Source organism: Oryx dammah, unplaced genomic scaffold (assembly GCF_014754425.2).
Source record: "Oryx dammah isolate SB20612 unplaced genomic scaffold, SCBI_Odam_1.1 HiC_scaffold_29, whole genome shotgun sequence".
In the NCBI taxonomy this organism is placed as follows: Eukaryota; Metazoa; Chordata; class Mammalia; order Artiodactyla; family Bovidae; genus Oryx; species Oryx dammah.
In genome coordinates, this window is record NW_024070213.1 from 40,362,462 (window position 1) to 40,506,640 (window position 144,179).

At 39.9% G+C, this 144,179-nt stretch overlaps 2 protein-coding genes and 1 pseudogene across 3 annotated transcripts; 2 read left to right on the top strand and 1 right to left on the bottom strand.

Annotated features, from left to right (window-relative positions):
• The first annotated feature begins 5,223 nt into the window (after positions 1–5,223).
• Positions 5,224–6,071, top strand: LOC120858535 (annotated as a pseudogene).
• An 18,215-nt stretch (positions 6,072–24,286) lies between these two features.
• On the top strand, positions 24,287–33,556 carry LOC120858539 (electron transfer flavoprotein beta subunit lysine methyltransferase-like). Its single transcript, XM_040234668.1, has 4 exons — positions 24,287–24,295; positions 26,343–26,777; positions 28,973–29,103; positions 33,025–33,556. Exons 2-4 carry the CDS (start codon positions 26,452–26,454, stop codon positions 33,366–33,368), a joined length of 801 nt encoding a protein of 266 aa, XP_040090602.1. The 5' UTR covers positions 24,287–24,295; positions 26,343–26,451; the 3' UTR covers positions 33,369–33,556.
• A 10,489-nt stretch (positions 33,557–44,045) lies between these two features.
• LOC120858540 (protein AMN1 homolog) lies at positions 44,046–119,213 on the bottom strand. Of its 2 annotated transcripts, none has more exons than XM_040234669.1 (7): positions 119,121–119,213; positions 81,970–82,102; positions 80,345–80,489; positions 77,693–77,910; positions 77,325–77,381; positions 66,781–66,892; positions 44,046–45,376 (listed from the first exon to the last, which is right to left on the bottom strand). In XM_040234669.1, exons 1-7 carry the CDS (start codon positions 119,156–119,158, stop codon positions 45,303–45,305), a joined length of 777 nt encoding a protein of 258 aa, XP_040090603.1. In that variant the 5' UTR covers positions 119,159–119,213; the 3' UTR covers positions 44,046–45,302. The 2 variants fall into 2 exon arrangements, with proteins under 2 accessions (XP_040090603.1, XP_040090604.1); XM_040234670.1 differs by having other exon boundaries at positions 119,141–119,207.
• Positions 119,214–144,179: the final 24,966 nt, after the last annotated feature.

The window sequence follows — 144,179 nt, forward strand, 5'->3', positions numbered from 1 at the left end:
TGTGTTCTTACCACTCTGTCTCTGTTTTCTGGTTGGGTAGAAGCCTTCTCTTGTAAAGCAACTGCTCTGACAGTAGTAAAAATTTTTTTAGTTCTTATGTTCCCACTTGGAGAAAATCCACCTAATTTGTCTAGTGATGGAGGAACACAATTCACTGAAATAGTTAAGGAACTCTCTAGGGCTCCATCACACATAAGCTTTGCTGTCTTATCACCATTAGTTCTCAGAAAAAATTGAATAAATGGTAATTTATTAAACTACCAAAGGAACTCCAGTTACTGCAGCCAAAGGCTCTCCTGGCCTTTAGGGTCACTCCAAAAAGAACTCATAGACAATCCCCATGTAAGCTACTCACTGAACTCTTCAGTATCTGTGGATCTCACCCTTACCCTTGAGGCTGCTCTTGTACAGTCCAATATTGCAAAAGGTGAGGGTGAATGCAGAATTTCCCAGTTTCTAAAATGGGTTCAGCAACTTTTCTAAAAGGTAAACCTCTGCATGACCTTCATCCAAGAGAGTTTGGCTTATTGAAAATCATAACAGTCTAAGACAGTCTTGAGCATCACTGGGAGGAAATTTATCAGAAACAGAAGCATCATGAAGGAAACCATTTTCCCAAGAGCCTCAGACTATATAGCAGATGGCTAGCTGTGGGTATCTTCTACCCAAGACCTGGGAATCAGGATCCAGGTGTACCTGAAGTCAGTGACTGCCACACTCTTCTTTGTCTCTTTCTTTTCTTTTGCTTGGCTATCTCTTCTCTGTGTGTTAATTTAAAGCTCTTATTGCTAAAGTGAAATTGTAGTTTCTTCCCTTGATGTTTGTTACTTTGGGTAAATGAGAAGGATGAGCAAAGAGAGTGTTACAGAAACACATTAATATAGAATCTTATTTCTCTATAGATTCAGGGGCCAGCAGGTTGGGCTCTTGATGAGGACCCTTTTCCCATTTCCACACAGCCATCTTCTAGCTACATCTTCACATAGTTCTGAGCAGAAAGACCAAATATGTATTTGGTCTTTGTCCCCAGTTCCTGTCTCTTCTTATAAGGGCACTAATTCCATCATGATTGCCCTACCCATATGACATAATCCCTTCCCAAAGGTCCCATCTCTAAAGTCCATCACACTAGGGATTATGGTTTCAAATTTGAATTTGGGTGGTGGTGGTGGGGAGATGTAAATGGGCAGTCCAAGACAGTTGACAGTCATTTACTATTTTCTCCTCTAGGCAACCACTCAGGTGACTGGAGTTACAAAGGCAAAAGTCATGGGAATCCTGAATGTCTGTGTTTCACCGAGTCTTCAGGGGCAACATAGATCTAGTGAATTGAACAAGCCAAGATGTAGTAAGACCTAGATATGAGACTCAGTATCCCCATCAACCAAAACGAGGGACTGCAAGACTAGAAAAGAAAGATTAGAAACTTTCCACTGAGAACCTGGCATGTGTTTGTCCCAACAGTTCTTCTGCCCAACCTTCGGGCACAGGACTTATATCTGTTCTTTCCCAGCACTGCAGGCAAACTGCAGATTACTAAAGATACAGCTGCTAATCCTCAAGAATGATTTTTCTCTATTTTCAGAACAATCTGAACTTTGACACACTCTGCTTGCTAGAGTCCCATAAAACATTCTACTCTTTCCCCTAAATTGACTACTCCTCTTGAGATTTCTCATGCCAGATATTCTAAAAAAAAAAAAAAAAAGCTTAGATTCTGCAGTTCACTTTTTCCTCCATAGATAATAATTAAAAATTCTCAAATGCCTGGAAGATGCCTTTAGTCCTTTCAAAATCATTATCCGAAAGTGTGATTATGGTGAAGATGAAGAAATAGAGTTTATCAAACCCTGGAAAAGCTAATTCAGAAGTTAACATGAAACTACCACCAGGAAGAGACCCACACCTATACAAAACTAACCTACTTTCTCTTTTCCCACCATAATCCATTGATCTATGCCCACATCTGTGCTCACTTAACAGAAACTAAGGCAGATGCTGCTGCTGCTAAATTGCTTCAGTCGTGTCTGACTCTGTGTGACCCCATAGACAGCAGCCCACCAGGCTCCTCGGTCCCTGGGATTCTCCAGGCAAGAACACTGGAGTGAGTTGCCATTTCCTTCTCTAATGCATGAAAGTGAAAAGTGAAAGTGAAGTCGCTCAGTGGTGTCTGACTCCTAGTGACCCCATGGACTGCAGCCTACCAGGCTCCTCTGTCCATGGGATTTTCCAGGCAAGAGTACTGGAGTGAGGTGCCATTGCCTTCTCTGAAATCAAATGCTAATGCCTATTAAAGGGGAAATTGACAATAACACAACAATAGTGGGAGACTTTAATATCCCACTCACAGCAATGGACAGATCATCCACACCGAAAATTAACAGGAAAACATAGGCTTTGAATGATACATTGGACCAGTTGGACCTGATTGAGATCTACATGGCATTTCATCCAAAAACAATAGATTTCACGTTTTTTTCTCAAGTGCACATGGAACCAGAATAGATCACATCTTGGGCCACAAATTAAGCCTTGGTAAGTTTTTAAAAATTGAAATCATTTCAAGCATCTTCTCTGACCACAATGCTGTAAGATTAGACATCAATGACAGAAAAAAAAAAAAAAACTATAAAAAACACAAAAACATGGAGGCTATGGTTCTTAACTAACCAACAGATCACTGAATAAATCAAACAGGAAATCAAATTATGCCTAGAAACAAATGATGATGAAAACACGACAATTCAAAACCTAAAGGTTGTAGTAAAAGCAATGCTAAGAGGGAAGTTTATAGCAATGCAAGCCTACCTTGAAACAACAGACATCAAATAAACAACCTAAGCTTACAACTAAAGCAACTAGAAAAAAAGAACAAAAAAACCCCACCAAAATTAGTAGAATGGATGAAATTGTAAGGATCAGATTAGAAATAAATGAAAAAAAAAAAAAAAAAGGAAGGAGGCAATAACAAAGATGAACAAAACTAAAAGTTGATTCTTTGAGAAAATAAACAAAGTTGACAAACTCATCAAAAATAAAAGAAGACTCAGATCAATAAAATTAGAAATGAAAAAGGAGACACAGCAAACAACACAGAAATACGAAGGATCATAAGTGAGTACTATGAGCAACTCTATGCCAATAAAATGGGCAATCTGGAAGAAATGGACAGATTCTTAGAAAAGTAAAACCTTCCAAAACTGAACCAGGAAGAAATAGAAAATATGAACAGAACAACCACAAACATGGAAATCAAAACTGTAATAAAAAATCTTCCAACAAACAAAAGCCCAAGTCCAGGTGGCTTCACAGGCTATTTTTACCAAAAGTTTAGAGAATAGCTAACACCTTTTGTGCTTAAACTCTTCCAGAAAATTGCAGAGGAAGGAAAACTCCCAAACTCATTCTACAAGACCACCATTACCCTGATACCAAAACAGACAAAGATACCACCCACACACAAAATTATAGGCCAATATCACTGATGAACACAGATGCAGAAATCCTCAACAAAATTCTAGCAAACAGAATCCAACAACATATTAAAAAGATCATACATCATGATCAAATGGGCTTTATCCTAGGGATGCAAGGATTTTTCAATATATACAAGTCAATCAATGTGACGCACCATATCAACAAATTGAAAGATAAGTACCATATGATCATCTCAATAGATTCAGAAAAGCTCTTGATAAAATTCAATACCCATTTATTATAAAAACTCTCCAGAGAGTATCTATAGAAAGAACATATCTCAACATAATAAAGGCCATATACAACAAACCCAGGCTTCCCAGGTGGCACTAGTGGTAAAGAACCCACCTGCCAATACAGGAGATATAAGAGATGTGGTTTCGATCCCTGGGTAGGGAAGATGCCCTGGAGGAGGAAATGGCAACCCACTCCAATATTCTTGCCTGGAGAATCCCATGGACAGAGGAACCTGGCAGGCTACAGTCCTTAGGATCAGAGTCAGCAAAGAGCCAGACACAATTGAAGCAACTTAGCATGCACAGCACAACAAACCCACAGCTAACATTATTCTCAATGGTAAAAAATTGAAAGCATTTCCTTTAAGAGCAGGAACAAGGCAAGGGTGCCCACTCTTGCCACTATCATTCAACATAATTTTGGAAGTCTTAGCCACAGTAATCAGGAAAGAAAAAGAAATAAACGTAATCCAGATTGGAAAAGAAGTAAAACTCACACTGTTTGCACTTGACATGATGTTTCTCTATATAGAAACCCTAAAGATTCCACCAGAAAATTACTAGTGCTAACCAATGAAAATAGTAAAGTCACAGGATATAAAATCAATACACAGAACTCCTTTGTATTCCTATACACTAACAATGAAAAATTAGAAAGAGAAATTAAGGAAACAATCCCATTCACCATTGCAGCAAAATGAATAAAATACTTAGGAGTAACTTATCTAAAGAGACAAAAGACCTGTTTGCAGAAAACTGTAAGATCCTTATGAAAGAAATTAATTAACAGATGGAGAGATATAAATTGTTCTTGGATTGGAAGAATCAATATTGTGAAAATGATTATACTACTCAAAGCAATCTATAGATTCAGTGCAATCCCTATCAAACTACCAATGGTATTTTTCACAGAAGTAGAACAAATAATTCCACAATTTGTATGGAAACACAGAAGACCCTGAATAGCCAAAGCAATCTTGAGAAGGAAGAAGAGCTGGAAGAATCAACCTCCCTGACTTCAGGCTTTACTGTAAAGCTACAGTCATCAAGACAGTATGGTTCTGGCACAAAAATGCTGCTGCTGCTGCTAAGTTGCTTCAGTCGTGTCCAACTCTGTGCAACCCCATAGATGGTAGCCCACCAGGCTCCCCCATCCCTGGGATTCTCCAGGCAAGAACACTGGAGTGAGTTGCCATTTCCTTCTCCAATGTGTGAAAGTGAAGTCACTCAGTCATGTCCGACTCTTCCTGACCCCATGGATTGCAGCCTACCAGGCTCCTCAGTCCATGGGATTTTCCAGGCAAGAGTACTGGAGTTGGGTGCCATTGCCTTCACCAGGCACAAAAATAGAAACATAGAAAAATGGAACAAAATAGAAAGCCTGGAGACAAATCCACCCACATATGGGTAATTTATCTTTGACAAAGTAGGCAAAAATGTACAATGGAAAAAAGACAGTCTCTTCAAGAAGTGGTGCTGGGGGCCCCTCAATCGCACTGCGCCTCGACCCATGGCCACCTACCCGTACCGCCTGGGCCTGGCGCTGGCCCCGCGCTGCCGGACCAGAGCTTCCTGTGGAACGTCTACCAGAGGGTTGATAAGGACAGGAGCGGTGTGATATCTGACAACGAGTTTCAGCAAGCACTGTCCAATGGCACCTGGACTCCGTTTAACCCAGTGACTGTCCGATCGATCATATCCATGTTTGACAGAGAGAACAAGGCCGGCGTGAACTTCAGTGAGTTCACTGGCGTCTGGAAGTACATCATGGACTGGCAGAACGTCTTCCGCACATACGACAAGGACAACTCAGGCATGATCGACAAGAACGAGCTCAAGCAAGCCCTCTCAGGTTTCGGGTACCGGCTCTCTGATCAGTTTCACGACATCCTCATTCGGAAGTTCAACCGACAAGGCCGGGGGCAGATCAGCCTTCGACGACTTCATCCAGGGCTGCACCGTGCTGCAGAGGTTGACAGATATATTCAGACACTACGATACAGACCAGGACGGCTGGATCCAAGTGTCATATGAACAGTATCTGTCCATGGTCGTCAGCATCGTATGATCCTGCCTTTCTCCAAATACCAGCATGACTTACGGAAAAAAAGACTGAAAATGCCAAATCTCTTACCTTTAATGAAACAAGCACCAGTGCAGTTAGACACTGCTCTTTCTTTAGATTTTGTATAACTACTATTTGGGGACCCAACTGCATATATGTGGATAAGCTGGTTAACGTTTCCCAGTTGTAACAATAGTTACATCTTTCCTCAGATACAGACATTTGATACGAGGCTGTTTAATTGTGCCATGAGGTAACATATAATAATGTTTCAGGTATTCTGCTTGCAAAAAGCTTATGTGCTTTTTCAGATAGCTCTAGTTCTGGAGTAGAAATACTTTATTAGCCAATAGGAACTTTAAATAATATGGAACTTGCACAGAGGGCCACTCACGTGCCTTATTTTTTAAAGGGGGTTTACTGTATCCACTTGAACGTGCAGTGCAAGCAATAAAGCATGTGTATCCTTGTGCCAAAAAAAAAAAAAGTCGTGCTGGGAAAACTAGGCAGATACAGTTCCAGTTCAGTCACTCAGTTGTCTCCGACTCTTTGCGACCACGTGAATTGCAGCACGCCAGGCCTCCCTGTCCATCACCAACTCTCGGAGTTCACTCAGACTCACATCCATCGAGTCAGTGATGCCATCCAGCCATCTCATCCTCTGTTGTCCCCTTCTCCTCCTGCCCGCAATCCCTCCCAGCATCAAAGTCTTTCCCAATGAATCAACTCTTTGCATGAGGTGGCCTAAGTACTGGAGTTTCAGCATTAGCATCAGTCCTTCCAAAGAACACCCAGGGCTGATCTCCTTCAGAATGGACTGGTTGGATCTCCTTGCAGTCCAAGGGACTCTCAAGAGTCTTCTCCAACACCACAGTTCAAAAGCATCAATTCTTTGGCGCTCAGCTTTCTTCACAGTCCAACTCTCACATCCATACATGACCACTGGAAAAACCACAGCCTTGACTAGACGGACCTTAGTTGGCAAAGTAATGTCTCTGCTTTCGAATATGCTATCTAGGTTGGTCATAACTTTCCTTTCAAGGAGTAAGTGTCTTTTAATTTCATAGCAGCAAACACCATCTGCAGTGATTTGGAAGCCCAGAAATAAAGTCTGACCCTGTTTCCACTGTTTCCCCATCTATTTCCCATAAAGTGATGGGACCAGATGCCAAGATCTTCGTTTTCTGAATGTTGAGCTTTAAGCCAACTTTTTCACTTTCTTCTTTCACGTTCAAGAGGCTTTTTAGTTCCTCTTCACTTTTTGCCATAATGTGGTGTCATCTGCATATCTGAGGTTATTGATATTTCTCCCGGCAATCTTGATTCCAGTTTGTGATTCATCCAGCCCAGCATTTTGAATGATGTACTCTGCATATAAGTAAAGTAAGCAAGGTGACAATATACAGCCTTGACGTACTCCTTTCCCAATTTGGAACCAGTCTGTTGTTCCATGTCCAGTTCTAACAGTTGTTTCTTGACCTGCATACAGGTTTCTCAAGAGGCAGGTCAGGTGGTCTGGTATTTCCATCTCTTTAAGAATTTTCCACAGTTTGTTTTGATCCACATAGTCACAGGCTTTGGTGTAGTCAATAAAGAAGAAGTAGATGTTTTTCTGGAATTCTCTTGCTTTTTTTGATGGTCCAATGGATGTTGGCAGTTTGATCTCTGGTTCCTCTGCCTTTTCTAAATCCAGCTTGAACATATGGAAGTTCATGGTTCAAGTACTGTTGAAGTCTGGCTTGGAAAATTTTGAGCATTACTTTGCTAGTGTGTGTGAGATGAGTACAATTGTGCAGTAGTTTGAACATTCTTTGGTATTACCTTTTTTTGGGATTACAATGAAAACTGATTTATTCCAGTCCTTTGGCCACTGCTGAGTTTTCCAAATTTTCTGGCATATTGAGTGCAGCACTTTCACAGCATCATCTTTAAGGATTTGAAATAGCTCAACTGGAATTTCATCACCTCCACTAGCTTTGTTCGTAGTATTGCTTCCTAAGGCCCACTTGACTTCATACTCCAGGATGTCTGGCTCTAGGTGAGTGATCACACCATTGTAGTTTCTTGGGTCATTAGATTTTTTCATATAGTTCTTCTGTGTATTCTTGCCACCTCTTCTTAATACCTTCTTTTCTGTTAGGTCCATACCATTCTGTCCTTTATTGAGCCCATCTTTGCATGAAATGTTTCCTTGGTATCTCTAATTTTCTTGAAGAGATCTCTAGCCTTTTCCATTTTATTGTTTTCTTCTATTTCTTTGCACTGATCACTGAGAATGGCTTTCTCATCTCTTCTTGCTATTCTTTGGAACTCTGCATTCAAATGGATATATCTTTCATTTTCTCCTTTGCCTTTTGCTTCTCTTGTTTTCTCAGTTATTTGTAAGTCCTCCTCAAACAACAATTTTCCTTTTTGCATTTATTTTTCTCGGGAATGGTTTTGATCATGGCCTCTAGTCCAGTGTTACAAATCTCTGCCCATAGTTCTTCAGACACTCTATCAGATCGAATCCCTTTAATCTATTTGCCACTTCCACTGTATAATCATAAGAGATTTGATTTAGGTCATACCTGAATGGTCTAGTGATTTTCCCTACTTTCTTCAATTTAAGTCTGAATTTTGCAATAAGGAATTAATGATCAGAGCCACAGTCAGCTCCCAGTCTTGTTTTTGCTGACTGTATAGAGTGTCTCCATCTTCAGCTTCAAAGAATATGATCAATCTGATTTTGCTATTTACTATCACTAGGACCACAGCCTTGTCAAACTCAGTGAAACCAAGCCATGCCCACAGGGCAACCCAAGATGGGCAGGTCATGGTGGAGAGGTCTGACAGAATGTGGTCCACTGGAGAAGGGAATGGCAAACCACTTCAGTATTCTTGCCTTGAGAACCCCATGAACAGTATGAAAAGGCAAAATGATAGGATACCAAAAGAGGAACTCCCCAGGTCATTAAGTGCCCAATATGCTACTGGAGATCAATGGAGAAATAACTCCAGAAAGAATGAAGGGATGAAGCCAAAGCAAAAACAATACCTAGATGTGGATGTGACTGGTGATAGAAGCAAGGTCCGATGCTGTAAAGAGCAATATTGCATAGGAACCTGGAATGTCAGGTCCATGAATCAAGGCAAATTGGAAGTGGTCAAACAAGAGATGGCAAGAGTGAATGTCGACATTCTAGGAATCAGCGAACTAAAATGGACTGGAATGGGTGAATTTAACTCAGATGACCATTATATCTACTATTGTGGGCAGGAATCCCTCAGAAGAAATGGAGTAGCCATCATGGTCAACAAAAGGGTCCAAAATGCAGTACTTGGATGCAATCTCAAAAACAACAGAATGATCTCTGTTCGTCTCCAAGGCAAACCATTCAATATCACAGTTATCCAAGTCTATGCCCCAACCAGTAATGCTGAAGAAGCTGAAGTTGATCGGTTTTATGAAGACCTACAAGACCTTATAGAACTAACACCCCAAAAAGATGTCCTTTTCATTATAGGGGACTGGAATGCAAAAGTAGGAAGTCAAGAAACCTGGAGTAACAAGCAAATTTGGCCTCGGAATGCGGAATGAAGCAGGGCAAAGACTAACCGAGTTTTGCAAAGAAAATGCACTTGTCATAGCAAACACCCTCTTCCAACAACACAAGAGAAGACTCTACACATGGACATCACCAGATGGTCAACACCAAAATCAGATTGATTCTATTCTTTGCAGCCAAAGATGGAGAAGCTCTAAACAGTCAACAAAAACAAGACCAGGAGCTGACTGGGGCTCAGTTCATGAACTCCTTATTACCAAATTCAGACTCAAATTGAAGAAAGTAGGGAAAACCGCTAGACTATTCAGTTATGACCTAAAGCAAATCCCTTATGATTATACAGTGGAAGTGAGAAATACATTTAAGGGCCTAGATCTGATAGATAGAGTGCCTGATGAACTAGGGAATGAGGTTCGAGACATTGTCAGGAGACAGGGATCAAGACCATCCCCATGGAAAAGAAATGCAAAAAAGCAAAATGGTTGTCTGGGGAGGCCTTACAAATAGCTGTGAAAAGAGGAGAAGTTAAAAGCAAAGGAGAAAAGGAAAGATATAAGCATCGGAATGCAGAGTTCCAAAGAATAGCAAGAAGAGATAAGAAAGCCTTCTTCAGCAATCAGTGCAAAGAAATAGAGGAAAAGAACAGAATGGGAAAGACTAGAGATCTCTTCAAGAAAATTAGAGATACCAAGGGAACATTTCATGCAAAGATGGGCTCGATAAAGGACAGAAATGGTCTGGACCTAACAGAAGCATAAGATATTAAGAAGAGGTGGCAAGAATACACAGAAGAACTGTACAAAAAAGATCTTCATGACCCGGATAATCATGATGATGTGATCACTAATCTAGAGCCAGACATCCTGGAATGTGAAGTCAAGTGGGCCGTGGAAAGCATTGTTACGAACAAAGCTAGTGGAGGTGATGGAATTCCAGTAGAGCTGTTTCAAATCCTGAAAGATGATGCTGTGAAAGTGCTGCACTCAATATGCCAACAAATTTGGAAAACTCACCAGTGGCCACAGGACTGGAAAAGGTCAGTTTTCACTGCAATTCCAAAGAAAGGCAATGCCAAAGAATGCTCAAACTGTCGTACAATTGCACTCATCTCACACACACTAGCAAAGTAATGCTCAAAATTCTCCAAGCCAGGCTTCAGCAATATGTGAACCGTGAACTTCCATATGTTCAAGCTGGATTTAGAAAAGGCAGAGGAACCAGAGATCAAATTGCCAACATCTGCTGGATCATGGTAAAGCAAGAGAGTTCCAGAAAAACATCTGTTTCTGCTTTATTGACTATGCCAAAGCCTTTGACTGTGTAGATCACAATAAACTGTGGAAAATTCTGAAAGAGATGGGAATTCCAGACCACCTGACGTGCCTCTTGAGAAATCTGTATGCAGGTCAGGAAGCTACAGTTAGAACTGGACATGGAACAACAGACTGGTTCCTAATAGGAAAAGGAGTACATCAAGGCTGTATATTGTCACCCTGCTTATTTAACTTATATGCAGAGTGCATCATGAGAAACGCTGGACTGGAAGAAGCACAAGCTGGAATCAAGATTGCCAGGAGAAATATCAGTAACCTCAGATATGCAGATGATACCACCCTTATGGCAGAAAGTAAAGAGGAACTAAAAAGCTTCTTGATGAAAGTGAAAGAGGAGAGTGAAAAAGTTGGCCTAAAGCTCAACATTCAGAAAACGAAGATCATGGCATCTGGTCCCATCACTTCATGGCAAATAGATGGGGAAACAGTGGAAACAGTGTCAGACTTTATTTTTGGGGGCTCCAAAATCACTGCAGATGGTGATTGCAGCCATGAAACTAAAAGACACTTAAAAAGTTATGACCAACCTAGATAGCATATTCAAAAGCAGAGACATTACTTTGCCGACTAATGTCTGTCTAGTCAAGGCTATGTTTTTTCCAGTGGTCATGTATGGATGTGAGAGTTGGACTGTGAAGAAGGCTGAGCACTGAAGAATTGATGCTTTTGAACTGTGGTGTTGGAGAAGACTCTTGAGAGTCCCTTGGACTGCAAGGAGATCCAACCAGTCCATTCTGAAGGAGATCAGTCCTGGGATTTCTTTGGAAGGAATGATTCTAAAGCTGAAACTCCAGTACTTAGGCCACCTCATGCAAAGAGTTGACTCATTGGAAAATACTGTGATGCTGGGAGGGATTGGGGGCAGGAGGAGAAGAGGACGACAGAGGATGAGATGGCTGGATGGCATCACTGACTCGATGGATGTGAGTCTGAGTGAACTCCGGGAGTTGGTGATGGACAGGGAGGCCTGGTGTGCTGCTATTCATGGGGTCGCAAAGAGTCGGACACGACTGAGTGACTGAACTGAACTGAACTCTTGTCCATGTTTAGAGTTGTCTCTTGGTTTGTTGGAAGAGGGTGTTTGCTATGACCAGCAAGTTCTCTTGGCAAAACTCTGTTAGCCTTTGCCCTGCTTCATTTTTTACTCCAATGCCAAACTTGCCTTTTACCCTACATATCCCTTCACTCTTACTTTTGCATTTCAGTCCCCTAGGATGAAAAGGACATACTAATACCATACACAAAAAAGTCTCAAAATGAACTAAAGATGTAAATGTAAGACCAAGAACTATAAAACTCTTAGAGGGAAACATAGAACACTCTTTGGCATAGACTATTGCTTGATCCTCTCTGACCCACCTCCTAAAGTAATGGAAATAAAAACAAAAATAAACAAATGGATCTAATTAAACTTAAAAACTTATGCACAGCAAAGGAAACAATAAATAAGAATAAAAGACAACCTTCAGGGAGAGGACATATGTATACCTATTGCTGATTCATGTTGACGTTTGGCAGAAACCCGCAAATACTGTAAGGCAATTATTCTTCAATTAAAAATAAATAAATAAAAAAGAGACAGCCCTCAGAATCGGAGGAAATAATAGGAAAAGAAACATCCCTATAATATATAACCAGTTTGTTCAGGTCAGTACCAGAGAAACAAACAACCCTATCAAAAAGTGGGCAGAAGATTTAAGCAGACATTTCTCCAAGGATGAGACATTTCTCCCTACAGATGGTTAATAAATGTATGAAAAGATACTCAACATCAATTAGAGAAAAGCAAGTCAAAATTACAATGAGGTATCATCTCACACTGGTCAGAATGGCCATCATCAAAAAGTCTACAAACAATAAATGCTGAAGAGAACGTGGAGAAAAGGGAAACCTCTTCCACTGTTGGTGGGAATGCAAATTGGTACACCCACTATGGAGAACAGTATGGAGAGTCCTTAAGAAAAAAACTAGGAATAAAGCTACTATATGAGCCAGAAATCCCACTACTGGGCAAACACTCTGAGGAAATCATAACTGAAAAAGACACATGTACCCAAGTGTTCATTGCAGAACTACTTACAATAGCCAGGACATGGAAGCAACTTAAGATGTCCATCGACAGATGAATGGATAAAGAAGTTGTGGTACATACACACAATGGAATATTACTCAGCTATTAAAAGGAATTAAAAAAGGTTCTAATGAAGTGGACAAATATAAAGTCTATTATACAAAATGAAGTAAGTCAGAAAGAGAAAGACAAATATCATATATTAATGCATATACATGGAATCTAGAAAGATGGTACTAATGAACCTATCTATAGGGCAGCAATAGAGATGCAGACATAGAGAACAGATTTTTGGACACAGTGGGGGAGAGAGAAGGTGGGATTGTTTGAAAGAGTAGCAATGAAACAAATATATTATCATATGTAAATTAGAGAGCCAATAGGAATTTGCTGTATGACACAGGGAACCCAAAACCGGTGCTCCATGACAACCTAGAGGGGTGCGCTGGGGAGGGAGTTGTGAGGGAGATTTAAGAGTGAGGGGACATATGTATACCTGTGGCTCATTCAGGCTGATGTATGGCAGAAACCATCATATATTGTAAAGTAATTATCCTCCAATTAAAGATAAATTTTAAAAAAATTTAAAAAGGATTACTTTCTTCAAAAGCTCTAAGTATAGCAAAGCATATTTTAATCATTTCAAGGTTACATTATTGATTACAACATTATGAATTAATGATTTAGTGATACTTTTTATTTTGCTATGATCCATTTTTATAGTTGGATTTTGAGAAGTTTAAAATGTAATCAATGAAAACATAGTAAAAACAAGCTATAGATGGAATACTATTGATTAAAGGACTTTTCTCAAATCTTAAAAAAAAATCTGGCTTACAATTCTATATTAACTATGACTGTGGCATCCAGTCCCATCATTTCATGGCAAGTAGAAGGGGAAGCAGTGGAAGCAGAGACAGATTTTACTTTCTTGAGCTCCAAAATACTGCCGATGATGACTGCAGCTATGAAATTAAAAGACACTTACTCCTTGGAAGGAAAGCTATGACAAACCTAGACAGCATATTAAAAAACAAAGATCACTTTACCAACAAAGGTCAGGATAATCAAAGCTATGGTTTTTCCAGTAATATGTACAGATACAAGAGTTGGACCAAAAAGAAGACTGAGCGCTGAAGAATTGATGCTTTCTAACTGTGATGCTGGAGAAGACTCTGGAGAGTCCCTTGGACAGCAAGATCAAACCAGTCAATCCTAAAGGAAATCATCCCTGAATATGCATTGGAAGGGCTGATACTAAAGCTGAAGCTCCAATACTTTGGTCACCTGATGTCAAGAGCTGACTCATTGGAAAAGACCCTGATGCTGAGAAGATTGAAAGTAAAAGGAGAAGGGATGGCAGAGGATGAGATGGTTTGATGGCATCATCTATTCAATGGACATGAATCTGAGCAAACTCTGGGAGACAGTGAAGGACAGGTAATCCTGGCATGCTGTAGTCCATGGGGTTGCAGAGTGTAGGACATGACTTAGCAACTGAAGAACAACACGACTTTAAGAATTCTGAGCATATCAGTTAAAAACCCAAGGATAATTTTCAATCAGTTGTGTGTGTGTGCTCAGCTGCTTCAGTCATCTCCAACTCTGTGACTCATTGGGCTGTAGCCCACTAGGCTCTTCTGTTCATGAGATTCTCCAGGAGAGAATACTAAAGTGGGTTGCCATGCCCTCCTCCAGGGGATCTTTCTCAACCCAGGGATCACACCCAGGTCTCCTACATCTCTTACATTGCAGGTGAATTCTTCACCACTGAGCCATGGGGGAAGCCCTTTCAATAAGTTACCTAAATTTTATTAATAGTTCTCACATTTCCCACCACCATAGGCATAAAATAATTTTTTAAAATTTAAACAAATTTAGGGAACTAAAGCACTGTGGTAGATATTTATTTGTCTCCTAATGTGAGTTCCACCCTGCACTAATGCTGCTACTGTTGCTGCTGCTAAGTCGCTTCAGTCGTATCTGACTCTGTGCGACCCCATAGACAGCAGCCCACCAGGCTCCCCTGTCCCTGGGATTCTCCAGGCAAGAACATTGGAGTGGGTGCCATTTCCTTCTCCAATGCATGAAAGTGAAAAGTGAAAGTGAAGTCACTCAGTCGTGTCCAACTCTTGGCGACCCCATGGACCGCAGCCCACTAGGCTTCTCCATCCATGGGATTTTCCAGGCAAGAGTACTGAAGTGGGGTGCCATTGCCTTCTCTGCTTGCACTAATGGACAGATAATAAAGCAATAAATAAAATGGACAAAATCCCAGCCTTCAATAAGCATGTGGAAATTCAGTTACAGAAAAACACAAGTTAAAAACCACAATGAAATACTACCCTACTGCCAGTAGAATGGCTAAAATTGAAATGGACCACAGCCCATGATAGACCTCTTACAGCTGGTGAGAATCTTAAAATGTTATAACCATTTTGGAAAACTGTTTGGTAGTTTCTTATAAAGTTAAACATATACCTATCCTATAGTCCAGTAATTCCCCTTCTAGATATTTACCCAAGAGAAATGAAAACATATGCCCACAAGAAGAATCTAGAAGAATATTCATAGATACTTTATTAATAATGGCCTCAAACTGGAAATGATACAATTGTCAATAATCAGAAAAAGAAGTAAACAAACTGCAGTATGTTCACATAGTGGAATGCTACTGAACAAGAAAAAGGAGTGAAGGATTGATACAACAATACAAACAACAGTGCAGCTGAATTTAAAAAACATTATGCCGAGCAAAAGAAGCCCAGATACAAAAACCTGTGTAATTTCATTTATGTAAAACTCTAGAACAGGTAAAGTTAATCTAGACTTCCCTGGTGGTCTAGTGGTTAAGAATTCGCTTGCCAATGCAGGGAACACAGGTTCGATCCCTGGTCTGGGAAGATTCCACATGCCTCGGGGCAACTAAGCCCATGTGCCCTGACTATTGAGCCCTTGCTCTAGAGCCCGCATGACACAACTACTGAAGCCTGAGAGCTCTAGAGCGCATGCTGTGTTACAAGAGAAGCCACAGGAAAGAGAAGTCCGCACACCACAACCAGAGAAAAGCCCGCCTGCAGCAGTGAACACCGAGCACAGCCAAAACCAAAACAAAACACTTAAGCAATTGTTGAAGGAACTCCCTGACCATCCAGTGGTTAGGATTGCATGCTTTCACTGCCAAGGGATGGGGTTCAATCCCTGGTTGGGGAACTAAGATCTTACAAGCCAGGCTTCAGTAGTAAGGAATCTGCCTGCCAATGCAGGAGACATGGGTTCAATCTGGGAAGATCCCACATGCCGTGGAGCAACTAAGCCCCTGTGCCACATCAGCTGAGCCTGTGCTTTAGAGTAGGGGAGCCGCAACTTCTGAAGCCCACATGCCCCAGAGCCCATGGTCCGCAACAGGAGAAGTTACCGCAATGAGAAGCCAGCGCACTGCAACTCAAGAGTAGCTCATACAGCAACGAAGACTCAGGATAGCCAAAAACAAATTTTAAAAGTAATTGAAAAGAAAAGATTTCACAAGGCACACACCACGGCCAAACAAAAAACAAAACTCAGTAGAAGTTGGTCGAGTGTGTATGAAAGGTCGTCAAAACGGGGGAAAGCGGTCGGAGTGGAAGTCAGAGAAAGTGCTGGGCTGGCCATGCCAGGAAGGAGCAATAGGGCATTGTCAGCGGGCTCCAGTGAAGTGCTGATAACTTCACTTCCTTCTCAAAGGATCACTTTAGCTTTTTGTTGTTAATAGACCACTGGGAGAAGGGCAGAAATCTAGGGGTTGGTTCAGAGACCATCACAATAATCCCCTGCCAGTGGCTGTACTGGAGGGAGGCACTGCAGGTGGTGAAGAGAGCTCAGATTCTAGTAAATTTTGAAGGTAAAGCCTACGGATTTCCTGATGGATTAGTTGTGTGTGTGTGTGTTTGTGTGAGACAGAGATAGAATCATGAGTGATACCAATTCTTTCATAAATTTTAGGCCTTCAGTTTAATCAGTGATAAGTATTTCTGCTGCATCTTACAACTAAACATGTATACCAGTGTGTGGTCAAATTGTGGGTGAGAATCTTGTGTATTATTTTTAAGTTTTTACCATTTTTGCTCAGAGACACCTAAATTACCACCAGATGGCACTATGGATTTAGTTGGTTGAGGATTTCACATCTCTGTGGGCCCACAATCTTTTTTTTAATAACAGACTGGTCTTAAAGGGCCAGATGTCAGGATTTTTAGGCAAGATTTAGTGACAGGTGTTCAAAGTTTGTCTAGAGATTGCCCTGGTGGTCCAGTGGTTAAGACTCTGTGCCTCTACTGCAAGGGGTGTGGGTTTGATCCTTGATCAAGGAAATAAGATCTCATGCACTGTTAGGTGCAGCCCCCCCAAAAATAAATAAATAAATAAATAAAAGCTTGCCAAGTGACCAACTAAAGACTGCAAATGCAGATAAGGAACTGAGAAAAGGAAGCCTAAAAAAGACATGGTGCTATAGACTTTTTGCAAGGGCAGTTTGAGGGAGAAAAGAGGAAGCCAAAGCTCTAGAAAATCCAAAACCTCAAACTTCATTTAAAAGTATGCCAAGAAACACATTCTGGGATGGCAGAGGCAAATCACACTTTCCTGAGTACAATTTATCTGTTGTTCACATCTCAAGGCCGATTAAAGTAAATATTTTATTAGAAATATATTTACAAGCATTTTACCTGCCAATACAGGGGACACAGCTTTGATTTCTGGTCAGGGAAGATCCCACACACTGGGGAGTAACTAAATACTGAGCCTGCACTCAAGAGCCTGTGCTCCACAACAAGAGAAGCCACAGCAATGAGAAGCCCGTGCACTGCAAACCCCACCTCACAACATCTAGAGAAAGCCCATGCACAGCAACAAAGACCAAATGCAGCCAAAAATAAATAAATAAATAAAATAATTTTAAAATAGCTATATTTACAAATTTATTTAGAATTAGTATTTATAAACATCTGCCAATTGTGTTATATTTATAAATAAATTCTCTAAAAAAGGTTATTTTTCTCTCATAATTCCAGATAATTCCACTAGCTTTATTGAACTATTCTTCCAGCACTGAGGAAAAACATAGATAAAAAATGCCTATTTTTAATGTGCCCAAATAATGAAAGATCAGAAAAATAAAGCAACAGTTTGGATGCTGAGACATTGTTAGTCTTTGAGGAAATGCAAATTAAAACCATGATGAACTAGCACTTCATGCCTCCTAGGACGTCTATAATCAGAAAGAAAGAAGTGTGGATGAGGGTGTGGAATGTGTTGAGAAGCCAGAGCTTGTGTACTGAGTTAAGCATATGTAGCGGGCTTCCCTGTTGGCCCAGTAGTAAAGAATCTGGTGCCAGTATAGGAGACACAGGTTTGGTCCCTGGTCCAGGAAGATTTCACACGCTACAGAGCAACTGGGTCTGTGCATCACAATTATTAAGTGTGTACACTATTGCCTGGGAGCCACAACTACTGAGCCTGTTTGCCCTAGAGCCCGTACTCTGCAATAAGAGAAGCCACCACTATGAGAAGCCTATGCACCAAAACTAGAGAATAGTGCCCACTTGCAGCAAATAGAGAAAAGTCCATGCAGCAACAAAGGCCAAGTGCAGCTAAAAATAAATTATATATATGTATAAGAATGGGCTTCTGTGGTGGCTCAGTCAGTAAAGAATCCACCTGCAATGCGCGAGACCTAGGCTTGATCCCTGGGTTGGGAAGATCCCCTGGAGGAGGGCATGGCAACCCGCTGCAGTATTCTTGCCTGGAGAATCCCCATGGACAGAGGAGCCTGGTGGGCTGCAGTCCATTGGGTCACAAAGAGTTGGACATGAGTGAGTGACTAAGCACACATGCACATATATAAGAATATGTAGATTATGACCTGAACAATGAAGGGGCAAAAGTCACTGAGGGTCAGCATGTAACTCCCTCAGCAAATAAGCTCCCACTTTGGGGAAGTGAAGCCCATGGGTCATGTTAAGTGAAGATGTAGTTTCAATATACCCACACAAAAGAAGTAGAATCACAAGATTTATTATTACTTACAGATCCCAAAAGCAAGGTGGGTACACTGAGCTGCAGGAAAGGAGAGCTAGGTAAGCAGGAAGTGGAGAGCAGGGTAGCAAGCACCTTTTACTCAAGGTGGTTGGGCAGAGGTTGCTAACTTTCATCAGGCTTTCCCCTAAGTTGTTATGTTAAAAGGTGCCCTGCAGAAAGCAAAGTAGGAACTTACTGTGGGTATCATCAACTCAAGTTTTTTCTAAATGTTCAGACTCTTGGTGTGAGTGGTGTTTTCATATTGTAAAACGAATAGGTAGCAACACTTTGGCTACCTGATGCGAAGAGCTGACTCATTTGAAAAGACCCTGATGCTGGGAAAGATTGAAGGCAAGAGAAGGGGACAACAGAGGATGAGATGGTTGGATGGTATCACTGACTCAATGGACATGAGTTTGAGTAAACTCCGGGAATTGGTGATGGACAGGGAGGCCTGGAGTGCTGCAGTCCATGGGGTCACAAAGAGTCGGATATGACTGAGCAACTGAACTGAAGCAACCCAGAAAAATGAAATTATTTTTCTCATCTCTTTGAAAGACTGGGGTTTTCATTCACTGAATGATTGAAATGTAAAATGACAACCCTTTTGGAAAAGGTTTGCAGTTAATCACACCACCGTGTGACTTAGCCATTTCACTCCTAAGTATTTGCCCAGTGAAAAAAAGAGCATATGTCTATAAAAGACTTGGGGCTCGGAAGGTGATGCTAGTGGTAAAGAACCTGGCTGCCAGTGCAGAAGATGTAAGAGATGCAAGTTTAATCCCTGGGTCAGGAAGATCCCCTGGAGAAGGTAATGGCAACCCACTCCAGTATTCTTGCCTGGATAATCCCATGGATTCTATGGGGTTGCATGAAGTCAGACATGACTGAAGTGATTGAGCACATACAAAGACTAGTGCACAAGAGTTAGCAGCAGTTTTGTTTGTAATAGTAAACAAACAACCCCCCCCCCCAGATATTCTTCAACAGATAAAGGAATAAACACATATTATACATACATACTGGCTTTTCCAGTAGTCATGTAGGATGTGAGAGTTGGACCATAAAGAATGCTGAGCACTGAAGTATTGATGCTTTGAATTGTGCTGGAGAAGACTCTTGAGAATTCCTTGAATTTAGTCAATCCTAAAGGAAATCAACCCTGAATCGTCATTAGAAGGATGGATGCTGAAGCTGAAGCTCCAATACTTTGGCCACCTGATGGGAATAACTGACTCATTGGAAAAGACCCTGATGCTGGGAAAGATTGAGGGCAGGAGGATAAGGGGGAGACAGAGGATGAGATGATTGAATGGCATCACCAACTCAATGGACATGAGTCTGAGCAAACTCTGGGAGGTAGTCAAGGACAGGGAAGCTCGGTGTGCTGTAGTCCATGGGGATGAAAAGAGTTGAATACAACTTAGCAATTGAACAACACAGCAAAAACAATACATACATGCAATGGAAAATTACTTTGCAGTGAAAAGGAATGAATAACTGATGCATGAAATAGCATAGATGAATCTCAAAATAATTATGATGAGTGGGAAAAAAAGACCAAAAAAAAGAGTACATACTGTAAAACTGCATTTATATAAATATCTAGAAAATGCAAACTAAGCTATACTGACAGAAAGCAGATCAGTCTACCTGGGGATAGAGAGGATGTAGGGAAGGGCAAGAGGGAGGGATAACAGAGGGCACTGAAGATGTTCAGTCTCTTAATTTTGGGGACAATTTCATAGCAACACATCAAAGTGTACACTTGAAATTTGTGAAATTTATTGTATGTCAGTTCTACCTCAAAAAAGCTGTTAAAAATAAAATTTGGAAATGAGATACTGACATGTAATATTTGTTAATTTCCTCCTTTATTTGGTTTTTCTTTCACTTAACTGCATTTATTGAGTGACTTAACTGCATTTATTGAGTGTCTTAACTGTGGCAGAAGATAGAAGGGAATGAAATGGTCTTCCTCTAAGTCTAGTAGAGGAGCCAGACAACGATAGTTTGCATGGTATTCTTGCTGGATATGCCCATAGGAAGCTAATGAAATGTCAAGATCAGTGTTTGTGTTGGGGATGGTATCTGAGGGCTTTAACTCTGAGCTGCATTCTGAAAAATGAGGAGGTGGTTAGGGACAGTGAGGAGGGGATGTATGTGTGGTGGGCCCGGTAACTTTGTTGGAAGCAAGGCATGAAGTGAGAGGACAAGGGCTTGCTACAAGAAAACAAACTGTAGGAGAGAAAGGGTTTTCTAAAGACAAGATGGGTAAGCAGGGAGTGATTACTAAGAGCTTAGGAAGCTGTGATCAGGAATTTGGCTCTGATATTGACTGCTTGGGAAGTCAGACAGGATTTCAAGCAGGGAAGAATGAGATCAGATAGCATGGTGATTAAGAGCCCAGGTCAAGCTGATAAAGAAAAAAATGACATCTTGTCCTTGGATTGTCTATCATTATGGTTAAGCATAGCTAGCTTAACCATAGTGGCTCAGACGGTAAAGAATCTGCCTGCAATGAGGGAGGCCTGGGTTTGTTCCCTGGGTTGGGAAGATCCCCTGGAGAAGGGAATGGCAACCCACTTAAGTATCTTTTCTGGAGAATCCCACTGACAGAGAAGCTTGGTGGGGTGCGATCCATGGGGTCACAAAGTTGTACACCACTAAGTGACTAAGCACACACATGCACATGGTTAAGCAAGCATATTTAATTGGTCTCCAAGTCCTGCCAATGGCTTTTGCTGAGTCACACTCAGATGTGTCCATTTCTTCCCATGCCTTCATTAATTCTTGCTTGGGTTACCACCAGGTTCTTCTACTGATGTCTCCTTCAGTCCAGCCTCTTTCTTTGATACCCACAGTTTGAAACTGTGTTCTAAAACTCAAATCTGATCCCGTCACTCTTCACTGAAAACCCGATCTTCATCTTCCAGTTTTGTGTCTTATTAATACCAACACTAACTCCATAGTTTCAATAACGATAATCACACTGTTCAGATATGTCAGGAACTATGCCAAGCACTTTACTTTCTATCTCATTAAATCCTCTCAATACATTGTTATTATCATCATTATTTTACAGATGAGAAAACTGTAGTTAAATACTTAGTGTAGGGAAGGTAAAGCATTTCTTTACCTTCTTATGTTCACTGAGATCTGTAAATTAAACTCACAAAAGACAGATTAACAGGTGAAAAAGAACCCAAGTTTACATATGCAACACATACCATACACACAGGAGAATTCAGTGATGAGTAGCTCATAGGGAGTGGTTAAATTTTTGTGTTTATATATCTAACTCAGTTGGTGTTGAAAAATTAATCAATAGTAGATCTAAAGAAATAGAGGTTTTTTTTTTTTTTTTCCTAGCCAACCTGAAGGCTATAACACTAGAGACAGGTCAGATAACTCTACAGATTGTTCCCCTTGGTTAGAAGTCAAAAGCACATTTATACATTTTTGAGACAAAGGATCATTCATCAAACCGATACACTGACATTTTACAGTTCAGCAGAGACATGAAGTCCAGACCTACTGTAGGAAGGGAGCAGCAGGTCACCATGACCCCTTACAGGATTAGGAAAGGAATGTTATCTTCTAAGGAGTCACATTGCTGGCGTCAGAAGAAGGGAAAAACGAACTTTATGGTTGAGCAGACATTTCTGTGTTTGAAGAGGTCTGGTTAATGTATAATGAAGAAGCACATTGCACATTGCTCCCTGTCTGGGAGGGCATGTGTTATTCTTAAGTTTTCTTGTCCTGCCTTAAAACACATACATTTTATTCCATCATAGGTGATAGGGAAAGAGAGCTTATAGGAATGACATTTCGGAAAGAGAAGTGTTTTTCTAGGAGAATAGATAAGAGATGTGATAATCTTGAGACAATGTCTGTTTGGGTGTGGTGTCTACTTTTCAAGTCCAAGAAGATTAAGGGTGTTCTCAAGGAGGGGTTTTATGACAATTGAGTTCTTTGGGGACAGTCTGCTTTAGGCAGGTAAGAGATTTCAGAAACTCAAATCTCTTTCACTCAAAACAATTCCTGTGCTACAGTGGCATATCCTGATCCCGATTCATTAGGAAAGTTTAATAATGTGCCCAAGGTCACACAGCTAATAAGTATACTTAAATAACTTGTTCAAAAAAACCTTTAAAGACAAATTTGAGTATGAGATATATTTTTTTTAACTTGCAAGAGTGTCCAGTTATTAGGGAATTGGAATGTGTACAAAGATGCAGGCAGATATTTAAAGGCAAAAATCACAAGGTCAGATGATAGCTCAGTTGTTACCAAACAACTGACAGGTCTGCTTGGTTGCATTTGGGTCAATGTTGATAAAAGAGAGACAATTCTTTCTCTCAATTAAAAAGAACAAGAGACTTCCCTGGCTGTCCTGTGGTAAAGACTCCAGGCTTCCACTGCAAAGAGCACAGGTTCAATCCCTGATCAAGGAACTAAGATTTTGCCCCTTGACAAAAATAAATAAATAAATAAAAATAAAAAATCAACAGCAAACAATAGAGAAGAAAGTCCAGGTTTGCTTCTCAGGGCTTAGGCTTATCTGCTTAGCTTATCTTGTAGGAATCCGTTTTTTTTGGACTATGGAATGAAAGTTTCAGGAAAAAAACATTTAAATTGCACAATAGTGAATGGGATAGAAAAGGCAGGATTGCAGAGAGACCAGTTGCAGAAATTCAGGCGAGCAATCAGAAGGCAGAACTAAGGGCAAGGCAAGAGCAATGGAAAGAAGATCAATTTGAAAACTGTCTCTGTGATAGAATACATTAGCTGGTTACAAACTAAAATCCTGAGACAAACCGATCTGGATTTTTTTTTTTTTTTTTTTTTTGCCACACAGTGTGGCATGAGGGATCTTAGTTTTCAGACAAGGGATCATGCCCCCTGCATTGGGATAATGAGAGTCTTAACCACTGGACTGCCAGGGAAGTCTCTAGATCTTGAACATCTATTAGGAATTATGACTAACAATAGAATCAGTGAGCATTAATTGAAATGACAAGTTACAATTAAAGAAACAAAAAAGATTGTACTTGTATGAAAATTATTATAATAGGGAGGACATATTATGATTTAATCTCAGTTGAATGTGTCATTAAGGGTTTCTACTGTGTCTATTTGCCTCACCACCCTATGCCCAGTACCTAGAAGTGTGATTGGCACAAAGCAGATGCTCCACGGCTTCAGAGCATATATTTTAGAAATCACTATTTGACATTCCCTTATTTTCCAAGCGAGGTCAGGGCACCCTCTGGTTTCACATTCTGTCCCTTTAAGAAGCTCGGGTGAAGGGAGAGAGCGTTGCCGGGAAGGAAGGCGGAGCGGGAGGTCGGGGCAGGGGCGGGGACAGGGGTGCTGGTAGCAGGCTACGCCGGGAACTCTGGATCCCGAGTGCAGTTGTAAAGAAAGCGCCAAAAGAGGCGCAAAGGCAAAGTGACTGACTTGCCCTGTGCTTTGCTCCCCAGGGTGGTTGGTGTTAGCACAGACAGGTAAGGAGAAAAGGAAGACTGTGCCTGCCCCTTTAAGGCTGACTCCCGTCCTCCTCGGAGGAAAATAACGTGCTAACGCTTTTGGAGCTTGCACTTTTAAACCTGTCTTCTTATTAATTAATCCAAATACCCGTGTCCCCCGCTTAATCACATATTCATAACAGATGCTTCCTTGGTGCTTGGCGTGGGAGGGAGCGGCATCGGCTTGGGTGACACTATGTCCAAAATCGTCTCGTATTTGCTCTGCTTTCTTTTTAAACCTTAGACTCAAGGGCTGACCCAATTCTTCCTACACAATTAGTCCAGTGAGGTCAGGCTGTTAAAAGAGCATGTGATTACAAGGGCATAAATGTGAACTGACACCCACTTAAAATCTATCCCGAGTTCACAGACTAGTGGCCTGACAGGCATTTTGACTAGTTTCCCGCGTTTAAAAGTGGGAATTTTATTGTTATTTTTCTGGTGGGGACTTGCAGCAGATGGGATCTTAGTTCCAGGAGCGGGGATTGTGCCCCCTTCATTGGGAGTCTTAGCCACTGGACTGCGGGGGAAGTCTGTGGATTATCTCGAAAAATGGAAAGATCTGGCCATATGTCCCAGGACAGGCTTCAGCTTGCTGGCTCCATTGGACTGTTTTGAAACACTTTCTAGTTTGCCACAGCCTCTCTGTTATCAGCAACCAGACTGCATCACTCATTTATCACCAGTCTAGCCCCAGGTAGGCATTTGAGTTTGGGGCCCCTACCCTTGGACAGCAAGGAGATCAAACCAGTCAATCCTGAAGGAAATCAAACCTGAATATTCATTGGAAGGACTCATACTGATGCTGAAGCTGAAGTTTCAGTACTTTGGCCACCTGATGGGGAGAGCTGACTTATTGGGAAAAACCCTGATGCTGGGAAAGATTGAGGGCAGGAGGAGAAGGGGGTGACAGAGGATGAGATGGTTGGATGGCATCACTGACTCAAGGGTAATGAGTTTGAGCAAACTCTGGAGGACAGGGAAGCCTGGAAGCGCTGCAGTTCATGGTGTTGCAAGAGCCGGACTTGACTTAGCAACTGAACAACTCTTAAATATTTGGGTGAATTTAAGACTATTTAAAATATTTATGCAGAACAGACCAAAGGTTCCAAACAACTTGGTGTATAATTTGTTTAAACTTCTCTTCGTCATTCCTACTTAATCAAAATGTCTATTAAGTCTAGGTTTCATGAAGATAACTCATCAGAGGTATTTACAGAAAGTGATTTAATATTCTTTTATTACAATTAAATCCATAGTATTTTTTGTTTTAGGAAAAACAATCTTAATTACATTGCTGTTTTATGCTAGGGCTATTTGTTTTTGGTTGGGCTGGGTCTTTGTTGTAGTGGACAGGCTTCTCTAGCTGTGGTGCACTGACTGTAGAACATGAGGACTCAGTAGTTGTGACAAGCGGTCTTAGTCCCAGACCAGGGATTGAATCTGTTGCATTGAAAGATGGATTCTTAACCACTGGACCACCAGGAAAGTCCCCATATGCTAGGGTTATCTTTATTGACCAGTCAGTATAATTTATATATCTCTAACCACAGCTAGTTTGATAATCTGCACAACTCTTGGCTAGACTCCATAAAGGCAAGAACTGTGTTTGCCCTGATTACCTGCTCTATTCTATCACTAGAATCTAAGTTTCCTGAAGATGGGGACTTTTTGTTTATTTTGTTCACGGTTATCAAGCACAGTGTCTGCTTAAAGGAGAATGATTTATTAAATGAATGAAAGAATGTTAAGTGTATACCTTATTTTATGTAACAAGAATGTTCCTGAGGATTCTATCAAAATCAAATGCTTGTACATTTGGTTTTCTAAATTATTAAAAGGATTCTGTTGTTCACAAAGAATGAAAAGGCATGTTTTAGAAGATTGGATTTTCCTAAATTACCAAAAACTTTTCATCTAAAGTGAACTTGCACTTGTGCATCATCTGCTACAGAGGTAACACTAATATTTTCTTACTATGTGATAGGATTTGGAAATGTTAGAGTTTTCATTATTATGTTTTTAGAGGTCCAGTGACTCCAGTTGGGATCAGTTTGGCAACCAGACTCTTTCCCCAGGAGAAGCAGCTCTTATCAAGAGCAACACCAGCATACCTGTGCTTTGGGACCGGACTGATGGCTTTGAGCCCAGGCTGGCGAGTGTTTGCATCATTTCCCATGAACCACTATGTTGTCCTCTGGAAGGCTGTGAGAAGCAGTGGCTTCCTCTTGTTTCCCTGGGGTCACTGCCCCTGGAGAGGAACTGGAAGCCTTTTGGACCCTAAGATGAAAGCTTTCCTGGAAGAGAACACTGAAGTCACCAGCAGTGGCAGCCTCACCCCTGAAATCCAGTTGCGGCTTTTGACCCCCAGATGCAAGTTCTGGTGGGAGAGAGCTGACCTGTGGCCCCTCAGGGATCCTTACTGGGCAATCTACTGGCCAGGGGGCCAAGCCCTGTCTAGGTATGTATGGGCTTACGTGAAGTGGGAACCTTTACAGCTCCTCACCACCTCTCTCTTTTCTGTCCCTTCCAACTCCACATTCTCCCTGCTCCTCATAAAAACCCCAAATTCTTTTATTAGAGTTTAGGAACAGTTTTGGGTTGCTTTGTTGCATGGTTTTCCCTTCTATTCCAAGCTTACCAAGGTGTTTCCCCACATATAGTTCTCTCCCCGAGAGAAATCCTAGGTCAGCTGTCAAGACCCTAGGGAACTGGTAATGATCCAGAAATCTCACACTGTTCTCAGGTTCATGGTTTGTGATGCCCATGCAGATCCTTGGTGGAACTTAAAGCCCCCCACTCCTTCTCCTGGTTTAATTCTGTAAATGTTGCTCCCTCTACCACTGCCTTTTCCCAAGCACCCAAAGAATGAGGGATATGAGTGATTGGGACATCACTCAGGTGGACTTGAATCTGCATTTTTAAGGTCCCCCCTTTCAACTCCCCATACTGCAAAGGTCTTCTTTAGGACATTTTCTCACATATACACACAATGTTATTAAAACAGTTGCTGAAACAAATGCAAGAACTTTCAGTATTTTAATCTAATCTTTGCTCTTAGATTGGTAAATGATTTAATTTTTTAATGCCTTGATGTTACAAAACTGTGAAAGGAAATGTATAAGAATTTCTCTTTCACAGGAATGGTATGGTCTAGTAGAACTCAGATTGTATTTAGTTTTTAAAATTTATTTCTTTGGCCACACTATGTGGTGTGTGGGGTCTTAGTTCCCTGACCAGGGATTGAACCTGCATCCCCTGTATTGGAAGCATGGAGTTTTAACCACTGGACTGCCAGGGAAGTCCAGTTTGTACACAGTTTTAAATGCAAAATAAATAAATGCAAACATAGAGCTTTTTGGAAAATCCTGAGTTCTGGAAAACTTTCCAGGTGGTATCAATTCCAATTTTCTGGCTGTTGTGTTGCCAAATTTTCCTATATTTACTTGTATCATTTAAAAAAATAAGTGATAACTTTGCAAGTGATACCTATGCAAATTGTTATGTATCAACTCCAAATATAAGGGCAATCAGATTCCTTGAGACTGAATCAGAGGTCACAAATTGGTGATCCACAGATGTGTTTTCTGTTTAAAAAAAAATGGATATGTTTTTGTAAACTTTTAAACTTGTTTTACTTATAAACTTTAAAACAATCAGTTGCTATCATTTAAAACTTGAAGCATGTAAAAATTTACTTCAATTGAAAAATAAGAATCTCTGGGAAGTTACTTGGCACTTTCACTGCCTGGTCCAATTTCAATCCCTATTCAGGGAACTAAGATCTGCAAGCCAAAACACATGGCCAAAAAAAACAAAAACAAAAACAAAAACTCTCTGCTAACATCAGATTTAAATCTCTGCTTACACCTAATTTCTGTTGTGGCAACTGTTACCTCAAGATGGGTAACAGCTGTCCCTTTAGATGGGGCACTACACCCCTGCCTTACTATCGTTCCTTAGTCTGTTTTTGGATCGCAGGATCTCAGGGATAGGCCCTTGGCAGTGAAAATGTGGAGTCCTAACCACTGGACCACCAGGGAATTTCCTCTGCTCTTTATTTTTCCAGTACTGAGGCCAAGTGTCAGTTGACATTTATTATTTCAGTGTTTGCCCATTCATCTTCACTTGTTTGGTAACTGCTTAGCCCAGGTCCACATTCTTTGGTTGAACTGGACTTGGATGGTACTTTTCCAGAGAGGTCATTTTTATACCGTTCAAGCTGTAGGTAAAACCACTTTCTGGTGAACAATGAAAAGGAGACAGTGAATTTTGGATCTAACTTACTGAGTCCTGATTATAACAGTATTTTGTCAGTCTGTATTTTTGGTGGTTGGTCCTTTCTGATTCATAGTAAATGGTTACTACTTTAAAAAGTTGGCTTTAAAGGCATGATTAGTCAGTTGTATGGAACTGCTCTTCACACTTGGTAAAGTAACAGACTAAAATGACTAGTCCTCTCTCTGCCATCTCTGCCCAGCTCTTAAAACTGACATTTTTTTCTCACTCTATTCAGGCCAAACTTGCCAATGTCAGACTGAATTCTTCTGCTAAGTTTCACTATTTCCTTGTCCAATCAATCCAAAGAAAAACTATTGGACACCTCTTACTGACCTCCCATCTGTCTCAGATTATATTTTCCCTTTTCTAATTTAGGTATCTTTTGGATAATCCTGATGTTGTCAGAGGAAAATCTGTGTTAGATATTGGGAGTGGATGTGGAGCTACAGCCATCGCTGCTAAGATGAGTGGAGCATTAAGGATCTTGGCCAATGACATAGACCCTAGTAAGACTGTCATGTTTTTGAATATTTTGAGCTCATCTATTTTTTTCCTCCAGGATAAATATCTACAGTTGCTCCAACACCATAAGCCATTTCCATGTTGTATTTCATAATCTAATATGGTGAACTCAGTGTGACATTGTCTGTGGGAACCCTGTAAGGCCTGAGTTGATGGTGCATTTTTGACAGGAGGACTTCTATTTGTGTCTGGCAGATATCCGAAAGTGATACCAACCTGGGAAAAGTTATTGTTGGTCATCTCTGGGCTAGGGATTTCTTGAAATATGTAGGTAGTGTTTATTTGACCAAAACCCAAGTGAAGATAGACCTGGGCATTTGAGGGAGGTTTTATTCCATTCAAACCCAAGTTGAGACAGGTAAGTGTTAATTTTACCTGATTTTCTCTAGTCTTCCCTTTCATTGAGGATCTAGCCCTTGAGGAGCCTTATATATAGGACTCTCAGTTTCAAGTTGTCATCCTGCTCAAACATAAGCCTTGTTTCCCTGTCTCTTGTACAGCCATGACAAACCAAAAGTCTTCATTGTTATCCAACTCTTTGTGACCCAATGGACTGCAGCCTGCCAGGCTCCCCTGTCCTTCACTGTCTCCCAGAGTTTGCTCAAATTTATGGTCATTGAGTCACTGATGCTGTCTAACCATCTCATCCTCTGCTGCCCCTTCTCCTTTTGCCTTCAATCTTTCTCAGCACCAGGGTCTTTTCCAATGAGTTGGCTCTTCCTATCAGGTGGCCAAAATATTGGGGCTTCAGCATCAGTCCTTCCAATGAATATTCAGGGTTGATTTCCTTTAGGATTGACTGGTTTGATCTTCTTGCAGTCCAAGGGACTCTCAAGAGTCTTCTCTAACACCACAGTTCAAAAGCATCAATTCTTCAGCGCTCAGCCTTCTTCACAGTCCAACTCTCACATCCATACATGACCAAAGGAAAAACCGTAGCCTTGACTAGATGGACCTTTGTTGGCAAAATAATGTCTCTGCTTTTGAATATGCTGTCTAGGTTGGTCATAACTTTTCTTCCAGGGAGTAAGCGTCTTTTAATTTCATGGCTGCAATCACCATCTGCAGTGATTTTGGAGCCCCCCAAAATAAAGTTTGACACTGTTTCCACTGTTTCCCCATCTGTTGCCATGAAGTGATGGGACCAGATGCCATGATCTTCGTTTTTTGAACGTTGAGCTTTAACCCAACTTTTTCACTCTCCTCTTTCACGTTCATCAAGAGGCTTTTTAGTTCCTCTTCACTTTCTGCCACAAGGGTGGTGTCATCTGCATATCTGAGGTTATTGATCTTTCTCCCGGCAATCTTGATTCCAGCTTGTGCTTCTTCCAGTCCAGCGTTTCTCATGATGTACTCTGCATAGAAGTTAAATAAGCAGGGTGACAATATACAGCCTCGACTACTCCTTTTCCTATTTGGAAGCAGTCTGTTGTTCCATATCCAGTTCTAACTGTTGCTTCCTGACCTGCATATAGGTTTCTCAAGAGGCAGGTCAGGTGGTCTGGTATTCCCATCTCTTTCAGAATTTTCCACAGTTTATTGTGATCCACACAATCAAAGGCTTTGGCATAGTCAGTAAAGCAGAAATAGATGTTTTTCTGGAACTCTCTTGCTTTTTCCATGATCCAGCGGATGTTGGCAATTTGATCTCTGGTTCCTCTGCCTTTTCTAAAACCAGCTTGAACATCTGGAAGTTCATGGTTCACGTACTGTTGAAGACTGGCTTGGAGAATTTTGAGCATTACTTTACTAGCATGTGAGATGAGTGCAATTGTGCAGTAGTTTGAGCATTCTTTGGCATTGCCTTTCTTTGGGATTGGAATGCAAACTGACCTTTTCCAGTCCTGTGGCCACTGTTGAGTTTTCCAAATTTGCTGGCATATTGAGTGCAGCACTTTCATAGCCTTATCTTTCAGGATTTGAAATAGCTCAACTGGAATTCTATCACCTCCACTAGTTTTGTTCTGAGGTTATTGATATTTCCCCCAGTAATCTTGATTCCAGCTTGTGCTTCATCCAGCCCAGCATTTCACAAGATGTATCCTGCAGAGAAGTTAAATGAGCAAGGTGATAATATACAGCTTTGGTATACTCCTTTCCCAATTTTGAACCAGTCCATTGTTGCATGTCCAGTTTTAACTACTGCTTCTTGACCCACATACAGGTTTCTCAGGAGACAGGGAAGATGGTTTGGTATTCCCGTTTCTTTAAGAATTTTCCACAGTTTGTTGTGATCCAGAGTTTAAAGCTTTAGTATAGACAATAAAGCAGAAGTAAATGTTTTTCTGGAATTCCCTTGCTTTCTCTATGACCCAACGGATGTTGTAAAGTTGATCTCTGGTTCCTCTGCCTTTTCTAAATCCAGCTTGTTCATCTAGAAGTTTTCCATTCAGTGACTGCTGAAGCCTAGCTTGAAGGATTTTGAACATAATCTTATTAGCATGTGAAATGAGTGCAATTCTACAGCAGTTTGAACGTTCTTTGACATTGCCCTTCTTTGGGATTGGAATGAAAACTGACCCTTTCCAGTCCTGTGACTACTGCTGAGTTTTCTAAATTTGCTGACACACTGAATGCAGCACTTTAACAGCATCATCTTTTAGGATTTGAAATAGGTCAGCTGGAATTCTATCACCTCTACTAGCTTTGTTCATAGTGATGTTACCTAAGGCCCACTTGACTTCACACTCTAAGATGTCTGGCTCTAGGTGAGGGACCACACCATCATAATTGTCCGAGTCATTCGGACCTATTTTGTATAGTTCTTTGGTGTATTATTGCCACCTCTTCTTAATCTTTTCTGCTTTTGTTAGGTCCTTACCATTTCTGTCCTTTATCATGCCCATCCTTGCATGAAATGTTCCCTTAATATCTCAAATTTTTCTTGAGATCTACAGTCTTTCTATTCTGTTGTTTCCCTCTATTTGCATTGTTCATTTAAGAAGACCTTCCTATCTCTCTTGGCTATTCTCTGGAACACTGCGTTCAGTTGGGTTTATCATTCCCTTTCTCCCTTGCCTTTTGCTTCTCTTCTTTCCTCAACCTTTTGTAAGACCTTCTCAGACAACCACATTGCTTTCTTGCATTTCTTTTGCTTTTCGTCACTACCTCCTGTACAGTGTTTCAAACTTCTGTCTGTAGTTCTTCAGGCACTCTGTCTACCAGATCTAATCTCTTGAATCTATTCATCACCTCCACTATATAATTATAAGGGATTTGACTTAGGTCATACCTGAATGACCCAGTGGTTTTCCCTATTTTCTTCAATTTAAGCCTGAATTTTGCAATAAGGAGCTCATGATCTGAGCCACAGTCAGATCCAGGTCTTGATTTTACTGACTGTATAGAGCTTCTCAGTCTTCAGCTGCAAAGAATATAATCAATCTAATTTTGATATTGGTGATGATGATGATCTGGTGACATCCATGTGTAGAGTTGTCTCTTGTGTTGTTGGAAAAGGGTGTTTGTTATGACCAGTGTGTTCTCTTGACAAAACTCTGTTAGCCTTTGCCTTGCTTCATTTTGTACTCCAAGGCCACACTTACCTGTTACTCCAAGTATCTCTGGACTTCTAGTTTTATATTCCACCCCACTAGGTTGACAAGGACATCTTTTTCTTTGGTGTTAGTTCTAAATGGTCTTGTTGAGATAAGCAAATATTCCTTAAAACTTCTCCTTTTCCAGGTATGTGGTATTGTTTGCTTTGTTTTCAGAATAGTCATATATTTGAGCATTGTAGGAAATAGCTTATATTGGCATGTAGTTTAGGCTTCTTTACCTAAAAAAACAGCTTTCAACAGGAAGGGGAAAAAAACCTTTTGGAGATTCTCTAAATTATTTAAATTAATCAGTAGGAAATTAAAATAACCTAGCATATACCAATTCACCATGTCCTTTTTTTAAAGTTGCAGGAATGGCTATTACAGTAAATTGTGAGTTGAACCACCTGAATCCTTTTCCCATTTTAATCAAAAACATTTTGGATTTGGAACAAGATAAGTGGGACCTTGTTGTGCTTGGAGATATGTTTTATGATGAAGACCTTGCAGACAGTCTGCTTCAATGGCTGAAGAACTGCTTTGAGACCCACAGAACTCAAGTACTGATTGGTGACCCTGGGCGACCCCAATTCAGTGGACATAGCATTCAGCATCAACTGCACAAAGTAGCAGAATATTCACTTCCAGAGCCTACAAGGCAGGATAACAATGGACTGACAACAAGTACAGTGTGGCAGTTTCAGCCTTGAGCTGTTGAAGTTCCTCCAACAGGGAATATAGCTATGTTTGGGTTTAACCTGAAAAGACTGGTTCAAAGAAGGTGATTTGTGTTAAATGGTAAATTTGCTTTGAAAATATGAAGGTTAAAATTTTGTCAGCCTTTGTCATATAACTTGTTCTACAGTAAGCCAAATGCAGAAATTTCTATCTCTAATTTTTTTTTCTAGTTTTACTCCTATGCTTAGTTGTTCTGTTATGTCAAACTCTTTGCAGTCCATGGACTGTAGCCCAACAGGCTCTTCTGTCCATAGGGATTCTCCAGGCAAGAATATTGGAGCAGGTTGCCATGCCTTCATCCTGCTATAGATATATAATTATACAAGGCAGTATCCAATAGTAACCACATGTAATTTAAGTAGCAGAGAGGAATTCGATTTTTTAAAGTTTTTTGGAATTAGATGCTTTCACAGAGTCTGTTTCTATCGTTGAGAACAACTACAGTGTATCTTTAAATTAAAATAAAAAATACAGAAGAATACTATATTAAAAAAAATTAGCTGTAAATATCAGAGATGCAGTTAGTATGGGATCAAGTACATGGGCTCATGTTAATAGTAATAAATTTGTTCAGTTCAGTTCAGTAGCTCAGTCGTGTCCGACTCTTCGTCACACCATGAATTGCAACACGCCAGGCCTCCCTGTCCATCACCAACTCCCAGAGTTCACTCAGACTTGTGTCCATTGAGTCAGTGATGCCATCCAGCCATCTCATCCTCTGTCGTCCCCTTCTTCTCCTGCCCCCAATCCCTCCCAGAATCAAAGTCTTTTCCAATGAGTCAACTCTTCGCATGAGGTGGCCAAAGTATTGGAGTTTCAGCTTTAGCATCATTCCTTCCAAAGAAATCCCAGGGTTGATCTTCAGAATGGACTGGTTGGATCTCCTTGCAGTCCAAGGGACTCTCAAGAGTCTTCTCCAACACCACAGTTCAAAAGCATCAATTCTTCGGCGCTCAGCCTTCTTCACAGTGCAACTCTCATATCCATACATGACCACAGGAAAAACCATAGCCTTGACTAGATGGACCTTAGTCGGCAAAGTAATGTCTCTGCTTTTGAATATACTATCTAGGTTGGTCATAACTTTTCCTCCAAGGAGTAAGTGTCTTTTAATTTCATGGCTGCAATCACCATCTGCAGTGATTTTGGAGCCCCCAGAAATAAAGTCTGACACTGTTTCCACTGTTTCCCCATCTATTTCCCATGAAGTGATGGGACTGGATGCCATGATCTTCGGTTTTCTGAATGTTGAGCTTTAAGCCAACTTTTTCGCTCTCCTCTTTCACTTTCATCAAGAGGCTTTTTAGCTCCTCTTCACTTTCTGCCATAAGGGTGGTATCATCTGCATATCTGAGGTTACTGATATTTCTCCTGGCAATCTTGATTCCAGCTTGTGCTTCTTCCAGTCCAGCGTTTCTCATGATGTACTCTGCATAGAAGTTAAATAAGCAGGGTGACAATATACAGCCCTCACGTACTCCTTTTCCTGTTTGGAAGCAGTCTGTTGTTCCATGTCCAGTTCTAACTGTTGCTTCCTGACCTGCATACAGATTTCTCAAGAGGCAGGTTAGGTGGTCTGGTATTCCCATCTCTTTCAGAATTTTCCACAGTTTATTGTGATCCACACAGTCAAAGGCTTTGGCATAGTCAATAAAGCAGAAATAGATGTTTTTCTGGAACTCTCTTGCTTTTTCCATGATCCAGCAGATGTTGGCAATTTGATCTCTGGTTCCTCTGCCTTTTCTAAAACCAGCTTGAACATCAGGGAATTTACGGTTCACGTATTGCTGAAGTCTGGCTTGGAGAATTTTGAGCATTACTTTACTAGCATGTGAGATGAGTGCAATTGTGTGGTAGTTTGAGCATTCTTTTGCATTTCCTTTCTTTGGAATTGGAATGAAAACTGACCTTTTCCAGTCCTGTGGCCACTGTTGAGTTTTCCAAATTTGCTGGCATATTGAATGCAGCACTTTCACAGCATCATCTTTCAGGATTTGAACAGTCAAAGGCTTTGGCATAGTCAATAAAGCAGAAATAGATGTTTTTCTGGAACTCTCTTGCTTTTTCCATGACCCAGCGGATGTTGGCAATTTGATCTCTGGTTCCTCTGCCTTTTCTAAAACCAGCTTGAACATCAGGAAGTTCATGGTTCACGTATTGCTGAAGCCTGGCTTAGAGAATTTTAAGCATGACTTTACTAGTGTGTGAGATGAGTGCAATTGTGCGGTAGTTTGAGCATTCTTTGGCATTGCCTTTCTTTGGGATTGGAATGAAAACTGACCTTTTCCAGTCCTGTGGCCACTGCTGAGTTTTCCAAATTTGCTGGCATATTGAGTGAAGCACTTTCACAGCATCTTGTTTCAGGATTTGAAATAGCTCTACTACTTCAAAAGGTTATTGTATTAAATGAAAATATAAAGTGCCTAGTATAGGTTAGTACATAATAGGGCATCAATTAAGAAACATAGATAAAAATAAAGAGTTTAGAAGGTTTGTAACATTGTACAAGAGACAGTGATCAAAACCATCCCCAAGAAAAAGAAATGCAAAAAGGCAAAATGGTTTTCTGAGGAGGCCTGACAAATAGCCAAGAACAGAAGAGAAAAAGGCAAAGTAGAAAAGGAAATATACACCCATTTGAAAGCAGAGTTCTCAAGGATAGCAGAGAGAGATGAGAAAGCCTTCCTAAGTGAACAGTGTAAAGTAAAAGAGGAAAACAATAGAATGGGGAAGACTAGTGATCTCTTCAAGAAAATTAGAGATACCAAGGGAACATTTCATGCAAATATGGGCACATTAAAGGACAGAAACAGTATGGACCTAACAGAAGCAGAAAATATTAAGAAGAGGTGGCAAGAATACACAGAAGAACTATACAAAAAAGAACTTCATGACCCAGATAACTACTATGGTGTAGTTATAGGCATCAACAGTATGTGAACCAAGAACTTCCAGATGTACAAGATGGATTTAGAAAAGACAGAGAAACCAGAGATCAAATTGCCAACATTCACCTACAGCCAGACATCCTGGAGTGTGAAGTCAAGTGGGCCTTAGGAAGCATTACTATGAACAAAGCTAGTGGAGGTGATGAAATTGCAGCTGAGCTATTTGAAATCATAAAAGATGATGCTGTTAAAGTGCTGCACTCAAATTTAGAAAATTTGCTGCCAGCAAATTTAGAAAACTCAGCAGTGGCCAGAGGACTGGAAAAGGTCAGTTTTCATTCCAATCCCAAAGAAGGGCAAGCCAAAGAATGTTCAGACTACTGCACAACTGTACACATTTCACATGCTAGGAAGCTAATGCTCAAATTTCTCCAAGCTAGGCATCAACAGTACGTGAACCAAAAGACAGAGGAACCAGAGATCAAATTGCCAACATCCACTGAATAACAGAAAAAGCAAGAGAATTCCAGAAAACCATCTGCTTCTGCTTTATTGACTATGCTAAAGCCTTTGACTGTGTGTATCACAACAAACTGGAAAATTCTTCAGAAGATGGGAATACCAGACCACCTGACCTGTCTCCTGAGAAACCTGTATGCAGGTCAAAAAGCAAGTTACAACCAGACATGAAACAATGGACTGGTTAAAAATTGGGAAAGGAGTATACCAAAGCTGTATATTATCACCATGTTTATTTTAACTTCTATGCAGGGTACATCATGGGAAATGCTGGGCTGGAAGAATCAGAAGCTGGAATCAAGATTGCTGGGAGAAATATCAATAACCTCAGATATGCAGATGACACCACCCTAATGGCAGAAAGCAAAGAGGAACTAAAGAGGCTCTTGATGAAGGTGTAAGAGGAGAGTGAAAAAACTGGCTTAAAACTCAACATTCAAAAATGAATATCATGGCATCTGGTCCCATCACTTCATGGCAAATAGATGGACAAACAATGGAAACAGTGACAGACTTTATTTTCTTGGGCTCCAAAATCACTGCAGATGATGACTGCAGTCATGAAGTTAAAAGACAGTTGCTCCTGGAAGAAAAGTTATGACCAACCTAGACAGCATATTCAAAAGCAGAGACATTACTCTGCCAACAAACGTCCATGTAGTCAAAGCTATGGTTTTTCCAGTAGTAATATAGATGTTTTGAGAGTTCAAGCATAAAGAAAGCTGAGCGCTGAAGAACTGATGCTTTCGAGTTGTGTTGGAGAAGACACTTGAGAGCCCCTTGGACTGCAAGGAGATCAAACCAGTCAATCCTAAAGAAATCAACCCTGAATATTCATTGGAAGGGCCGATATGTCACCTGGTGGGAAGAAGTGAGTCATTAGAAAAGACCGCGATGCTGGGAAAGATTGAGGGCAGGAGGCAAAGGGAACAACAGAGGATAAGATGGTTGGATAGCATCACCGACTCAGTGGACGTGAGCTTGAGCAAGCTCTGGGAATTGGTGAAGGACAGGGAAACCTGATGTGCTGCAGTCCATGGGGTCTCAAAAAGAGTCAGACAGGACTGAGTGACTCAACAACAACATACTCAGTACTGTGATACCTTCTGATGTATTTTTATGGTTTATTAAGGTCAGTAACAGTTTGTTATACCACCAGTGCCCCAGGCTGTCAGGATCTTATATATCAATAAGAACGTTAGGACATAAATGAGAAACAATGTGAAGGATTATATGTACAGTATACTGCTACTGCTGCTAAGTCGCTTCAGTCGTGTCCAACTCTGTGCAACCCCAGAGATGGCAGCCCACCAGGCTCCTCCATCCCTGGAATTCTCCAGGCAAGAACACTGGAGTGGGGTGCCATTGCCTCCTCCCGTACAGTATACTACTATTTATAAAAAAAAAAAAGATGTGTATATACCTACATATGAATGTATGTGTAAAGGATATATATTTACTTGCAGTAGACATGTCTTCGGGAAGGTAAGTAAGAAACTGGTCAGAGTGGTTGTGTTCTGAAAGGGTACCAGATGGCTGATGGATGAGGGTGGGAGGGAGACCTAGTTTTTACTTTTGGGTCTTGTAATTTTGTACTGATTTTATGTACTATATTTCCTGTTCTTCAATTTAAAACAAAACATGACCACAATACATATTACACATGAAGTATAAAACACAACTTTGTACACACGTGGGGGTTAGGGTGCTGACAATCGCCAACCACCCCCTTAGAATTGAAAATCTACGTATAACTTTACATTTCAAATCCAAGTTTCTGCATCGAAGGATGGATTGCATAATACTGTAGTATTTATTGAAAACCAACCAAACAAAAACACATAAAGTGCAGTTCACACCCATGTTGTTCAAGGGTCAACTGTACTCTCTTGTTCTTACATACTACTTAGGAATTGGTTATGACACTTGCATTATGTGTTTTCTAATAATACACACATGCCAATGGGATTAGGATACCAGGGAGATGTGATCACAGTTACAGTCACTCAACAGAAATGCAGAGAAAGCAGTTAGGAGCAAGTTGTTGCTTAGAAAAACAGGATCATTTCATGGGAGTTTTGGAGCTGGGGTCAACAGAGGACCTTCTGATTCCTGAATTTAACAGTCAGAGATTATTATAACCCAATAAATCAATTCTTATATTCAATTTCCATTGATCTACTGGGGATAAATTATAAACTCAAAAGTTTGATTCTGCATTGGTAAACATTAATGGAAATTACAGGCTACAGTGGTATTGGATGGTATTTGGGGAGAAAGAGTTTTGACGACATATTCTTTGAAAATTCAGGATATTCTGCTGGGTAATGTCTTTCTCAGCAGGATAAGAAGGAGAAAATTAAAGGGAATTATACTCTGGAGCACTGTTGGATATTGACTTGAAGAGGCCAAGAGTAGATTTAACTTTAAATATCTACAACCCTGTTTCTGTTATCTTAATTATTTATGAGGTGGGTACAAGAAGGTATTTGAGATATTCAAATATTACTTAAAATATTTTAAATCTCCCATATATATATAACAGTGATCCTTGAAATGACTTAATAGCTAACAAACAGGTTGTATTAAGACAGTTCACATATGAACTTCCCTGGTGGTGCAGTGGTTGAGAATCTGAGAGTCAATGCCTAGGCAGGTTGATAAGAAGTCCAGGGTCCCCGAGAAGAAGATAGGAGTCTGGAGTTCTCAAGGAGGATAAAAGGACAAATGTTTTTTTCTTTAAATCAAGAGCTGATGATTGCACAACAAAACAACTCATCTTGCTAAAGGATATGTTTTTCCTTAAACTCTGTACCAGTGACCATATAAACAATGTATCCTGCTCAAGGACATATTTCTCCTCCCTAAGAACCTTCTGAATAATCCTTAGAAGAAATGGAGTAGCTTATAGTCAACAAAAGAGTCTGAAATGCAGTACTTAGTTGCAATCTCAAAAACGACAGAATTATCTGTTTGTTTCCAAGGCAAACCATGCAGCATCACAGTAATCGAAGTCTATGCCCTGACCAGTAACACTGAAGAAGCTGAAGTTGAACGGTTCTATGAAGACCTACAAGACCTTCTAGAACTAACACCCCCAAATGATGTCCTTTTCATTATAGGGGACTGCAATGCAAAAGCAGGAAGTCAAGAAACACCTGGAGTAACAGGCAAATTTGGTCTTGGAGTACAGAGTAAAGCAGGGCAAAGGCTAATAGAATTTTGCCAAAAGAACACACTGGTCATAGCAAACACCCTCTTCCAATAACACAAGAGAAGACTCTACACATGGACATCACTGGATGGTCAATACCGAAATCAGACTGATTATATTCTTTGCAGCCAAAGATGAAGTTCCATATAGTCAGCAAAAAAAGACTGGGAGCTGACTGTGGCTCAGATCATGAACCCCTTATTGCCAAATTCAGACTTAAATTGAAAGTGGGGAAAACCACTAGACCATTCAGGTATGACCTAAATTAAGTCCCTTACAGTTATACAGTGGAAGTGAGAAATAGATTTAAGGGATTGGATCTGACAGAGTGCCTGATGAACTATGCATGGAGGTTCATGACACTGTACAGGAAACAGAGATCAAGACCATCCCCAAGAAAAAAAAATGCAAAAAAGCAAAATGGCTGTCTGAGTAGGCTTTACAAATAGCTGTGAAACAAAGAGAAGTGAAAAACAAAGGAGAAAAGGAAAGATATACACATTTGAATGCAGAGTTCCAAAGAATAGTAAGGAGAGATAAGAAAGCCTTCCTCAGTCATCAGTGCAAAGAAATAGAGGAAAACAATAGAATGGGGAAGACTAGTGATCTCTTCAAGAAAATCAGAGATACCAAGGGAACATTTCATGCAAAGATGGGCTCAATAAAGGACAGAAATGGTATGAACCTAACAGAAGCAGAAGGTATTAAGAGGTGGCAAGAATACACAGAAGAACTATGCAAAAAAGATCTTCACTACCTAGATAATCACGATGGTATGATCACTCACCTAGAGCCAGATATCTTGGAATGCGAAGTCAAGTGGGCCTTAGGAAGCATCACTACGAACAAAGCTAGTGGAGGTGATGGAATTCCAGTTGAGCTATTTCAAATCCTGAAAGATGATGCTGTGAAAATGCTGCACTCAAGATGGCAGCAAATTTGGGAAACTCAACAGTGGCCAAAAGACTGGAAAAGGTCAGTTTTCATTCCAATCCCAAAGAAAGGCAATGCCAAAGAATGCTCAAACTACCATACAATTGTATTCATCTCACACGCTAGTAAAATAATGCTCAAAATTCTCCAAGCCAGGCTTCAACAGTACATGAACCATGAACTTCCAGATGTTCAAGCTGGTTTTAGAAAAGGCAGAGGAACCAGAGATCAAATTGCCAACATCCACTGGATCATGGAAAAAGCAAGAGAGTTCCAGAAAAACATCTATTTCTGCTTTACTGACTATGCCAAAGCCTTGGACTGTTGCATCACAATAAACTGTGGAAAATTCTTAAAGAGATGGGAATACTAGACCACCTGACCTGCCTCCTGAGAAATCTGTATGCAAGTCAGAAAGCAACAGTTAGAACTGGATATGGAACAACAGACTGGTTCCAAATAGGAAAAGGAGTACGTGAAGGCTGTATATTGTCACCCTGCTTATTTAACTTCTATGCAGAGTACATCATGAGAAACACTAGGATGGAAGAAGCACAAGCTGGAGTCAAGACTGCTGGGAGAAATATCAATAACCTCAGATATGCAGATGACACCACCTTATGGCAGAAAGTGAAGAGGAACTAAAAAGCCTCTTGATGAAAGTGAAAGAGGAGAGTGAAGAAGTTGGCTTAAAGCACAACATTCAGAAAACGAAGATCATGGCATCCGGTCCCATCACCTCATGGCAAATAGATGGGGAAACAGTGGAAACAGTGTCAGACTTTATTTTTCTGGGCTCCAAAATCACTGCAGATGGTGACTGCAGCCATGAAATTAAAAGATGGTTACTCCTTGGAAGGAAAGTTATGACCAACCTAGACAGCATATTAAAAAACAGAGACATTACTTTGCCAACAAAGGTCCATCTAGTCAAGGCTATGGTAGTCATACATCCAGTAGTCATGTATGGTTGTGAGAGTTGGGACTATAAAGAAAGCTGAGCACCAAAGAATTGATGCTCTTGAACCGTGTTAGAGAAGACTCTTGAGAGTCCCCTGGACTGCAAGGAGATCCAACCAGTCTATCCTAAAGGAGATCAGTCCCGGGTGTTCATTGAAGGACTGATGTTAAAGCTGAAGCTCCAGTACTTGTGTCACCTGATGTGAGAGCAGACTCATTTGAAAAGACCCTGATGCTGGGAAAGATTGAAGGCAGGAGGAGAAGGGGACAACAGAGGATGAGATGGTTGGATGGCATCACCGACTCAATGGACATGAGTTTGGGTGAACTCCGGGAGTTGGTGATGGACAGGGAGGCCTGGTGTGCTGCAGTGCATGGAGTCGCAAAGAGTCGGACACGACTGAGCAACTGAACTGAAGTGTCATCTGAAAATGTAAATTGTGGGAGTGGATCTAGTAAGATCTTTGTAACCGTGAGACATTCTTTTGATTTGTTGTTGTACCCAATTAAAAAGTATATAACTCCCTTGCTAAGAGTAGCAAGTGGGGTGCTGTTCATTCCCCTTGTGATGTCCATGTTAGAAGCTTTCTTTGTCCCCTCTTATACTTTAATAAAACTGTGCTGCACAAAAGCTCTTGAGTGATCAAGCCTGGTTCCTGGCCCTGAAGCTAAATCTTCTTCAGAGATCCTGCCAATGCAGGAGAAACTGGCTCGATCCGTGCTCTGGGAATAACGCACCTTTTGCACAGCAACTAAATTTGTGTGATGCAACAACACTAAGCCTGAGCTCTAGAGTGCACTTGCTGCAACTACTGAAGCTCAAGTGACTAGAGCCTGTGCTCTGCAACAAGAGTAGCCTGAACGCTGTATCAGAGTAGCCCGCACTCATCACAGCTAGAGAAAAGCCTGCATACAGCAACAAAGACCCACCACAGCCAAAACCTTAAATAAATAAAAAACCTTATAACAAATAGATTGTTCACATTTAAACATTTAAAGACATTATTGATATAGTTGGATTAATTTCTACCATCCTTATAGTTGTTTCCTATTCCTTGCCTTTATTCTTTCTTTTTTGTGTTCTACTTTTTCTTCCTTTTCTGATTTTATCTTTTTTTGCAGGGTGGGGGTGGGGGTGGGGCTGCAATGCAAGTCTTGTGGGATCTTAGTTCCTGGAGCAGGAATGGAACCCAGGCTCTTGTCAGTGAAAGTGCAGAGTCCTTAGCCACTGGACCACTGGGGAATTCCCCTTTATCTTCTTTTGTTTTTCGGCTGTGCTGGTTCTTTGTTGCTGCGTAGGCTTTCTCAAGTTGTGGTGTGTGGGCTCCTCATTGCCATGACTTCTCTTCTTGTGGAGCATGGGCTCAAGGGTGCATCAGCTTCCATAGTTGCAGCTCTTGGACTCCTGAGCACAGACTCAATAGTTGAGGCGCACTGGCTTAGCTGCTCCATGGCATGTGAGATCTTCCCACACCAGAGATCAAGCTCGTGTCTCCTGCATTGGCAGGCAGATTCTTTACCACTGAGCCACCAGGGAAGCCCCCTTTTCTGGTGTAACTGAGCATTTTATATGGTTTCATCTCCCCTCCCTTAGGACATCAATATTATTTATTAAAATTTATTTTACTGGTTGCCCTTGAGTTTGCAGTTTGCAGTGTACATCAACAACTAATACAACTCTACTTTCAAACAATGTTGTACTGCTTCATGATTTTCGTTTGTTCAGCTTTTATCTTGTGGGGACAGGAGTGATAACTTCCAATCTCTGTACATGTCACAGACCAGAAACTTGAAGTATGGGTATTACCTTTATTTATTTTCTTATCTATCTATTCAACAAATATTTGGGTGCTTATTATATACCAGACACTGTTCTAGGTACTGGAGATACAGCAGTGAAAAAAGAAATAATGTCTGTCTTCATGAAGCTTATATACTAGGGTGGACAGACAGATAATAAATAAAAAATAAGATGTCAGATGGTAAAAGATGGATAGGGGAAAAATAGAGTTCAGAATGACAGGTAAGGGTGACAGTTATAGGTAGGATAGGGATGGGAGACCAGACTTTTAAGCAGGGTGCTGAAAAATAGCTGATACAACCAGTGATATAAAAAAGATCAAGCCACAAGCTGCTTTAGGATGATAAGTCCTTTATAGACCCCCAAAATCTGACACTTTAGATCTTGAAACTAGCTTCTTCAAAAGGGGAAAAGGGTAGTGACTTGGTTAGGTGTTCAATATTAAATCTTACTGAATTTGTCTTAGAGAAATTTCTTAGATGGAACAGGCCTTACCCATTTCATACATACACACATGTGTACCACCTCTGCAGTGGAATACACTATATTATACACTATACACTAAAACATAGCACATTTATAAAGTAGCTAACAGTAAGGAGAAGAAGTAGAGTTGAATATGTAAACCTGTCCCTCTACGTACGTCCAAGTAATCTACTATACCGTAATTTCCCTGTTATTCACTGTATCACAGTTAAAAATAGGAAGTCTTTAAGAAGGTCCCACTGACAAAGGCTTTCGGCACAAGGAATATGGTGAATTTGGGGGTAGTTTAAGCATGGTATATTTCAGAGAATTTTGTGATTATAGACAGTAATACATTTCATTTGAAAACTTAAGACCTCTGCTGTTTATTTTACAACGTGAAACCAGCAGAGCTTCAGGATACAACCTCTGTGATGCTATTTCATATTTACTCATTCTTACACATTCTTGAATGCAGTTTTTAAGGAAGAAAGTTTGTAGATGAATAGCATGTATTGGGGGAAAGTAGCCATAAAAATCAATGTAATAAGTGACTGGGCAAAGGCCTCAGTATCACTCATATACTAAATGTCTAAGGTATGATATCCGAGATTATGACATTAAACTATTACATTTCTTTGTTTCATTGAAATAATAATTTTTTGTGAAGAATATACAGGCCTGATATTCAGGCTTTGCTTTTTGGCCAGTGGACATTTAAATACTTTGGAAGGCAGTAGCCAGAAAACAGCTAGGAAGGTAACTATACTTTTACAAATAACTTAGAATTCTCCTGTTTATCCACAGTGATAAATATCTCTTATAGCAGCTCAAATATCTAGTTAGGAGAAGGAAATTTCCAGGGGAAACAGGTAACTTAAAACATGCTTATTTAAGGAAAAAACAATACCCTCCCCCAATATATCAGAGGGCATGCTATAATTGGCATTTCAAGAACACTCACTCATCAATGAACTTATATATAGAAATAAAAGCACTGTTAAAATGTATAAAAGCCAGGTTAACTTCAAAGCATAAATCATACTATTGGAAAGCCAATTTCTGAGACCGTTGTTTCCAGGGAAAGTAGTATGAAGATCATAGATTTGATAAGCTTCAGTAAGCCTCAATACACAGTCCACGTCACTTGCTTTAGTTTGTTCGGGCCTACTAATTGCTCCAAGACTTCTCGTGAATGATCTACAAAAGAAAACAATGACAATATATTAATACACAGTAATCGATGATATTGAATGTATCCTCATGTATAAACTGGGGATGATGACTATTATACCTCATAGGGTTAAAAGACTTAGATGATATACAAATCATAGTATAAACTAAAAATACATTTAATTAATGGTAGTCATCACTGTTATTGGACTTCTCTGCTGGTAGTTCAGATGGTAAAGAATATGGCTGCAATGTAGGAGACCAGGGTTTGATCCCTGGGCTGGGAAGATCTCCTAGAGGAGGGCATGGCAATCCACTCCAGTACTGCCTGAAAAATTCCATGGACAGAGAAGCCTGGTGGGTTATAGGCAGTGGGGTTGCAAAGAGTCAGACATGACTGAGAGACTAACACAGCTGCAGTAAACATAGTAATACTTGGAAAAAACAGGCATTTCTTGTTTTCTCGGTAAGCTCATCTTTTTTTTTTTGGCTGTGCTGGGTCTTCATTGTTGCTCAGAGGCTTTCTCTCATTGTGGTGAGTGGGGGCTACTCTTCTTTGCAGTGAGTGAGCTTCTCCTTGTGGTAGCTTCTCACAGGCTCTAGGCACAAGGGCTCAGTAGTTGCGGCTCACAGGGCCTAGAGCATGGGCTCAGTAGTTGTGGTACATGGGCTTAGTTGCTCTGCAGCATCTGGGATCTTCCCTGACCAGGGTTTGAACCATGTCCCCTGCTTTGGCAGCTGGATTCTTATCCACTAGACTGCCAAGGAAGTCCTGTAATTTTATCTTAACTACACCAAACAGAGAGTAACAAGGTTGAACTTTCTCAGGGTCCTGCCAGGAATTAGATGACACACTAAAGTAGCATGTTTGAACAGCGGTTAACGCAGTGACTATTTACAAAGGAGTGATTAAAGAAAGCATGATTAAAGAAAGCCAGCAAGTATGGTAAAACACCATGGGAAGCTGCAAAATGCTGAAAAAAGTTAGGGGAGAGAGTAGTTACTGCTAAGTCACTTCAGTCGTGTCCAACTCTGTGCGATCCCATAGATGGCAGCTCACCAGGCTCTGCCGTCCCTAGGATTCTCCAGGCAAGAACACTGGAGTGGGTTGCCATTTCCTTCTCCAATGCATGACAGTGAAAAGTGAAAGTGAAGTCACTGAGTCGTGTCCAACTCTCAGCGACCCCATGGACTGCAGCCCACCAGGCTCCTCCATCCATGGGATTTTCCAGGCAAGAGTACTGGAGTGGGGTGCCATTGCCTTCTCCAGAGTAGTTATCAGAACAGGACAACTTAACCAACTGTTGAACATGTTCCATGTCATATACTTACAAAACATGATTTTAAATAGATAACTATCATATGAATTCCTTGTAATTTAACCAATGTATATGATAGACATTTAGATGGTTTTCAGTTATCACAATATATAGGAGTGATTTTAATATGGTTTACGTTTACAAAGTCAGTTTTATAATATCTTCTAATGTAAAAATACTGCTACAATTTTATTACTTTAAAATTTATTCAGGATAAATGCTGGAGAGGATGTGAAGAAAAGGGAACCTTCTTACACTGTTGGTGGGTATGCAAACTAGTACAGCCACTATGGAGAATAGTGTGGAGATTCCTTAAAAAACTGGAAATAGAACTGCCATACAACCCAGCAATCACACAGCTGGGCATACACAATGAGGAAATCAGAATTGAAAGAGATACATTGGGGTCTCCCCAAGAGAACACTGGAGTCAATGTTCATCGCACTACTGTTTAAGGAGTACGTCAAGGCTGTATATTGTCACCCTGCTTATTTAACTTATGTGCAGAGTACATCATGAAAAACGCTGGGCTGGAAGAAGCACAGGCTGGAATCAAGATTGCCGGGAGAAATATCAATAACCTCAGATATGCAGATACCACTCTTGTGGCAGAAAGTGAAGAGAAGCTAAAAAGCCTCTTGATGAAAGTGAAAGAGGAGAGTGAAAAAGCTGGCTTAAAGCTCAACTAAAAAGCCTCTTGATGAAAGTAAAAGAGGAGAGTGAAAAAGTTGGCTTGAAGCTCAACATTCAGAAAACGAAGATAATGGCATCCGGTCCCATCACTTCATGGGAAATAGATGGGGAAACAGTGGAAACAGTGTCAGACTTTATTTTTTTGGGCTCCAAAATCACTGCAGATGGTGACTGCAGCCATGAAGTTAAAAGACGCTTACTCCTTGGAAGAAAAGTTATGACCAACCTAGATAGCATATTCAAAAGCAGAGACATTACTTTGCCAACTAAGGTTCGCCTAGTCAAGGCTATGGTTTTTCCAGTGGTCATGTATAGATGTGAGTTGGACTGTGAAGAAGGCTGAGTGCTGAAGAATTGATGCTTTTGAATTGTGGTGTTGGAGAAGACTCTTGAGAGTCCCTTGGACTACAAGGAGATCCAACCAGTCCATTCTGAAGGAGATCAGCCCTGAGATTTCTTTGGAAGGAATGATGCTAAAGCTGAAACTCCAGTACTTTGGCCACCCCATGCGAAGAGTTAACTCATTGGAAAAGACTCTGATGCTGGGAGGGATTGGGGGCAGGAGGAGAAGGGGACAACAGAGGATGAGATGGCTGGATGGCATCACCGACTCGATGGACGTGAGTTTGAGTGAACTCTGGGAGTTGGTGATGGACAGGGAGGCCTGGTGTGCTGCAATTCATGGTGTGACGAAGAGTCAGACACGACTGAGCGACTGAACTGAACTGAACTGAACTACTGTTTACAGTAGCTAGGACATGGAAGCAACCTAGATGTCTATTGGCAGACGAATGGATAAGAAAGCTGTGGTATATATACACAATGGAGTATTACTCAGCTATTAAAAAGAACGCATTTGAATCAGTTCTAATGAGATGGATAAAATTGGAGCCTATTATACAATAAAGTAAGTCAGAAAGGAAAAGACCAATATAGTATATTAACGCATATATATGGATTTTAGAAAGATGGTAATGATGATCCCATAAGCAAGACAGCAAAAGATACACTGATGTAAAGAACAAACTTTTGGACTCTGTGGGAGAAGGCAAGGGTGTGATAATTTGAGATAATAGCATTGAAAGGTGTATATGACCATATGTGAAATAGATGACCAGTAAGTTCGATGCATGAAACGGCACTCAAAGCCAGTGCACTGGGACAACTCTGAGGGATGGGATTGGGAGGAAGGTGGGAGAGGGGTTCAGGATGGGGGACACATATACACCCATGGCTGATTCATGTCAATGTATGGCAAAAACCACTATCAAATTATAGTTAGCCTCCAATTAAAATAAATTAATTAAAAAATTATTCAGGAGTTTCGGCCATAAAAAGGAACGAATTTGGTCGGTTCTAGTGAGGTCAATGAACCTAGAGTCTGTAAGTAAGTCAGAAAAACAAATATTGTATATTATCACATATATATGGAATCTAGAAAAATGACACTGATGAACCTATTTGCAGGGCAGCAATAGAGACACAGACATAGAGAACAGACTTGTGGACACAGCAGGGGAAGGAGAAGGTGGGAGAAATTGAGAGAGTAGCATTGAAACATACATTGCCATAGCCAGTGGGAATTTGCTGTATGACATAGGTAGTTCAAGCAGTGCTCTGTGACAACCCAGAGGAGTGGGATAGGGTGGGAGGTGTGAGGGAGGCTTAAGAGGGAGGGGACATATGTAAACCTATGGCTGGTTGATTGGATGTTTGGCAGAAACCAACAAAACATTGTAAAGCAATTAACAATCTATGTTGTATGTGTAACATATCTCTAACTTAGTCTTCTGGAGAAGGAAATGGCAGCCCACTCCAGGACTATTGCCTGGAAAGTCTCATGGACGGCGGAGCCTGGTAGGCTACAGTCCATGGGGTCGCAAAGAGTCGGACACGACTGAGCGACTTCACTTTCACTTTCAACCTAGTCTTAGTGGTTCTCAGACTTAAAGAGACTATACTAAATCCTTCGACTGTGTGGATCACAGCAAGCTGTGGAAAATTCTTAAAGAGATGGGAATACCAGACCACCTTACCTGCCTCCTGGGAAACCTGTATGTGGGTCAAGAAGCAGCAGTTAGAACCAGACATGGACCGGTTCAAAATTGGTAAAGGAGTATGTCAAGGCTGTATACTGTCACCATGGTTGTTTAACTGGGCTGGCTGAAGCACAAGCTGGAATCAAGATTGCTGGGAGAAATATCAATAACCTCAGATATGCAGATGACACCACCCTAATGGCAGAAAGTGAAGAGGAACTAAAGAGCCTCTTGATGAAGGTAAAGAGGAGAGTGAAAAAGCTGGTTTGAAACTTAACACTGGAAAAACTAAGACTATAGTATCTGGTCCCATCACTTCATGGCAAACAGAAGGGGGAGAAATGGAAACAGTGGCTGACTTTATTTTGGGAGGGCTCCAAAATCACTGCAGAAGATGACTACAGCCATGAAATGAAAAGACACTTGCTCCTTGGAAGAAAAGCTGACAAACCTAGACAGCATATTAAAAAGCAGAGACATCACTTTGCCGCAAAAGGTCCGTGTAGTCAAAGCTATGGTTTTTCCAGTAGTCACGTATGGATGTGAGAGTTGCATCATAAAGAAGAAGGCTGAGTACTGAAGAATTGATGCTTTTGAACTGTGGTGTTGAAGAAGACTCTTGTGAGTCCCTTGGACTGCAAGGAGATCAAACCAGTCAGTCCTAAAGGAAAGCAACCCTGAATACTCATTGGAAGGACACATACTGAAGCTGAAGCTCCAATACTTTGGTCATTTGATGCAAAGAGCCAACTCACTGGAAAAGACCTTGATGCTGGGAAAGATTGAGGGCAGGAGGAGAAGAGGGTAACAGAGGATGAGATGGTTGGATGGCATCACCGACTCAGTGGACATGAGTTTGAGCAAATTCTGGGAGCTAGTGAAGGAAAGGGAAGACTGGCATGGTGCAGTCCATGGGGTCGCTGAGTCAGACATGACTAAACAAAAGCAACAACAAGGAAAAAAAGAGGGCCCTACATATAGTTTCTAGATTTTATTTTAAGTAAAACAAAAATAAGTCAAACATTAAGATTTAGTACAAGAAAGAGAACCACAGAGTGTCTGGAAACAAGAAATTATAGTTGTGAAATCAAGGTTTACATTGGCAGCTAATTTTGTTAAATGCCTAAAAATACAACAAATGGAGTTTTCATTGTTTTAAAAGTATCATTAGTTATTACAGAGAAGTCTATTATTACAGGAAATTTAGATTAATGGCAGATTTCAAATAGGTTGAAAGTAAAAGGATGGATAAAGACAGCAACTATAACAAAACTATGTATAGAAGTTTATACCTTATCTATAATATGAGAGGGAGGAACACCTTCTAGTTTATTCTATGAGGACAGTGTTACCTTTACACAAAAGCCAGACAAAGACATTACACACACAGAGAAAAAGAACAACAGGTCAATATTTTTTATGAATATATATTCAAAGATCCTCAATAAGACAAGAGCAAACCAAATCTAGCAACACAGAAAAAGGATTATATGACATGATCAGCTGGGATTTATCTTAGGAATGTAAGGTTAGCTTAACATTTGGGAATTAATTAATGTAGTACACTATTTTCCCCTTCACGGACAGTCTTATTGTGGTGACAGGACACATTAATTGTCACATTAAAAAATCTGATTATAATGGCAAATTCATAAAGACAGAAGATAGAACAGAGGTTGCCAGAGGCTGGGGGAAAGGATAATGCGGAGTTATTGTTTAAAGGGTAAAAAGTTTCTATTTGGGATGAGGAAGAAGTTCTGGGGATAGTTAATGGTGATGGCTGCACAATGATGTGAATGTACTTAAATCCATTGAATTCTATCCTAAAAATGGTTAAAAATAGTAAATTTTATGTATATTTGCCAATATCAATTTTTTTTAACAATTCTGAAAGTAAGATTCAACTAATAATTGATATGTATACCTATGGTAGTAGTTTTCTATCGAAAAGTTGATATTATGTTGGTGTACATATTATTATAATTAATCATATCTTAAAGGAAACTTGAATATATTGGAAATTCATGAAAACTGAGGTGAAAACACATAATATATTTTACATTGGACAAGGCATCCTATGATATGAATTGGCAAGGTGACAGACAATGAACCCCTTCATGGATCACAGCCTTGTCGTGGGGCAGGGGCTTGCATAACTCATTGAACCTATGAGCCATGCCTTGCAGGGCCACCCAAGACAGAGGGGTCATACTGAAGAGTTCTGACAAAACGTGGTCCACAGGAGGAGGGGTTGGCAACCCACTCCAATATTCTTGCCTGGAGAACCCAATGGACAGTATGAAAAGGCAAAAAGATATGACACCAGAAGATAAGCCCCCCCAGGTAGGAAAGTGTCCAATATGCTACTGGGGAAGAGTGGAGGGCAATTACGAATAGCTCCAGAAAGAATGAAGCGGCTAGGTCAAAACAGGAGCAGCACTCACCTGTGGATGTATCTGGTGGTGAAAGTAAAGTCTGACGATGTAAAAAACAATATTGCATGAGAACCTGGAACGTAAGGTCTATGAATCAAGGTAAATTAGATGTGGACACGAAGGAGATGGCAAGAGTGAACACTGACATCTTAGGAATCAGTGAACTAAAATGGATGGGAATGGGCAAATTTAATTCAGATAACTATAATGTCTACTACTGTGGGCAAGAATCCCTTAGAAGAAGTGGAGTAGCTCTCACAGTCAACAAAAGAGTCCGCAATGCAGTACTTGGGTGCATCCTCAAAAATGACAGAAAGATCTTGGTTCATTTCCAAGGCAAACCATTCAACATCAGAGTAATCCAAGTCTATGCCCAAACACTGATGCTGAAGAAACTGAAGTTGACTGGTTCTATGAAGACCTACAATACCTTCTAGAACACCAAAAAAGATGTCCTTTTTATCCTTGGGGACTGAAATACAAAAGTAGGAAGTCAAGAGATACTTGGAGTAACAGGCAAGTTTGGCTTTGGAGTACAAAATGAAGCAGGACAGAAGCTAACAGAGTTTTGTCAAGAAAACACACTGATCATAGCAAACACCCTTTTCCAACAACACAAGAGATGACTCTATACATGGACATCACCAGGTGGTCAATACTGAAATCAAATTGATTATGTTCTTTGCAGCCACAGATGGAGAAGCTCTATACAGTCAGTAAAAAGAAGACCTGGAGCTGATTGTGGCTCATATCATGAGCTCCTTATTGAAAAATTCAGGCTTAAATTGAAGAAAGTAGGGAAAACCACTAGGCCATTCAGGTATGACCCAAATCGAATCCCTTATACAGTGAGGTGACAGATAGATTCAAGGGGTTAGATCTGATAAGACAGAGTGCCTCAAGAACTATGGACAGAAGTTTGTAACACTGAACAGGAGGCAGTGACCAAAACCATCCCAAAGGAAAAGAAATCCAAGAAAGCAAAGTGGTTGTTTGAGGAGGCTTTACAAATAGCTGAGGAAAGAAGAGAAGTGAAAGGTAAGGAAGAAAGGGGAAAATATACCCAACTGAATGCAGAATTCCAGGGAATAGCAAGGAAGAATTAAGAAGGCCTTCTTAAATGAATAATGCAAAGAAACAGAGGAAAACAATAGAATGAGAAAGACTAGAGATCTCTTCAAGAAAATTGGAGATATCAAGGGAATATTTCATGCAAGGATGGACACGATAAAGGACAGAAATGGTAAGGACCTAACAGAAGAAGAAGAGATTAAGAAGAGGTGGCAAGGATACACAGAAGAACTGTACAAGAAAGGCCTTAAAGACCCAGATAGCCACAGTGGTGTGAGCACTCAGCTAGAGCCAGACATTCTGGAGCATGAAGTCAAGTGGGCATTAGGAAGCATTGGAAGTCTCACCCATGGAGCAGATGTGCTGCCTGGGACCCTTTCCCAACTGGGACTCCAGATGTGCTGTGACACGGGACTTTCCAGCACTGTTTAAGTCCGGATGTTGGTTAAAACCCAATCTGGTGATGTACTCGCTGCTCTTTTTATTTCTCTTTTCTTTTAATGTTATTATATTGAAAGTAAGGTAGATAGTTCTCTAATAAATATCTATTATTTATTTGTATATAATGAGTGGCTTATTTTGTTAACAAATCCTTTGAACCTGAGATGAAAGTGAAAACTCTAGGCAAAACATTAATTGGTGCTGTGAGCAGGATTTGTGAGACAAAATGCCACTCTTTAAGAAAAAAAGAGATTAAGGTTGATGAAGTTTTTATCCCTAGGTGGGAAGATTCACCCTATTGCTCGTTAGCTAGTGAATGGGATGTATTCACTGGATTATGTGAGAATTGGAACCTTAAATTAAAGCAGGCCAAACCTTTAGAGGGCTTCCCTGATAGCTCACCTGGTAAAGAATCCACCTGCAATGCAGGAAACCCCAGTTCAATTCCTGGGTTGGGACAATTGGCTGGAGAAGGGATAGGCTACCCACTCCAGTATTCTTGGGCTTCCCTGTAGCTCAGCTGGTAAAGAATCCACCTGCAATGTGGGAAACCTGCCTTCAACCCCTGGGTTGGGAAGACTCCCCAGAGAAGGGAAAGGCTGCCCACTCCAGTATTCTGGCCTGGAGAATTCCATGGGATCACAAAGAGTTAGACATGACTGAGCAACTTTCACTAGAAAGCATTACTGTTAATATGAAGAAAGATAGTGGAAGTGATGGAATTCCAGCTGAATTATTTAAAATCCTAAAAGATGATGCTGTTAAAGCACTGCACTTAATATATCAGCAAGTTTGGAAAAATCAGCAGGGGCCACAGAAATTGGAACAGGTCAGTTTTCATTCCAATATCAAAGAAGGGCAATGCCAAAGAATGTTCAAACTACCATATAATTGCAATCATTTCACATCCTAGCAAGGTTATGCTCTAAATCCATCAAGCTAGGCTTCAGCACTACATGAACTAAGAATTGTTAGATATACAAGCTGGGTTTAGAAAAGGGAGAGGAACCAGAGATCAAACTGCCAACATTCATTGGATCATGGAGAAAACAAGGGAATTCCAGAAAAGACATCTACTTCTGCTTCATTGACTATGTTAAAGTCTTTGGTTGTGTGGATCACAACAAACTGTGGAAAATTCTTAAAGACATTGGAATACCAACTCACCTTACCTGCCTCCTGTGAAACCTGTATGAGTCAAGAAGCCACAGTTAGAACTGACATCAAATAATTGGTTAAAAATTGGGAAAGTGGTATGCCAAAGTTGTATATTGTCTCCTTGCTTATTTAACTTCTATGCAAAGTACCTCATGTAAAATGCTGGAATCAAGCTTGCTGGGGGAAATATCAATAACCTCAGATATGCAGATGATACCACTTTAATGTCAGAAAATAAACAGGAACTATGGTGCCTCTTGATGAACATGAAAGAGGAGAGTGAAAAAGTTGGCTTGAAACTCAACATTGAGAAAAACTAAGATCATGGCATCTGATCCTATCACTTCATAGCAAATAGAAGGGGAAAAGTGGAAGCAGTGGCAGATTTTACTTTCTCAGGCTCCAAAATCACTGTGGACAGTGACTGCAGCCATGACATTAAAAGACACTTGCTCTGTGGAAGGAAAGCGATGACAAACCTAGACAGCATATTAAAAACCAGAGACTTCACTTTGCCAACAAAGGTCCATATAGTCAAAGCTATGGTTTTTCCAGGAGTCATGTACAGATGTGAGAGGTGGACCATAAAGAAGGCTGATCTCCAAAGAATTGATGCTTTCGAACTGTGGTGCTGGAGAAGACGCTTGAGAGTCTCTTGGACTGTAAGGAGATCAAACCAGTCATTCCTGAACAAAATCAACCTTGAATGGGAAGGACTGATGCTAAAGCTGAAGCTCCAACACTTTGGCCACCTGATGGGAAAAGCCAACTCACTAGAAAAGACCCTGATGCTGGGAAAGATTGAAGGCAGGAGTAGAAGAGAGTGAGAGAGGATGAGATGGTTGGATGGCATCACCAACTCAATGGACATGAATCTGAGCAAACTCTGGGAGACAGTGAAAGACAGGGAAGCCTGGCATGCTACAGTCCATGGGGTTGCAAAGAATTGGACATGACTGAGTGACTGAAAAACAACAACATGTATGGTTGTGAGAGTTGGACCATAAAGAGAGCTGATTGCTGAAGATTTGTTGCTTTCAAATTGTGGTGCTAGAGAAGACTCCTGAGAGTCCTTTGGACAGCAAGAGAGATCAAACCAGTCAATCCAATAGGAAATCAATCCTGAATATTCATTGGAAGGATTGAGGCTGAAGCCAAAGCTCCAATACTCTGGCCACGTGATAGGAGGAGCTGACCCATTGGAAAAGATTCTGATGTTGGGAAAGATTGAAGGCGAGAGGAGAAGGGGTTGACAGAGGACCAGATGGTTTGATGTCATCACCAACTCAATGGACATGAATTTGAGTAAACTCCGGGAGATAGTGAAGGACAGGGAATTTGGTGTGCTGCAGTCGATGGCATGGCAAAGAGTTGGACATGACTTAGCAACTGAACAACAATGATTGCATTGGGCCGACGTGGGTAACTCAGGATCATCTTCCTATTGTAAGATCAGTATATTTGTAGGTTCTAACCATCAGAACATGGACGTATTTGGGAGGGGACATTATTTTGCTTATGGCTATACCATCTTAATAGAATAAAGGATAAAAATGACATGATCATTATAAAAGACACAGAAAAGACATTTGATAAAATCCAACATTCATGATAAAAAACATTTAGCATACTAGAAACAGAAAGGAATTTCTTCAACCTGATAAAGGGCATCTATGAAAAAGCTGCCACTAATGTCATCCTTCCTGGTGAGAGACTAACTACTTTCCCCCTAAGATCAGGAACAAATACAAGGATTTCTGCTTTTGTCATTTCTATACTATGGTGCACTGGAGGTTCTAACCATGGAAATTATGGAAGAAAAAGAAAAACCATTCATGTTGGAAAGGAAAAAGTAAAACTTTTTTTTTTAATTGTAGTTGCATAATACAGTTTATAGACTTTTCTAAGGAATCTACTAAAAATTAGAATTAATAAATCAGTTCAGAAACGTTGCAGTGCATAAGATCAATATACAAAAATAAATTTATTTCTATGCAATGAACAATCCAAAAATTGAAAGTAGCTCTTTGCTCCTTTCGTGTTTGCCCATTTCTGTTCCCCTCTAATCGTAAAAGAACTAATTATAGAAATGAAATAAATAAGCAATTGAAATGAACATCTGACTTATGCTCTCCTGAGTGCACATTGTGGCTTGTCTAACCTGTTGATTCTTTTGCTGGATAAAAAAGAATAACAGGCAAATTTGGTCTTGGAGTACAGAATGAAGCAGGGCAAAGGCTACTAGAGTTCTGCAAGAGAAGGCACTGGTTGTAGCAAATACCCTCTTCCAACAACACAAGAGAAGACTCTCCTTCATTATTATTATATTATTTTGGCCATACCAGGTGGCTTGCAGGATCTTAGTTCTCTCAGCAGGGATCAAACCCAGGCCCTCGGCAGTGAAAGCATGGAGTCCTAACCTCTGGAATGCCAGGGAATTCCTCCAAGCTTTCTGATTAAAGCACTTTCTTTTCTAATGACACTTGTCTCTTGAATTACTGGCATGTGAGAGGCAAGCAGCCAAATCTGGGTTTGGTTACAAAATGAAATTAAGAAAATATTTCATTTATATTCCCATCAAAAAGAATACTTAGGAATAAGTTTAACAAAATAAGTGAAAACTTATACTCTGAAAACTACAAAAGATTGTTGAAAAAATGAAAGTAGGTCTAATAAATGGGAAGATGTCCATTTATTCAAAGATCAGATAAATGATTCATGGATCGTTATCCATTTTTTCATAGAACAGAAGAGTTTTCGTTAAGATGGCACTACTCCCCAAACTGATCTGCAGATTCAATGCCATCCTTAGCAAAATGCCACCTAATTTTTACAAAAGAAATTGACAAAACAATCCTAGTATTTACACAGGAATTTAAGGGAATCAGAACAGTCAATACAGTTTTGAAAAAGAACAAAATGGGAAACATATACTTCCTGATATACTTTAGTTGGTGTTTCTAAGACTATTTTGGCATTTTTACTAATTATGAATTTATTATCAAATATATGTAAATGTTTAACTTCTGATTATATATTTGTGTTATTCTTCTGTAGGAATCTATTATTACACACACATATATATATGGAAAAACACTTTTCCCTCTAGCTCTGAGTATACAGTGTATATTAATGTAATTACAAATTTTGATGCTAGAGGGCAGTTGCCTCGTTGTGTCTGACTCTTTGCAACCCCATGGACTATAGCATGCCAGGCTTCCCTGTCCCTCTCCATCTCCTGGAGTCTGCCCAAGTTCATGTCCATTGCATTGTGATGACATCAAGCCATCTCATCCTCTGATGCCCTCATCTCTTTCTGCCCTCAGTCTTTTCCAGATTTACATTACTCAGTCTATTCAGGCAGCTTTTCCTCATAAATATATAGAGTACTTAGGGCAGTGAGTCAATAGTAGGAATATTTAATGCCTGTAAGTTTCTTATGCTATAGGGAGAAACTGTGGCGTCTCTAAGTATTTCATGATCTCTTGCCAGAATATTTTGTAGAAACTGTGGAAGAGGAAAAAAATTCTTTACCCTTCTGAGCTCTTGGCTGAGATCCCCTTGTAACCAAAGACAAATTAACAAAAGAAAAACAAACAGAAGTTTATCAACAAGAATACTTCATGTATATATGGGAGATAATCAGGATAAATGAGTAAATTCCTTGAGATGGCCCAAGTTACCACCATTTTCAGCTAAAGACAATTGAGAGATGTGGGGATTGTTGGGAAACTGGTTATGGAAAGATACCAGTAAAAGTACAATTAAGGGTAATGAAACCAAACTCTGCCAGGCCCTCCTAGGTACAAGCCCCTCCATGTCTCCCACTTCTTTTTTATAGAAAAGCCTTGTGTCTACTAGGCCTTCCCTGAGTTCCAAAGAACAGACTTAAACAGTTAATGATTAGAGAAATAGAAAATGCAGAAACAAAGAAAGCAATCAAGCAAGAAAAGTAATAATAGCTTGAACAATAGAGTCACAGGACTCCTAGTTCCTCCTGAAGGGATACAGATAACAATCTGATGCATATCTTTGAGTTTTTCTGCAGAAACTAACACCCCTTTCACCAAGTGGAAGATGTTGACTACATAATGACCACCAGCATTCTGGCTGACCCCAGACTGGCTGAAACCAGATTGATGATTGAGATTCCCAAAACATCAACCTACTATTTCACCACCAACCAATCAGAAAAACATGCATGAGTTGATCATGCACCCTGTGACCCTCATCATTTATGTTGCCTTTAAAAAACCTTGGCTGAAAGCCACCAGGGAGTTCCTGCCTTTTGAGAATCAGCTGCCCATGCTGCTTGCTTGGCACCCTGCACTTTCCCTCACCATAACTTGGTGTCAGAAGATTGGCTTTGCTGCACATGAGGTGAAGAGACCCGATTTCAGTTTGGTAACAGTAAGATTCACTATGAAGATTTAAAGTGCCTTATCCACTGAATATGATTCTTATTTAGAGTCACCCTCTCTTCTCACTTTTACTCTCCTCTTGGCACAGAGAGGGAGACATAGAGGGAGACATTTTACAAATGAAGATTTTCTTTAAAAATGTAAACTCTCTTCACAAAAGGGTAACTTCTACTCTTTTCAGAGCTCCTCCAGTGTCTGCTGATTCTCAGGAAAAATAGCTTAAAATAATCCTTATGCCAAAGAGGCATATTTGGGGTGGCTTATTCTGCTACTTGGGCTTCTCTGGTGGCTCAAGAACCCACCTGCCAATGCAGGAGACCTGGGTTCGATCCCTGGGTCTGAAAGATCCTCCAGAGAAGAAAATGGCAACCCACTGCAGCATTCTTGCCAGGAAATCCCATGGACAGAGGACCCTGGCAGTCAGACATGACTAAGCAACTAAATAACAACAATTCTGCTACTCATCAAAAGCAGACTCTGGACTGAAAAAGACTCTAAAGGTCATTTATACCAATCACATTACCGATGCTTGATGTCACTCCTACTTCCTTCCCTTCTCTACTAGTAGTTAAGCCACTTGACACCAAAGGCTTAGGAAATTGCTCTACTGGAAAAAGAAGTAGAGATTGTGGATTAGGTGATTTAGGTTTTATACTTCCAGTTCTATTAGTACCTATTTCTAATATCTGGGACAAGCCACCTAAATTCACTATATTTCTGTTCCCTTATCTTTCAAACAAAGAAACTGTGTAGATGACTTCTGAGGAATCTTTTACTTTACCATCTTTTTAAAAATCTATGACTAATGTAGATGGAGACCACTTTTTTAAAGAGATTCACTATGGGAGCTGTTGAAGCCCCAAGAAAAAGAAGAAACTATGGGAATATAAATTAACAAACTAAGTTTTTCAAATGATCAAGGGGAATGTAATTAACACATTAAAAAAGAATACACAGGTAAATAAGTGAGGCTGTGCACATTTTTTCTAATACGCCATTACAGTGTGTGGCATAAAGAAGTTCTGTCATGCTGGATTAGCAACAGATGACTAAAGAATGATGAAGAAACAGAATAATATAGGATACAGAAAATGAAATATATGAAATTTAAAAAGTAGTTGTCCTTGAAGCAAGCAATCAGCTTTAATTACAGGAAACTCTGAAACAAACCACTTGGCTCAATGTAGTAAATCTTGACATATTTATTATACAGGAATCTAAAGAACTTGCTTGTTAAGTAATGAAGCTGAACCAAATCCTCAGATATCACTAAAATTTGAGTCAAGTCAGCCAAAAGTGGCAGATTTCCTGTTAGGTTTTCCTGCCTTTCAATATAAACATAAGGATGTTTGTGCTAATTGCTTTATTGCCCTTCTAAAATCTAAACCTAGATGGCTGTGAATACTGTGAAACATGTTTAGATAATGGTTAGAAATAGAAATGCACGTCCAATTAAGGAGATTAACAAAACTGTGTGAGTTGGTATTACTGAAAATCATAGCAGACATAATTGAATTTAAAATAATACATTAAAAAATTTTTTTCCTGTTTTCTGTAATGTCTATGATTCACAGTATGTTAAACAGCAGCTTAATTTTTTGTCTCTTCTGCAGATATAAAATCAGAGTGCTGTTAATAGTTTCAATACCTAATTTATAATGTGTGGTTTTCCTTACAGTCTGATTGTAATGTTAAGAAATTTTATAAAAACTTAGAAACACAGAGAAGAAGATAAAATTAATTCAGGGAATCAGATGAGTAACTGCCAATTTGGGGGTCAGGTTGCTTTGAGAATAACATAATACTAGAATTGTTCTTTTTTTAAAGTGGACCATTTTTAAAGTCTTTATTGAATTTGTTACAATATTGCTTCTGTTTCATGTTTTGTTTTTTTGTCCTAGAGGCATGTGGGATCTTAGCTCCCTGAGGAGGAGGAGGAGATTTAGTTGCTAAGTCATGTCTGACTCTTGCAACCCAATGGACTGTAGCCTGCCAGGCTCCTCTGTCTATGGGATTCTCCAGGCAAGAATACTGGAGTGGGTTGCCATTTCCTTCTCCAGGGGATCTTCCTGACCCAGGAATTGAACCCAGGTCTCCTGCATTGCAGGCAGATTCTTTACCAACTGAGCTACAAGGAAACCCCCACCAGGGATCAAACCCACACCCCCTTCCATTGGAAGGTGAAGTCTTAACCACTGGACTGCCAGGGAAGTCCTATACATACCTTCTTTTTATAGAATATAAATCATATTCTTTTATCTAGTCAGATGTGACAAATCACATGAATATAAAAGAGGAAGCATATAAAGTGTTAGGATAGGAAAGAAGAAAGACCTTTCATTTATCAGGTTAAAAAAAAAAGCATTTTTCTTCTTTGGAGAAAAACGAAATTAATAAACATAAGGTGAATATATTAACTCATTTTATTTTTATTGAACTGTGGTGTTGAAGAAGACTCTTGAGAGTCCCTTGGACTGCAAGGAGATCCAAGCAGTCCATCCGAAAGGAAATCAGTCCTGAGTGTTCACTGGAAGGACTGATGCTGAAGCTGAAACTCCAATACTTTGGCCACCTGATGCGAAGAACTGACTCACTAGAAAAGACCCTGATGCTGGGAAAGGTTGAATGCGGGAGAAGGGGACAACAGAGGATGAGATGGTTTGATGGCATCACCAACTCAATGGACATGAGTTTGAGTAAATTCTGGGAGTTGGTGATGGACAGGGAGGCCTGGCGTGCTGCAGTCCATGGGGTCGCAAAGAGTCGGACACGACTGAGCGAATGAACTGAACTGAACTAAGGAGACCAATGTTGACTTTAAAAAAATGCATAATGTGAGAGTTACGAGATAAATTTTATTTGGGGGCAAAATGAGGACTGCAGCCCAGGAGACAGCACCTCAGAGAAACTGCTCCAAAGACGTAGGGGTAAAGGTCAGGACATATGTGATTTTGGGGAAGCGAGAATATATGCAATCAAGCACACATTTTCCCAGAAAGTTGCCTCAAGCCTTGTGAAGCTTTCTGCTGGTCACGAGAAACAATCGTCTCCATGAAGGATTTTAGCGCTTTTCTACAGATGAGGAGATACAAGAATTGGGGATATAAAATTTTATATCCAACTATCTGAAGACCTGACTTGCCAGTTACTCCTCCCCATCAGCACAGAGTGCCTCATTTCTCCACCCTGAACTCCTTTCAGGGGGTGTTGAAGGTCAGCAACTACAGCAGCACAAGATTAAATCCTTGTAGAGGTAGATGGCAGGCTCCCATGGCAAGTGCCTATGTGTGGCTGACACTGAGGATTGGTGCTCATTTTACTTCATCTTGAGATTTTTGTTTATTCTTAGCACTGTTATTAAAAACTCTGTCACAATGGGCAAGTACCATTTGAGTTTCTCACTTTCCTATTCTGGGAAAGCAGGGATAAAAAAAAAAAAACACATAAATTATCCTGTGTTAAAAAAATTTGAGAAATGCTTGTTTAGGGGACCAAAACTTTGTAGCCATCCCAAAGTGTCTGGCATCAGGATTATTTCAAGCCAAAAACAATCAAGGCCCAAAAGACTCCAGAAGAAACTCTGCCCTTTCCCCTTACTGCCTAAAGGAAGTACAGATAAGTTCTCCTATCCCCATCAGAGATTATCTGCCAAGAATCTGGGCTAGGTATGGTGGGGGAAACTCAGTGAGGGGGCTAGAGTTCAGAGAACCTTTATGTTCCATGGTCTCTGCATGGCCCAACAAATATTTGTTTACCAAGCATTTGCTTTTTTATCTCCATGTGAATTGCCTTCATCTCCTTTGAAGTTCCAAACGTCTACCCCTGCATGTCCTCTTTAGCTGCTAAAGATGTTTCAGACACTTTGGCTAGTTACTTAGTTCTCTTGGGTCTCTCCCATGTATGTAAATTCTGATCTTCTCCTCTTTATTTGCCTCCTGTCAATTTAATTCTTAGATAAGCCAGAAGAATCTAAAAGGGTAGAGGAAAATTTCTAACTCCTTGACACTTGGATAAAAAAAGTTTCTTAGCTATAGTATTTCTTAGAGCCTTTGAAAAATGAATATTCACTAAAGTGATATATTTCCTAAACTTTTTGGACATAATAAACATATTTTGTTTTATGCTGCATACCTTGAGCAAGGGATTGTGTGGTAGAAGAAGAAAAAAGATATGACCACAAGGTAGCAGTAGCATACAAGGAGATTTACATGGGCAGCCCTTTTCTAGGTTTGCAGGGAAGGGGAGTCCCACACAACAGAAGAACTTCCAAAGGGGTGTGTGTATGAGTCTCGGAAAGGAAGTAAGGTAAGGGAACTCCCAGGAGACTGAGGAGGGAGGTTATTTGTCATTCCTTTCTAGGTCACATGAGAGTTGGTAAATTCAGTATTTTGAGTCATTATATGGATGAGAAAAGCATCTACAGTCAGGGGCTTCCCCAGTGGTGCAGCAGTAAAAAATCTGCCTACAATACAGGAGACCTGGGTTTGATCCCTGGGTCAAGGAGATCTCCTGGAGAAGGAAACAGCAACACACTCTAGTAGTCTATATCCAGTGTTATAATCATACCAGATAGGCATTTCTCTTTAATTCATCAGCTGATAATATATCTTTGGTTTCCAGTGATCTCAGTAATTATATAATTTATCTCAAAACTGTCTTTTTGCTTTAAAAATCAGACTAATCACACAACATATTTTCAATTCATATTCATTAGTCATATCTAAATTAATACAGGCACATTTAAGCATTTTAATATTGGTCTTGTACTCAAATTTTCAGTTTTTGGTTGTATCTTCTAAATATTTCATCACCTATAAGGTCTTTGATAATTGTTTTAAGCAGTTTGCCTAAGGAGAAGCTTTTCTGGTTGACTGTGTATAGTCTGTTTTCACTTCTATTAAAAAGTAGAGACAAATGCCAAATTAACTGTTTCCAAATTGTAACCAGAAAGATGATCAAGGTAAAATTAACAAATGTTGAGTTTATAACATGTTAGGTAGTCAAGCTGATCTGAGACAAATAGAACATTAAACCAGAATTATTCCAGCTAAGGTTCTAGGACTAGAGGTATCAGCTACTCTCTCATTCCAAAATGAGATACCAGACCACCTGTACATGACTTGCAAATGCTTGGCTGAAAACTGATTTTGGAATCTTTGGTGCCTTATCCATTCAAAGATATAAAAGTGTAAAAATGGGAAGTGATGGAAAATTGGAAATTAAAGAAAGGATTTCTTTGAAGACAGTTGTGATTTGAGTTCTAGAAAGAGGGCTGCAGGTGCTTGCTCTTCCCTTCAAGCCTAGTGAGAGAGGGCTCCAAGGGGATCAGTTGGAGAATCTGATACGTCCCTTGGAGCTTGGGGAACACAATACACATCACAAACAGTACACATCAGACCTAAGAAAACTAAAAAGCAGGCTATGTTGAGAGTCCATACGGCCAAAGAGAGGACTGAAGCGGGGAAATATCTGCACTCTCACTATCTAAAGTATTGTGTTCCCTGTGGACAGATGTGGGCTAGCATGGGTTGCCTTGTATTTTGCTCATGAAAGCAACCTAGATGGTCGAGGCAACCTCAACAGAAAGAAACTGAAGGTATGCTGCTAAAGGCATGAGGGCAGAGGAAGAAAACGCTTGCTACTAGCCACGAGACACATTTGCTTGAATCAAGAGAACTGTAGATAGGAGATACACGCAGTGAGGAGGGGAATGGCAGAAAGTGGACTCTGAAGAAGGTCAACAGTGCCCCCCCCACTTTTGTGAGAGTATGGATCAGGATCAGCTCACCCACTGAGCCCATGGTGCTGCCACTAGATCACAGCGGTAGTGCTCAGGTGAGACTTTTCTTTCCCTTACCTGCCCTCCTGCTCATCGCAGTCCTACCCTGCACTAACACTGCTGAGGTCAGAAACCATGGTGGGTGAGTTAGGAAAGGAGGAGAATCAGGAGGGAAAACAGGGAAACTAACAATGTTCCCTTAACACAGCAGCCTTTCCACCTACAGTAAACCTGAGCTAACTGGAGGAGTGAAAATCTTTCATTTGAACTCAGTTGGAGTATTGCATGAGAATGGTAAGAAAAGTCAGTGGCACATGTTTGAGATTTTCATTTGGGTTTGGGAAAAATTAACTCCTATAGAGCAAATTTGTAATTAATATAGTGAGAGGAAAATGGAGTCACTTTATGAATACCACTTTCTTGTTCAGTGTATTGATTAAACATACATATACCTCACTGAGTAGATTTACACACTTTTAGTTGGTATTCTGAAAAGACCTATTATCAAAAATGGCTGCAATTACATTTCACACATTGTGGACTCTTCCACCTTATAATAATAGCCTTCTTGTTAAAATACAATTTTCTGCCTTGTTTGATGACTAGAGAGCCTCTGCCTGCCTTCTCACAACCCTCAGAATAGTGTTCACATTAACTGATTCCCTGTATTCAGTCACAGGAATTTTTCTGGTTCTAAATTATTTTCTTAAAATTATGATTATTAATTTTTAACAGGTAAAATCATTCACATGGTACAAAATTCAAAAGGACAAAAGGGTATACGATGAAGGCTTTTTCCTACTCTTGTCTCTCCACAACCTTCCCCAGAGGTACCCACTGGCAATAGTTTCCAACTAAAGTTTTGGCGTTAGTGTCCTGAAAAATGTCTACCTAAAATAAGATTTTAATCTTCATTACAGATGTCTTCGATAACCAAATATAACCCATTACAGGCTTAGTTTAGATTGGCAGTTCAAACAGAAAAAGTGGAAGTTGTCAAAAGGACAGTAACTATTAAACTAAAATTAGGAAAATAAGCTGGAAGGGCAGGGCATTAAGTACTGACTTACAAGTGAGAACCAGGTTATACTGTGGTAGGACCCATGTGTAGGAATAATGTGAGAGGTGTCATGGCTCTTATACAAGCCAAAAGCTGTGACTAATTAAGTGAAGTGCCATGTTAGCTGAATGATTCTGAATCTCAATGGCTACAGCTTGGTGTGATTACAGTTAACAGGTCACTTAGCATGTTTAATAGATGTAATAATATGAGCGACTACATAAAGCATCATGTTTAACATCATGACCACTACTACTGCCACCATCATTCTTATCAGCACAGTTAGCATTTATTGAGCCTTGGCCATCACCACCATCACCATCACCATCACTATCATGATTAACATTTACTGAGCCCTCAGTATGTGCTAGGCACCAAAAAATGTGTTGTGATCAAGTTTATAAGGTAGGTACTGTCATTATACTCACCTTCAGATGAGGAAACTGAATAATGGAATGGGTTAAGTAATTTACTCAAGTTACACAGTTATTAAAAGATGAAACCTGTGGTGGATTCATAAAAAAAAAAAAGATGAAACCAAGATTTGAACCCAAGCAGCCTCATACTTACCTTGGTGGATCAGATGGTATAAAGAATCTGCCTGCAATGCAGGAGATCTGGGTTCAATCCCTGGGTTGGGAAGATCCCCTGAAGAAGGAGGGGCTTCCCTGGTGGCTCAGTAGTTAAGAATCTACCTGCAATGCAGGAACTCCATGAGACACGGGTTCTATCCCTGGGCTGGGAAGATCCCCTGGAGGAGGGCATGGCAACCCACTCCAGTATTCTGGCCTGGAGAATCCAAATGGACAGAAAGACCCTGACAAGCTACAGTCCATAGGGTTGCAAAGAGTCGGACACAACTGAAGCAACTTAGCCCACACACACACCTGGAGAAGGGAATGGCAACCCACTCCAGTATTCTTGCCTGGAGAATTCCAGAGACAGTCCATGGGGTCGCAAAGAGTCAGACATGATTGCTCAACTAACACACACACACACACAGCCTTATACTAACCTGTTATTAGAGGGCATCCATGGAAGAGTAATATACATATCTGAGGACAGCAAGTAAGGACAGCTTCTACAGCCTCATCAGTCAGATTCACACAATGCCCCATATGAATCTCCTGTTTAAAAATAAAGAAAGTATAATCAAAAGAAAAAACAGGACAATAAGAACAGTGTGAAATGCTTGGGAAATACTGTACTCTGATAACAAAACCCCCAATACCTACTTGCAAGAAAAACTATAGGAAGGACCAATGAAAGTCTATAGTAATTTGGAAGGTATAGCAGCTTTAAAAGTTAAATGCCCAACCACTTTATAAGGCAATTTGGCAGTATCTATTAAAACTGACAATAAGTATCCTCCAGAACCCAGCAATTAATTCGAACAGCAGATGTCCACTATATAGAGAGAAATGCTTGCACATGTGTGTAAGGAAACAACTTATAAATATGTCAACTGAAATATTACTTGTAATAGTAAATAAATGGAGATTGGGTAAGTAAATGGTGGTTCATTAATATATTGTAATAAGATAAAACAGTTACAAAGAAAAATATTTACTTGTATTAATAGACATAAATCTTAAACATAATGTTAGTTCAGACACTTTGCAAAACAGTGTTGTAGCATTTTATAAAGCTAAACATGTACTTAGTGTATGACACAGCAGTTCCATTCTAGTCATTACCCCAAAAAATGAAATCATATGTCTACACAAAGACTTGTATGCAAATGTCCACAGCAGTATTTATAATAGTCTAAAATTGGAACAACCTGAAAGGTGAATATATGAGCATGCTGTGTTATACCCAGACTATGGAATACTACTCGGCCAAAAAAAAAGGGATGAAATATTAACATGTTTAACAACATGGATGAATCTCAAAAATATTATGCCAAATGAAAGAAGTAAAAAAATAGTAAAAAGCCAAAAGATGATATACTGCATGATTTCGTTCATATAAAATATTATAGAAAAAGCAAAACTATATTGACAAATGAGTGGTTGCTTGGGGGAAGGCTACAGCAGAGCATTGACTGAAAAGAGATGGGAGAAAACCTCGTATACACCCGTGGTGGATTCATGTCAATGTATGGCAAAACCAATACAGTATTGTAAAGTAAAATAAAGTAAAAATAAAATTTTAAAAAAAAAGGTAAAAAAAAAAAAAGAACAGATGGAGAAATTGGAAAACATAAACTAAATGAAATACGAGCACTGAATATGAAATAGTAAAAGTGAAACAAACTAGAAAATTAAAAAAGAAAAAAAAAAAAAAAAAGAAAACCTCTTGGGGTGATGGAAATATTCTATACCTAACTGTGGTAGTGGTTATAAGACTGTAAAACAATTACTAACATTCATCAAACTGTACACTTAAAATAGGTGAATTTTATTGTATGTAAATAAAACTCCAATAAAGCTTGAAAAACAATTTAAAACATGATTTTGAATAAAAAATCAAATTGTAAAACAACACATATGATATGAAACTATTATGCACTATTTAAAAACACATGACTCATTTGAAAAGACCCTGATGCTGGAAAAGATTGAAGGCAGGAGAAGGGGATGACAGAGGATGAGATGGTTGGATGGCATCACTGACTCAATGGACATGAGTTTGAGTAAACTCCAGGAGTTGGTGATGGACAGGGAGGCCTGGTGTGCTGCAGTCCATGGGGTTGCAAAAAGTCAGACATGACTGAGTGACTGAACTGAACTGAAAAACATAATATAATGTCTTATTTATGAATATATCACAATGAAGGCAGTGGAGAAGGGGATGACAGAGATGAGATGGTTGGATGGTATCACCGTCTCAATGGACATGAGTCTGAGTAAACTCTGGGAGTTGGTGATGGACAGGGAGGCCTAGTGTGCTGCAGTCCATGGGGTTGCAAAGAGTTGGACACGACTGAGCGACTGAACTGATCACAAATGATGAAGCATGAGCTGAAATCAAGATTGCTGGGAGAAATATTAATAACCTCAGATATGCACATGACACCACCTTTAGGGCAGAAAGCAAAGAGGAACTAAAAAGCCTCGTGATGAAGGTGAAAGAGGAGAGTTAAAAAGCTGGCTTAAACCTCAACATTCAAAAAAGAAGATCGTGGCATCCGGTCCCATCACTTTATGGCAAGTAGATGGGGAAACAACAGAAACAGTGAGAGACTTTATTTTCTTGGGCTCCAAAATCACTGCAGATGGTGACTGCAGCCACAAAATTAAAGGACACTTGCTCCTTGGAAGAAAAACTATGACAAACCGAAACAGCATATTAAAGACCAGATACATTACTTTGCCAACGAAGGTCTGTATAGTCAAAGCATATTTTTCCAGTAGTCACGTATGGATGTGAGAGTTGGAGCATAAAGAAAGCTGAACGCCAAAGAACTGATGCTTTTGAACTATGGTGTTGGAGAAGACTCTTGAGAGTCCCCTGGACTGCAAGGAGATCAAACCAGTTGATTCTAAAGGAAATCAGTCCTGAATATTCACCAGAAGGACTTATGTTGAAGCTGAAGCTCCAATACTTTGGCTACCAGATGTGAAGGGCTGACTCGTTAGATAAGACCCTGATGCTGGGAAAGATTGAGGGCAGGAGGAGAAGGGGACAACAGAGGATGAGATGGTTGGATGGCATCACTGACTCAATGGACATGAGTTTGATCAAGCTCTGGGAGATGGTGAAGGACAGGGAAGCCTGGCGTGCTGCAGTCCCATGGGACTGCAGGGTCAGACATAACTGAGTAACTGAACAACAACAGTCACAGATATACACACACATATGTAGAAAGACAGATGAAATAGTCAAACATGGAAGGAAAGATACACAAGCATCTTCAGAAGAGCGGTTACCTCTGACAGAAGAAGGGGAATAAATGAGGGGAGGGAGCTTTAGATATCACATTTAATAATTTTTTAAAAAAATCACTGGCTGGAATAAATGCGGACAATTCAAGTGGTTGGCTCACAGGTCTCTGTTATAAAAATTTCCATATATTTTCATATATTTGAAATATTATCTATCTTTTGTTTAATGTTCTAATTTGAAATACTTTCTCATTGCTAGTGAAAATGTAAAAGGGTATGGTTGCTATGGAAACAGTATGGCAGTTTCTCAAAAAATTATATATAGAATTAGAATATTATCTAGCTATTTCACTTCTAGGGATATACTCCAAAGAACTGCATGCAGGGATGTAAACAGATGTCTATACAGCTATGTTCATAGTAGAGATATTCACAGCAGGCAAAAGGTGGAACCATATCAGTGGATGAATGGTTTTTAAAAATGTCACTATAATGGTAAATTCATAAAGACAGAAGATAGAACAGAGGTTGTCAGAGGCTGGGGGAAAGGATAACGGGGAGTTATTTTTTAAAGGGTAAAGAATTTCTATTTGCTGCACAATGATGTGAATGTACTTAAATCCACTGAATTGTACCCTAAAAATGGTTAAAATAGTAAATTTTATGTATATTTGCCAATATCAAGAACTTTTTAACAATTCTGAAAGTAAGATTCAACTAATAATTGATATGTATACTTATGGTAGTAGTTTTTCTTTTCTATTGAAAAGCTGATAGTATGTTGGTGTATATATTATTATAATTAATCATGTCTTAAAGGAAACTTGAATATATTGAAAATTCTTGAAAACTGAGGAGAAAGCATCATATTCTACATGGAAAAGCCATCTTATGATATGAATTGGCAAGGTGACAGACAATGAACCCCTTCATGGATCACAGCCTTGTTGTGGGGCAGGGGCTTGCATAATTCATTGAATCTATGAGCCACACCATGCAGGGCCACTCAAGACAGAGGGGTCATACTGAAGAGTTCTGACAAAATGTGGTCCACAGGAGGAGGGGTTGGCAACTCACTCCAATATTCTTGCCTGGAGAACCCAATGGACAGTATGAAAAGGCAAAAAGATATGACACCAGAAGATGAGCCGCCCCCGCCCCCCCCAGGTAGGAAGGTGTCCAATATGCTACTGGGGAAGAGTGGAGGGCAATTACGAATAGCTCCAGAAAGAATGAAGTGGCTGGGTCAAAGGGAGAACAACACTCACCTGTGGATGTATCTGGTGGTGAAAATAAAGTCTGACAATGTAAAAAACAACGTTGCATAAGAACCTGGAATGTAAAGTCCGTGAACCAAGGTAAATTAGATATGGACAAGAAGAAGATGGCAAGAGTGAACATTGACAGGAATCAGTGAAATAAAATGGATGGGAATGGGCAAATTTAATTCAGATAACTGTAATATCTACTGCTGTGGGCAAGATTCCCTTAGAAGAAGTAGAGTAGCTCTCACAGTCAATGAAAGAGTCCACAATGCAGTACTTGGGTGCATCCTCAAAAATGACAGAAAGATCTTGGTTCATTTCCAAGGCAAACCATTCAACATCAGAGTAATCCAAGTCTATGCCCAAACGCTGATGCTGAAGAAACTGAAGCTGACCAATTTTATGAAGACCTACAACACCTTCTGGAGCTAACACCAAAAAAGATGTCCTTTTCATCCTTGGGGATTGGAATACAAAAGTAGATAAGTCAAGAGATTCCAGGAATAACAGGCAAGTTTGGCCTTGGTGTACCAAATAAAGTAGGGCAAAGGCTAGCAGAGTTTTGTCAAGAGAACACACTGGTCATAGCAAACACCCTTTTCCAAAAACACAAGAGATGACTCTACACATGGACATAACCAGATGGTCAATACCAAAGCCAGATTGATTATATTCTTTAAGCTGAGGATGGAGAAGCTCTATACCTAGAGCCAGAGCTGAGTGTGGCTCAGATCATGAGCTCCTTATTGCAAAATTCAGGCTTAAACTGAAAGAAACAGAAATCAACTAGGCCATACAGGTATGACCTAAATAAAATCCCTTATGGTTAAACTGTAGAGGTGATGAATAGATTCAAGAGATTAGATCTGACAGAGTGCCTCGAGAGATATGGACATTTATATGAGATTATTATTAAATGAGGTTTATAACATTGTACAGGAGGCAGTGACCAAAATCTATCCCAAAGAAAAAGAAATGCAAGAAGGCAAAGTGGTTATTTGAAGAGGCTTTACAAATAGCTGAGGACAGAAGAGAAACAAAAGGCAAGGGAGAAAATATATGCACTGGATGCAGAGTTCCAGAGAATAGCAAAGAGAGATAAGAAAGCTTTCTTAAATGAACAATACAGAGAAACAGAGGAAAACAATGGAATGAGAAAGGCTAGAGATCTCTTCAAGAAAATGGGAGACATCAAGGGAACGTTTCAGTCAAAGATGGGCATGATAAAGGACAGAAATGGTAAGGACCTAACAGAAGCAGAAGATATTAAGAAGAGGTGCAAAAATACACAGAACTACACAAGAAAGGCCTTAATGACCCAGATAACAGTGATGGTGCGGTCACTCACCTAGTGGACATCCTAGAGTGAGAAGTCAAGTGGGCCTTAGGAAGCATATTATGAACAAAGCAAGTTGAAGTGATGGAATTCTAGCTGAGCTATTTCAAAGTCTAAAAGATGATGCTGTGAAAGTGCTGCACTCAATATGCCGGCAAATTTGGAAAACTCAGTAGTGGCCACAGGCCTGGAAAAGTTCAGTTTTCATTTCAATCCCACAGAAGGGCAATGCTAAAGAATATTCCAACTACCATACAATTGCACTCATTTCACATACTATCAAGGCAGTGTTCAAAATTCTTCAAGCTAGGCTTCAGCAGTACGTGAACAAAGAAACTTCAGATGTACAGGCTGGGTTTAGAAAAGGCAGAGGAACCAGAGATCAAATTGGCAACATTCTTTGGATCATGGAGAAGGCAAGGGAGTTCAAAAAAAACATGTACTTCTGCCTCATCAACTATGCTAAAGCCTTTGACTGTGTGGAACTGCAGAAAATTATTAAAGAGATGAGAGTAGCAGACCACCTGACCTGCCTCCTGAGAAACCTGTGTGCAGGTCAGAAACAACAATCGGAAACAGACATGGAATAATGGGTCAGTCCAAAATAGGAAAGGAGGACAACAAGGCTGTATATTTTCACCTTGCTTATTTCACTTATATGTAGAGTACATCATGCAAAGTGCCAGGCTGGATGAAGCACAAGCTGGAATACAAGACTGCTGGGAGAAATATCAGCAACCTCAGATATGTAGATGATACCACTCTAATGGCAGAAAATGAAGAGGAACTGAAGAGCCTCTTAATGAAGGTGAAAGAGGAGAGTGAAAAAGCTGCCTTGAAATTCAACATTCAAAAAACACAACATCATGGCATCTGATGCCATCACTTAATGGCAAAAAGTGGAAGCAGTGACAGGAGGCAAAAAGTAGGAGAAGTGACAGGTTATATTTTCTTGGGCTCCAAAATCACTGTGAATGGTGACTGCAGCCATGTAATGAAAAGATGCTTGCTGCTTGGAAGGAAAGTGATGACAAACCTAGATAGTATATTAAAAAGCAGAGACTTCACTTTGCTGACAAAGGTTCTTATAGTCAAAGCTATGGTTTTTCCAGTAGTCATGTACAGATGTGAGAGTTTGTTAAAAGGTCCTAAACTCACATTGCTATATTGTTTCCCATGAAGTTTATATTGTGAATTTGAAATTTTTCCTAGGACCTGTATTTGCCAGAATTGAATATTTTCTTTTTTTAAATGCCTTGCAAGTGAAAGTGAAAGTGAAGTCGCTCAGCTGTGTCCCACTCTTTGTGACTCCGTGGACTGTAGCCTACCAGGCTTCTCTATCCATGGGATTCTCCAGGCAATACTGGAGTGGGTTGCCATTCCCTTCTCCAGGGGATCTTCCCGACCCAGGGATCGAACCCAGGTCTCCCACATTGGAAGCAGATGCTTTAACCTCTAAGTCACCAGGGAAGCCCTTAATGTACTTTAAATGAAACCTGAGGTGAACACTGTTCTTCCATCTGTTGTTCTCATTGTATGTTATTGTTGTTCAGTTGCTAAGTCGTGTCCCACACTTTGCGACCCCATTCTGTAGCACACCAGGCTTTTCTGTCCTCACAAGAAAGGCTGAGTGCTGAAGAATCGATGCTTTCAAATTGTGGTGTTGGAGATGACTCATGACAGTCCCTTGAACTGCAAGATCAAACCAGTCATTCCTAAAGGAAATCAACCCTGAATATTCTTTGGAAGGACAAATGCTGAAGCTGAAGCCCCAATACTTTGGCCACCTGATATGAAGAGTTGACTCATTGGAAAAGACTTTGGTGCTGGGAAAGATTGAAGGCAAAAGGAGAAGGGGCTAGCAGAGGACAAGATGGTTAGGTAGCATCACCAAACCAATGGACATGAATTTGAACAAACTGTAGGGGATGGTGGAGGACAGAGGAGCCTGCTGTGCTATGGTATGGGGTCACAAAGAGTGGGACATGACTTAAGAGACTGAAGAACAACAATAGACAATGACGCAGAATTGATCCACTTGTGTTGTTTTAGGGACTTAATTATAGTAAAGGAAGAAAAAGTGATATGTCCCAACACATGATATTTCCAATAGATAAAAGCTGTAAATAAGCTGAAGTACCAACATCAGAAAAACAATTAAGGAAAAGTGATACAAGGACAGATTTTGTTCTCTGACAGTGCTTAGAACTTAGCAGATACTCAATAAATATTTGTTTAATAAATGAATAATTCTTTCACAGCAAATTAAAGTTTAACCATTAAGATTGTAGAAAGCTATAAAATGACTGTGATATAAAGTTTAAAATATGACAGCATTTATTGAGGTACTACTGTGTGACTGGAACTGTAGTAAAACCTAGGTATAGAATGATGACCGAGTGATGAACAAAATGATCTGCTCTCACTGAGAACTCAGACCAATAAAGATTTCAGAGTCAATACTGACATTCAATTAATGCTGTGTGTGTGTGAAAGGTGCTTAGTTGTGTCCAACTGTTTGTGACCCCATGGGCTGTAGACTGCCAGGCTCCTCTGTCCATGGAATTCTCCAGGAAAGAATACTGGAGTGGGTAGCCATTTCCTTTGCCAGGGGATCCTCCCAACCCACGGATCAAACCCAGGTCTCCCACATTGCAGGCAGATTCTTTACCATCTGAGCCACCAGAGAAGCCCATAAATGCTGTAACATATGTTTTTACTAAATGGCAATCTTTAGGAGAGGTTCTTAGACTTTTAATCAAATATATTTTCAAATTATAAACTATTTAGCAACCTTGATATTTAACTTCCCAGAAAATGAAAGTGAAAGTCACTCAGTCGTGTTCAACTCTTTGAGACCCCATGGACTATGCAGTCCGTGGAATTCTCCAGGCCAGAATGCTGGAGTGGGTAACCTTTTCCTTTTCCAGGGGATATTCCTAATCCAGGGACCAAACCCAGGTCTCCAGCATTGCAGGTGGATTCTTAACCAGCTGAGCCACAAGAGAAGCCCAAGAATATTGGAGTGGGTAGCCTATTGCTTCTCCAGGGGATCTTCCTGACCCAAGAATTGAACCTAGGTCTCCTGCATTGCAGGTGGATTCTTTACCACTTGAGCTATGAGGGAAGCCCCTAACTTTCGGGAACTGAACAAATTAGAAGCAACAGGTTAAAAATGGGGTATCTGAAAAATGTAGGTATATATATTACCCAAAAGAGAAGAATCAGTTAAAAAAAAATAAAGGTGTTTGCACTTCTATTTGTCAGAAATTGTGGTCACAAAGATGCAATGAGTCAAATGTTAAAATATGTTCCTTTGTTTAAGGAAGGAATTAAGTTCTAACAAATTTTAGAAAGATTTTCATTAAAATATTTTGATACTTACAGAAATAAGCTTTGGAAAACTGAAAAAATGACAAATTCAATAACATTACAATGACCAATGCACTGGTTGTTGGATTTTCTCCTCAGTCTGCCTAGGTACTCTTTATTTTATAAAGCTAAAGTAAATATGTAGGTATATTCCCTACCACTGCACAACAACTAATTTCCTGGTGGTTTTATTAGGAAGTGATAAACTAGGTTAAATGTTGGATAGCTTTGATAAAACTGATGGTAATTATAGGATAATGTTGTAAAAATAAAATAACCTAATGAATATAAGGCAGTAGCATGGAGGATAGCATATTAAGTGCTCAACAAATGTTTGTATTTAAAACAGTAAAAGTTTTGGCAGTTTATTGCCCCTACAGTTAGGATGCAATTTGGAATTTGAAACTTCATTAAAAACAAAATTTCTTAATGAAAAAATTCATAAAAATATATATGCTATTTTATATATGCAAACACATATATATACATATAAGCAGGATGCAGACATATAAACATCACAAAAAAAATTCTTTGGGCAATAAATCAAGCAGAAATATTTTGGCAAAAACATGGCATCACCATTCTAATAGTGGTTACTAACATGTATAATTCATTTACAGGTTGCTTACTTCCAAAAAGGATTTGATGGGACTTTTTGTTGAAAAGCACAGCTTTTAATTAAGAGTAAAAACAAACTAAAACACTGTAAACTAGGAAAGGAAAAAAATAAAAATCTTGGGACAAAAGACTTCTTAATATTTAGAAACAGGTTATAGGTGCCACATCTGTCATTGAATACAAAGGAGGAACACTAATTTAAGATCTTTTTAAACAGCTGCACAATGTGGCTTCTGGGGGAGGAAAAACTTTTTCTCTCTCTGCTTATATTTGTCTTTGGAAGCATTTAAATTAAACTGACAATAAGATTAACAAGAGGAAAGGCAAAATTTATTCACAAGCTCACAAAGGTCGTGGTTCAAAGAAATGGCTAGAATTTAGTTTATGCTGTCATCTTAATAGGGGAAGAGGAGGGGGAGAAAGGATACTTAACAGTCATACAAATGACTTTTAGGGAAGACAAATGGACCTTTAGGAAAATAGATGGGAGTTATGATAATCTTTTGACAATGCCTGTTTAATGCAATTTCTCATCTGAAAATCTCCCTTAAAAAGGATTTGAGGCATTTGAATTCTTTTGGAAGTGTCTGCTTTTAGGCAGAGAGGGGGGATGGGAGGCGGTTCAGACAAAGTCTTTTTTTTTAACCTCTGTGGTTTCTTAGACATCTTCAGCTCAAAATAATCTTTATGCCACAGTGGTATACTCTGGATGCCTTCATAGATTCAGAAAAAGATGATCAAGAATAAATATGATGTCAAGAAAAATACACTGGCAAGAGCATAAGTAGTCCTGGTAAAAATATCAGTCAGACATGAAAACTCTAAAGGATGTCATTTTACATTGATGAATTTTCATTATCTTTATCCATAATAAGACTATCCTTAAATGTATTAGAAGTTAAAACCTCTGGAAGATAAGAACATTTATTGGAAGTAAAATGGGTTTTTATAAAGCAGACTTTATCTCCTAACTTTACCAGTTTTTTTTTTCACTCTGGAATAAAGAGGTGGAGGGAAAAAAGTCCTCGGAAATACCTAATTGAGAATAAGGCACTGGTTGTCTTCTAGGTTTAATAAAGAATTTCTGAGGATAATATAAATTCAGTTATCATCATCTTTATAAATATTTTTAAATTACCTCTAATTTCTTGGCACAAGGTCCACTAACAAGTGCAACCACACCATGGTCAGATACCTAAGCAAAGGGAAAAAGAACACAGCACATAAATGGAGATGATGGAAGCATATTTTTCTAAAAATTATTATTTAGATATTGTTTTATTTCCTCCCATTTAGCAAACATGTGTTTTAGCCACCACATACCTTCTACCCTTACTTAAAACAATTGAGGAGAGGGTGCCAAATTATATTGCAATTATTTAACTATCAAAATATGAAGTCAATAATTTCAGCAACAACAACAAAATTGTGTTCTGATAAGTTATGGAAATATACTGGGCAAATAAATACATACAGTCTCTACATTTCAAGTTTTATTTCATTTACCTGAGTAGCTGAAAAATCAACACACTGCAAAAATGCGCAGTTTTCTCCTAATGCCTGCAAGGACACATCAGTAATACCTAAGCAGCCTCCTAAATCAATGATCTTTAACAGCCGGCAATTGAGTGCAAGAGCAAGGACTCCTTCATCAGTGAGATTGCAGCATCTTTTCAAAGAAGCTTCATGCAGGTAAGAACAAGATGAAGCCACAGCTTTTATTCCTGAGGGAAAATATAATTCCATATCAACGAGCTATAGATGTTTATATATGAGAAACGTGACTGATTTTTATTTTAGTAATCACCAGTACTGATACATCCCATTAGCCTTTTCCAAAGTAGTTCATATGGGGAACAAACTATTTTTCCAGTGATGCTGTCTGTCATTATTTAAAACTCTTTTAGAATGTTTCAAGAATTCTCTATATTCTCTGTAGTACAGTCTTCAGAATATCTGCAATTAATGACATGCCTTTTTATGATTAGATTTGCTTTTAAGAAATGACCAAATATCATTCAGAACCAAATTAGGTAATTAAATAGTAATGAATCTCCTTTTCGTTAAAAGTTTTAAAGTAATAAAGTTAATTTTCTTGTAGACTCTGAAAAGAAATCAAAAGTTAAATGCCGCAAATGTCTTAAGTAATAGCTTTCATGCTTATCCTTAGAAATCATACCCATGTTTATGTGTTTTCCCCTCCTTGGTTCTACCCTTTCCTACCACCATGCTCCTTCTGTTAGTCTGGATGAATCTTAAATTTTACCGAGGGTCAAGAGAAGAGAGGCCCTTAAATCCAATTAAACTGATGTAAAAGCACTTTGGTGACAGGTATGTGATGACGTGCCATATAAATAAAAAGAGTACTGAAGGAATCCTGGGCCCTTCAGTCATGGACAAACATTACAGCACTGTTAAAAGACAACTTTATGGGCAAAATACACAAAATGGAAGATGGTAAATTCATGTGTAGGTCATTTTTATTGTTTACTATGTCTTGCTGCGATTCATGGGGTCGCAAAGAGTTGGACACGACTGAGCGACTGAACTGAACTGAACTGAACTGAAAGAACTCTTACTTTATTCATTAGTATTCAGCATGAAAGTTCTTTTAGAGAGTCAGTATTTGTGTAAACATTTTAAAACTTATGCTTCCTTGCAATATTATGAATATTCTAACTTGCTAACCAAGCTAATGGTAAAATAGAGCCAACTACCTACAAAATTTTCCAGAAACCTAGGTAGCCAAATAACTCCCTCTTTCTTATATTGAAAAGAATAAAAATTTTATATTTTTAAAAAATGGTAAAAATCCATTAATTCATGTAACAGTCACACTGATACATGCAGTCTGCCTGGTTATAAAACACTGTAACTGGACAAAGTCGGTACCAAACCCAATTTCGGCTTCCTGCCACTCAGAAGGTCAACACTCAGGAGACAAGAGTTGGTGGAAATCTTAAAGTTGCTTTAGTCAGGAAGCCGGCAAACTGGGAAGATGGTAGACTGACGTCCTTAAGAGCATCTCCAAGCTGCCAGTTGGGAGATAAAGGTTCTAAAGCATATGTGAGGGAGGGGGCTGCAAGGTACACAAGCAGTTCATACACAGTTCTCAGATTGGTTGGCATCAAGGTGAAGTTTCAAACATCACCAGTCTTCTGGTTTCAACTGGTCTGGGGTCTACATGCTTGCAGTCAGCAGTTTTCATCTGGTCTGCTTCCTGTGAAAACAACTTAGGAGTGTGTGTTAGATCTTTACAGCTTTCAGAGAACTGGGCGTTTGGTGATTTTGCTATGTGACTGGCTTATAGTCTAAATTGTTTCAGCTTCCCTGCCAATGTCCTTGAAGTTGGTATCTGGAATTAAGCAAGCAAGATTAGTTCTTTCTTAGTCAATTAGTCATTGTCTAACACTGTTTTGAGGCATGCTTAGGTTAGCAGGAGTGGAAAATACATGTTTCAAGTTTTGTGCAGTTCAAAATGAGGCAGTTCTGGCTACAAAACTATGTGTTATACAGGCTGATAGGAGAGAACCTAGTAAATATTTGCTAATGATTTAACTTTCTGTTGTAATATTACAACAAAAAAGTCTTAACAAAGTTATGAACTGGTCATTTCTTATTTCACTATACTAGGCAAATATTTAAAATATTTATCTAGCCATGTTTATTTTAAATATGTTTAAAATTTAAATAGTGACAATGTATTTCCTAACTTTTCAGCACTGATTATAAGCAAGAGTTCTAATTAGGATTCTCTAGCTTATTTTGAATATTTTTATTGATAAATATAGTTTCTATTTCTTTGACACCTTCATACTGTTCATGAGGTTCTCAGAACTGACTCATTGGAAAAGACCCTGATGCTGGGAAAGATTGAAGGCGGGAAGAGAAGAGGATGACCGAGGATGAGATGGTTGGATGGCATCACCGACTCAATGGACATGAGTTTGAGCAAGCTCTGGGAGTTGGTGATGGACAGGGAAGCCTGGAGTGCTGTAGTCCATGGGGCAGCAAAGAGTTGGACACGACTGAGTGACTAAACTGACTGACTGACATCTTCATACTATCTTTTAACATATCCTCCCCTTCTCTGCTCCAAAACTATGGTGAATAGTTCTCTACCAATTTGTTCGTAATTGGTAGTGTTAATAAACATACCTTTTGAAGTTATGGAAATTCTGTTTTCTTTTGAGGAATTTAAATTTAATTTCTTCAGTTTTCTGCAGTTACATAGGTGCAGGAGAGCAGTATCTGAAATATCACAGCTTCGTAGATCTAGAGTTTGGACTTCAGGATGTAAAATCTATAATACATACATTATTTTGAAAAATTAAAATTTCCTACAGACATAAATATTTATTCCATATTCAGTGTTTTGATGGTCATAACAGAGAAATGGCAGGTAAAAACTATAGCAAAGAATACAGAAATGCATTTGCGTGAAGACAGATACAAAAAGCAGAAAAAACCAAGTCCACTTCCAACTGAGGGTGCAGCTTATAGTGTCCCCAAAGTCTTGTTGGGACACAGAGCTCTACTGAGACAGTTGGTACAGAATAAGAACCCATTAGATATGGAAGCAGAACCAAGGTAATGGGGTGCTTATCCTCTTCCAGTAGTTTCTGACTATCATGAGAGAGTCTAGCTATGTGCCTCTTTGCTCAGCAGGTACAAGTCTTTAATCTCTGTAGGCAGTGAGTGATGATAGTTGCAAACCCATTTTACAATTAAGAGAACTGAGGTTCAGTGTCAGAAAGAGTGGCAAGGCTGGTATTTTTATTCAGGCCAGAAGCTTTACTATACATTCTCCCTTACAGAATTGTTAATTTTAGCTTAATTAGGGAAAAGGGCTTCCTAGGAAGCTCAGTTGGTAAAGAATCTGCCTATAATGTGGGAGACCTGGGTTCAGTCCCTGGATATGGAAGATCCCCTGGAGAAGGGCATGGCAACCCACTCAGTATTCTTGCCTGGAGAATCCCATGGACAGAGGAGTCTAGTGGGCTACAGTCCATGGGGGTTGCAAAGAGTCAGACACGACTGAGCAACTAACATATATAAAGGGAAAGGGAGTAAGTATAAGTTAGATGGAGTGAGGTGGCCAGAAGAAGAATGAAAAGAGTTTAGAAGAATGATTTTTAACTGACTGTTATCCTTGAATGGATAAAATCAATCTAGTAGGCTATGATCAACATTTTTTAATTGAAATAAGATATACTAGAATAAAATAGAAAATATCCAAGTGTACTGCACACTGTACTGTTACATGTAGGTGTGGTTTGTGTCCTAGAGTCACAATGTAACATTCATATTTCTTCTTGTGGGTCTTTTTTTTCCATTCATTTTTTCGCTCTGCATTTTAATTTTTTCCAGATTTACTAAGGTATACTTAACCAAAAAGTTTAACATTTCTTGAAAATAGGTAGTTCATGGATGTTGGTACCATGAAGACAAGGGGAATAACTGGAACAGTGGGAGAAGATTTTTAATTTTTATTTTGTTTTTTGGCTGCTCAGCATGTGGGATCTTAGTTCTCCAACCAGGAATGAAATCTGCACCCCCTGCATCGGAAGCATTGAGTCTTAACCTCTGGACCCCCAGGGAAGTCAATGGGAGATTATTTTAGAAGCTATTACACAAGGACATTATGGTTATCTGGAGAAAAAAAGAACTTTAGTATATTCTAAAATTACTCATCCTAATATAAAACATTGTTCCAAAAATCTGAAACCATAGCTCAACAGTAAAATATAATAAGCTTGCTTTACAGTTGTATATTTTCTTACCTCACTTATGTTTGAATCTGTTATCTGCCCCTGCACGCTCATAATTTTGATGAGTCTATCTTTTATGTTGGGTGGCAAAGGCTTAATGTCTGTGATATATCTAGAAATATTCTTCATGAAGCACCAAAGGCATCTGAAATACAAATACAATATGGTAAATTACACTATACAGGTATTGACTCCTAATATTTGTTTAATGCATTTGTTAGCACTTAGTTCTTTCATAAACAAGAAAGAAAAAATGGGTGCACATTTTATATGAATATTTACAACTTAAGCTTGGTAAGATTCAAAAGCCTCAGTTATGAACAAGTTGCCCTTTTCCTCTACAACTTTTGCTCAGCATCCATCACTTACTAAAATGCATTCTGAATGACAAAGGATTTTTCTTAAGTCAGTCTTCTCCAATTCCTAAGATACACAGTTACTACCAAGCTTTTAGTCACATACATTCCTAAGTAAACATTAAACTAGGGCCTATTAATTGACAAATATTATGTGTTAATACAACAAACTTGCTTTCACTATTTTTCCTAAAAACTGTATAGGTATAAGAACCAAGAAAGAACTGTAACCACAAAGATTCCACAAATAGTACAAATCAGAGAGAATAAACTTAGTGCCAGTATTATATATCACAGAGTCATTAAGGCAGGCAACAACGAAGACCCATACAACCAACATGCTTCATATTGATATGTGGCCTGAAAGTCCAACTATCTGAGATACTTGTATGTTAAATAAATACAAATCTTTCTTAGTTTCTGCCTACAAATATTTTCACATATACACACTTGAATTTTTTTTAGTGCAGTCTTTTTCTTTTCTTCTTTTGGTTGCTTCTGCCTTTCTTTCTCCTATCTTTCCCCCTTCCATTAGTTTAGTTCCTCATGCTATTCCTTGTATATTCTTATTTTTCCTCCGTGCTTGTACACACACAAACACACACACATTCACTCACACATGTATCTATGTTCTCACACATACTTTTAAAAGTTAGGGTGGGGGTGGGGAGAGATTACTGTTTCTTAGAATGGCATCAGTGTATACTCACTTTTCTACAAACTCTTTCATTTAATAATAATTCTTTAAAGCATTATGTATAGTTTTAATTCTCCTTTAGTGGCTAAATATTGTATTTCATAGTGTAGATGACTTAGTCATCCCCTATTGAGGAGCATTCCACTGTTTCTAGGATATAACATATGTTGGCAGATTATTTTCTTCATATTTCCATCAGCAGTGTTGGAGAGTTCCTTTTCCTCTTCATCGCTAAGCAATATATGTTATGTTTATTTTATTTATTTATTTTTCCATTTATTTTCATTATGTCCATTTCCCGATCTCATTCCCCGGCTCTAGGAAATTATTCTAATGCCTAATGTGTATCCTTTTGTTGTACGTATCTTTTTAACATGATTGTTCTATGGACGTATTTCTAATTTATGTGTGTGGTATTCATCATAGATTTGTTTAGTTTTTCACTGAGCACTATTTTTACAACCTGCTTACTCTTAAATGTTGACAGATATCATGGGTGAAAACTAGTATCTCATTACTAATTTAATTCTTATTTCTCTAATTGCTAGTAAGTTTAACATCTTTTTATAAAGTTGCTGGCTATCTAGATATTCTTTCCTCAAAATAATCTATTCATATCTTTTATCTATTTTGCTATGTTTTTTACTTAAATTTATGAGCTATTTTTGTGGTCAAATACATGACTGATTTTGTATGTGCTCTATAAATATTCGGAAAATGTGTATTTTCTATCTGAGAGTTGTAATGTTCTCTTTCTGTGTTTTATATACGTGTGTCTAAATATCTCTCTCCATGTATGTACATGTATGTGCACATATATATATTATGTGTGCTGATGTTAATCTCTCAGTCGTGTCCAACACTTTGCAACCCCATGGACTGTAGCCTACCAGACTCTTCTGTCCATGGGATTTTTCAAGCAAGAATACATTTCCTTCTCCAAGGGATCTTCCCAACCCCCATGGGAACCCAGGCCTCTGGTATTGCAGACAGGTTCTTTACCATCTGAGCCACTGTGTAGGTGATTATTCATTGATTAGTATCATTTAATTCTTCTATGTTCTTATTCTTTCTACTAAATCTGTAGAATTCTTAGTTTGCAATACTTGTATTTTTTAAAAAAATAGTTATTTATTTGGCTGTGCTGGGTCTTAGTTGCATCATGTGGGATCTTAGTTCCCTGACCAGGGATGGAAGCCTTGCCGCTTGCAGTAAGAAAATGGAGTCTTAACCACTGAACCACAGGGAAGTCCCTTACCTTTCATTTTTTACTTAAAAATTCTCTTGTAATTGATTTTTATAACTGTCAAGAGTTGCGCAGAATCTGAGAGTTGATCCTACTTACCAGTTTATGAGTTAGCTTTATTATCATTTTATGAATGCTGGCAGAAGAATGCTGGGTCAGTGAAAAATGACTTTATTGCTCAGGATAAGAGCAGTAGCCAGGGAACTTCCCAGGATTCTTCCGTGGTTAAGAATCTGCCTGCCAATGCAGGGGACTGGGGTTTGAACCCTGGTCCAAGAATTAAGAACCCACATGCTGCTAAGCAACTTAACCCTATACTTCACAACCACGAGCCTGTGCACCCTAGAGCTTGTGCTCCATAACAAGAGAAGCCACAGCAATGAGCATAGTAACCCCTGGTCGCTGCAACTAGAGAAAGCCCATGGGCAGCAATAAAGACCCAGCTCAGTCAAAAATAAATAAATTGAAAAAAAGAAAAAGAGTAGCAGCTGGAGCTTCATGTTTGTGTTGGTTATCCATGCCCCAGGTCCTACAGTATAATGTAGGAAAGTCGGTCCAGATAGATGTTTACTCATGTAGTGGGTTGTATTACAAGACAGAAACACTGAACTTGAGGGGGTTCACCATTTTTATAGCAACTGGAAGCAAGACTGCTCTTTTTGGAAGGAGAAAATACTTCATCTCTCAAGGCTGTTTACTACAAATACAACCTTGAGAAATGGCCTAGGTAATCAAGGCCCTGCATTCTTGTGCAAGAATGTGCAGGTCCATGGTGTTACCTCTTCCAACAATCCACCCCAGTAACTTCTTGGCTTAATTCAAATATTCATGGAAGTATGCCACTCTATCAGCTACTTTAATTTGACCAACAGAGGCTAAAACCTAATCTGTTCAATTTGTCTCTTAAAGCACTTAATTAAAGCTATTATCAATAGCCAACTCATTGGAAAAGACCCTGATCCAAGGAAATACTGAAAGCAAAGGAGAAAGGGGTGGCAGAGGATGAGGTAGTTAAATAGCATCACTGACTCAATGGATATGAAACTGAGCAAACTGTCAGAGATAATGGAGGACAGAGGAGCCTGGTGTGCTACAGTCCACAGGGTCACAAAGAGTTGGATATATGACTTACTGAGTGAACAACTATCAATGTCATGGTCTTTATAGACTGGGACCTGGGGACTGGAGACCACGAAAAGAGGGACGCAGGGGACTCAAGTCTCAAGTGAAACAAGGGTGCTTTATTTGTGGCAGAGTGTGCTTATATATCCCCATACAGGAAGCTTTAGGCAGCAAAAATAAAGTTGAGCAAAAACAGAACCGGGTGAATAACAATCATCACAGGGCCAAAAGACAATCCATATCTGAGTAATAGGGATGTGACTGAATAGTTTAAAGTAAAAGGTCACTGAAGGGAATCCATGTATGTGCTCTGTCTCATGACCTCAGTCCTAAGGACTGCGTGCAGCTCTGTTCATTTGTTTTCCAGGAACTGATAAGGAACAGAGGGCCCTTGAGAAACAGCACACAAAGGAAGAAAACAATTCCTTTAAGTTGATTCCTTAAAGTTGAATGTCCCCTGACATATCAGTAGTACTCCAAGTAGCAGGATAAGGCCAACCTGCAGTAACAACCTCAAAAGTAACTGCTGGGCCCCAGATTCAGCTAACTGTGAAAAAGTGTGGCGTGGGGGAAGGTAACCAGTAGGTGTTATTTTCAACACACAGGATGTGGTCAAAGTCCAGTCTATCACCTCTTATGAAAGATACAAGGGAATTTAGGTGGTTATTTCAATGACTACATTTTTCTTTTTTAGGGCTTTTAATTTTTTTAAATTTATCTGTTATTTTATCTATATTCATCTCTTAAGAATAACTGTTCCTTTGTTTTTGAACATTTCCAATATATTTGTTTTAAAATATCTTTCAAGTTATTCTACTGTCTGAAGTTAATAAAGTGTCAATTGTCCTATTTTCTGTTGAGTCTCTTTCATGCTAGTTTGTTCTTTAGGTACTTTGTAAATTTTGACTGTTAACACTTCTTTGGCAGAAGTAGTTTTGCGTGAGAATCCTGTGTTCTTGGTGTTGTGAAAGCAAACCTCATGGTGAAAGTCTGAGTTTTCCTCCACTTAAGGACACTGTCTTTGTCTGGTTGAATTGCAATAACAAAATGCCACAGATTGGATAGATTTGTTAAACAAAAGAACTTTAATTTTCACAGTTCTGGATGCTAGAAGGCTAAGATCAAAGTGCCAGCTGGTTGAGTTAGGGCTCTCTTCCTGACTCACAGCTGGCACCTTCTCTATGTGTCCTCTTATGGTAGAAGGGGCTAGGGATTTCTCTGGAGCTTCTTTGTAAAGACACTAATCCAGTTTGTAAGATTTTGAAATGGAGCAGGACCCTATCGTCCTTACCCCTACTCCATGTCCTCTGTCTGCCTTTTGTCTGTGGAAAACTTTAGTCAAAGAGAAAGTTTAATCAGAGAAGTAAGAAATGTGGAAAACAAAGAAAAAAAGAGACCAAATAATAATGTAGGCATTAAGCATGGTCAAGGACCTTTAGTTCTTTCTCAAGGCTACAGATAATATTCTGAGCCATATCCTGTGAACTGTTTTATAGATATTAAAACATAGGGGTGAAGAAGTTAACTACATAATGATCAGACTGTACCCATGAAATGAGCTGTCACAATTCCTAGAACTGGCCTCAAAGAAATGGTAACAAATGGACTTTGGAACTGAAGATTAATTGTACCTAAAACAACCAATTAAAACCAATTAAAAGACACTTGCTCCCTGGAAGAAAAGCTATGACAAACCTGCTGCTGCTGCTGTTAAGTCGCTTTAGTCGTGTCCTACTCTATGTGACCCCATAGACAGCAGCCCACCATGCTCCCCCATCCCTGGGATTCTCCAGGCAAGAATACTGGAGTGGGTGCCATTTCCTTCTCCAATGCATGAAAGTGAAAAGTGAAAGTGAAATTGCTCAGTCGTGTCCGACTCTTAGTGGCCCATGGACTGTAGCCTACCAGGCTCCTCTGTCCCTAGGATTTTCCAGGCAATAGTACTGGAGTGGATTGCCATTTCCTTCTCCAGGGGATCTTCCCGACCCAGGGATCGAACAGGGGTCTCCTGCATTGTAGACAGACGCTTTACCGTCTGAGCCACCAAGCTGAGTGCCAAAGAATTGATGCTTTTGAACTGTGGTGCTGGAGAAGACTCTTGAAAGTCCCTTGGGCTACAAGGGGATCCAACCAGTCTATCCAAAAGGAAATCAGTCCTGAATATTCATTGGAAGGACTGATGCTGAAGCTGAAACTCTGATATTTTGACCACTGGATGTAAAGAGTTGACTCATTGGAAAAGACCCTGATGCTGGGAAAGATTGAAGGCAGGAGGAGAAGGGGACGACAGAGGATGAGATGATTAGATGGCATCACTGACTCGATGGACATGAATTTGAGCAAGCTTCGGGAGTTGGTGATGGACAGGGAAGCCTAGCATGCTGCAGTCCATGGGGTCACAAAGAGTCAGACATGACTGAGCGACTGGACTGAACTGAACTGAAAACAACCAAGAGGACACTGGTCAGACCACTAATGACCAATTTGAGGATGACTGTCAGAGATGACTTCTGTTTCTCCGTGTAGCATCCCCCACTCCTGACTCTGTGTATAAAAGCTCTTACTCTCTGCTTCTTGGGGTGGGGAGTTGGCCTTTGGACATATGTTCAACCTCCCTACCAGTTGCCAGCATGTGAAATAAAGCAAATGTTCCTTTCCACCAACCCAGCATGTTTACTGGATTTTGGGTGGTGAGCAGCCAGACCCCACACTTTTTGGTAACAGCTCCACCCTCATGAGTTAAACACCTCCCAAAGGCTCCAGTTACTAAAGGCATCACCTTTATGGGTAGGATTGCAACATATGATACAAAAACATTTAGACCATAATAGGGCCTTATGAATATTCACAAATTCCAAAGCATAGTTAAATGGTATTTTTCCATCTGAGGATATTAACAGTGAAAATTCAGACCATATACCTGTGCATAATAAAGGCATGAGACACTAGGTTTTAAACAGGAATTCTAGTTTTGACTGGGATTTTATATCCTTGCCATCGATGTGGGCTGCTCTGGGAAGAGTATGACTTGAAGTGAGGTGACTGCAGAGTCAGCAGAGATAGATTCTGAAGGTGGGCAGAAAGTCCTTCCTTGAAGGGTGATCTGGGTAACACATCTCCATGGATATCACTCTCACTTACCAAAACTATGTATCATTATGTTTGTACATTTTAAGTAATTCATATTTAATAGACTGCAAGGAATAAGACTCATTGGAAAAGACTCTGATGCTGGGAGGGATTGAGGGCAGGAGGAGAAGGGGACGACAGAGGATGAGATGGCTTGGATGGCATCACCGACTCGATGGACGTGAGTTTGAGTGAACTCCAGGAGTTGGTGATGGACAGGGAGGCCTGGCGTACTGTGATTCATGGGGTCGCAAAGAGTAGGACATGACTGAGCGACTGAACTGAAGGAATAAGAAAGGTGACAAGTTTAGACATTCTCATCTCTCATTCTCTTCAACTCTGTTATGATGTTGAAATCAGATGTTCTACCATTAACAGAAATTTATGTCATTTATTCTAAAAGTTAAAAGCTTAGAAAAAAGGATCATTTGGGGAGTAACTGCTTTATTAAGATATAACTGACATAACAGTGGTTTTTAGTGAGTCTGCAGAGTTGTGCATCCATCTACTGCTGCTGTCGCTTTAGTCGTATCCGACTCTGTACGACCCCATACGGCAGCCCATCAGGCTGGAAAAGACCCTGATGCTTGGAAAGACTGAAATCAGGAGAAGGGGACGACAGAGGATGAGATGATTGGATGGCATCACTGTCTCGATGGATATGATTTTGAGCAAGCTCTGGGAGTTGGTGATGGACAGGGAAGCCTGGTGTGCTGCAGTCCATGGGGTCGCAAAGAGTTGAACACGACTGAGTGACTGAACTGAACTGACGAAAAGAAAATGAAAATAATAATTTGAAAAGGTATCTCCACTACCATGTTCATTGCAACTTTATTTACAATATTAAGATATGGAAATAACCTAAGTGTCCATCAATGAATAAATGTATAAAGAAATATGTGGCATATATACAATAAATATCACTCAGCCATAAAAAAGAATTATATCCTGCCATTTGCAGCAACATGGATAGACCTAGAGAGCATTATGCTAAGTGAGATGTCAGACAGAGAAAGCCAGATACCATATGACTTCTCTTATTTGTGGAGTATAAAAACAAAACAAAACAGAAAACCTAAACAAAAGTTCATGGATGCAGAAAACAGACTGGTGGTTCTTGGAGGTAGAAGCTGGGGGTAGGGGTTGGGGAGAAATAGCTGAACCGTTTGTTTTTTTTTTAGTTTAAATAAATTGAATTAAAATTTTAAAAAATTATATTTCTAACTGCCTATTTGTTATTTCAACTGGATGTTCTGATTAATTTTCCTGATAAGACACTCCTCCATAATTATCTAACGATATCACGATATTCCTGGTCAACAAAGTTAAAAACTTCAGAGTTATTTTTAACTTCTGTCTTTCTTTGTTCCCTTTATTCAAAACTGTTCACCATATCTCAGAGCCAGAGGCAGTGCTGTTAAAATGCTGGCCCAGTGAAGAGATTATGAACTTAGGTAAGGATGTAAACCAAGCAGTTTACATCATGGAGAAGTCCCATTCCTCTGGACTAAACAGCGCACTTAGTAACAGCTGACTGCTTTTCTGGATCAAGTTCCTTACCTTGTTAGAAGGTAACAAAAACCAAGGTAACTCCAGAAATAGCTTGCTGAACAACTAAGCTGAACATATTTTGACCCCAAAAGGTTAGAAAGTATTATCCGAAAATATGGGCCTTAACATGGGAAACAATACTCCAATATGACAATGAAGGTCATGTAGTCAGTCTTTTTGTTTTAATTCCATGTTTTGGATAATTTTTCTTCATATGTTCTCTTTTCATCTTTTTTCACTAAGCACTATGTTTTCAAGTTCCATCCAAGTGAACACATACACATCTATTCTTTACTCTCCTAGCAACTGCATACTGGCACCTCTCCCAGTGATGGACATTCCAATTCTCTTTTACCAGAATGAATTTTGCAATGACCATCATCACATATTTCTCCCGGTTTGGGCTCTTCCTACCCCTTTCCAAAATTTTAAAACAGTTTCCTGTCCCCTTATTCTTAGCTGCTCCCTAATTCGACTCTCTCTCTGCTCCCAGCATAGTTCCAGAACCTTCAATAACTTCCCATTGCTACATAAATTAAACACTCATTTCATTCTCGTGGCCAACATTCTGCTCCTAATCACCTGGCTTTATGTCTTACTATTCCACTATTGTATTTTCCAGCCAGAAAGAAATACTACGTACTGTCTTCTCACATATTTCTAACTTTCCTGTTTGTCAGACTTTGTTCTTTTTACTTTCTCTTGAATGTACTTCCATTTGTTAATCCCTCTTTTTGTCATTACTCCACCTATATTATAGTTATTTATATACTTGTGCTAGTCCCATAAGACTATACCTCTTTCATGCTAGTTATTTCCAACTATCTTTGGCATAGTGGTTCATATGCCCCATGTGTTTCTAAACGCATGGTTAACTGAATCTGTTGCTGTTCAGTCATTCAGTTGTGTCTGATTCTTTGCAACCCCATGGAATGCAGCATGCCAGGCTTCCCTGTCCTTCACTATCTCCACTGAATACTTAGGGTTGATTTCCTTTAGGAGTGACTGGTTTGATGACCTTTTTGTCAAAGGCACTCTCAAGGGTCTTCCCCAGCACCACAGTTCTAAAGCATCAATTCTCTGGTGCTCAGCCTTCTTTATGGTCCAACTCTCACATCCATATATGAACATGGGAAAAACCATAGCTTTGACTATATAGACATTTGTCAGCAAAGTGGTGTCTCTGCTTCTTAATATGCTGTCTATGTTTGTCATAGCTTTTCTTCCAAGGAGCAAGCATCTTTTAATTTCATGGCTGCAGTCACTGTCCGCAGTGATTTTGGAACCCAAGAAAGTATAGTCGGTCACTGCTTCCACTGTTTTCCCATCTACCTACCATGAAGTGACGTGACTGGGGGCTTCCCTGGTGGCTCAGTGGTAAAGAATCCACTTGCAGTGCAGGAGCTGCAAGAGATGTGGGTTCGATCCTTGGCTGGGTTCAATCCCCTGGAGGAGGGTACAGCAACCTACTCCAGTATTCTTGCCTGGAGAATCTGGGGGACAAAAGACCCTGATAGGCTACAGTCCATAGGGTCACAAAGAGTCAGATATGACTGAAGCAACTTAGCTGTATGCACAATGGGATTGGATGCCATGATCTTAGTTTTTTGAATGTTGAGTTTTAAGCCAGCTTTTTCACTCTCCTCTTTCACCTTCATCAAGAGATTCTTTAGTTCTTCACTTTCTGCCATTAGGATGGTGTCATCTGCATATCTGAGGTTACTGATATTTCTTCCCATAATCGTGATTCCAGCTTGTGCTTCATCCAGCTTGGCATTTCAATGATGCACAATCCACATCAGTTAAATGAGCACAGTGACTACAGCCTTGACATACTCATTTGCCAATTTTGAAACAGTCTGTTGTTCCATGTTCAGTTCTAGCTGTTGCTTCTTGTCCTGCATACAAGTTTCTTGGAGGCAGGTAAGGTGGTCTGGTATTTCTATCTCTTTAAGAATTTTCCACAGTTTGTTGTGATCCACAGAGTCAAAGGTTTTGGTGTAGTCAGTGAAGCAGAAGTAAATGTTTTTCTGGAACGCTCTTGCTTTTTCTATGATCCAGCAGATGTTTGGCAATTTGATCTCTAGTTCCTCTGCCTTTTCTAAATATAACTTGTACATCTGGAAGTTCTCAGTTCACATGCTGTTGAAGCCTAGTTTGAAGGATTTTGAGCATTACCTTGCTAGCATGTGAAATGAGCGTAATTGTGGCATAGTTTGAACATTCTTTGGCATTGCCTTTCTTTGAGATTGGAATGAAAACTGACCTATTCCAGTCCTGTGGTGACTGCTGAGTTTTTCCCAAATTTGCTGGCATATTGAGTGCAGCACTTTCACAGCATCCTCTTTTAGGAACTGAATATCTCAGCTGGAATTCCATCATCCCCACTAGCTTTGTTTGTAGTAATGCTTCCTAAAACCCACTTGACTTCATACTCCAGGATGTCTGGCTGTAGGTAGTGACCACAACATTCTGGTTATCCATGTCATTAAGACCTTTTTTGTATAGCTCTTCTGTGTATTCTTGCACCTCTTCTTAATCTTTTCTGCTTCTGTGAGGTCATTGCTGTTTCTCTCCTTTACTGTGCCCATCTTTGCATGAAAGGTTCCCTTGGTATCTCTGGTTTTCTTGAAGAGATCTCTAGTCTTTCCCATTCTAGTGTTTTCCTCTATTTCTTTGCATTCAATGTTCACTTAAGAAGGCTTTCTTATCTATCCTTGCTATTCTCTGGAACCCTGCATTCAGTTGGGTATATCTTTCCCTTTTTCCTTTTCCTTTCACTTCTCTTCTTTCCTCAGCTATTTCTAAGACCTCCTCAGACAACCACTTTGCCTTTTTGCATTTCTTTTTTCTTTTTTGGTGGGGGGGGGGTGGTTCTGGTAGCCACCTCCTGTACAATGTTAGGAACCTCCATCCATTGTTCTTCAGGCACTCTGTCTATCAGATCTAATCCCTTGAATCTGTTAGTCACTTCCACTGTATAATCTTAAGGGATTTATTTAGGTCATACCTGAATGGTCTAGTGGTTTTCCCTACTTTCTTCAATTTAAGTCTGAATTTTGCAATAAGGAGCTCATGATCTGATCCATAGTCAGCTCCTGGTCTTGTTTTTGCTAACTGTATATAGCTTCTCCATCTTTGACTACAAAGAATATAATCAATCTGATTTTGTTATTGATCATCTGGTGACCATCTACACATTGGCCATGTGTAGAGTCATCTCTTGTGTTGTTGGAAGAGGGTACTTACCTGAATAGTAACTCCTAAAAATAAGAAACGATGGGTACAAAGAGATGGAAGACTTGAATCTGCCCACAGAAGTTCAGAGGATCATTTGCATGGAACCCTCAAGGGACCTTAGAATAGAGTTCAGAACTAAGAGATAGGAATTAAGTCACATCTTAGGGAAAAAAGGTCAGGCCTTAGGTAACAAAGCCCTTGTTACACTGCTTTCCATGGTAGGTATGAAATAAAATTAATAACTAATATAAATGAATACTTACTATGTGCCAACCACTATTTCATGGAATTTACATGTACTGGCTTTTAATCTTCATAGCAGTTCAATAAGGCAGGTAATATTACCATGATCTTTCATTTACAGATGAGAAAACTGAAATTCAGACAAGTTATATCATTTGCATAAGACTGTATAAATAGCAAATGTTAAGTGTATGTATAGAACCCAGGTAGTCTGTTTGCCTAATTTCTACTCTTAACCTACTGTGTCTTTCAGTTCAGTTTAGTTCAGTCACTAAGTTGAATACAACTATTAACGACCCCGTAGACTGCAGCATGCCAGGCTTCCCTGTCCTTCACCAACTCCCGGAGCTTGCTCAAACTCACGTCCATCGAGTCAGTGATGCCATCCAATCATCACATCCTCTCTCGTCCTGCCTTTAATCTTTCCGAGCATCAGGGTCTTTCCCAATGAAGGCTCATTGTTCTTTGAATCAGGTGGCCAAAGTATTGGAGTTTCAGCTTCAGCACCAGTCCTTCCAATGAATATTCAGGCCTGATTTCCTTTAGGATTGACTGGTTTGATCTCTGTTGTCCAAGGGACTCTCAAGAGTCTTCTCCAACACCACAGTTCAAAAGCATCAATTCTTCAGTGCTCAGCTTTCTTTAAGTCCAACTTTCACGTCCATACATGACTACTGGAAAAACCATAGTTTAGAGTACACTGACCTTTGTCAGTAAAGGGAATGTCTCCACTTTTCAATATGCTGTCTAGGTTGGTCACAGCTTTTCTTCCAAGGAGCAAGTGTCTTTTCATTTCATGGCTGCAGTCACCATCTGTAGTGATTTTGGAGCCCAAGACAATAAAGTCTGTCATTGTTTCCATTGTTTCCCTATCTATTAGCCATAAAGTGATAGGACCAGATACCATGATCTTAGTTTTCTGAATGTTGAGTTTTAAGCCAGTGTTTTCACTCTCTTCTTTCACTTTCATCAAGAGGCTTTTAAGTTCCTCTTCGCTTTCTGCCATAAGGGTGATATCATCTGCATATCTGAGGTTATTGATATTTCTCCCAACAATCCTGATTTTAGCTTGTGTTTCATCCAGTCTAGCATTTCACATGATACACTCTGCACAGAAGTTAAATAAGCAAAGTGAAAATATACAGCCTTGATGTACTCCTTTCCCAACTGGAAACAGTCCATTGTTCCATGTCTGATTCTAATTGTTGCTTCTTAAGGGCCTAGATCTGATAGAGTGCCTGATGAACTATGGAATGAGGTTCGTGACATTGTACAGGAGACAGGGATCAAGACCATCCCCATGGAAAAGAAATGCAAAAAAGCAAAACGGCTGTCTGGGGAGGCCTTACAAATAGCTGTGAAGAGAGGCGAAAAGCAAAGGACAAAAGGAAAGATATAAGCATCTGAATGCAGAGTTCCAAAGAATAGCAAGAAGAGATAAGAAAGCCTTCTTCAGTGATCAATGCAAAGAAATAGAGGAAAACAACAGAATGGGAAAGACTAGAGATCTCTTCAAGAAAATTAGAGACACCAAGGGAACATTTCATGCAAAGATGGGCTCGATGAAGGACAGAAATGATCTGGACCTAACAGAAGCAGAAGATATTAAGAAGAGGTGGCAAGAATACACAGAAGAACTGTACAAAATAGATCTTCACGACCCAGATAATCATGATAATGTGATCACTCATCTAGAGCCAGACATCCTGGAATGTGAAGTCAAATGGGCCTTAGAAAGCATCACTACGAACAAAGGTAGTGGAGGTGATGGAATTCCAGTACAGCTATTTCAAATCCTGAAAGATGATGCTGTGAAAGTGCTGCACTCAATATGCCAGCCAACTTGGAAAACTCAGCAGTGGCCACAGGACTGGAAAAGGTCAGTTTTCATTCCAATCCCAAAGAAAGGCAATGCCAAAGAATGCTCAAACTACTGCACAATTGCACTCATCTCACATGCTAGTAAAGTAATGCTCAAAATTCTCCAAGCCAGGCTTCAGCAATACATGAACTGTGAACTCCCTGATGTTCAAGCTGGTTTTACAAAAGGCAGAGGAACCAGAGATCAAATTGCCAACATCCACTGGATCATGGAAAAAGCAAGAGAGTTCCAGAAAAACATCTATTTCTGCTTTATTGACTATGTCAAAGCCTTTGACTGTGTGGATCACAATAAACTGTGGAAAATTCTGAAAGAGATGGGAATACCAGACCACCTGACCTGCCTCTTGAGAAATCTGTATGCAGGCCAGGAAGCAACAGTTAGAACTGGACATGGAACAACAGACTGGTTCCAAATAGGAAAAGGAGTACATCAAGGCTGTATATTGTCACCCTGATTATTTAACTTCTATGCAGAGTACATCATGAGAAACGCTGGACTGGAAGAAGCACAAGCTGGAATCAAGATTGCTGGGAGAAATATCAGTAACCTCAGATATGCAGATGATACCACCCTTATGGCAGAAAGTGAAGAGGAGCGAAAAAGCCTCTTGATGAAAGTGAAAGAGGAGAGTGAAAAAGTTGGCTTAAAGCTCAACATTCAGAAAACGAAGATCATGACATCCAGTCCCATCACTCCATGGGAAATAGATGGAGAAACAGTGGAAACAATGTCAGACTTTAATTTTGGGGGCTCCAAAATCACTGCAGATGGTGACTACAGCCATGAAATTAAAAGACATTTATTCCTTGGAAGAAAAGTTATGACCAACCCAGATAGCATATTGAAAACCAGAGACATTACTTTGCCGACTAAGGTCTGTCTAGTCAAGGCTATGGTTTTTCCTGTGGTCATGTATGGATGTGAGAGTTGGACTGTGAAGAAGGCTGAGCGCTGAAGAATTGATGCTTTTGTACTGTGGTGTTGGAGAAGACTCTTGAGAGTCCCTTGGACAGCAAGGAGATCCAACCAGTACATTCTAAAGGAGATCAACTCTGGGATTTCTTTGGAAGGAATGATGCTAAAGCTGAAACTCCAGTACTTTGGCCACCTCATGAGAAGAGTTGACTCACTGAAAAAGACTCTGATGCTGGGAGGGATTGGGGGCAGGAGGAGAAGAGGACGACCAAGGATGAGATGGCTGGATGGCATCACTGACTCAATGGACGTGAGTCTGAGTGAACTCCGGGAGATGGTGATGGACAGGGAGGCCTGGTGTGCTGCGATTCATTGGGTCGCAAAGAGTCGGACACGACTGAGTGACTGAACTGAACCGACCTGCACACAGATTTCTCAGGAGGCAGATAAGGTGGTTCGATATTCCTATCACTTGAAGAAGTTTCCACAGTTTGCTGTGATCCAAACAGTCAAAGGCTTTAGTGTAGTCAATGAAGCAGAAGTAGATATTCTAGAAATCTCCTGCTTTTTCTATGATGCAATGGATGTTGGCAATTTGACCTCTGGTTCCTCTGACTTTCCTAAATCTAGCTTGAACATCTGGAAGTTCTCAGTTCACATACTGCTGAAGCCTAGAATGGAGAATTTTGAGCATTACTTAGCTAGTGTGTGAGATGAGTGCAATTGTGCAGTATTTTGAACATTCTTTGGCATTGCTTTCCTTTGGGCTTAGAATGAAAACTGACCTTTTCCAGTCCTATGGCCATTGCTGAGTTTTCCAAGTTGGCTGGCATATTGAGTGCAGTACTTTCACAGTATCATCTTTTAGGATTTGAAATAGTTCAGCTGGAATTTCATCACCTAGACTAGCTTTGTTCATAGTAATGCTTCCTAAGGCCCTTTTGACTTTGCACTCCAGGATGTCTGGCTCTAGGTTAGCGACCACACCATCATGATTATCTGAGTCATGAAGATCTTTTTTTGTATAGTTCTGTGTATTTTTGCCACCTCTTTCTAATATGTTCTGCTTCTGTTAATATGTTGCTCTTTTTCTCCTTTATTGAGCCCATCTTTGCATGCAATGTTCCCTTGGTATCTCTAATTTTCTTGAAGAGATCTCTAGTCTTTCCCATTCTATTGTTTTCCTCTATTTCTTCTTATTGATCACTTAAGAAGGCTTTCTTAATCTCCTTGCTATTCTTTGAAATTCTGCATTCAGATGGATATATCTTTCCTCTTCTCCTTTGTCTTTCGATTCTCTTCTTTTCCAAGCTATTTGTAAGGCCTTCCCAGACTACCATTTTGCCTTTTTGCATTTCTTTTTCTTGGGGATGATTTTGATCATAGCCTCTGGTACAAGGATACAAACTTCCATCCATAGTTCTTCAGGCACTCTATGTAGCAGATCTAATCTCCTGAATCTATTTGCCACTTCCACATATAATTATAATTGTATAAACTGGGCATTGTTTTCACTTTGCCTCAGTCTCTTCATTCTTTCTGGAGCTATTTCTCCACTGTTCTCCAGTAGAATATTGGGCATCTACTGACCTGGGGAGCTCATCTTTCCATGTCATATCTTTTTGCCTTTTCATACTGTTCATGGGGTTCTCAAGGCAAGAATACTGAAGTAGTTTGCCACTCCTTTCTCCAGTGGACGACGTCTTGTCAGAATTCTCCCCCATAACCCATCCGTCTTGGGTGGCCCTACACATCATGGCTCAGTTTCACTGAGTTAGACAGGACTATGATCCAAGTGATCAGTTTGGTTAGTTTTCTGTAATTGTGGTTTCCATTCTGTCTGCCCTCTGAAGGATAAAGATAGGAGGCTTGTGAAGCTTCCTGATGGGAAGGCCTGGCTGTGGGGGAATGTGGGTCTTGCTCTGATGGGCTATGCTCAATAAATCTTTAATCCGATTTTCTGTTGATGGGTGGGGCTGTTTCCTCCCTGTAGTTTGGTCTTAGGCCAAACTATGGTATGGGGATGGTGACCTTCTTCAAAAGGGCTTATGCCAGGACTGTTGTATTTAGTGCTCCTTACCCCATGGCCGGCCACTGTCGATCCACGTCTCCCCCAGGGACTCCTGGACACTCACAGGCAAGTTTGGCTCAGTCTCTATTTGGGTCACTGCTCCTTTCTTCTGGGTCCTGGTGCACACTAGGTTTGGTTTGTGCCCTCCAAGAGTGTTGCCCCAGTCCTGTGGAAGTTCTGTAATCAAATCCCACTGGCCTTCAAAGTCAAATTCCCTGGGGGTTCTCAGTCCCTTTACTGGATCCCAGGTTGGGAAATATGTTATGGCCCTAGAACTTTTGCAACAGTGTGAGAAATTCTTTGGTATAACTGTTCTCCTGTTTGTGGATTATCCGCTCAGTGATTCTATGGTGGGGCTGTCCTCGCAGCAGGCCACTGCTGACCCATGCCCCCACAGGAGACAAACACTCAAAGGCAGGTCTGGCTCAGTCTCTTGTGGGGTCCCTGGGTCCTGGTGCGAATGTTTTGTTTGAGCCCTCTGAGCTCTCTGGTGGGTATGGGGTTTGATTCAAAACATGATTTTGCCCCTCCTACTGTCTTGTTGGGGCTTCTCCTTTGCCCCTGGATAGGCGGCATCTTTTTTTTGGTGGGATCCAACATTCTTCTGTCAATGGTTGTTCAGCTATTAGTTGCAACTTTGGAGTTCTCGTAGGAGAAGATGAGTGCTTGTCCTTTTACTCTGCCATCTTTCTGGTAACTTTTGCTTATCAAGTTCTTTGCTTTCCTTGAATTTGACTGTAGCTGTTTTGACTTGTGGATTTATTTGTACTGGTTTTGTCTTACTCCTGGCTTGTTTTCACTTTTGTGAAGCCTGAGGCTGATGCCATGGACGAAGGCTGAGGCGTTGGTGGGTGGAGGAGACCTCTGCCGCCTCCATGGGCCTTGGGAAACCTATGAAGTGCCCCAAGAACCCTTTGATGTGCCATGGCTGCTCAGCTTTCTCAGATGCCAAACCACTCTGTCTTTACTGACAGAAAAGATATTCTGTTTGGATAAAGTATAAAAACTATGCCAAGAACTAAAACAAGATACTTTATTCAGGACTCTATGCAAGTCTGAGTCTACATAAAGGAGAATCAATAGATTTTTCTTTTATGAAAAGTGACTGTGGACTGAGGGCCAGAAGTTAATGAGATATAACATAAACGTCAAATCCTACTCTTTTAGAAGGCATTTGGTAGATTAAAGCAATTTTTCTTCTCATTCTTAACTTTTTCTGTGGCAATATTAATAGACTGAAAGCTCCTGGAGATAAACAATTTCCTTTATAACTGCAATTTCCAGCACAATTTCTGGTGGGAAATAATTAATAATAACAATAACTAGCATTTAGTATATACTACTTGCTGCTGCTACTGCTGCTTAAGTCGGTTCATTCATGTCCGACTCTGTGCGACCCCAGAGACGGCAGCCCACCAGGCTCCCCCGTCCCTGGGATTCTCCAGGCAAGAACACTGGAGTGGATTGTCATTTCCTTCTCCAATGCATGAAAGTGAAAAGTGAAAGTGAAGTCGCTCAGTCCTGTCTGATTCTTAGTGACCCCATGGACTGCAGCCTACCAGGCTCCTCCGCCCATGGGATTTTCCAGGCAAGAGTACTGGAGTGGGGTGCCATCGCCTTCTCCAACATATTGCTTGCTAGTGTTAAAATAAAATGGAAACTAAGCTTGAAAATCCTCCAAGAAAACAAAACCAGTTAGGCTACATAAGTGAAACTCTAGATTATTTCATGAACTTAAGCAAAAGTTAACTTAGACTATTTCTTATATATGCTTCTGATAACAATAGGTAAAACTTAAATCATCTTCCAAAATAGTATAAGATAAACATTTTTAACCAAATTCCTGTCATTCGTAAACTTCCACTGTAATAGCCAATCACTGTAAATGTTAAATGACTTCCTCATTCTCACTTTATAAACCATCCTGTAACTACATAACTCTGAACTTCTAACAACTTTCAGTTGAAGTCTCTGTTCATGAATAGCTTCTTCCTCATTCAAAAAAATATTCATAACAAATAAATCTCTCTTTATTTTCTTCTGACAGTTTTTGGTGTCAGAAGTGGGACCTATAGACAACCCCTGATTAGTCAAGGGCCTGGTGAGTAAACAAGAACCAGTACTAATAGAGTTCATTATGCTCACTATTTTCTCACTGACCATGGAGTTTCATGGTAAATCTCTCTTGGATCCAAGAATCACTACCTTTTGTGTTGAGCTCTCCAATTTTACTAAGAACTGTTACTGAAACTTTGTGGTAAGTACCCAACTCTGTTCAAAAAGTGGGGGGTTGGGAGGAGTAATCCTCTGGTTTCAGAACAGTTGTTAAAAAACCGGACCCTTCAGAGTTAATTTATTCTAGAGAATCTAAGGTGAAGATGGGTTCTACCTGGTAATCACAGACCAAGATCTTGAGACTTTTTGAAAAAATGGGTGAACTTTATGAAGGATAACTAGATTTGCAGTAGCCACTTTGGGGAATCTTTAATTTAGATATGATAGTCCATCTCAGTGATACTCTTAAAAAAAGAATATCCCAAACTTCTCAGAGACAATGGTAGGCAAAAACTTCTAAAAGACAAAATGACACCAAAAATAGCTTGCCTGAAAGAATCCTTATAGCACACAGACAGAAAAATTTTGGTAAAACAAACTCTGGCCATAAGCAGGTAACCTTAATTTATTCCATCTGTCAGAAACAATTTGGATTCAGCTATTTTATTTTTTTTAAGCTTTATATTATTGTACCTGATGCATGGCTAAATTTTTAAAGTGAAAGTTATATGATCTGTGCCTATTTATGCATATAGATGCATGGATACACAAATTCATGTATGCTATGTGAAAATTTTTAGAGAGCTCTATTTAATCTATTTAAAGGAAAATAAGCACTTATATAAATTATAGAGACTAACCCACATGTTTTTCAAGTTTGTATTATCTGGAATAAACTTTGCTAAATAAAAGCCAACTTAAATGTGTCAGTTTAATAAAACAGGCTTGTCCTCAGGGTTGTCAATATTAAATATAATGTGAACACACAACCATTTCTACCCAGGTTTAATAGTCAAAGAAGTTTGTGCTATTCCTATGCTACAAAATTTGTCAGCAAGAAAAACAATATAAGATGATTATTAGCTGTTTAATGTTTAAGGCCAAGCATATTTCTTAAAAACAAGTAGATTAAATAGATGTAAGATAAAAGTTTATACTAAGTTAAATTAAATGATGGATATTCATTACCTATCATAGCTTTTCTAGACTGGTTCTAAACATGATAATATACTGAAACATTAATTTTTACATACTTTTGGCTTTTTAATTTTTACAATTGTTTATTTTTTAATTTTTTAAAAAATATTTATTATTATTATTTTATTTTTAGTTATGTTGGATCTTAGTTGCAATACTTGGGATCTTGCTTGTGGACAAAGGCTCTTCATTGCAGTGTGAGGGCTTCTCTCTAGTTGTGGTGTGCAAGATTAATTTCTCTGCAGCACGTGGAATCTTAGTTTCCGAACCAGAGATTGAACTAACCACTGGACAACTGGAGAAGTCCCTACTGAGGCTGAGTAATAAACATGCCTCTTGCAGATTAAAAAAATTACAAAATAGAAAATATGAACAGGCCAGTTATGAATTTGAATTAAATTGAATCAGTAATTAAAAAATCCCCCAACAAACAAAACTTCAGGACCAAATGGCTTTATAAGTGAATTCTACCAGCAATTTAGGAAAAAAGTTAACAAGTTTATTTGTTCCTCCCAAATAAATCCAAAAAATTGCAGACCAAGGAACACTTCCAAACTCATTCTTTAAGTGAATATCATCAATCTGATACCCAAACCAGACAAAAATATCACAGAAAAGAAAATTATAGGCCAACATAACTGATGAACATAAATGTGAAAATCCTCATCAAAATATTAGCAAGCTGAATTCAATAGTACATTAAAAGAGTCATCAGGGATGGGATGAATCAATCTCATCCCTGAATAGTTCAATATCCACAAAGAAATCAATGTGTTACACCATATTAACATACTGAAGAAAAATATCATCATCTCAATAAATGTATAAAAACTTTTGACAAAATTCAACATCTAGTTGTGATAAAAACTCTCAACAAAGTTGGTATAGAAGTAATGTACCATAACATAATAAAGGCCATATATGACAAGCCCACATCTAACATCATATTCAACAGTGAAAAGTTGAGGGCAATTCCTCTAAGATAAGGAACAAGACAAAGATACCACTCTCACCAATTCTATTCAATGTAGTATTGTACCAAGCCACAGCAATCAGAAAAGAAAAAGAAATAAAAGGAATCGACATAAGAAAGGAAGAATTAAAACCATCACTGTTTGCAGATGACATGATACTACACATAGAAAATCCCAAAGCCACCATCTAAAACACCATATTTGATCAGTGACTTCAGTAAACTTGCAGGATACAATATACAGAAATCTGTTGCATTTCTGTATATTAACAGTGAACTATCAGACAGAGGAATTAAAAAAAAAATCCCATGTTCAACTACATCAAAAAGAATAAAATACCTAGGAATAAATATAACTAAGGAGGTAAAAGATCTGTACTTAGAAAACAATAAAGCACTGATGAAAGAAACTGAAGATGATACAAACAGATGAAAAGATATACTGTTTTCATGAATTGAAAGAATTAATATTGTTGCAATGATCATACTACTCAAGGCCATCTACAGATTCTATGCAATTCCTATCAAAACACCACTGACATTTTTCAGAGAACTAGAAAAAATAATCTGACAATCTGTATGGAAACACAAAAGACTCCTCAACAGCCAAAACAACCTTGAGTAAGAAGGACACAGATGGAAGTATCATGCTTCCTTTCACATTGTACTACAAAGCTACAGAAATCAAAACAGTATTGTACTGGCACAAAAACAGACACATTAGGTTAAATGGAGCAGAATACAAAGTCTAGAAATAAACATTTTGGTCAGGACAAGTATACTTTAAAAACAAAAAACAAATTTATACAAAGATATCAGATTTGTGATTACCAGAAGCAGGGGGAATTGAATGAAGGCATTAATCTTTAAGGTACAAACTTGCAGTTATAGGACAAATAGGTGCTAGGGATGGAATGTACAACATGGCAAATACAATTAACACTGTATGTCACATATAAAAGTTGTTATGAGAATAAGTCCTAAGAGTTCTCATCATGAGAAAAAAATTTTTTTTCTATTTTATTTTGACTCTATATAAGATGACAGATGTTCACTGAACTGTCAGTCAAGTCATTATGCAGTATATTTCAAACTTACACAGTGCTGCATGTCAATTATTTCTCAATGAAACTGTGAGAAAAAGTTGTACTGTAAAAAAAACCTCTCTAAAAAATATGTTTTGTAATTATGTATTCATGAATTTGCTAATCTACTACAGGATGCTGCTATATGACAGACAGTTCAACAACTGCATGCTTCTGAGTTTCCACTGGAAAATAATTGTTAATAAAAGTTAAATTTAATAATCATATATAAAAATAAATACTAGAAACAAAAATGAAAGAAAACAACTTTGTATACAAGGTATGAGAGAGAAATGGGATGTATTTCTATATGAAAATGAAAGTCGATCAGTTGTGTCCAACTCTTTGAGGCCCCACCGATGGTGGCCCGCCAGGCTCCTCTGTCCATGGAATTCTCCAGGCTAGACTGGAGTGGGTAGCTGCTTCCTTCTCCAGGGGATCTTCCTGACCAAGAAATCGAACCCAGGTCTCCTGTGCTGCTGGTGGATTCTTTACCAATGGAGCCACCAGGGAAGCCCCAAAAGACTGCAGTAGGTAGCCTATCCCTTCTCCAGCGGATCTTCCTGACCCGGGAATTGAACTGGGGTCTCCCCATCACAGGTGGATTCTTTACCAACTGAGCTATCAGGGAAGAATATGTAAAGAATATAGGTTGTGTTTTTGTTATGGAAAGAAAGGGAGTAATTTTATACAGTAACTCTGTAAAGTAAAATTACCGATTACTCCAAAATGAGCAAAAGGACTAATACAAAGTCTAAATGAATATAGAAAGTTGCTTGTTTATAAATTTTATGTTGAAAAGTGGAATTTAGCTAAACTTAAATAGATTTATTTATAAGAGTTTTAAATATGAGCTCAGTAATAAACTGATACAAATTGGAGGAACCCTGCCCCCCCTGTGTTAAAAAGTAGATTACTGATCTACTCTTAGTATTATAAAAGGTTTTCCTTTACCTTTTGTGTAATCTATCTAGAAACTAAAGATTCTGGGGGGCAGTCCTAAGATGGTGGAGGAATAGGATGGGGAGACCACTTTCTCCCCAACAAATTCATCAAAAGGATATTTAAACGCTGAGTAAATTCCACAAAACAACTTCTGAACGCCAGCAGAGGATATCAGGCACCTATTGTCTTTGAAAGGAGGTAGGAAAAAATATAAAAGACAAAAGAGGTAGGGATAGGAGCTCCATCCCGGGAAGTGAGTCTTAAAAAGAGAGAAGTTTCCAAACACCAGGAAACACTCTCACTGCCGAGTCTGTGGCGAACCTTGGAACCACAGAGGGCAACATAACTGGGAGGAAAAATAAACAAATAATTAAAACCCACAGATCACGTGCCCAACAGTAACTCCCCCAGTAGAGAAGCAGCGCAGACGCCTGCAACCGCCACTAGCAAGCAGGGGCTGGGCAGGGAGGTGCGGGCTGCATTGCTTAGAGTAAGGACCGGGCCTGAATGCCCTGAGGGCAATCTGAGGGAACTAACTTGGGCTAGCAAACCAGACTGTGGGATACCTACCATGCGAAAGCCCTAACCTAACACACCGTCAGGCCCACTCACAGAACAAAGGACTGAACAGAGACAGCCAGCTGCAGACCACCCACCTTTGGTGACCGGCAGTCAGAGCTGGAAGGGGGCAATCGCAGCCCCAGAGAGACATTATCTACAAAACTGCAAGCAGGCTTCTTTGCTAACTAAGACTTCTTGGGGTTCTGGATTTCAACATCCACCTAGAAGGTGTGCTGGTTGTACCTCTAGAAAACCCAGCGGCAGGGATGCGGGAGGTGATAAGTCACAGCGACAGTGCTCGCCAAACACCTCATCACCTGAGCTGCTCGGACCTGGGAAGGGCACAAAACGCAAGCCCAACCAAGTCTGTGCCTCTGAGGACTACCCCAGCACGTGAACCTGAGAAGCTTAGACCTGGGAGGTGCATGCAGCCCAGGGCTGGCCTTGAACGGTTCCCAGTGGAGCAACCTAGAGCCTGAACAGTGTGGGCAGGGAGGGCACATGCGCCGTGAGTGGGGACAGGCCCAGTGTGGCTGAGACATTGCGAGTACACGCCAGTGTTATTTGTTTGCAGCGTCCCTCCCTCCCCACATTGTGACTGAACAAGTGAGCCTAAAAAAGTGTCCACCACGGCCCCCTGTGTCAGGGCGGAAATCAGACACTGAAGAGACCAGCAAACAGAAGAAGCTAAAACAGAGGGAACTGTCTTGGAAGTAACAGGTGCAATAGATTACAACCCTGTAGTTAGTACCGACTACATAGGAAGGGGCCTATAGATCTTGAGAAATATAAGCCGGATCAAGGAATAGACAAAAATGAACTGACCCCACAATGCCCACAACACCACCAGAGAAAGTCCTAGATATATTTTTACTATCTTTTTTTTTAATTTTTAAGTCCTCTATTACTCCTTTAATTTTCATTTTTATACTCTACTATTACTTCACACACAAAAAGAGAGACCCTATTTTTTAAAGCAAACTTCATATATATATATATTTTTAAAATAATTTTTGTGACTTTTTTTTCTTTTTTTTAATATTGTATTTTTGAAAATCCAACCTCTACTCTAGATTTTTAATCTTTGCTTTTTGGTATTTGTTATCAATTTTGTACCTTAAGAACCCAATCTTCAGTACCCATTTTTACTTGGGAGCGAGAATACTGGCTTGACTGCTCTCTCCCCCTTTGGACTCTCCTTTTTCTCCACCAGGTCGCCTCTGTTTCCTCCCTTCCCCTTCTCTTCTCTACCCAACTCTGTGAATCTCTTTGTGTGTTCCAGACGGTGGAGAACACTTAGGGAACTGATTACTGGCTAGATCTGTCTCTCTCCTTTTGATTCCCTCCTTTATCCTCCTGGTCACCTCTGTCTCCTTCCTCCCTCTTCTCTTCTCTGTATAACTCCATGAACATCTCTGAGTGGTCCAGACTGTGGAGCACACATAAGGAAGTGATTACTGGCTAGCTTGCTCTCTCAACTTTGGATTCCACCTCATCTCATTCGGGTCACCTCTAACTCCCTCCTCCCTCTTCTCTTCTCCATGTAACTCTGGGAAGCTCTCTGGGTGGCCTTCACTGTGGAGAAACTTTTCATCTTTAACCTAGATGTTTTATCAACGGTGCTGTATAGATGGAGAAGTCTTGAGGTTACTGTAAAAATAAGACTGAAAACCAGAAGCAGGAGGCTTAAGTCCAAACCCTGAAAACACCAGAGAACTCCTGACTCCAGGGAACATAAATTGACAGGAGCTCATCAAACGCCTCCACACCTACACTGAAACCAAGTACCACCCAAGGGCCAACAAGTTCCAGAGCAAGACATACCATGCAAATTCTCCAGCAATACAGGAACACAGCCCTGAGCTTCAATATACAGGCTGCCCAAAGTCACTCCAAACCCATTGACATCTCATAATTCATTACTGGACACTTCATTGCACTCCAGAGAGAAGAAATCCAGCTCCACTCACCAGAACACCGACACAAGCTTCCCTAACCAGGAAACCTTGACAAGCCACCTGTACAACCCCGCCCACAGTGAGGAAACTCCACAGTAAAGAGAACTCCACACACTGCCAGAATACAGAAAGACCGCCCCATAAACAGCAATATAAACAGGATGAAGAGACAAAGGAATACCGAGCAGGTAAAGGAACAGGATAAATGCCCACCAAACCAAACAAAAGAGGAAAAGATAGGGAATCTACCTGATAAAGAATTCTGAATAATGATAGTGAAAATGATCCAAAATCTTGAAACCAAAATAGAATCACAGATAAATAGTCTGGAGACAAGGATTGAGAAGATGCAAGAAAGGTTTAACAAGGACCTAGAAGAAATAAAAAAGAGTCAGTATATAATAAATAATGTAATAAATGAGATCAAAAACACTCTGGAGGGAACAAACAGTAGAATAACAGAGGCAGAAGATAGGATTAGTGAAGAAGAAGATAGAATAGTAGAAATAAATGAATCAGAGAGGAAAAAGGAAAAATGAATTAAAAGAAATGAGGACAATTTCAGAGGCCTCTGGCACAATGTTAAATACCCCAACATTCAAATCATAGGAGTCCCAGAAGAAGACAAAAAGAAAGACCACGAGAAAATACTTGAGGAGATAATAGTTGAAAACTTCCCTAAAATAGGGAAGGAAATAATCACCCAAGTCCAAGAAACCCAGAGAGTTCCAAACAGGATAAACCCAAGGTGAAACACCCCAAGACACATATTAATCAAATTAACAAAGATCAAACACAAAGAACAAATATTAAATGCAGCAAGGGAAAAACAACAAAAAACACACAGGGGATTCCCATAAGGATAAGAGCTGATCTTTCAATAGAAACTCTTCAGGCCAGGAGGCAATGGAAGGACATATTTAAAGTGATGAAAGAAAATAAACTACAGCCCAGATTACTGTACCCAGCAAGGATCTCATTCAAATAAGAAGGAGAAATCAAAAGCTTTACAGACAAGCAAAAACTGAGAGAATTCATCAGCACCACCAAACCAGCTCTCCAACAAATGCTAAAGGATCTTCTCTAGACAGGAAACCCAAAAAGCGTGTATAAACTCAAACCCAAAACAATAAAGTAAATGGCAACAGGATCATACTTATCAATAATTACCTTAAACTTAAATGGGTTGAGCCCCAACCAAAAGACAAAGACTGGCTGAATGGATACAAAAACAAGACCCCTATATATGTTGTCTACAAGAGACCCACCTCAAAACAGGGGACACATACAGACTGAAAGTGAAGGGCTGGAAAAACATATTCCACGTAAATAGAGACCAAAAGAAAACAGGAGTAGAAATACTCATATCAGAGAAAATAGACTTTAAAACAAAGGCTGTGAAAAGAGACAAAGAAGGACACTACATAATGGTCAAAGCATCAATCCAAAAAGAAGATATAACAGTTATAAATATATATGCACCCAACATAGAAGCACCACAATATGTAAGACAAATGCTAACAAGTATGAAAGGGGAAATTAACAATAACACAATAATAGTGGGAGACTTTAATAACCCCACTCACACCTATGGATAGATCAATTAAACAGAAAATTAACAAGGAAACACAAACTTTAAATGATACAATTGATATCTATAGGCCATTTCACCCCCAAAACAATGAATTTCACCTTTTTCTCAAGCACACACAGAACCTTCTCCAGGATAGATCACATCCTGGGCCATAAATCTAGCCTTGGTAAATTCAAAAAAACTGAAATCATTCCACGCATCTTTTCTGACCGTGATGCAGTAAGATTAGATTTCAATTACAGGAGAAAAACCATTAAAAATTCCAATATATGGAGGCTGAACAACATGCTACTGAATAACCAACAAATCACAGAAGAAATCAAAATATGCATAGAAACGAATGAAAATGAAAACACAACAACCCAAAACCTGTGGGACACTGTAAAAGCAGTGCTAAGGGAAGGTTCATAGCAATACAGGCATACATCAAGAAACAAGAAAAAAAGTCAAATAAATAACCTAATTCTACACCTAAAGCAACTAGGAAAAAAAAAGAAATGGAGAACCCCAGAGTTAGTAGAAGGAAAGAAATCTTAAAAATTAGTGCAGAAATAAATGCAAAAGAAACAAAAAAGACCATAGCAAAAATCAACAAAGCCAAAAGCTGGTTCTTTGAAAGGATAAATAAAATTGACAAACCATTCACCAGACTCATCAAGAAACAAAGGGATAAAAATCAAATCAATAAAATTAGAAATGAAAATGGAGAGATCACAACAGACAACACAGAAATACAAAGGATTGTAAGAGACTACTATCAGCAATTATATGCCAATAAAATGGACAACGTGGAAGAAATGGACAAATTCTTAGAAAAGTACAACTTTCCAAAACTGAACCAGGAAGAAATAGAAAATCTTAAAAGACCCATCACAAGCACGGAAATTGAGACTGTAATCAGAAATCTTCCAGCAAACAAAAGCCCAGGTCCAGATGGCTTGACAGCTGAATTCTACCAAAAATTTCAAGAAGAGCTAACACCTATCCAACTCAAACTCTTCCAGAAAATTGCAGAGGAAGATAAACTTCCAAACACATTCTATGAGGCCACCATCACCCTAATACCAAAACCTGACAAAGATGCCACAAAAAAAGAAAACTACAGGCCAATATCACTGATGAACATAGATGCAAAAATCCTTAACAAAATTCTAGCAATCAGAATCCAACAACACATTAAAAACATCATACACCATGACAAAGTGGGCTTTATCCCAGGGATGCAAGGATTCTTCAATATCCGCAAATCAATCAATGTAATACACCACATTAACAAACTGAAAAATAAAAGCCATATGATTATCTCAATAGATGCAGAGAAAGCCTTTGACAGAATTCAACATTCATTTATGATAAAAACTCTCCAGAAAGCAGGAATAGAAGGAACATACCTCAACATAATAAAAGCTATATATGACAAACCCACAGCAAACATTATCCTCAATGGTGAAAAATTGAAAGCATTTTCCCTAAAGTCAGGAACAAGACAAGGGTGCCCACTTTCACCACTACTATTCAACATAGTTTTGGAAGTTTTGGCCACAGCAATCAGAGCAGAAAAATGAATAAAAGGAATCCAAACTGGAAAAGAAGAAGTAAAACTCTCACTATTTGCAGATGTAATGATCCTCTACATAGAAAACCCTAAAGACTCCACCAGAAAATTACTAGAACTAATCAATGAATATAGTAAAGTTGCAGGATATAAAATCAACACACAGAAATCCCTTGCATTCCTATACACTAACAATGAGAAAATAGAAAGAGAAATTATGGAAAAATTCCATTTACCATTGCAATGAAAAGAATAAAACACTTAGGAATATATCGACCTAAAGAAACTAAAGACCTATATATAGGAAACTATAAAACACTGGTGAAAGAAATCAAAGAGGACACTAATAGATGAAGAAATATACCATGTTCATGGATCGGAAGAATCAATATAGTGAAAATGAGTATACTACCCAAAGCAATCTATAGATTCAATGGTATTTTTCACAGAGCTAGAACAAATAATTCCACAATCTGTATGGAAATAAAAAAAAAAAACCTCGAATAGCCAAAGCAATCTTGAGAAAGAAGAATGGAACTGGAGGAATCAACCTGCCTGACTTCAGGCTCTACTACAAAGCCACAGTCATCAAGACAGTATGGTACTGGCACAAAGTCAGAAATATAGATCAATGGAACAAAATAGAAAGCCCAGAGATAAATCCACGCACCTATGAACATGTTATCTTTGACAAAAGAGGCAAGAATATACAATGGAGAAAAGACAATCTCTTTAACAAGTGGTGCTGGGAAAACTGGTCAACCACTTGTAAAAGAATGAAACTAGAACACTACCTAACACCATACACAAAAACTCAAAATGGATTAAAGATCTAAATGTAAGACCAGAAACTATAAAACTAGAGGAGAACATAGGCAAAACACTCTCTGACATAAACCACAGCAGGATCCTCTATGACCCACCTCCCAGAATACTGGAAATAAAAGCAAAAATAAACAAATGGAACCTAATTAAAATTAAAAGCTTCTGCACAACAAAGGAAACTATAAGCAAGGTGAAAAGACAGCCTTCAGAATGGGAGAAAATAATAGCAAATGAAGAAACTGATAACTAATCTCAAAAATGTACAAACAACTCCTGTAGCTCAATTCCAGAAAAATAAACGACCCAATCAAAAAATGGGCCAACGAACTAAACAGACATTTCTCCAAAGAAGACATACAGATGGCTAACAAACACATGAAAAGATGCTCAACATCACTCATTATCAGAGAAATGCAAATCAAAATCACAATGAGGTACCATTTCACACCAGTCAAAACGGCTGAACCAAAAGTCTACAAGCAATAAATGCTGGAGAGAGTGTGGAGAAAAGGGAACCCTATTACACTGTTGGTGGGAATGCAAACTAGTACAGCCAATATGGAGAACAGTGTGAAGATTCCTTAAAAAACTGGAAATAGAACTGCCTTATGACCCAGCAATCCCACTGCTGGGCATACACACCAAGGAAACCAGAATTGAAAAAGAAACGTGTACCCCAATGTTCATTGCAGCACTGTTTATAATAGCCAGGACATGGAAGCAACCTAGATGTCTATCAGCAGATGAATGGATAAGAAAGCTGCGTTACATATACACAATGGAATATTACTCAGCTATTATAAAGAATACATTTGAATCAGTTCTAATGAGGTGGATGAAACTGGAGCCTATTATACAGAGTGAAGTAAGCCAGAAAGAAAAACACCAATATAGTATACTAACGCATATATATGGAATTTAGAAAGATGGTAAAGATAACCCTGTATGCGAGACAGCAAAAGAGACACAGATGTATAGAACAGTCTTTTGGATTCTGTGGGAGAGAGCAAGGGTGGGATGATATGGGAGAATGGCATTAAAACATGTATAATATCATATGTGAAACGAATCACCAGTCCAGGTTCAATGCATGATACAGGATGCTTGGGGCTGGTGCACCGGGATGACCCAGAGGGATGGTACGGGGAGGGAGGTGGGAGGGGGGTTCAGGATGGGGAACATATGTATACCTGTGGTGGATTCATGTCAATGTATGGCAAAACCAATATAATATTGTAAAGTAATTAGCCTCCAATTAAAATAAATAAATTTATGATAAAAAAATAAAGATTCTGTGTCTTAGCAAAATAATTTCCTATGCTTCATGTTATTTTTATCAGGTCTGTAATTAGTTAGGAAAACTGAACCTTTGCAACATTACAAAAGGTAAGGCTTTTTGGTTTTATAAAGAAAAAAATTATTTATTTTACACTAATTTTTGTCTGAATTTTCATACTGTTTATGGGGTTCATGGGGTTCTCTAAAGAGCCTCTTGATGAAAATAAAAGAGGAGTGTGAAAAACTTGGCTTAAAACTCAACATTCAAAAAACTAAGATCATGGCATCTGATCCCATCACTTCATGGCAAGTAGATGGGGAAACAATGGAAACAGTGAGACTTTATTTTTTTGGGATCCAAAATCACTGCACATGATGACTCCCACCATAAAATTAAAAGACACTTGCTCCTTGGAAGAAAAGCTATGACCAACCTAAACAGCATACTCAAAAGCAGAGACATTACTTTGCCGACAAAGGTCCGTCTAACGAAAACTATGGTTTTTCCAGTAGTCATGTATGGGATGTGAGAGTTGGACCATAAAGAAGGCTGAGCACAGAAGAACTGATGCTTTTGAACTGTGGGGTTGGAGAAGACTCTTGAGAATCCCTCGGACTGCAAGGAGATCAAACCAGTCAATCCTAAAGGAAACCTGATTATTCATTGTAAGGACTGATGCTGAAGCTGTAGCTCCAATAGTTTGGCCACCTGATGCAAAGAGTCAACCCATTGGAAAAGACCCTGATGCTGGGAAAGATTGAAGGTGGGAGGAGAAGGGGACAACAGAGGATGAGATGGTTGGATGCCATCACTGACTCGATGGACAAGAGTTTGAGCAAGCTCCGGGAATGGCTGATGGACAGGGAAGCCTGGTGTGCTACAGACCATGGGTTGCAAAGAGTCAGACACAACTGAGTGACTGAACAACAGCAAAATGTTATTAATATGTGTTCCAGAAATTACATGAAATTCTTAGAAATCTGACCCATCCTAGTATAATGTTATCAGTCATCTTAAAATATTGTATGTCATAGAAATAACTGAATTTATCTGACAATTTTATCATTTTTTAAAATAGGGAACTCTCATCAGATCTTTAACCATGGCTATTTTTAAGTCTTTTGTCATTCACAGAGAGTTATTGTTCTCCTCTTAATTCTTCTTGGAAAGCATTTACAATCAACTATAGGCCAGAACAACAGACTGGTTCCAAATAGGGAAAGGAGTACGTCAAGGCTGTATATTGTCACCCTGCTTATTTAACTTCTATGCAGAATACATCATAAGAAACACTGGGCTGGATGAAGCACAAGCTGGAATCAAGATTTCCAGCAGAAACATCAATAACCTGTTATGTAGATGACACCACTCTTAGGGCAGAAAGTAAAGAGGAACTAAAAAGCCTCTTGATGAAAGTAAAAGAGGAGAGTGAAAAAGTTGGCTTAAAGCTCAACATTCAGAAAACTAAGATCATGGCATCTGGTCCTATCACTTCATGGGAAATAGATGGGGAAACAGTGGAAAGAGTGTCACACTTTATTTTGGGGGGCTCCAAAATCACTGCAGATGGTGACTGCAGCCATGAAATTAAAAGACACTTACTCCTTGGAAGGAAAGTTATGACCAACCTAGATAGCATATTCAAAAGCAGAGATATTACTTTGCCAACAAAGGTCCATCTAGTCAAGACTATGGTTTTTCCAGTGGCCATGTATGGATGTGAGAGTTGGACTGTGAAGAAAGCTGAGCACCGAAGAATTGATGCTTTTGAACTGTGTTGGAGAAGATTCTTGAGAGTCCCTTGGACTGCAAGGAAGTCTAACCAGTCCATCCTAAAGGAGATCAGTTGTGGGTGTTCATTGGAAGGCCTGATGCTGAGGCTGAAACTCCAGTACATTGGCCACCTCATGCGAAGAGTTGACTCACTGGAAAAGACCCTGATGCTGGGAGGGATTGGGGGCAGGAGGAGAAGGGGACGACAGAGGATGAGATGGCTGAATGGCATCACCGACTTGATGCACATGAGTTTGGGTGAACTCCGGGAGTTGGTGATGGACAGGGAGGCCTGGCGTGCTGCGATTCATGAGGTCACAAACAGTCGGACACGACTGAGCGACTGAACTGAACTGATAGGCCAGAATGCTTTGTCTTTGTGGAGAGGCACAGAAAGGACCCTGATAAGTACTCTAGAATATAGCTTTCTGATAACTTTAAGATCATACCAGTAAACTGAGTAAATTTCTAGAACTCTAATGGAGAAACTGCTTAATTCATAAAACTGCTAACCCAAGATTAGGGAAAATAAAGATTAATGCCAAAGGCCCAAATGAACTGATGAAAACAACTAACTTTTATGACTTTTCTTGAAACATTGTTGTTCTTTAGTGCTTGTTTTCCAGATTTAAAAATCTTTTTTTCCCCCTCCTTCTAAATTATCTAAACCTACAACAATTTGGTATACTTCTATAAACAAAAATGAAACATTTTTCTTTCTCTCCTTATCTGATTCCTTCAGAATTAAAACAAATTTTAAAAACCCTGTTATTGACTATTCCTATTTTCATGGCAATAGATATTTGCATAAATTCAATAAGAATTTGTTTTCCCTGTAATAGGACAAAACTGCTAAGTCCTTTGCTTGGCTTCTTAGCAAAAAGAGGCTTTTAAAGATGTAACCTGAGTTTCCTTGTTAAGTCGGTTTTAAGTATCTAAAGTTGACTTTAAAATATATATATATATATTTGTTTGTTTGGGGCTGTGACGGGTCTTCATTGTCGCACGAGGGATCTTTTGTTGGCACGAGGGATCTTTTGTTGGCACGAGGGATCTTTTGTTGGCATGAGGGATCTTTTGTTGCCACACGGGCTCCAGAGATAGCAGGCTCCACAGTTGTGGTACATGGGGGCTTATCTGCCCTAGGGCCTATGGGATCTTACTTCCTTACCAGGGATTGGATCTGGGTCCACTGTTTTGGAAGGTGGATTCTTAACCACTGGACCACCAGAGAAGTTCCTAAAATTGACTCTATAGAGTCAATAAAAGCCCTTGGATATTACCAAAGCTTTGATTGGAATATCATATTTGAGAGTGCACATAAAATCTATTCTTGCTGTATTTATGTAAATAACAAGTCAGGTTTAAAGAGACTAGATTTATTTTACAAACAAATTACTTTGGTAAAAGTGACTATAGAAAGAAAAATTATGTTTAAACAGAAAACTTTGGCATACCCATAATCAAATTCTAGTCCTGGTTATTTTCTTTGGGTTTTTGTTTCTAACTGTAAACTGGACTGGATCCTGAACTCTTACGGTTTTCTCTAAAATCTGGCTACAACTCTCCAAACTAATATTTTCAACTTTCTCCCACCCTTCTGACTTGAAATTAAAACTAAAACTGTTCTTTTCCTCAAACCCTACAAGATAAAGCTATAGGTCTTGATATAGACTTCAGAGAATTCATCACAATGGATCATGCATAGACAAAAAAACAACCTTCATACTTACTTCAGAACACCTGATGACATCATCACTGACATTCAAACTGCAAACCAGGAAAATCTATCAGTTTAAAACTGCCATCTTCATTCCACCATCTAAAAATCTAAGTTCAGCTCCAAAAATTTTCTTGACTGGCTGCTCTCTAGACTCAACAACTACATTTATACTTTGTTCCAACTAATCTTTAATCTTTGCCTTTCTTTTGTTTCCACAGTAATACTTATTAAATAACTGATTGCTTATACCATATAGAAGTTTACTTACATGGAAGCTTACCTATCATACCACTTCCTAAAATAAGGCATCTTCACATTAATCCCATCCTAAGGAACCATGACATAGTTCAGTACTATAAGACACTAATGTAATACTGAAAAGCTTATTTCCACCATGTCCATAAAGCTTTCTGTGGTCTGCTTCTTAAACAAGACAATGCCTCATATATTAAAACCTAGAGACTCAGTTTATTGGAAAAGACACCAACAAAAAATTGCACTTAAATCTCACTAAGAGAGACCTTATCCTCTGAAAAACTATAATCACAGCAAGAATCTAGAAATTCTTTAGCCAGAGTTGTTTTAGACAACTGCTTAGCCTTAGACACCCTAACTACCCAAGATGGAGGTACATGTACTATTGTAAGAGAGCAAGATGAGCACAGCCCTTAACAGGCAGCCATTGCTGTGCCTCACTACTCTGCACTCTGTTACCAGGCAACAGATCTTGATCAGTCATTGCTCAGTGCCCCAGTGGGCCCAGTCCACAAGTAACTGTCAATGAGGGACCATTAGGGAAGTGATTTACCCAAAGGTCATTGGTGTGGTGGTCATTAGGTGGAAAGTGAGGTAAGAGGCAGATTCAGGCCTTCTCCTGGAGGGAGGCCCTCCAACTCACTTAGCCTTGGCCAGCAGGTGAGCTGGAGCGCCCAGGGAACACACTAAGGACTGTGTTCTTCTATAGGGCTCCAGAGCCCTTACTAAGGCCCTCAACTAGCCTTGGCCCAGGCCTTGAACCTAGTCTCCCCATCTAGGTGGCTTGAGGAGACTGAGGGTCAGTTGGGTTGAGTGCCTGGCTCCCTCAGAGATGACATCTGGGCATGATGTGGGAACCTGGCCCTGAGAGAACTGCCAACTGAGATCTGCCTCCTATTAGCCAGGACTGGGCTCTTGGAGGGTGAAAGCTGTGCTTTGGGATCTTGCCCTTTCTTGTCAAGACACAGAATAACATTCATTTGGTGGAGATTTACAGGAATGTTGTTACCTGACCATGACCTGACCTCAAGAGCAAAGGATCTTACACAAGAAGTTTGTAACAACTAACCACGCCCCCCCTCACCTTTTACTTATAAAGGGGCTTGCTGAAAGCTTTCAGTAATTTTGGGGTTCTTAGGACATGAACCACCCATCTCCTTGTACGAATCTGTAATAAATCTCTGTTTCAAACTCTGATGTTTTAGTATTGATGGGCCTCACTGGGCACACGGACTTGTGATTTGTTAACAGCATAACTGGTTTAAAAAAAAAAAGTTTCTATGTTAATATAACAAAAAGATCTGAAAGACTAGATGCCAATCTTTCAACAAATAGGCAACACTTATGAAATACGGGTTCAATCCCTGGATCAGGAAGATCTCCTGAAAAAGGAAATGCCAACCCACTCCAGTATTCTTGCCTGGAGAATCCCATGTACAGTGGATCCTGGCAGGCTACAGTCCATAGGGTCGCAAAGAGTCAGACATAGGTGACTTAACACACACACACTTCTCTTGATTATTTAGTTGGAAATCTCTGCTCTGGAGAATCCTTTTCAATACTTGGCTATTATTCTCCTGATAGTCATCATCTTAGCCTCCTTAATGCATTGTATCCTCTCTGGAGTTCTAAATGTCTTCAGTGGCTACTCACACATCAAATGTTATCCATTAGTGTTAGACAACTGGAAGAACACAAAGATCCTGCTGCCAGAGTCAGGGTGACTATGCAACTGCCAATAAGGGCAATTACAAAACCATCCATCCCAATGCCTACATTGAAGGAGCAGTGAGAGTAACACTATATTGGTTCACCCTTAGCTTGCTGAGAGAATGACTGAAAGGTGGGGATTTTTTTAAATAAATCGAGACCAGGCTTGAAAAATCCATCAAGGTGACCAAACCAGTTAAGTCACATACGCAAAACCAAATTTAGTTTATATCATGAACATAAGTGAAACTTATTTCTTGTAAATGCCTCTGACAATCAACTTAAATCGTCTTCTTAAAATGATTGTTAACAGCATAACTGGTTTAAAAATAAAGTTTTAAGCAATCTCCTACCATCTGTAAACTCCTAATGTCATAAACCATTGCAAAGATTAAAGAACTTCCTTATGCTCACTTTATAAGCCATCCTATAATGACATGTCTATAAAATATTCATATCAAGTTAAGCTCTCTGAGATTTCTCTTAATACTAGGCAGTTACAGGCCATAGCGTTACAGGGAGGAGTAATTTAACATACTTAAATCCTTAGAAGACTGCCTAGTATTAAAAGAAATTTCAGAGAGCTTGATACCAATATTTTACAGACATAGAAAATCCCCATGGACAGAGGAGCCTGGCTGGCTACAGTCCATGTGGTCCTAGAGTCAGACACGACTGAGCGACTAAGCACAGCACGTAACGCCATGAGATAGGTAGCTGTTATTATACTAACTTTGTAAGGTTAAGCTACTTTCCCATAGTCATACAGCTGGAGAATGGTAGACCCGGGAGCTGAACCCAGCAAGCGCAATCAGGGATTTAAGCGCTGCGTCAAAGAATCAATAATTATCCCCACTACAGTAACTGGGTGTAACTCTGCTGAAGGCTTTTGAGAACCCCATCCAGTGTTTTGTTTTATTTTACTAAGGCTTTTCGCTCCCGCCAGAGACAGGCCACTGCCAGGAATCTCCTGGACGAGAAGCTGTCAAGGCTGAGTTCGGACACCTATCGGGGGACAGAGGGGCAAGCCTGCCGGGCTGCCCACTTGGCACGATTTTTCTCAGTCAAGATAGGACAAATCACGGACCCAGGAGCAGAAACAGCCTGTGGACCTCCTCGATGGGAGGCAGGAAGGGGGCGGGGATGGGGTGCGGTGATGGGTGGCGGGCGCGGGCTGTGCCGGGGCGGGGCGAGAGGAAGGCGGGCCGGGGCGGACTCACAGATCCAGGAGCTGACTGACCCGCTGGGGGCTGGGCATCGCGGCCGCCCTTCGGAGCCTCTTCCACGGTCCCGGGGCCGCGGAGATTCAGCCACAGACCGTCTGTCAACTCCCGCCTCCAGCGCAACGCGTAGTCCCTCGTGACGTCACCCGCCTCTTCCGGTGACCTGGCGCCGGCGCGCTCGCGACTACAGAGGGATAGCGTAGCCCCCTCGGGGCGGAACCCTGGACGCTGCGCCGGAGAGACAGTGTGATAAACCAGAGGGAAGTCTTGGGCTCTGAGAAGGACTGCGTGAGCTGTCATTCTGCAGTCCCTCCGGCGCGGCTCGGGCGGTATCCCTGGTGGGCTAGCCCGGCGCCGGACCTCTCCTAGTACCTCCTGGAACCTCGCGGCTCTGCGCGTGGCCGCTGTTACTACAGGGGTGCATTCCATGCTGGGCCCAGCGTTAGTGGATGCACACCGGAGACCCTCTTAGATACAGAAACCATGATCGTCAAAGGGCGTGTTTTAGAGGACTGGAGAGTGACGTTTATCGAGCGCTTCCTATAAGAAAGTGAGCACTGAACTGCTTGTTTTCAATAGTTAACCATATTCTGGTCTTCCCTGATGGTACCGTGGACAAGAACCAGCCTGCCAATGCAGGGGGCATGGGTTTAATCCTTGGTCGGGGAGGATTCCACAGGCGTCAGAGTAACTAAGCCCGAGAGCCACAACTACTGAAGCCCATTTTACTAGAGCCTGTGCTCCAGAAGAAGAGAAGCCACTACAAGGAAGAGTAGCCTCCTACCCTCTACTGCAACTAGTGAAAGCCTGAATGCAGCAACAAAGACCCAGCATAACCAAAAATAATAAAAAATTAACCATATTCTTTTAATCCTATGAAATCGGAATTTGTTGTTGTTAGTCAAGTTGTGTCCAACTCTTTGCGACCCCATGGACTGCAGCTCGCCAGGCTTCCCTGTCCTTCACCATCTCCCGGAGCTTGCTCAAACTCATGTCCATTGAATCAGTGATGCCATCCAATCATCTCATCCTCTCTCACCCCCTTCTTCTCCTGCCTTTTATCTTTCCCAGCATCAAGGTCTTTTCCAATGAGTTGGCTCTTTGCATAAGGCGGCTCAGCAAAGTAATGTCTCTGCTTTTGACATGTCTTCGTAGTCACTGATATTAAGTATAATACTTTCATTGTGCCTATGTTTAATATAACTGAAATCAAATATTGTTATATCTGTTACAAATTTGTCAGAAAGGAAAGCAACTCAACGTGAAGAAACTTTTAAGGAAAGAAAATGTAAATGAGATAAGAGCTTTTAGATTAAACTCTACTAAGAATAATTAAGCTTTAGGAATATCTACCTAAAATTGTTTTTCCAGATTTTGGTAAATTGAAATCCTAGGGTTGTGGTAAATTAAGTTAAATGATGCAAGCTTATTAAATAATTAGGCCACTTGCAAATAAAATAAGATGCTAAAATATTAATTAATAAACACTGGCTTCCTTTTATGGAGAAACAAAAAGTTTAGAATTAATAGTGAGTATGTTTGGGATCATCCTGAGTTGTTCTCTATAAGAAAGTAAATATTTTTAGAAATTACTACCAACATTTATGTTCACCAATCTTCTGAGTGCTAATATAAAGGACAGTTTATGGTTACTTAAGGAAAATAAGATATGTGTTTTTAGAAAAGAAGTTATGATGACTGGAACTGCATTATGTTAAGGGAAACCGAAGTAGGTCTGACTTACAGGTGTCCGTTTTTCAGTGGGAAGATAAAGTTACAGATACAGAAAGTAAAAGAAAGGTTTGTGGAAAGTGGACCTGGGAAAAGAGTTTTATTCATGGTGCAAGTTTTCTTGGGATGTTGAGCTTCCTTTGATAACAGATTCTGTTTCTTTACCTCTTAAGTGATCTGTTCTGTATTTGCTTTGAAAACTTTTATTGTTACTTTGGCTGAGTGAATAACTATTGTTTCATAGTGACTTGTAATCTTATCTGACTGAGTGTTCTTAACCCTTTGATATTTTTGTCAGACCTTCCTAAAATCAAATTGTAATGAAATTCTTTTGACTTCTAACCACTTTGGGGTGCTTCAGAGTGTTCCTGAGGCATCCCAAAGAAAGATACTAAACAATTAGTTTTATTAGGTATGTTAAAGTATATGGGAAGTATTATCAAATAACTAATAAATTTTCTCAGGTTATATTATATGGTAAATATTATTAATATAGATATTCTATATTAGTATATAGAAATCATAAAGATTTTATATAACCTGGTAAAATTTTATCTGTCATAATTCTAGTTACTATATTAAAGTGTTACATGTCACAGTAGTAACCAAGTTACTTTGTCAGTTGCATTGTAATAACATTTTAAATGTGCCTTTTTAAGCTTTTTGTTATTATAGAGAGTTATGATTTCACCCTGATGCCTTGGAAAAATACTGCCTCTTCAAGATTTATAGAAAAGACTTTCTAAGATTAAATTAAAATTAACCAGATAAACAAATTTTGTTATTATCAGTAACCTGCTATCAGACTGGAATTTGGTTTTCTCTGTTAAGGCAACAGTTTTCTTGGCATGCGGCATTTGATAACACATTAGATGAATTTCTTTGTCTTTAAATAATTTTTATGTGTTTTTAAAAGCTTTTGTTACTTTCTTAAATAAATATTATTTCACAATTATCTATGACGTTTGTAGCACACATAAATAAAGCTCATTGTGTTTCTACAAAAAATTAACACCTCATTTTCAGACTTTCCCTGGTGGCTCAGATGGTAAAGAATCCCCCTGCAATGCAGAAGACCTGAGTTTGATCCCTGGGTCAGAAAGATCCCCTGGAGAAGGGAATGCCTACCCACTCCAGAATTCTTGCCTAGAGAATTCTATGGACAGAGGAGCCTGGCAGGCTACAGTCCATGGGGTTGCAAAGAGTCGGACATGACTGAACAACTAACATTTTCATTTTCGGTTTCATGCCCTTAGGACATGGCAACAGTCTACTCCTAAAACAAGGAATTTAAAATGGATAAGCAATAGCTATAGATCAACAGTCAGGGCTGTGGGAAATCTAAGATGGCCGCTTGGCTTTTTCTGGCTCTCTGACAAACCTCATTTTTTTTTTTTTTTTAATTTGATGGGATAAAACCTTCCCTGGCTGCCGGGTTAATGCCCTCACAAAAATTTTTGTTTCATTGAATAGTAAATTCTAGTTTTGTTCATTGAGATCTATGTTGACAAAGACTCACTAACTGATAGTTACTTGCTGTTATATTTTATTGCTAAAAAGTTTAATTGAACTATTCTAAAGCTTAACTCAGTAACCTATCTTTGGATGGAAATCAGATACCCCATGAACTACAACCAAGGGACATAAAATTATATGTATCTATCAATAAATTATATGCTAATTGGAACTTATGGCAAAAACAAGACAAAAGAGAGCCCTTGCATCTCTGGGACAGGGAAATTTCCAGAGCTGAAAAGAGTTATACTAAGAGGAGTCAATTTGCTGAATTATATGTAATATATCAGGTTCTAAAACAAGAAAATTTAACAGAATGTCAAATTTATACAGATTCTTATTCAGTAGCCAATGGATTGGCCACTTAGCTTTCCATGTGGGTAAAGAATAATGTAAATTCATTCCAAGGAATTATGGGGAAAGGAATTAAGGTCCGACATTTGGGAACCTGTTCAAATCGCCAACGTTTCAGTCTTCATTGTGAAAGCTCACAGTGTTCCAAATCTATGGAACAATGGTATAACTCTATTACAAATTAATAAACCCAAATCCAAACAGTAGAATTTGACTCAAACTCTGGCGACTTAAAAGGTTTGACTTTATGGGCACGCCAAAAAATGTGGCCATCTGGGGGAAAAAGCAAGATACAGGTGGGCTCAGGATCAAGGTATTTCTTTAACTATCAATCTTTTTAAATCTGCATTTAAAAAAAAAATAAATCTGCATTTTACAATGCAGATTTAAATGTCCAATTGTCCGATTTACAATGTCCAATTTGTCAATGTATTAAGCATAGAAGCTTGCCACACCTAGTCAAAGGACAATTGGCATGTGGGCAAATATGGCAAATTGATTATATTGGATCCATTAATTTGAGATAAAGGATGTCAACACGTGTACTGCTGTGGACACCTATACTGGATATTTAGTGGTCATTCTCTTCAGGAAAGTCAATTAGGCTAAAACTATTAAAACATTGGAGATAATTTATATCACGGTGTTCCATTTCAAACTGAGAGTGACAATGGGTAACATTTTAAAGGTAAGTTATTGCAAGAGTTTCCCCAGGAACATAACATACAATGGATTTTTCATATTCCTTACTATCTCCTGGTTTGATTTAAAGAAGGAATGGTCTGCTTGAACATCTTTTAATTAAACTTGGAGAGGGCTTTTATAAAAACTGGAAGACAGGTGGCTCATTGGTAAAGAACCTGCCTACTAATGCAGAAGACACGAGTTCAGTCCCTGGGTCGAGAAGATCCCCTGGAGAAGGAAATGGCAGCCCACTCCAGTATTCTTACCCACTCCAGAACTCCCATGGACAGGAGGAGCCTGGAAGGCTACAGTCCATGAGGTTGCAAAAGAGTCAGACATGACTTAGCATTTGAGCATGAGCATGAGGAGAATCAGAAACTCCTTTGATGAGGATGATTATTCCAAATTTACAAATTCATAAAATATGCTTCTTTCCTGGAACAACTAAATATTGGGAAATCTGGAAAAGGAAATGGCAACCCACTTCAGTATTCTTGTCTGAGAAATCCTATGAACAGAGGAACCTGGCAGGCTACAGTCCCCAGGGTTGCAAAGGAGCCAGACACTAAAACTGAGAGACTAAACAACAATAACAGATTGGAAAATTAGCCCAAGAGCATTAGCTCCTTTCCGAGCTACTCCTGAGGCCACTGGACAGGATTTGTACTTTATATCTGAATACATACTTACTGAAAGATTGACGTGCTATTTCAACTAGTCTTGTAATTAAAATGCCTTTCAGACACTTTGGATTAATCAAAGAATGTTCCAGTGTAGCGTTAAGAGGGATCTGTGTCCATGGGGGAGTTACAGATCCAGACTACCAAGGAGAAATCTTAGTAATTTTACAAAATGAAGGAAAAGATGATCTATCTGTTAATAAACATAATCAAATTGCCCAATTGCTGATTTTTCTAATGTAATTGGAAAAGTACAAAAAAGAGACTCTCCCACCGTACTAACAGAGATGATAGAGGGTTTGGGTCCACAAAAGAAATATATGCAATTGGAGCTAAAGTCTGGGTGAAGCAGCCTAACAGTCCTCCCATACCTGCTGATGTGATTACACAGGGAAACGATAACATTGTATTAGTGATGATCCCTGGACATCCCTGGAAATATGGGACATTAACCCACTGTTAATTCTCACAAATAGATTATTCTTAGAAGCCTGACTGTAATGCAGATTGTCATTCAAGCCTCAACCTTCAAGGATCTTTAGCTGGAGAAACATGAGCTGGACCTGAACTCAAGATAATTTTTCCTGCCCAGCAAATAAGATTGTCTTTTCTTAACTTTGACTTTCTAAGGACAAAATTTATCTGTTTGCTAGATTACACAGCATTGGTAAAGACATAGCTCAAGGCTTGACCATTAATGCTAAGTGGATGCCTACAATATTAAAACCCCATGAACTTAGTTTTAACGTACCATAAAGACTTTTTATGGGCTTCCCTGGTGGCTCAGAGGTTAAAGCGTCTGCCTGGAATGTGGGAGACCTGGGTTTGATCCCTGGGTCAGGAAGACCCCCTGGAGAAGGAAATGGCAACCTACTCAAGTATTCTTGCCTGGAGAATCCCATGGAGGGAGGAGCCTGGTAGGCTACAGTCCATGGGGTCACAAAGAGTCGAACACGACTGAGTGACTTCACTTCAAAGACTTTTTACAGTTGTTTTAATGACTCAGTAATATTTCAGCTATACCAAACTAAATCCTTAACTGACATGTTTGATTGGATTGTTCTATGCAGCTGTTATATTACCTTGCTCAAAAGGATAAGGCCCAAGGAATTTTAATGTCTACTAATGCACATTCGCTGGATCATCGAAACAGCAAGAGAGTTCCAGAAAAACATCTATTTCTGCTTTATTGACTATGCCAAAGCCTTGGACTGTGTGGATCACAAGAAACTGTGGAAAATTCTGAAAGAGATGGGAATACCAGACCACCTGACCTGCCTCTTGAGAAACCTATATGCAGGTCAGGAAGCAACAGTTAGAACTGGATATGGAACAACAGACTGGTTCCAAATAGGAAAAGGAGTACGTCAAGGCTGTATATTGTCATCCTGCTTATTTAACTTCTATGCAGAGTATATCATAAGAAACACTGGACTGGAAGAAGCACAAGCTGGAATCCAGATTTCTGGGAGAAATATCAATAACCTCAGATATGCAGATGACACCACCCTTATGGCAGAAAGTGAAGAGGAGCTAAAAAGCCTCTTGATGAAAGTGAAAGAGGAGAGTGAAAAGGTTGGCTTAAAGCTCAACATTCAGAAAACAAAGATCATGGCATCTGGTCCCATCACTTCATGGGAAATAGAGGAAACAGTGTCAGATTTATTTTGGGGGCTCCAAAATCACTGCAGATGGTGACTGCAGCCATGAAATTAAAAGACGCTTCTCCTTGGAAGAAAAGTTATGACCAGCCTAGATAGAATATTCAAAAGCAGAGACATTACTTTGCCAACTAAGGCCTGTCTAGTCAAGGCTATGGTTTTTCCAGTGGTCATGTATGGATGTGAGAGTTGGACTGTGAAAAAGGCTGAGCACTGAAGAATTGATGCTTTTGAACTGTGGTGTTGGAGAAAACTCTTGAGAGTCCCTTGGACTGCAAGCAGATACAACCAGTCCATTCTGAAGGAGATCAGCCCTGGGATTTCTTTGGAAGGAATGATGCTAAAGCTGAAACTCCAGTGCTTTGGCCACCTCATGAGAAGAGTTGACTCATTGGAAAAGACTGTGATGCTGGGAGGGATTGGGGGCAGGAGGAGAAGGGGATGACAGAGAATGAGATGGCTGGATGGCATCACTGACTCGATGGACATGAGTCTGAGTGAACTCCGGGAGTTGGTGATGGACAGGGAGGCCTGGCGTGCTGCAATTCATGGGGTCTCAAAGAGTCGGACACGACTGAGCAACTGAACTGAACTGAACTGAACTGAATGCATATGAGTGGAAAAATTGTTTAGAGAATGTTTCCTAAAAACACTGGGTATTTATTTCTGAAGCATTACCAAGTGCACTGACACCTGGTGCCAAGGAACTCTATACCATTATGGTATAGTTGATATGAGTTTAATGTGCCAATTTTACCTATTGTTTTTGGAGAATACTGGCTACCTCATTTCACTGGAAATTATTTGGATGTTAATAATTTGGAGAAGGCAGTAGCACCCCACTCCAGCACTCTTGCCTGGAAAATCCCATGGACGGAGGAGCCTGGTGGGCCACAGTCCACGGGGTCGAGAAAAGTCAGACACGACTGAGCGACTTCACTTTCACTTTTCACTTTCATGCATTGGAGAAGGAAATGGCAACCTACTCCAATGTTCTTCCCTGGAGAATCCCAGGGACGGGGGAGCCTGGTGAGCTGCCGTCTCTGGGGTCGCACAGAGTTGGACACGACTGAAGCGCCTTAGCAGTAACAGTAGCAATTGCACTCACTTACTGATAGACTGTAACAAGGCTACTGAGGGACTCTTATGTGGACAAACTTCACGTTTGGGATCCCTGCTTATTGGTGAACTTCATCAACAACTGTGAATGGGCTATCTTCCCTAAATTCTATGTTTTTGAAATAACCCCTCAATTTGTGTGTATTGTAACCAATGACGTAGAAATTACTTTTACATATTAGTTCAGTTCAGTCACTCAGTCGTGTCTGACTCTTTGTGACCCCATGAACTGCAGCACACCAGGCCTCCTTGTCCATCACCAACTCCCGGAGTTCACCCAAACTCATGTCTATCGAGTCAGTGATGCCATCCAGCCATCTCATCCTCTGTCATTCCCTTCTCCTCCTGCCCCCAATCCCTCCCAGCATCAGAGTCTTTTCCAATGAGTCAACTCTTTGCATGAGGTGGCAAAGTACTGGAGTTTCAGCCTCAGCATCAGCCCTTCCAAAGAACACCCAGGGCTGATCTCCTTCAGAATGGACTGGTTGTATCTGCTTGCAGTCCAAGGGACTCTCAAGAGTTTTCTCCAACACCACAGTTCAAAAGGATCAGTTCTTTGGTGCTCAGCTTTCTTCACAGTCCAACTTTCATATCCATACATGATCACTGGAAAAACAATAACCTTGACTAGACGGACCTTAGTCGCCAATGTCTCTGCTTTTGAATATACTCTCTAGGTTGGTCATAACTTTTCTTCCAAGGAGTAAGCGTCTTTTAATTTCATGGCTGCAGTCACCATCTGCAGTGATTTTGGAGCCCCTCCCAAAATAAAGTCTGACACTCTTTCCATTGTTTCCCCATCTATTTCCCATGAAGTGATGGGACCGGATGCCATGATCTTCGTTTTCTGAATGTTGAGCTTTAAGCCAACTTTTTCACTCTCCTCTTTCACTTTCATCAAGAGGCTTTTTAGCTCCTCTTCACTTTCTGCCATAAGGGTGGTGTCATCTGCATATCTGAGGTTATTGATATTTCTCCCAGAAATCTGGATTCCAGCTTGTGCTTCTTCCAGTCCAGTGTTTCTTATGATGTACTCTGCATAGAAGTTAAATAAGCAGGATGACAATATACAACCTTGATGTACTCCTTTTCCTATTTGGAACCAGTCTGTTGTACCATGTCCTGTTCTAACTGTTGCTTCCTGACCTGCATATAGGTTTCTCAAGAGGCAGGTCAGGTGGTCTGCTATTCCCATCTCTTTCAGAATTTTCCACAGTTTCTTGTGATCCATACAGTCCAAGGTTTTGGCATAGTCAATAAAGCAGAAATAGATGTTTTTCTGGAACTCTCTTCCTATTTCCATGATCCAGCGGATGTTGGCAATTTGATCTCTGGTTCCTCTGCCTTTTCTAAAACCAGCTTGAACATCGGGAATTTCATGGTTCATGTATTGCTAAAGCCTGGCTTGGAGAATTTTGAGCATTACTTTACTAGCGTGTGAGATGAGTGCAATTGTGCAGTAGTTTGAGCATTTTTTGGCATTGCCTTTTTTGGGATTGGAATGAAAACTGACCTTTTCCAGTCCTGTGGCCACTGCTGAGTTTTCCAAATTTGCTGGCATGTTGAGTGCAGCACTTTCATAGCATCAGCTTTCAGGATTTGAAACAGCTCAACTGGAATTCCATCACCTCCACTTGCTTTATTCATAGTGATGCTTTCTAAGGCCCACTTGACTTCACATTCCAGGATGTCTGTCTAGGTGAGTGATCACACCATCATGATTATATTGGTCATGAAGTTCTTTTTTGTACAGTTCTTCTTGTATTCTTGCCACCCCTTTTTAATATCTTCTGCTTCTGTTAGGTCCAGATCATTTCTGTCCTTTATCGAGCCCATCTTTGCATGAAATGTTCCCTTGGTATCTCTAATTTTCTTGAAGAGATCTCTAGTCTTTTCCATTCTCTTGTTTTCATCTATTTCTTTGCATTGATCACTGAGGAAGGCTTTCTTATCTCTCCTTCCTATTTTTTGGAACTCTGCATTCAGATGCTTATATCTTTCCTTTCTCCTTTCCTTTTTGCTTCTCTTCTTTTCACAACTATTTGTAAGGCCTACTCAGACAGCCGTTTTGCTTTTTTGCATTTCTTTTCCTTGGGGATATTCTTGATCCCTGTCTCCTATACAATGTCATGAACCTCTGTCCATAGTTCATCAGGCACTCTATCAGATCTAGTCCATTAAATCTATTTCTCACTTCTACTGTATAATCATAAGGGGTTTGATTTAGGTCATACCTGAATGGTCTAGTAGTTTCCCCTATTTTCTTCAATTTAAGTCTGAATTTGGCAATAAGGAGTTCATGATCTGAGTCACAGTCAGCTCCCAGTCTTGTTTTTGTTGACTGTATAGAGTTTCTCCATCTTTGGCTGCAAAGAATATAATCAATCTGATTTAGATATTGACCATCTGGTGATGTCCATGTGTAGAGTCTTCTCTTGTGTTGTTGGAAGAGGGTGTTTGCTATGACCAGTGCATTTTCTCTGCAAAACTCTGTTAGCCTTTGCCCTGGTTCATTCTGTACTCCAAGGCCAAATTTGCCTGTTACCCCAGGTGTTTCTTGACTTCCTACTTTTGCATTCCAGTCCCCTATAATGAAAAGGACATCTTTTTTGGGTGTTAGTTCTAAAAGGCCTTGTAGGTCTTCATAGAACCATTCAACTTCAGCTTCTTCAGTGTTACTTGTTGGGGCATAGACTTGGATTACTGTGATTCTGAATGGTTTGCCTTGCAAATAAACAGAGATCATTCTGTTAGTTTAGGAACCCCTTTTCTCAGATGCCTAACACACGTTGATCATTTATACTGGAAGTGATAGTAGTGTGAAAGTGTTAGTCGCTCAGTCATGACCCCTCATAGACTATAGCTCTCCACACTCCTCTGTCTGAAATTTCTCAGGTAAGAATACTGGAGTGGGTAGCCATTCCCTTCTCCAGGGAATCTTCCTGAGTCAGGGATCAAACCCAGGTCTCATGCATTGCAGGTGGATTCTTTACCATCTGAGCTACCAGGGAAGCCCTTATATTGGAAGGGTATCACCTATTTATTTTCTCTTACTACCCCATGAGAACTCCGGTATTGTGAACTCAAATGTTATTCCCTACTCTTTCTGTTCCCCATATTAGCTTCTCCTTCAGTAAGATTTTGCAAGGAATCAAAGAGTCACAAAACTTATTGATAAACATAATTGTACCTTGATAGAACATTCTGTTATTACTACTATTGCTGCAAATAAGTTAATAGATGTAGGAGCTGATATACAAAAACAAATTTCTCTTTCATGGGATTTTTTCTTTACTAAATCCCCTATTGCTCAAAAATTGTTTTCTGCATTGTTTAACCCATACATGTTTCTTTGATCACTTTGTTTCTATTGACTATCTAGAACTGCTCTTAATATTTGATTTATAGAATTAAGAAGACTGCTCATTTTATTTTGCTTCATTCCTGTACTCTACAGCCTAAACAATCTTGAGGCTGACTGTTAGGAAATTAAAATGGAGGAAGTTGTGTTCAGGCTTCAGAAGTAGGAGAGCAGGCCTCTGACCTGTCTGGACACTGCTGGGATTCTGTGCCTGCCTGCAAGCTCAGCAAGTCAGAAGGCATTTTAGATAAGAAAGGGAGTAGGTCTGGGAACTCTTGAGTCCCTGGAGGTCTGGCCAACACTACAGGGTCTAAGTTTTATAACTTACAAGGTCAAACAAATAACATTATAATGTTGTTTAAATAAAGTAAAATCAATCCCTCCCCTACAATGGGAAGAAGCCAGAAGGCTGATAATTAAGATTCCCCAAACATCAGTTCGGAGAAGGCAATGGCAACCCACTCCAGTACTCTTGCCTGGAAAATTCCATGGACGGAGGAGCCTGGTGGGCCACAGTCCACAGGGAAGAGTCAGACACAACTGAGCGACTTCACTTTCACTTTTAACTTTCATGCATTGGAGAAGGAAATGGCAACCCACTCCAGTATTCTTGCCTGGAGAATCCCAAGGACGGGGGAGCCTGGTGGGCTGCCGTCTCTGGGGTCGCACAGAGTCGGACATGACTGAAGCGACTTAGCAGCAGCAAACATCAGTCATCCTGTTACCTCACCACTGACTAATCAGAAAAAATGTCCTCAAGCTGATCACACACCTGCTGCCCTCATCCTTTATTGTTGTTTAGTTGCCAAGTTGTGTCTCTTTTGTGACCCCATGGACTGTAGCCCACTAGGCTACTCTGTCCATGGGATTTCCCAGGCAAGAATACTGGAATGGGTTGCCATTTCCTTCTCTAGGGGATCTCTTCAACCCAGGGATCAAATTCATGTCTTTGGCATCGGCCGGCAGATTCTTTATCACTGAGCCACCTGGGAAGCCCACCCTCACCCTCAGGGTTGTCTTTAAGAACTCTTGCCTGAAAGCCATGAGGGAAATTCTGATGTTTGGCAAATCAGCTGCCTGTTTTCCTTGCTTGGCGCCTTGCACTTTCTCTCACCACAGTCCACTGTGGGTAGATCGGCTTGGCTTCAGGTAGGATGAGCAAGAGCCCAGTTCAATTCAGTGAGAAAGTATGTCCCACAAAAACAAAAATATGTATACTATTAATATGTTACCCTTCATAGAAAAAGTTTGCCTATTTCTTCTTTTATACTTGCCTCTCACCACTCTCCATTGTAGCAACCCCAAACTATTTGCAGTCCCTAACAGACTATGTTTTTCTCTCTGATCTGCTCTCCTCCCCACCCCTCCAGGGTGTTTCAATAAAACTAACTCCATTTTAGCATTTAACAGTTATTTTGATTGCCCTTTTATTTGTCTGGTTCAAGTGTTCACCACTGAATCCTTAGCACCCAGCACAATTCTTGCCCTCCTTCAGCACTTGTAAGTGTGGCCAGCATCTTGAAGAAATGAACAATACTGTCTTCCAACTTTCAAAAGTCTGCAAAAGGAAGACATATAAATGACAAATAATTTACAAAGAAGAATTGAAAAGTAGCAAGTACTCTGCAGTATACCAAGTAGATAGAATTCCACCAGGTGAAAATTTCCCCTTCTTTAGAATTCTTTCTGATTTGAACACAAGCCCCCTCTATGATGAAATTCTTACTGAGTTTTTTACAGTCATGTAGTGTTCTCATCTGTAAAATAAAGCTAAATAATTCCAATTACCAAGGGAACATTTCTGCAAAGATGGGCACAATAAAGGACAGAAACGGTATGAACCTAACAGAAGCAGAACATATTAAGAAAAGGTGGCAAGAATACACAGAACTATACAAAAAAGATCTTCATGATGCAGATAACCATGATGGTGTGATCACTCAGCTAGAGCCAGACATCCTGGGGTGCAAAGTCAAGTGGGCCTTAAGAAGCATCACTATGAACAGAGCTAGTGGAGGTGATAGAATTCCAGCTGAGCTATTCCAAATCCTAAAATATGATGCTGTGAGAGGGCTGCATTCAATATGCCAGCAAATTTGGAAAACTCAGCAATGGCCACAGGACTGGAAAAGGTCAGTTTTCATTTCAATCCCAAAGAAGGGCAATGGCAAAAATGTACAAACTACTATACAATTGCACTCATTTCAAATGCTAGCAAGATCATGCTCAAAATCCTTCAAGCCAGGCTTCAACAGTATGTGAACCAAGAACTTCCAGATGTACAAGTTAGATTTAGAAAAGGCAGAGGAATCAGAGATCCAATTGCCAACATCTGTTGGATCATAGAAAAAGCAAGAGAATTCCAGGAAAACATCCCCTTCTGCTTCACTGACTATGCTAAAGCCTTTAACTCTGTGGATCACAACAAACTGTAGAAAACTCTTAAAGAGATGGGAATACCAGACCACCTTACCTGTTTCCTGAGAAATCTGTATGCAGGTCAAGAAGCAACAGTTAGAACTGGACATGGAACAACAACTGGTTCAAAATTGGGAAAGAAGTACGTCAAGGCTGTATATTGTCATCCTGCTTATTTAACTTATACGCAGAGTACACCATGCAAAATGCCCGGCTGGATGAACCACAAGCTGGAATCAAAATTGCATGGAGAAATATCAATAATCTCAGATATGGAAATGACACCACCCTTATGGAAGAAAAGGAAGAGGAACTAAAGAGACTCTTGATGAAGGTGAAAGTGGAGAGTGAAAAAGCTAACTTAAACTCAGCATTCAAAAAACTAAGATCATGGCATCTAGCCCCATCACTTCATGGCAAATAGATGGGGAAAAAATGGAAACAGTTCAGTTCAGTTCAGCGGCTCAGTCACATCTGACTCTGTGACAGGGAGGCCTGGCGTGCTGCGATTCATGGGGTCGCAAAGAGTCGGACACAACTGAGCGACTGAACTGAACTGAACGAAGACATGTCTCAGTTCAGTTCAGTCACTCAGTCCTGTCCGACTCTTTGACCCCATGAACTGCAGCACACCAGGCTTCCCTGTTCATCACCAACTCTCGGAGCTTACTCAAACTCATGTCCATTGAGTCAGTGATGCCATCCAACCATCTCATCCTCTCTTGTCCTCTTCTCCTCCTGCCTTCAATCTTTCCCATCATCAGGGTCTTTTATAATGAATCAGTTCTTCACGTCAGGTGGGCAAAGTGTTGGAGCTGCAGCTACAGTGTCAGTCCCTCCAATGAATACTCAGGACTGATCTCCTTTAGGATTGACTGGTTTGATCTCCTTGCTGTCCTAAAGATTCTCAAGAGTCTTCTTCCATACCACATTTCAAAAACATCAATTCTTTGGCACTCAGCTTTCTTTATGGTCCAACTCTCACATCCATACATGACTACTGGAAAAACCATAGCTTTGACTACATGGACTTTTGTCAAAAGTAATGTCTCTGCTTTTTAATTTCCTGTCTAGGTTGGTCATAGCTTTTCTTCAAAGGACCAAGCATCTTTTAATTTCATGGCTGCCGTCACCATCCACAGTGATTTTGGAGCCCAAGAAAATAAAGTCTGTCACTGTCTTCATAGTTTCTCCATCTATTCACCATGCAGTGATGAGACTGGATGCCTTGATCTTAATTTTTTGAATATTGACTTTTAAGCCAACTTTTTCACTCTCCTGTTCACCTCATCAAGAGATTCTTTAGTTCCTCTTTACTTTCTGCCATAAGGAGGATGTCATCTACATATCTGAGGTTATTGATCTTTCTCCCAACAATCTTGATTCCAGCTTGTGATTCATCTAGCCTGGCATTTCACATGATGTACTCTGCATAGAATTTAAATAAGCAAGGTGACAAGGTACAGCCTTGATGTACTCCTTTCCCAGTTTGGAACCAGTCCATTATTCCATCTGTGGTCCCAACTATTGCTTCTTGACCTGCATACAAATATCTCAGGAGGCAAGTAAGGTGGTCTGGTCTTCCCATCTCTTGAAGAATTTTCCAGTGTGTTTTGATCCACACAGTCAAAGGTTTTGGCATAGTCAATAAAACAGAAATAGGTGTTTTTCTGGAACTCTCTTGCTTTTTCTATGACCCAACAGATGTTGGCAATTTGATCTCTGATTCCTTTGCCTTTTCTAAATCTAGCTTGAACATCTGGAAGTTCTCAGTTCATGTACTGTTGAAGCCTAGCATAGAGAATTTTGAGCATTATTTTTCTGGTGTGTGAGATGAGTGCAATTGTGTGGTAGTTCGAACATTCTTTGGCATTGCCTTTCTTTGGGATTGTGATGAAAACTGACCTTTCCAGTCCTGTGGCCGCTGCTGAGTTTTCCAAATTTGATGGCATAATGAGTACAGCACGTTCACAGCATGTCTACGTTAATTAGATTAACAATCATAATATCAGCTCTTAATTTAAGACTAAATATTTCCCAGTGAAACTGACATTCATTTAGCTTAGTTCTTTTGTATTTATAATTGTTTGATTTGTAAGCACTTAGTTTTATTTAAGGAATTAAATAGTTTATTTACAAATTACCCTTAGCAATATTTCCAAAGATAAAACTACATACTGAGACATACACCTATACATATATCCAGACAAACAGAGATTTCATAGTTTCTGTTTGAGATTTAAAATATCTCTTAGTCTCTTTGCTTTTTCTCCCCTCATTTTCCAAGAATGAACTTTCTTTTGTTAACCTTACCACACTACTTTCGACCACTTACCTTGTGCAAACTTTACAGCAACTTTTTTCAGTTACACACTGGAAAGTGGAGATTTGGCCAGCTAAAATGTAATTTTGACATTCTAAGATAAACAATCATACCTGCAAATCAGATGACTCTTTCTCCAATTTTAATTTTTCCTCAACCAATTTTAATCATGTACCTCATGGCAGGCAGGGAGGAGGATCGGGCCTCTCCAACCCAGAATGCTACATTTTTTTCCTTTCTCAATTGGCACAAGCTGCAAACATTCAAAAACTTCCAAAGGTTTAGCCTGCTTTAATTTGGGGTCCTAAGCAGTAAGCAAATCATCCCATCTGGGAGTAAAAACTTAACCTCTTATTTATTTTTTCCTTTTTTTAAAGAGTAGCATTTGGTTTCATGAATCCTGCTCAAAACAATTTAGTTTTGCCAAAAGTTTTACTTTATTTTAGGTTTAAAGGGTTCCTTAACAAAGGAAACCACTCATTACACAAAAATAAATGATTTCAACTTTCAATAAAAGATTATTTAACTTAATTTCAATACATGGTCCTTAGAAGAAAAAAAGAAATAGAAACAATAGAGAGAAGTAACAGGTCATGGTGGAAAGGTCTGACAGAATGTGGTCCACTGGAGAAGGGAATGGCAAACCACTTCAGTATTCTTACCTTGAGAACCCCATGAACAGTATCAAAAAGCAAAAAGATAGGACACTGAAAGATGAACTCCCCAGGTCGGTAGGTGCCCAATATGCTACTGGAAATTAGTGGAGAAATAACTCCAGAAAGAATGAAGAGATGGAGTCAAAGCAGAAACAACACCCAGCTGTGGATGTGACTGGTGATAGAAGCAAGGTCTGATGCTATAAAGACCAATATTGCATAGAAACTTGGAATGTTAGGTCCATGAATCAAGGCAAATTGGAAGAGCTCAAATAGGAGATGGCAAGAGTAAACGTCAACATTCTAGGAATCAGCGACTAAAATGGACAGGAATGGGTGAATTTAACTCAAATGACCATTACATCTACTAATGTGCACAGGAATCCCTTAGAAGAAATGGAGTGGCCATCATGGTCAACAAAAGAGTCTGAAATGCAGTACTTGGATGCAATCTCAAAAATGACAGAATGATCTCTGTTTGTTTCCAAGGCAAACCTTTATATCATGGTAATCCAAATCTATGCCCCGGCCAGTAATGCTGAAGAAGCTGAAGTTGAACTGTTCTATGAAGACCTACAAGGCCTTTTAGAACTAACACCCCAAAAAGATGTCCTTTTCATTATAGGGGACTGGAATGCATAAGTGGGAAGTCAAGAAACACCTGGGGTAACAGGCAAATTTGGCCTTGGAGTACAGAATGAACCAGGGCAAAGGCTAACAGAGTTTTGCAGAGAAAATGCACTGGTCATAGCAAACACCCTCTTCCAACAACACAAGAGAAGACTCTACACATGGACATCACCAGATGGTCAATACCTAAATTAGATTGATTATATTCTTTGCAGCCAAAGATGGAGAAACTCTATACAGTCAGGAAAAACAAGACTGGGAGCTGACTGTGGCTCAGATCATGAACTCCTTATTACCAAATTCAGACTCAAATTGAAGAAAGTAGGGAAAACCACTAGACCATTCAGGTATGACCTAAATCAAACCCTTATGATTATACAGTGGAAGTGAGAAATAGATTTAATGGACTAGATCTGATAGAGTGCCTGATGAACAATGGACAGAGGTTCATGACATTGTTCAGGAGACAGGGAGCAAGACCATCCTCAAGAAAAAGAAATGCAAAAAAGCAAAATGGCTGTCTGAGTAGGCCTTAAAAATAGCTGTGAAAAAAAGAGAAGCAAAAAGCAAAGGAGAAAAGGAAAGATATAAGCATCTGAATGCCGAGTTCCAAAGAATAGCAAGGAGAGATAAGAAAGTCTTCCTCAGTGATCAGTGCAAAGAAATAGAGGAAAACAACAGAATGGGAAAGACTAGAGATCTCTTCAAGACAATTAGAGATACCAAGGGAACATTTCATGCAAAGATGGGCTCGATAAAGGACAGAAATGGTATGGACCTAACAGAAGCAGAAGATATTAAGAAGAGGTGGCAAGAATACACAGAAGAACTGTACAAAAAAGTATCTTCATGACCCAGATAATCATGATGGTGTGATCACTCACCTAGAGCCAGACATTCTGGAATGTGAAGGGAAGTGGGCCATAGGAAGCATCAGTATGCACAAAGCTAATGGAGGTGATGGAATTCCAGTTGAGCTATTTCAAATCCTGAAAGATTTGAACAGCTGTGAACATGCTGCACTCAATATGCCAGCAAATTTGGAAAACTCAGCAGTGGTCACAGGACTGGAAAAGGTCAGTTTTCATTCCAATCCCAAAGAAAGGCAATGCCAAAGAATGCTCAAACTACTGCACAATTGCACTCGTCTAACATGCTAGTAAAGTAATGCTCAAGATTCTCCAAGCCAGGCTTCAGCAATATGTGAACTGTGAACTTCCAGATGTTCCAGCAGGTTTTAGAAAAGGCAGAGGAACCAGAGATCAAATTGCCAACATCCGCTGGATCATTGAAAAAGCAAGAGAGTTCCAGAAAAACATCTACCTCTGCTTTATTGACTATGCCAAATCCTTTGACTATGTGGATCACAATAAACTGTGGAAAATTCTGAAAGAGATGGGAATACCAGACCACCTGACCTGCCTCTTGAGAAACCTGTATGCAGGTCAGTAAGCAACAGTTAGAACTGGATATGGAACAGACTGCTTCCAAATAGGAAAAGGAGTACGTTAAGGCAGTATATTCAGAGAAGGCAATGGCACCCCACTCCAGTACTCTTGCCTGGAAAATCCCATGGACAGAGGAGCCTGGTAGGCTGTGGTCCATGGGGTTGCTAAGAGTTGGATACGACTGAGCAACTTCACTTTCACTTTTCACTTTCTTGCATTAGAGAAGGAAATGACAACCTGTTCCAGTGTTCTTGCCTAGAGAATCCCAGGGATGGGGGAGCCTGGTGGGCTGACGTCTATGGGGTCGCAGAGTCGGACATGACTGAAGTGACTTAGCAGCAGCAGCAAGGCTGTATATTGTCATCCTGCTTATTTAACTTTTATGCAGAGTATATCATGAGAAACGCTGGGCTGGAAGAAGCACAAGCTGGAATCAATTTACCAGGAGAAATATCAATAACCTCAGATATGCAGATGATATCACCTTTATGGCAGAAAATGAAGAAGAACTAAAGAGCCTCTTGATGAAAGTGAAAGAGGACAGTGAAAAAGTTGGCTTAAAGGTCAACATTCAGAAAATGAAGATCATGGCATCTAGTCCTATCACTTCATGGCAAATAGTTGGGGAAACAGTGGAAACAGTGGCTGGCTTTATTCTGAGGGGCTCCAAAATCACTGCAGATGGTGACTGCAGCCATGAAATTAAAAGATGGTTACTCCTTGGAAGGAAAGTTATCACCAACCTAGAGAGCATATTAAAAAACAGAGACATTACTTTGTCAACAAAGGTCCATCTAGTCAAGGCTATGGTTTTTCCAGTAGTCATGTATAGATGTGAGAGTTGGACTATAAAGAAAGCTGAGCGCCAAAGAATTGATATTTTTGAACTGTGGTGTTGGAGAAGACTCTTGAGAGTGCCTTGGAGTGCAAGGAGATCCAACCAATCCATCCTAACAGAGATCAGTCTGGATGTTCATTGGAAGGACTGATGTTGAAGCTAAAACTCCAGTATTTTGGCCACCTGATGCGAAGAGCTGACTCATTTGAAAAGACTCTGATGCTGGGAAAGATTGAGGGCAGGAGAAGGGGACAACAGAGGATGATTGGTTAGAAAGCATCACCGACTCAATGGACATGAGTTTGGGTAAACTCCGGGAGCTGGTGATGGACAGGGAGGCCTGGTGTGCTGCAGTTCATGAGGTCACAAAGAGTTGGACACGACTGAGCGACTGAACTGAACTGAACAGCATATTCATCACCAAATTGAGTCAACACCTACATCCAGACTTGAACAGCACTGGGAAGTTCCACATTAAGAGCAATCTGGAGTCTTAATTGAGAAAGGGTCCAAATAGTGTATCTACTCCATGGGTGAGATGTCAAATTGCAGTTTGGGGGCTCCCATTTATAATCCCAGATTACAAACTGATGTTATCATCAGTTTACATAAAAACATGCAGCTATGGTTTTACTCAAACTTTTACAATGCTGTTTGTTTCACTTGTGAGTCATAAGACTTCTTAGATCCCAGGAGGTTGGCCAGGCCTCCAGAGTATGAAGAATTCCAAGACACACTCCCTTTTTTATCTAAAGAACTACCTGACTTGCTGCGATTGTAAACAGGCGTAGTATGTGGGCAGTGTCCAGACAGGTCAGAGGCCTGCCCTTCTGCTTCTGAAAGCTGAACAATACTTCTTCTTTTTGAATTTCACTAGCAATTGGTTGTGGAGAAGGTGATGGCACCCAACTCCAGTACTCTTGCCTGGAAAATCCCATGGACAGAGGAGCCTGGTAGGCTGCGGTCCATGGAGTCGCGAAGAGTCGGACACAACTGAGCGACTTCCCTTTCACTTTTCACTTTCATGCTTTGGAGAAGGAAATGGCAACCCACTCCAATGTTCTTGCCTGGAGAATCCCAGGGACAGGGGAGCCTGGTGGGCTGCCGTCTATGGGGTCACACAGAGTCGGACACGACTGAAGTGACTTAGCAGCAGCAGGAGCAATTGGTTGGAGTGGAGAGGAAAGATTTGAGTCAAGGCTAATTTCTGAACTTAGGTTTGGAGAACTGAGTGACATATGGTGGTGCATTTAATGAGCTGAGAGGATTAGGGAGGTTTTTTGAAAAGACAGTGATGTTAAATTTTGGACATGTGAATTTTGTTGTTCAGTTGCTCAGTCATGTCCAGCACTTTGCAACCCCATGGACTGCAGCACGCCAGGTTTCCATGTCCTTTGCCATCTCTTGGAGTTGGCTTAAACTTATGTCCATCGAGTTGGTGATGCCATCCAAACATCTCATCCTCTGCTGTCCCCTTCTCTTCCTGTCTTCAATCTTTCCCAGTTCAGGGTTTTTCCTAGTGAGTCAGCTCTTCCCATCTGGTGGCCGAAGTATTGGAGCTTCAACTTCAGCATTAGTCCTTCAAATAAATCTTCAGGGTTGATTTCCTTTAGGATGGACTCGTTTGATCTCCATGCAGTCCAACAGACTCTAAAGAGTCTTCTTGAACACCAGTTTGAAAGCATCAATTCTTTGGCACTCAGCTTTCTTTATGGTCCAAATCTCACATCTGTACATGAGTGCTGGAAAAACCACAGCTTTGACAAGATGGACCTTTGTCAGAAAAGTAATGTCTCTGGTTTTTAATATGCTGTCTAGGCTGGTCATAGCTTTTCTTCCAAGGAGCGACCATCTTTTAATTTCATGGCTGCAGTCACCATCCACAGTGATTTTGGAGCCCAAGAAAATAAAGACTGTCACTGTTTCTATTGCTTCCCTATCTATTTGCCATGAACTGATGGGACCAGAGCCATGATCTTCATTTTTTGAACGTCGAGTTTTAAGCCAGCTTTTTCACTCTTCTCTTTCACATTCATCAAGAGACTCTTTAATTCCTCTTCCCTTTCTGCCGTAAGGGTGGTGTCATCTGCATGTGAGAGGTTATTGATATTTCTCCCGGCAATCTTGATTCCAGCTTGTGCTTCATCCAACCCAGCATTTTGCATGATATACTCTGCATAGAAGTTAACTAAGCAGGGTGACAATATACAGCCTTGATGTACTCCTTTCCCAATTTGGAACCAGTCTGTTGTTCCATATCTGGTTTTAACTGTTGCTTCTTGACCACATACAGATTTCTCAGGAGACAGCTAAGGTGGTCTGGTATTCCCACCTCTTTAAGAATTTTCCATGGTTTGTTATGATCCACACAGTCAAAGACTTTGGTGTAGTCAATGAAGCAGATGTAGATGTTTTTCTTAAATTGTCTTGCTTTTTCTATGATCCAGTGGGTGTTGGCAGTTTGATCTCTGGTTCCTCTGCCTTTTCTAAACCCAGCTTAAAGATCTGGAAGTTCTCAGTTCATGTACTGTTGAAGGATTTTGAGCATGACCTTGCTAGCACATGAAATGAGTGCAATGGTGCAGTAGTACAGACATTCTTTGGACATTCTTTCTTTGGGACTGGAATGAAAACTGACTTTTTCCAGCCTCATGACCACTGATGAGTTGTCCAAATTTGTTGGCATATTGAGTGTAGCACTTTCACACCATCATCTTTTAGGATTTGAAATAGCTCAGCTGGAATTCCATCACTTCCACTAGCTTTGTTTGTAGTCATGCTTTCTAAGGCCTGCTTGACTTTGCACTCCATGGTGTCTGACTCAGGGTGAGTGATCACACTATCATGGTTATCTGGGTCATTAAGATCTTCTTTGTACAGTTCTCTTTATTCTTGCCATCTTTTCTTAATATGTTCTGCTTCTGTTAGGTCCATTCCATTTCTGAATTTTGTAGGGCTAAGGAAAATATAGGCTTGCAGCTATAGATCTGGAAATTATGCTGGTTTGCTTTTAGCAGAAATATTGAATACTAGCAATAGTACATGTATTTACTTAAGAATTCAGTAATCTGGGGAAAGAATCCTCTGCTGCTCTGATCATTTAGACCTCAGAAGACCTTGACAGATCAGATAAGAGCAGACTTCATGGTCCTTCCTGTCTGCCTGTTGAGAGATCCCCAGTTGAGTGCTACACAGCAGTCCATCTAGGTCTTTCCATTGATTACTTCGTTCTTCAATATGAGAAAAATGCAAGTCACTGCTCCAGTCTTATGAGGTATTCAACGTTTGATGCCTGCATTCTTCAAGATTATATTGACTATAGTTAATCTTCAAGATTATCTATAATCTTCTGAATAGTCAAACAAGATGTCACAACTTTTTTTTTAAGGAAATGTGAATTATATAAAAAGATGGGATAACAAAGTTCTAATTATTTCTAGCCAATTATTTTAAATGTCAAAGATGTATAAATCCTCATGATATCACAATTCTTAGAACTAGAACATATTTTACAATGATTTCCTATAGATTTTAGGGCCTACAATTTACAAACTAGCCTCTCAGATACTTACCACAAGAATATGAATCTCTTGCTCCTGATTAAGATAGACCTGATGTCTATTATAATTGCCTTAACATACTCATCTCATTCCTTCCTTATTTTATACCAGCAATGTGGTTTGTGGACTGACCCTATATTCAGAGATGGGTCTAGATTAAGGCTAATCAGTGATTACTGTAATTATTGATTCAAGGATTAACAGGCTTAGAGTAATCAAGAAATTACAATATTCCCTTAGCCTTTCAAATGGATTCAAGAATGGTCACATGGGCATAAGATTCATTCATGGCCAATAAGAAGCAGGAAAATTTTCTGGGGATTTCTGGGAAAGAGGGCTTCCCTGGTGGCTCAGCTGGTAAAGAATCTGCCTTCAATGTGGGAGACCTGGATTCAATCCCTGGGTTGGGAAGATCTTCTGGAGAAGGGCAAGTCTACCCACTCCAGTATTCTGGCCTCGAGAATTCCATGGACTGTATAGTCCATGGGATCCCAAAGAGTTGGACACAACTGAGTGACTTTCACTTTATTTCACTCATGTCTTACTCCAAGTTGGAAACAATAGTGCTCATGATCATAAGTTCTGCATTGTTAAAATTTTCCATTGGCTTGATTCTTGATTTAACTTGTTTCTAGACTATAGATCCATGTCTAATTCTCATGGATTTGAGGCATACAGTGTATGATTCTGGATCTAAGCCAGGAAACAGCTGGGCAAACTCAAACAAGAAAAGCAAAACCTTAATAAAGAGACTGTTTACAAAGTTTTGGGTACAGGAGTAATAATGTTTCAGTACCTTAGGACTAGCAATAGCAGGAAGCCCTTACCTCTCCTAGCCCTGAACGGATAGGGAGGGAGCAATTACCAAAATCTGGAGAGAATTAACATAGGTGTGAGTGACGTCATTCAGTCATGTCCGACTCTTTGCGACCCCATGGACTGTAGCCTACCATGCTCCTCCATCCATGGGATTTTCCAGGGAAGAGTACTGGAGTGGGTTGTCATTTCCTTCTCCAGAGAATCTTCCCAACCTAGGGATGGAACCTGGGTCTTCCGCATTGCAGGCAGACGCTTTACCATCTGAGCTACCAGGGAAGTCACCTCACGTAGGCAAGGCCACCAAAAAGGAGCTATGGCCTTTGGGTCAGTAAGGGAACACAGTCAACAAGTGCAACCCAGACAGGAGGGAACTGGAAGAATAAACAGTCTAACTCATTCTCTGTCTTCTCTTTTGATCTGCTGGTGCCATCATGCCTTCAACCCAACCAGAGGTTAGAGGTCAAGGGATCCCAGTTTACACAATCTATAAAGGTCAGCTTATTAGAGCCCAGAGTACAGAAGGATTGTTGTCAGTCACTCAGTCATGTCCAACTCTGCAACCCCATGGACTGCAGCACGCCAGGCTTCCCTGTCTTTCACCATCTCCTGAGCAAACATGGGTTTGAGTGGACTTCTGGATTTGGTGATGGCCAGGGAGGCCTGGTGTGCTGCGGCCCATGGGGTTGAAAAGAGTTGGACACGACTGAGTGACTGAACTGAACTGAACTGAGTTTGCTCAAACTCATGTCCATTGAGTTGGTGATACCATCCAAGCATCTCATCTTCTGTCATCCCCTTCTCCTTCTGTCTTCAATCTTTCCCAGTCAGGGTCTTTTCAAACGAGTCAGCTCTTTGAATCAGATGGCCAAATATTGGAGCTTCAGCATCAGTCCTTCCAATGAATATTCAGGACTGATTTCCTTTAGAATTGATTGGTTTGATCTCCTTGCAGTCCAAGGGACTCTTAAGAGTCTTCTCCAACACCACAGTTCAAAAGCATCAGTTCTTCAGTGCTCAGCCTTCTTTATGGTTCAACTCTCACATCCATACATGACTACTGGAAAAACCATAGCTTTGATTATTTGAACATTTGTTGACAAAGTAATGTCTCTGCTTTTTAATAAGGAGTCTAGGTTTCTCATAGCTTTTCTTCCAAAAAGCAAGCATCTTTTAGTTTCACAGCTGCAGTCACCATCTTCATGATTTTGGAGTCCAAGAAAATAAAGTCTGTCTGTTTCCATTGTTTCCCCATCTATTTG

Coding starts and splice junctions, on each gene's coding strand:
- LOC120858539 (XM_040234668.1), top strand. CDS start 26,452: ATGGCTTTGAGCCCAGGCTGGCGAGTGTTTGCATCATTTCCCATGAAC. Junction 26,778..28,972: donor GGGGGCCAAGCCCTGTCTAG/GTATGTATGGGC, acceptor TTTCTAATTTAG/GTATCTTTTGGATAATCCTG. Junction 29,104..33,024: donor GGCCAATGACATAGACCCTA/GTAAGACTGTCA, acceptor CTTTTTTTAAAG/TTGCAGGAATGGCTATTACA.
- LOC120858540 (XM_040234669.1), bottom strand. CDS start 119,158: ATGCCCAGCCCCCAGCGGGTCAGTCAGCTCCTGGATCT. Junction 80,490..81,969: donor CAGATTCAAACATAAGTGAG/GTAAGAAAATAT, acceptor TATGTATTATAG/ATTTTACATCCTGAAGTCCA. Junction 45,377..66,780: donor TGGATGCCCTCTAATAACAG/GTTAGTATAAGG, acceptor TTTCTTTTGTAG/ATCATTCACGAGAAGTCTTG.